Source organism: Chionomys nivalis, chromosome X (genome assembly GCF_950005125.1).
Source record: "Chionomys nivalis chromosome X, mChiNiv1.1, whole genome shotgun sequence".
NCBI lineage: Eukaryota > Metazoa > Chordata > Mammalia > Rodentia > Cricetidae > Chionomys > Chionomys nivalis.
The window spans coordinates 37697889-37838565 of NC_080112.1; the positions used below are offsets into that span (position 1 = coordinate 37697889).

At 45.2% G+C, this 140677-nt stretch overlaps 5 protein-coding genes across 11 annotated transcripts; 4 read left to right on the top strand and 1 right to left on the bottom strand.

Moving 5' to 3' along the window:
* Window positions 1-691: 691 nt before the first annotated feature.
* On the bottom strand, window positions 692-2672 carry Ndufb11 (NADH:ubiquinone oxidoreductase subunit B11). The gene is made up of 3 exons (XM_057760170.1): window positions 2428-2672; window positions 1091-1221; window positions 692-914 (listed from the first exon to the last, which is right to left on the bottom strand). Exons 1-3 carry the CDS (start codon window positions 2626-2628, stop codon window positions 791-793), a joined length of 456 nt encoding a protein of 151 aa, XP_057616153.1. The 5' UTR covers window positions 2629-2672; the 3' UTR covers window positions 692-790.
* A 424-nt stretch (window positions 2673-3096) lies between these two features.
* Window positions 3097-34821, top strand: Rbm10 (RNA binding motif protein 10). 5 transcript variants are annotated; one of them, XM_057759230.1, is made up of 23 exons: window positions 3097-3452; window positions 5334-5475; window positions 18478-18661; window positions 22126-22195; window positions 23984-24057; window positions 25467-25553; window positions 27436-27496; window positions 27616-27792; window positions 28149-28309; window positions 28469-28566; window positions 28662-28749; window positions 29912-30095; window positions 30196-30335; window positions 30451-30568; window positions 30655-30746; window positions 30848-31012; window positions 33073-33222; window positions 33317-33382; window positions 33458-33646; window positions 33732-33806; window positions 34099-34205; window positions 34282-34411; window positions 34492-34821. In XM_057759230.1, the coding sequence occupies exons 1-23, from the start codon at window positions 3383-3385 to the stop codon at window positions 34615-34617; spliced, it is 2754 nt and encodes a 917-aa protein (XP_057615213.1). In that variant the 5' UTR covers window positions 3097-3382; the 3' UTR covers window positions 34618-34821. The 5 variants fall into 5 exon arrangements, with proteins under 5 accessions (XP_057615213.1, XP_057615209.1, XP_057615210.1 ...); XM_057759226.1 differs by having other exon boundaries at window positions 3100-3421; XM_057759227.1 differs by having other exon boundaries at window positions 3100-3421; window positions 28149-28306.
* Window positions 34822-43644: 8823 nt separating this feature from the next.
* On the top strand, window positions 43645-65992 carry Uba1 (ubiquitin like modifier activating enzyme 1). Of its 2 annotated transcripts, none has more exons than XM_057759508.1 (26): window positions 43645-43761; window positions 52184-52300; window positions 52422-52480; window positions 52579-52747; window positions 52836-52970; window positions 53848-53954; window positions 54190-54280; window positions 54375-54507; window positions 54981-55078; window positions 55353-55499; window positions 55633-55809; window positions 55918-56022; window positions 56109-56189; window positions 56422-56577; window positions 59123-59288; window positions 59413-59609; window positions 61584-61648; window positions 61871-62066; window positions 62679-62753; window positions 62875-63064; window positions 64026-64114; window positions 64349-64441; window positions 64566-64757; window positions 65177-65278; window positions 65389-65489; window positions 65667-65992. In XM_057759508.1, exons 2-26 carry the CDS (start codon window positions 52184-52186, stop codon window positions 65800-65802), a joined length of 3177 nt encoding a protein of 1058 aa, XP_057615491.1. In that variant the 5' UTR covers window positions 43645-43761; the 3' UTR covers window positions 65803-65992. The 2 variants fall into 2 exon arrangements, with proteins under 2 accessions (XP_057615491.1, XP_057615490.1); XM_057759507.1 differs by lacking the exon at window positions 43645-43761 and adding an exon at window positions 47267-47472.
* A 5191-nt stretch (window positions 65993-71183) lies between these two features.
* Cdk16 (cyclin dependent kinase 16) lies at window positions 71184-83618 on the top strand. 2 transcript variants are annotated; one of them, XM_057759687.1, is made up of 16 exons: window positions 71184-71581; window positions 76125-76332; window positions 76864-76997; window positions 77098-77223; window positions 77324-77380; window positions 77478-77592; window positions 78375-78469; window positions 78567-78629; window positions 79381-79504; window positions 79695-79815; window positions 79893-79990; window positions 80073-80178; window positions 80259-80301; window positions 80442-80532; window positions 82243-82320; window positions 82405-83617. In XM_057759687.1, the coding sequence occupies exons 2-16, from the start codon at window positions 76131-76133 to the stop codon at window positions 82440-82442; spliced, it is 1491 nt and encodes a 496-aa protein (XP_057615670.1). In that variant the 5' UTR covers window positions 71184-71581; window positions 76125-76130; the 3' UTR covers window positions 82443-83617. The 2 variants fall into 2 exon arrangements, with proteins under 2 accessions (XP_057615670.1, XP_057615669.1); XM_057759686.1 differs by having other exon boundaries at window positions 71451-71581; window positions 80268-80301; window positions 82405-83618.
* A 2712-nt stretch (window positions 83619-86330) lies between these two features.
* On the top strand, window positions 86331-103959 carry Usp11 (ubiquitin specific peptidase 11). Its single transcript, XM_057759681.1, has 21 exons — window positions 86331-86528; window positions 94169-94278; window positions 94453-94583; window positions 94746-94863; window positions 95246-95391; window positions 95529-95590; window positions 95706-95811; window positions 96200-96373; window positions 96460-96618; window positions 96952-97176; window positions 97287-97370; window positions 97463-97557; window positions 98982-99188; window positions 101135-101184; window positions 101369-101647; window positions 101728-101798; window positions 102038-102150; window positions 102411-102560; window positions 102649-102764; window positions 102950-103038; window positions 103281-103959. Exons 1-21 carry the CDS (start codon window positions 86377-86379, stop codon window positions 103410-103412), a joined length of 2769 nt encoding a protein of 922 aa, XP_057615664.1. The 5' UTR covers window positions 86331-86376; the 3' UTR covers window positions 103413-103959.
* The last annotated feature ends 36718 nt before the right edge of the window (window positions 103960-140677 follow it).

The window sequence follows — 140677 nt, forward strand, 5'->3', positions numbered from 1 at the left end:
AGCAGGGGGGAGCCAAATACCCATATTCAGCAATGGAAAAACTCTGCTGTGGCCCACCAGTTATTTCAGCACATATTCAAATGTAGAAAGATTATAGTGTGGTAGTTTTTTTGTATAAATAGTTACTGTCAATTTTTTCCTAAATGCTGGATCTCCATCTAGAACCTTCAACTACCCTCTAAGATAGTTCTAAACCTGTGGATCACAACCCCTTTGACAAACTTCTATCTCCAAAAATATTTACATTACGATTTGTAAGAGTAGCAAAATTACAGTTATGAAGTAGCAACAAAAGTAATCTTATGGTTGGGGGGGGTCACCACAATGAGGAACTGTATTAAAAGGTTGGCAGAATATGGAAGATTGAGAACCACTGCTATAAGCAGCCCAGGTTACTACGCTGAAGACTGTTTGGCAGGCATGTTTGTTTTTTCAGAAACATTGGCTGTCCAGACCAGATGTGCTTCAGATGACTCTAGCCCTAGCTACTACCTAACAGCAGCCACCTGGGATCCAAGAGGAGTCAAATCCCCTAACTGTGCAACCCACGGGGCCATGGAATAGAGTACTAAGCCATCAAATTTTAGTGTTGCATAGCTCTAGACAAACAAGAAAGGCAGCAGTGGCCCTAGTAAGGCTTGCCACACATACTTCCATAAATTTCTTCCATAACAAAAGCAACAATAACCAGTCATTCTTTTAATCCCTTTAATAAGGTACTCTGAGGAACCAGAAGAATAACAGGCAGGGAAGACAAAGTAGTGCTTTTTAAGCCCCACTCAGTAATTCATCAGTCATCTTCTGGTAACTGGATCTTGCTGGGATCAAAACAGTTGGATTCCATGATGGGGAGGCCGTTGGTTTCTCGGTATTTTACAAGTCTCTCAGCTTCCCGGCGGGCCCACTCTTGCATCCTAGAAGCAGCAACAGGCGTGGTCTATGTGAGAGAGCCTCACTAGACACCAGTTCCCCTCCTCAGCACCCCATATCCCACCAATCAATGCAGGGCAAGGATTCTGGCCAGAGACTCCTTCAACCTTTACGCTTGCTCCTGCTTCTACTCACTCTGCTCTCTTGGAAAACCCCATACCTGTAGTCAGGCAGATATGCCACAAAAGTGGTACCAAAGACCAGGACGATGGAAAAACCAAAGAAGAAGACAGCTCGCATGTTCCAGACGTCCACCACAGGGTCCTGGTCATAGCCGTGAAAGTCTGGGTTCTGAGGAGAGGGAAAGATCAATAAGGGCTTCCTCCTGCATAATAAAAATATATGCTGGCCTTGCGTGGTCTGGTCTCTAATCTGCCCTCAAACCAACTTCTTATTCCTCACTAAAATCTTTCCTATTCTTAGCTTGTGAAGTTCCTTCCCAACAAAGGGCTTTGATATTTGCTCTTCCCCCCTACCTAGAAAGTGCTTCCTCTAAATCTAATCAGAGCTGGATCCATGCCCCTCCCCTCATCCAAGGTTTTAACTTTATTTCCAAAGGAGTAATTGGCCTCACCTACTTGTTTGGGAAACATTACCTAATCACCCTGTCTGTTAAGTTGTACCCTTGGGAAGTGCTATTTATAAAGGTTCAAAAATGGCTGAATGTTGGTAATTTCCTATGGGTCCACTTACCCTATAGCACTCTATATATTTAAGCCCCTCAACCAGAGGTTAGTGTTGATGAAATACTTATACACCAGGCCTTTTCAAATACACAAACCTCACATATCCTAGTAAGGTGCAAATGGCAATAATAAACATCTTCTAACTCTGAGTACTTCTGAAGTGGCCGGAGCTGTTGTGACCATTCTGACTCATTTAATCATATGAAGCAATTCCATTTTAGCTGTCCTTTTCTCACTCTACAAAGAAACTATAAACTACCTGCCCAAGGTCATACAAGTGAATAAATCTCAACCCAGGGTGTCTGACTTCATGGTCTCTGTTATTCATAAAGCACGGGAATTCAAATAATCCTAAATTCAAATATCAGCTCCACTTCCTACTTAAGTTATGTGATCTTGAGCAAGCAACTTAACTGTTTCGATATCCTCATCTGCATAATGGTAACAGTAGTAGCGTCTACCCCAAAATCACGCTGTTTTTGAACATAGATACAAAGTGTTTACACAGGAACCGAGCACATGCCATCCCAGAATTTAGGATTATCCTGATTTCTAACGCGCTTTGGGCACTGCCCACTTTAAGTGTGATTTCTGTCTACAAGCAAAGCAAATCCTCCTTTGAGTCCTAGACCGAAGATAACAAAACAAAAAAGGGGAAAACAGGCCAAAACTATGAATCTTTAAAGATCTTGTCTTCGGCGCAAGCCTCGAGCCGGAGAACGATCTCTTCGACACCTCTTCGACACCGGTCTGCTAGGTCCCGGATTGGCCCCTGCGGCAACCCGTTCCCCCGCCCCCCACTCCCTCTCACCTTCGCGTAGAGGTTTTCGTCCTCGGGTTCTGGGTCCTCCTGCCAGAGTGTGGTCGGTTCTCGTGACCGCTTTCTCTCCACAGCAGACGGGGAGATTACAGCCCTGGAGGATTCCCAGCGAACGCGGGCAGCCGGGAGCTCTCGTATAGCCGCTGCTGCCAAAAGGCGCCGAGCGTATAAACTTAACAGCCTGGCCGCCATGACAGCTTGTGAAGCTGAGTCGGGGATGGGGGGGGCGGGGGGGAAACACGGAAATGCGAAGTGCGCAGCTGCGCGGTTGATCCCAGCGCGATTTTTGTCGCTCCGCCCTCACCTCGCTAAATAGATCCTTGTTCTAAGTTTGTTTTCGAGCGTGGCGAGGTGAGGACTCTGTTTTACTTCCCACATTGTGTCGTCATCAAATCAACTTTATCCTTTCTGTCAGGCTGGGAGAAATTTGGTCTTGAGAGGTCTGTTTATTTTCTTCATAAGAAGAAAGTAGTGACATTTACACGGCCTTGTGGGGAAAGAGGTGGGGCTTTTGCTTGTCTTTCAACTTCACGGCAAAGCAAGCTCTAAAAAGCGGGCCTCGTAGTGGTAGCCAATAGCTACTCTTTTTTCTGGACTCCCGGGCGTTCTCACGGAATGGGGAGGTAGCATATGCTTGCCAATCAGAGAAGGCCAGGACCAGCCCATGGCGGACGGCAACCAATCGTCAAGGCCAGCCAGAGCGCGCTCCCTCAGTAGGTGGATGGTGGTCGGAGCGCCGGCTCCCGTCTCCTCGTCGCCATTTTGTGTCGGTGACTGCAGCCGGCTGGAATAAGGCGGCACTGAGTTTCCTTGGGAGGGCAGCGCGTCGGGCGCGTCTCCCCTCCCCCTTTCCCCTCTTTTGCCACTAGCCTTGGACTTAGTTGTTGCACGCAATCGGCTCCCGTTGAACTAGCAGTTCTGGAGGAGGTGGCGGCTGGCGGAGGTGATGCCTGGGAGCCCTCCCTTGACAGCCCGGGCCGAGAAGGTGAGCGCTGTTTCGGGTGGCGGGGGCCGAGGTAAGGGAGTGTGCCAGGGGGTGGTGGTGCGGTATACATAGAAGAGGCGCGGGGACGGACTGCACACTTCGGGGTTCACAGAGCTGAGGGATGCACCTGAGAGAGGGTGTCCCCCCACTTATGAAAGCAAAAGCGCGTGCGCGATTGGAACATGGGATGGGTGCACGAGGGTGGGGGAAGGGAGGGACAGATGGGAGTGGGGTACTGTGACTTACTGTGTTTGCTCCACCGAACTTTTATCTTTTGGAAGTGCGTGTCTGCGACTTTGCTGGGGTATTCTAAGAGCAGGGGTGTGCTGGCTGTGTCCTGTGTTACTTATTATCCACGCGGAAATACTCTGTTGCAACCTCTATTCATTTATGTGGCGGGGATGGGGGGTGGCGAGCGCGGAGAGAGAAAGCGACTACGGTTTTTATCCTTGGAGTGTGTATCTGACCTCCAGTCCTTATCGGTCAGGAAACTGTCGTGTTACTGGCCGACCCCAACCTATTTATTGAATGCTGGGAAGGGTGCGGTGGATAGAGAAATATAGATGCGACTTTTATTGTTTTGGGAGTTGTATCTTGACACTGACATTCAAATATTAAAAGGGGAATTGTTTAATTATGTCTCTTGTGGGTTACCTTCTGTGATCTTGGCCCTTGGTTATTTGGGGGCTCGCCTGTAACTTTGATTCTTATCTGTGCTGTATATATGACAATGTTTGACTCACCCTTTTGCCATTGAGGGGTTTGCATCAGGTTCTCAGTCATTAGGGTTCCTGGTTAACTGTTTTCCCCCATCTGGGAGCAGTTAGCTGGTTTCCTGTGGTTTGAGGTGGAAGAGAAAATAGGAACATGTGTACTTGAAGGAAAGGTGTGGTGGCAGCCTAGTGTTAGGCCGGTACTCTAACGGCCTTGCTTTCCTTGGTTCCTGTACAGTGGGTGGCAGCTGAAGATTCAGGGATAATTCCCATCCCTGGTTGGGTCACATCACTCTCAGGACTTGTACTTCTTGGGGCAGCCCCAAAAGTTGGATGAAGTGACTGCTCCCTTCAACTCTGTAGAACAAGATGTTTTGGAACCACTTCAGAAAGAGGCCTGCTCTTTTGCCTCTTGAAAACTTAGCCTATGATCCCTGGGGAGAGGGATCCACCTGGGGACCTGGCTGCACATCACATCATGGCTGAGCCACTTGCTGTATGACGACCAGAGCTCTGTTGGCCAGGAGCCCAGGGAGGTGGCAGCTGTCTTTTTGCCAAGTTAGCCCCTACACACATTCCCTCCCTCCCTCCAAAAGCCTTTCAAAGTTTCTAACTGCCTTGTTAGGGTATAGCTAACATCATGGGAGGATGAAATGATACCTTGACCCATGGGGAGGTGCTTGGGATTCCATTGGTGAAGTCTTTTATTACTCTTTTGTCTTTTGGTGTTTTGCTGTTTGTTTTTGTTATACTGGGGATGTGACCCAAGGGCCTTGAACATGACTGTGCTGGTCATGTGTTCTGTCTCAACAACTATATCCCCATCCAATTATTGTGGTCTTGTTTCTGTGACTTATGCCTTATTCCAAGTAGATCATTCAGCAGTTGATCTAAGAATAAGAATGCAAAGCCTTGATCACATAGCCGGTGGTACCACCAAATCTCTGTAAGATGCTCTTTGTTTGATAAGGGCTTTACTGTTTTCTGGGGCAGTAGAATCTTGCCTTATGTTTGTGGGGAAAGGAAGGAGAGAGCCAAATGGGGGCTGTCTTCCTGCATTGATTGACAGGAGCACAAGGAAGTAGAAAACAATGTCCCTGGGCTACAGGACAGTAGAGAACCTTGACAATGACATTCTCTCAAGGAGGTCTTCTTTGCACTAACTGCCTTGACCCTTTTCTTCCTTCCATTCTCTGCAGAGTCTCTGCAGGAGGCATCACCCAGGCTGTCAGATCATGGTGGCAGCAGTGGGGGTGGCTGGGAAGTGAAAAGGAGCCAGCAACTGAGGAGGGGCCCCAACAGCTCCCGAAGATCCTATCAGGACATGGAGTATGAAAGACGGTGAGTTCTCCATTCCCTCTGTGCCCAAGCACTATAAGCGTGCCCCCATGTGAACACCAATCCAGGAATGATGCTGAGGGACACTTAACTTCTAGGCAGAAGAGACAACACAGCAAAGGAGTGGTTTCTATGCTCCAAGAATGCAGAGATGAACGAGACATAATGATTGTAGGTCTCCTTGTGAGAGACTGTCTTGCTGTGTATGGTCTTACAAGGCAGACCACATAGTTTACAGGTGATTGCCAAACAGCCTGATGAGTACCATGGCTGGATGTGAGGATAGGTTTCTTGTTAGTATGGGTGAGGAGGCCAGAGAGTGATGTCAGGTATCTACTTCAATTGCTCTCCCTGTTATTTTTTGAGGCTGAGTTTTTCATTAAACCCAGAGCTCCCAGATTTAGCTATACTGGTTGGCCAACAAGCCTGGGGGAGTCCTCTTTGTCTACCTCCTCAGCATTGGGATTACAGGCATGTATCACACCTGGTGTATTTATATGGGTGATGGGGAATTGAGCACTGGCCCTCATACTTAAACCACAAGCAGTTTACTAACAGAGCCACCTTCCAGGCCTGTGAAGGGTGGGTTTTGTTTTGTCTTGAGACACAGTTTCCCTTCATAGTCCATACTGACTAACTTCAGCTTCTTAAGAGAACTGGAGTGACAGCTTATCCAGTTCATACAGGGTGCTTTGTTTTGGATTTAAGATGGGTCTTGCTCTGTTGGATAAGCTTGTCTCAAAATCCTAGGTGCAAGTGATACTCAAATTCATCTTCCCGAGTAGCTGGGAATGTGACATCTCACTGGACTTATATGCTTTTATTTTGCTTTTCAACTCTGATACCAAACAAACATTTAGGATACTTGGTAAAATTTAAAGATTTGTGGGTGTAAGTACAAGATCCTGGTAGATTATTTCCCCGGGTGATTCTGAAGTAAATGACCTATCCATCATATTTTAAAAGAGCCCAGAAGGCAAACCGAATTTAAGATTGAGAAAGTCTGTTCTTAATAAATTTGCTGGAAGCCCGGCGGTGGTGACGCACGCCTTTAATCCCAGCACTTGGAAGGCAGAGGCAGGCGGATCTCTGTGAGTTCGAGACCAGCCTGGTCTACAGAGCTAGTTCTAGGACATGCTCCAAAGCCACAGAGAAACCCTGTCTCGAAACAAACAAACAAACAAACAAACAAACAAATAAATAAGTTTGCTGGATATGTGATGTATACCTGTAATCCTAGCACTTGGGAGGTGGAGGCAGGGGGATCAGGAATTTAAAACCAACTTGTGCTACATGAGACATTGTCTTGGAAAACTAGTTAATAAATTTATGAAACACTGGAGAAAAAGCAGTTTTTGAAATGTCTTTTTGTGGGATGGATTACTGGGGACTGGAGATTGAACCTAGGTTGCACAACTCAGCACATTCTGTACCATTGAGCTATTTTATATTCTCAGCCCTTTACATTTTATTCTGAGATAGACTGTAAATTGCCCAGTTTGGGCTTGTTTGTACTCAGTCTGTAGCCCAGACCTTGCAACTGTCCAACCTCAGTCTCTGAGTTTGCAGGCCTATACTACCAGATCCAGCTTATAAATACCATTTTATTTATTTATTTTTTGTGCATGAATGTTTTGCTTGCATGTGTCTTTGCACCACGTGTGTTCCTGGTGCCACCAGAAGAGGGCATTGGGCCCTCTGGAACTGGAATTACAGACAGTTGTGAGTGAGCCACCATGTAAGTGCTAGAAATCGAGCCTGGGTTCTCTGGAAGAGCAATCAAGTGCTCTTAACTGCTGAGCCATTTCTCCAACCCATAGTTATTTATTTTTGAAATAGGGTTTCACCATGTAGTTTCTATCTACCTGGAACTCATTGCAAACACCATCACCAGCAAGCCTCCTGGATATTGGAACTGGCATGTGCTACCATGCCTGGCACTGGCCTCCTTTTAAAACTATCTTTTGAAAGGCATCTGGTGGCTAGAAATATACTCAGTGGTAGAACTCTTACTTAGCATGTGTGAAGTGTTAAGTTCAATACAGTACTTGCTTAGGAGAAGATTAATTTGATTGTCAACCATAATCACTACAACTACTATGTGACTTAGCTTCAGGTAGCTATACTTCCTTGGACTATGTTGCCAAGTAGTAAAACTACTGGTTTTCTTTTGGTTTTTAGGGGATCCGAAATGTAGAGGTTTGAGTTAATCACATTTTCCATTTCTAAATAGATTTTATCAAAGATCAGTCATCTCAAGGCGTCCTCTTACTGTGTTTGGTTTGTTTTTTTATTTCTTCAATTTATTCCCAATTCCCACCTCTGTAGGCATCAGCTCTGTTGTACTTAATATGTATCCTTCTAAAATGGTGTTATCTCAAGTGTCTGTTTTTAATTCTTATAAAGAGCATAGTGCTACAGTATTCCTTTTGTCTCCTGAACTCCATATTACTCAGCACTGTATATTTTAGCTGTCCCTATTGTCATTAATATACAAAATGTTTTGTCTCTAATTGGTTGCAAGGGCACCATGAGGTGTACATGTTACATTTTACTTAATGTGTGTGTGCCTGCCAAGAATAGATACTGTTGTTTTTGTGGTTGTTGTTGAGACAGGATCTCATACTATAATCCATGCTGTCCTGGAAGCCACCATATAGCTCAGACTGACTGACCTGAGACTTGTGGTAATCTTCTTCCCTTGGTCTCCTGATGATCTGTTCTTAATAAATCCTTACTTTCGTGCTTCCTCTTTTTTGGAACAAGGTCTCACTACGAAGCTCTTACTGTCCTGGAATTTGTTATATAGACCCAACTGGCCTCGAACGCATAAAAATCTACCTCCCAAGTGCTAAGATTAGAGGGATGTACTTCCATGACCAGATCTTGCCATATTTGTCATTTCAGAATCTTTTCTTTTCCTATCCCAGATAGTCTTAACCTTTTGCATTCACATCTTTAGCTCATTTATTTATTTATTCATTCATTCATTCATTTATTTATTTATTATGTATACAATATTCTGTCTTGTGTGTCTGCCTGAAGGCCAGAAGAGGGCATCAGAGCTCATTTCAGATGATTGTGAGCCACCATGTGGTTGCTGGGAATTGAACTCAGGACCTTTGGAAGAGCAGGCAATGCTCTTAACCACTGAGCCATCTCTCCAGCCCCTCTTTAGCTCATTTACAATCCAGTTTTGAATATGTTATAAGATAGGTTTTAGTTTGCTTTCATTCTTATAGCGGGCAGTTTGCTGAATACCATCTCCTAAATAGTTCATTTTTGCTCGGGTTCCCTCCATCTTGAATGATCTAGGTTGTTCCATTTATCTCTTTGCTTATTCCTATACCATAATCTTACTATTTTTATTACTGTGGTTTTATACAAATGATCTAGGTTGTTCCATTTATCTCTTTGCTTATTCCTATACCATAATCTTACTGTTTTTATTACTGTGTATTTATACAGTTTCTTAATAGTTCTCTTTTTGCTCTTATTTTTCAAACTTGATTTAGCCATTTGTGGCGTTTTATTCCACGTAAAAACTAATCAAAGGCTGAGTGGTAGAGCCTGTGCTTAGTATATATGAGACCCTGGGTTCCATCCCCCAAGATTCCAAACTTTAAAGAAATCACCTCAAACACAGGACTTTTAATTGAGATTGCATCAAATTTCTGTATTGGGAGTTGAACTTGGGTCCTCTGGAAGAACAGTAAATGCTCTTAACTGCTGAGCCATCTTTCCAGCTCCAAGGAAGCATACTTTTTTTTTTTTTGTCTTTGGTTTTTTTTTATTTATTTATTAAAAATTTCCACCTCATCCCCTCCTCCCATTTCCCTCCCACTCCTCCTACTTTTTTTTTTCTTCGAGACAGGGTTTCTCTGTGGTTTTGGAGCCTGTCCTGGAACTAGCTCTTGTAGACCAGGCTGGTCTCGAACTCACAGAGATCCACCTGCCTCTGCCTCCCAAGTGCTGGGATTAACACTCCTCCTACTTTTAAATGACATAAAAATCTACTTGTTTGCTTAAGTAATAACTTACTCTGTTAAAGTGCAATCACTAGGAAAGTGGAGAGGTGGCTTAGCTTTTAAGAGCACTTGCCATTCTTTGAGAGGTAAGAGTTCAGTTCCCAGCATCCATGTCCAATAAGTGCTCTTTACCTCTGAGCCATCTCTTCAACCCCAATTTATTTTATTTTATTTATATGTGTATGTGTGTGTGTTAGTGTATATGTATGTACCCATGTCAATGTGTGTGTATACATGTGTAGAGCTGTGCACGTGCATGTATGTGGACATACTGTGTCGGTTAGAAGGCCGCTCTGAGTACCACACTTGAGTTCCTTCCACATTTTGTTTGAGGTAGGACTGTCATTGTTCTGGAATTTCACCAAGTAGGCTAGGCTACCTAGCCATTGAGCTCCAGGGATCCACCTATCTCCTCCCAGCTTTGACATCACTGGATTACAAGCACATGCTTGTAATTACAAGCACATACTTGGCTTTTTTTTTTATCTGAGTTCTGGGGATTTGAACTCAGGTCCTTATGCTTTAGAAACAAGAGTTCTACTGACAGAGCCATCTGTCCAAACACACATGGAATTTTTTTCGAGACAGGGTTTCTCTGTGTATAGCCTTAGTTCTCTTGAAATTTATTTTGTAGACCAGGCTGCTCTCAAACTCACAGAAATCTGTTTGTCTTTGCTTCCTGAGTGCTGGGATTAAAGGCATGTGTCACCACGCCTGGCTCACATAAGAGATTTTTATAATTAAGAATATTCAACCCAGGAGCTGGAGAGGTGGCTCAGTGGTTAAGAATACTGGCTCATCTTCCAGAGGACCCAGGTTCAATTCCCAGCAACCACATGACAACTCACAACTGTCTGTAACTCAAGTTCTAGTAGATCTTACTCCTTCAAAATACATGCAGGTCAAACACCAATGCATATTAAAATTAAAAAAGAATATTTAGCACAGTGGTAATGGCATACACTTTTACTCCCAGAATTTGGGAGGTAGAAGCAGGCAGATCTCAGAGTTTGAGGCCAGCCTGGTCTACAGAGTGAATGCCAAGACAGCCAGAGCTACACAGAGAATCCCTGTCTCAAAAAAAAAAAAAAACCAAAAAAGTGTGTGTGTTTATTTGTTTGCTTATTACTCACTCATTTATTCATTCAGGGTCAACTTAGGTGTGATAGCACACGGCCTGTAATACTAGCCCTCAGGAGATGGAAGCAGGATGATTAGGAGTTCAAGTTAATATTGAGGGCTGACTGCGGGTCTAACTCAGGTAGAACGTATGCTTAGCATGTGCGACACCTTGGGTTCCATCACCAGTGCAAAGTGTAGGGATAGAAGTGGGGAAGAAGAGGGAAGAGAGATGAGTACTAGGTGTCAGGTGCAGTAGATCACTATCCCTAGTCTTAAAGGAACATGTCCAAAATGTTTCTCTCTCTCTTTTTTATTTGGGTGTTTTGTTTTTGAGACAGGGTTTCTCTGTGCAGCCCTGACTGAAACTAGCTCTGTAGACCAGGCTGGCCTTGAATTCACAGAGATCTGCTGGCCTCTGCCTCCCAAGTGCTAGGATTAAAGGCTTACATCACCACCACTTAGCTCATTTGGGTTTTTTTGAGACAGGGTCTTACTATTGTAGCCCTTGGCTGGCCTGGAACACATAGAGATTGGCTTGCCTATGTTTCTCAAGTGCTGGGATTAAAGACATGTGTCCGGTGCCCAGTCAAAATTTCTCTAATAAAGTAAGGTGTGTGTGTGTGTTGGAATTTTTTACATATAACTTTTAATAAGCCAGGAAATTTCTCTGAGCTTGATGTGGTGATGAATTTTTTTTATCCTACTCTCTGGAAACTGAGGCAAGAGGATCCTGAGTTTGAGACTAGTTTGGGCCATATCATGAGACCTGTCCCAAGAAAACCAAGTAAGCAGGATCGTGCAGTACAATGAGCTAATATGTCTTCATAATATATTTCAGTCGTACTCACTTCTCTCTTGTCTCCCTCCTATTCCTGTGAGTCCCTGCCTTTTTCCAACTATTTTCTATTTTCACATATATTTAAAAATAGTATATTTATTTAAAAAATAGTATATTTATTTATTTGAGGGAGGGGCGTGTGTGTGTATGTGTCACAGGACAACTTGTGAGATTCAGTTCTTTCTTTGGCAGTAAGTGCCTTTACCCACTGATTCTTGTGCCCTCCTCTCCAGTGCTTTTCATCAGTGCTATTATTCACAGTAACATTACCACTAGAAAAAAAATGTTTTTCACTTCATCAACTATTAACTGTCTATAAACCTTCATGGGGGTATGGGGAACGTATGAGTACCTTGTACTTCTGTGACAGAGTGTGATGGACCCAATCATAAGATCCTGTTTAGGAGACCACAGCTGCAGTGAATTCAAAATTGCAAGTGCCATGTCATACCCAGCCCCGCCCTACCTTCCTCTGTTTTTGGTTTTGTGTTTTTGTTTGTTTGTTTTCAGACAGGGTCAATCTCTGTCTCTCTGTGTGTGTGTGTGTGTGTGTGTGTGTCTCTGTCTCACTCTAACTCTTAACTCTGGCTGTCCTGAAACTCAAAGAGATCTACCCACCCCCTGCCTCCCAAGTGATGGGATTAAAGGCATGCACTATCTAGATGGGTTTGAGTATGTTTTTAAAGTTGCTAGGTTTGGGTGCCAACAAGATAGTTGGTTCAGCAAGTGAAGCACTTGCTGCACAAACCTAGAGACCTGAGTTCAATTCCCCTAGAACTCATATAAAGCTTGAAGAAGAGAACAGGTTCACCAAAGTTGTCCTATATGCATGCTTTGGTCCATCTGCCCACTCACATACATTATATACACATATATTAATAATAAATCTTTTGATTTAAAAGCTCTGCTAGGTTTTTTATTCTTTAGAAAATTATTGTGAGTATTCACATGGTACTGTCACATAAGGGTGTTTAATACAGGCATGTCTTTCATGTTAGTTTGTTTTATTTCCTTAGACAGTTTTGCTTCTACTTTCATGTTAAATACATGCATGAATTTATGTGTGTGTATAAAATATATTGACCACAGAGAAAACATTATGTCTGTCATTCTGAGATTGGCTTAGTTCACTTAATGTCTATATCCAGTTGCATCCATCTCTTGAAAAAGGCCTAACTTCCTTCTTTGTGGCTGGAAAAGAATGTTGTTATTTGTATATAGCACAATTTCCTTACTCATTTCTTTGTTATTGGACACCTATGTTGGTTCCATATTGTTGCAAATTTTCTGCAATAAACATTGGTGTGTAAATGTCTCTGATTTGTTGACTTGAAGTCCTTCAGATAAATACACAGCAATGGTAAAGCTGGGTCTTCTGAGAGATCTATTTTTAGTTTCTGAGGAGCCTCCCTACAGAATTCCTAGTAAATGGACTAGTTTACATTCCCAACCAGTCTGTGAAGGCTCCTGTTGTCCACTTCCTCACCAGCGTTGTTATCTTAAAGCTGCTTAGTTAGCTATTGGATTAGTTTGCTTATTTGTATCTGTGTTGTGTTTATCTGGCATTGGAATCAAGGTAACCTCATAGTATAAATTATGTAACCTTTGCTGTTTTGGGAGAAACTTATGTTAGAGTTACTATTGTAATAGTACACACCTTTAATCCCAGCACTTCTAAGACAGAGGCAGGCAAATCTGTGAGTTCAAGGCCAGCCTAGTCTATAGAACGAGTTCCAGGACAGGCTCCAAAACTACACAGAAAAACCCTGGGGGGTGGGCGCTATTCTTGCCTTGAAACTTAGTGAAACTTAGTAGAACTTACCTTTAAAGGCATCTGGGCCTTGTTTGTTTTAGCAGTTCTGGGGAGAGAACCCAAGACCATGTGTGTGTTAGGCAAGCACTCTACCACTTGCTATGTATGCCCCAGCCTTTGGTGTGTGTGTGTGTGTGTGTGTGTCTGTATGTGTGTACGTGTCCAGTCATTGTATGTGCAGGTGCATCTTGTGTATATGTGTAAGCTAGCGGTCAACCTTGAGTATTGTTCCTCAGGAACCACCTACCTTGTTTTTTGTTCTGTGTGTATGTGTGTGTTTCCGTGTTTCCACATGTGCCATGGCACACAGGTAGCAGTCCAGAGGACAACTTGCAGGAGTTTATTGAGAAATACCATATAGGTTCTGGAGATCAAACTCAAGTCATCAGGATTGGTGTCAGGTGCCTTTACCCATGAAGTCACCATCTATCTGGCCCTACATTGTTTTTTGTTTTTGTTTTGTTTTTTTGAGACAAGGCCTCAATACATAGCCCTGGCTATCTTGAAACTTACTATGTAGACCAGGCTGGCTTCAACCTCTGCAACCATGCCTAACAGGTGGCACTTAGATCCAGGGATCTTCCTATATCTGCCTCACCTGTGCTACTTGGCTTGTTACATGGGTATTAGATATCAAATACAGGTCCTTAATGCTTATTCAGCAAGCATTTTACCGTTTGAGCTGTTTCCTCTAGTGCACACACACTCACCCTATAGACATGCATCGTGTCCAGCTGGTAACTCTTTTTTTCTAATATTTTATTACACAATTTCAGGCATATGGCAAATTGAAAGAATTTTACAATGAATACCTATCTGCAAACTAGATTCTGCCATTTTGCCACACTTACTCATCTCACGCTTATTTCTAGGTTCATTTTTTTTACATGTTAACTGTTTTTTTAATAATTTTTTCTCATTTTATATACCAGTCCCAGTTCCTGCTCCCTCCCCATGTTAGCAGTTTTTAACTTTCACAAAGTTATATAGATCCATGGGGTTTATTTTTTTTCCTTTTTTTTTTTTTTTTTGGATTTTTCGAGACAGGGTTTCTCCGTAGCTTTTGGTTCCTGTCCTGGAACTAGCTCTTGTAGATCAGGCTGGCCTCGAACTCACAGAGATCCGCCTGCCTCTGCCTCCCGAGTGCTGGGATTAAAGGCGTGTGTCACCACCGCCCGGCAGGGTTTATTGTTGTACTGTTTTGTTTTACAACTTCTGGGTTTGGTCTCTTTTTGAAAAGCAATTAAGGTTTATGAATGAGTGTTTTACCTGTATACATGTCTGTGTACCATGTGTGTGCCTGGTACCTGCAAAGGCTAGAAATGGGTATCAGATTCCCTGAAACTGAAGTTAAGATGGTTGTGAGCCTCCATAATGTACTGAGAATAAATTTTAGGTCCTCTGCAAGGGCAGCAAGTATTTTCTTAGCCACTAAACCCTCAAGGATTTGGTCTTTTTGCGGAGGGAGATTTGATTTTGTTGTTTGTTTGATACAGAATCTTTCTATGTAGCCCTGGTCATCCTGGTGCTCTAGCTGTTCTCGTTTCTATATAGAGCAGACTGGACTCAGACTTACATACCTGCCTCTGTTTCCCAAGTGCTGGGATTAAAGGTGTAAGGCACCACATTCAGCTTCCTTTTTTGATAGATCTTGCTGGGTAATCCAGGATAGTGTCAGTCTCAAAACCCTCGGCCTCAGCTTCCCCGGAGCACACCTCTCCACAGAGGTGGGGCATACCTCGCACTCTAGTATTTTGCAGACTGAGGCAAGGGATCAAAAGTTCAAGTCTATCCTGGCTATGTGAGACCCTGCCTCAGAAATTTTAAGAAAATGAACAAAAATACTATGTTTGACCCACTGATTATAACTTGTTGATTCATAGACCAGATAACTATTATTATTTATCAGCTAGATACTGTTTATTGATAGATACTATTATTTATTGACTAGTGAATTGCCTTATTAATTTGAAACATAACCTTTTATACTAAATCTCTCCCCCTCCCTGAGTGTGTGTGCACATGTGTGGTTTTATCAAACATTGGACTTTTTAAAATCTTGTGTAATAAAAATGTTCTGGGTTGGGGCTAGCTGATGGCAGTTGATGGCTTCTTGGGAAGGGAGGGCCAATTTTCTATTGGGAAGGGTGGCCTCTGGTAGTAGAGGGCCCCACACCTATAAGTATATAGCCAGTACAAATTGAAATCAGTGGACTATTGAAAAAAAGAGAGAAGACATGACGTTGGGAGGGGTTGGGTGGATCTGGGAGGAGTTAGGGAGAAGTGGAGGATGGGTGTGATCAAAGTACCTTCTGTGTATTATGAAATTATCGAAGAAACAAAAAATTATATTGAGAAAAGACTGTTACAGATCTAAACATTCCAAGGCTAGGCATGATGGCATATGCCTTTAATTCGGCACTCAGGAGGTAGAGGCATGTGGATCTTTGACTTTGAGGCCAACCTGGTCTGCATAGTGAATTCCAAGTCAGTCTGGACTGCATAGTAAGACCTTGTCTCAAAAAGAGGAAAGGGAGGGAGGGAGTGAAGAAACATTCCAAATAAGATAGATTCTAAGTAAGATGGGTGCATAGATATTTCTTCTCGCACAAAAACAGCTTAATTCCTCTCTTGAGTGTGGACTGGTCTTAATGACTTTCATCTAAATTAAACCATAGAGTACAGAAAAAGGAAAAATAGGACTATTTTTTGGGATATAGCCAAGGACTATCTTCAACTTCTGGTCCTCTGTCTCCCAAGTGTTGAATTTATAGGCATGTACTACCATGCCTGGTTTCTATGCAGGGATCAAACAGGTTTTCATATATGCTACACAAGTACTCTACCAACTGAGCTACATTCCTTAGCCCCCCATATTTTTTTTAGGTTGAGAAAAACGATAAATACCACTTTAATGACCAAGGTCAACATCATCAGAGACAGTGGTGATGCATGTCTTTAATCTCAGAACTCTGGAGGCAGAGGCAGGTTGATCTCTGAGTTTGAGGCCAGGCTGTCTGGTCTACAGATCGAGTTCCAGGACAGCCACGGCTACACAGAAACCGTATCTCAAAACCAAACCAAAGAAAAAGTAAATAACTATGCACCACCCCCTGTAATGAGATCTGGTGTCCTCTTCTGGCTTGCAGGCATGCATGCGGACAGAACGCAGTATACATAATAAATAAATAATTTAAAAAATAACTATGCAAGTAAATCTTTATGTATGTGAAGAATAGTCATAAGATCTTACACATACATGGATAATCATTTATTTGTTTGCAAGATTTATTATTTTCATTTATGTATATGTGTTTGCATGTATGTTTGTGCACATGCATTCAGATCCCAAAGAGCTTAAGTTACAGGCTTGTGAACTATCGTGTAGGTGCAGGGAATCAAACCAGGGTGTTTTGTATTGTGCATATTAATTTTATAACCAGAATCTCTACAAAATTTATTATTTATGTGAGTCTGTGAGTGTATGTTTACATGTGCTCAGGAGGCAGAAGTAGGCATCAGATTCCCTGGAGCTAGAGTTACTTGTGGGTGTGAGCTGCCCAACATGGGTGCAGGGAACCAAACTTCCTTAAATCTCTGAGCCATTTCTCTGGCCCCTGATTTTCATTGTCATCATTATCACTGTTTATTATTTTGGGAATACTGAAATTAGTGTCATGAATATGTTGTCCTTGAACTGTACCTGCAGCTCCTGATTTATTATTTGTGATCTTTCATTTGATTGATTTAGGCTTTACAGGGTTATTCTAAAATTAGATACAAATAATGATGATTTTTTTACCTTTACAGTTCTTTTTTTTATCATTTCTTTTTTTTTAGATTTATTTATTTATTATGTATACAGTATTCTCAGTACCAGAAGAGGGCACAGATCTCATTACAGATGGTTGTGAGCCACCATGTGGTTCCTGGGAATTGAACTCAGGACCTTTGGAAGAGCAGGCGGTGCTCTTAACCATTGAGCCATCTCTCCAGCCCAGTTCTTTTTTTTTAATGATTTATTTTTATCTTATGTGCATAGGTGTCAGGTCCCCTAGAACTGGAGTCACAGACAGTTGTTAACTGCCATGTGGATGCTGAAAATTGAATCCAGGTCCTTTGGAAGAGCAGTCAGTGCTTTTAACCACTGAGCCATCCCTCCAGGCCCCCCTCTATAGTTCTTAATGCCTTTTCTTCCTTCTCTTATTTAATTGCTTTAGCTAGTGTCATTAAAATAATGTAGTTTGAGTGGTGTCAATAATGGACATTCTCCTGTTATTACTGCTCATAAGTAGAATCTTGTTGCATTCTTCTGTGAGGTTTGATTCATCTTGCTTGACAATGTTCTTTTTCACATCTTTATTTTTTTTTTTCTTCAATGCTGGATACTAAACACAGGGTCTGGCACTGAGATAAACACCTATAGCAGTATTTTTTCTTTTTAAATGAACATGTATTAGTTCTTTTTAAAATAATATTTTTTAAAGATAGGATCTCGTGTAATCTTAAACTCATTTTGAACCTTGACTAACCTTGAAATCCTGATCTTCCTGCCTCCATTTCTCAAGTGCTGGGATTATTGGTATGCCTGCCATAAGATATTTGATTGTTATTACTTACTGAGTCCTATACACTATATTAAGCTTTGAGGAATAAGGACTCAGCAGGCATGGTCCATCATTTCCTAGAATTCACCATTAAGTAATTTAACTTTTTGTGATATGGGAAATAGAACCCAGGGCCTTCTGCATGCTGGGCCTGTGTACTACTGGTGAACTACATCTACAACACCAATATTTTTAGATGTGGGGGTTGCTATGTTGCCCAGGCTCACCCTGACCTTCTAGTGCTCAAGCCTTCTGCCTCAGGATCTTGGGCAACTGGGGTTGATTAACTTTATCTTAGAGAGTACTTATATTTGGGGTTCTAGGTACAGAGACAGAACTGGGAGAAGCCTGGATAGAGGTGAGGAATCCATTCAGGAAGCTTGTGATACATGTGGACCAGAAGTGAGGACGGGATGGAGATAAGTGGGTTGACTTTAAGAGCATATAGTAGTTAGTCCATGTAGTGGAGTGAGATTTTCAGAGTCTTTTTTTCTGGGGAGTGGGATTGAGGTCCTTGAGAGAGGGTTGTAGGGTAACTCTTACATCTTGAGCCTTTTGGGAAAAATGGTCTTCTAATCACCATCCTTCTTCTTCTAGAGGTGGTCGTGGTGACAGGACTGGCCGCTATGGAGCCACTGATCGCACACAGGATGATGGTGGAGAGAACCGCAGCCGGGACCATGATTATAGAGACATGGACTACCGCTCCTACCCCCGAGAGTATGGCAGTCAGGAGGGCAAACATGAGTATGATGATTCATCTGAAGAGCAAAGTGCAGAGGTGAGGGCAAAGCCAGGTCTTGGGGGAAATGCTCCTGAATGGCCTGTGTGTCTACCTGCAACAACAGGTGTAGGCCATGTTCTGCTCCTGTGCCTTTGGATTGCTCAGTTGCTTTGTGTCACCCAGGGGAGAGTCTGTCCCTGCTCCTTCTCTGAGGACTCTTCTGAGTTGGGTTTCCCTGGCTTCCACACTGCTTTACTCTGTATTTCTCAAGGTTCCTAGCCATTACTTCTTTCCCTTCTTCCCTGTTGTTCAGTTTTGGTCTTTGGTTCACTGCGAGCACTATACTGCCTGCCCCACCAATTTAGGGTACTCAAAAGGATCTCTTCCATGGGACCCAGCATCTAGGGTTGAGAGGACAATCTGAGAACAGAATTATCATCCAAGCCAAACAACTCTGGGAAGCTAACGCTGGGTGTTCCTGATCTTGACAAAGCCTTTAGACAGAAGGGAAGGAAAGGACGTCTTGGGAAGCCAGTTCTGTGTGGTAGTTACCTCTAGCCTAAAGGATGAGGCATGATGCTTACCATGAGAGAGCCCACATCTGAGGGCTAGAAACACCCTTGCCCCAGAGAACTCCAGTCTGAGGGGACAGTCAAAGACCTGGTGTAAGCAGGCAGGCAGCTCTTTGTCTAGTAGGATGGAAAGGTTATACTTGCAAGCCGAGCCTTGAGAAGGAATTGTATTTGAGCTATCCTCTACCCTCTAGGCAGAGGGGCTATTCCCTTGGTATACTTTGTTTGCTTAGCCAGGGCCTATAGGCATCCAGGCTTCTCAATTGCCTGCTCTTGAGCAGTGTCTCTTAATGGGTACAATGGACCTTGGAAAGAGACCATTGACAAGTATAGAATACAGCATACAATTGTCTGGGCCTGTCCTCTTGAGGGTGGGAGGATGTAGGCTTAGGCCAGATCTGCTTAGTGTTGAAATTAGTAGACTGGACAACAGCTAAGAATTAGCAGCTACACTCTCTTGTCAAAGAACTGATAATGAATGAAGACTTTGTCAGGGCTGAGAAACAAGGGCCAAGGGGGAGCATAGTAGCCCACCAACTCCTGCTGGCTGCCTTTGACTCATATCTGAAACTGTTTCTAAAACTGCTGGTTTGGTTCCAGGGCCCAATCTTAAGCAGGGAACTATTTAAGACAGGTGTTTTTCAGTGGCACAGTAAATAATTGTACTCATACTAGCTAAGCTGGCAAAGGAAGAAAAGGGAAGAAATTGAAGGCAAAGTCTAAAACCCAGGCTAGTTTATCCCAAGGAGGTTTAAGCTGTGTTTTTTGTCTACCTGCCTTTGGGAGTTCCTCCTCCACACCAATACTGCCATTCTTTGAAGGCAGCTCCCAAAAGTATTCTGTGGAACATTTGCAGCCTTAAAAAGGCTACAATCCAAGGCCTACCCACTCTGCCTGCCTGAGCCTTTAACCGGAGCCTGCCTGCCCACCCCTGGCTTTCAGAGCCCGCCTGTCTCAGAGAGCCATCGGCCAGCCACTAGGCCCACCCAGGCTGACTGCCCGTCTGGTGTCTCTCATCTTATTCTGTCGGCCAGGATTCCTACGAGGCCTCCCCGGGCTCCGAGACTCAGCGTAGGCGGTGGAGGCGGCACAGACACAGTCCCACTGGCCCGCCAGGCTTCCCCAAAGACGGCGACTGTCGGGACCAGGACTATCGGACTGAGCAAGGGGAGGAGGAGGAGGAGGAGGAGGAGGAGGAGGAGGAGGAGGAGGAGGAGGCCAGTAACATCGTCATGCTGAGGATGCTGCCACAGGCAGCCACTGAGGATGACGTACGTGCCCCCCCAATGGCCCTGGGCAGGTGGCAGAGCAGGAGGCCAGGCTGGGTCTTCTCCAGGGCTCTCAGCTATTCTACACCCATCCTTTGTGACCAACCATAGCACCTTCCCTCTCTTCTCCCCCACCAGCTCCTGTCCCCCAGCACTATCCATCCTCCAGGATGGGCCCCATCAGGTCTGGAAGGGAGAAGGCAGCAGACAGGCTGGCTTAGCCCAAGGGCAGTAGCGTGGGTGTCCAGTGCTGGTGGGTATGAGAGAAGAGCATCCGTCCTGCACATTCCATTGGCTTTCATCCTTTTCGTATATGTGAATGGAGGGCCAGACCCAGTGTTGGATATTCTTGGTAGCAGAGACCCATGAGAGTAAGATGTTAGGGCCCACGAGGCTTTTCTCAAATTCCATATTCCTCTGTTTTTGTCAACAGTGACAGCTTGGCCACTGCTACCCATAGGTGGCTCTTGATAGCTTCTTGACCCTGTTTGCCTTTATGAGATTCTCTGCCTTCCATCTTCCTCTCTTCACCCATTTTCTTCTCATATAGATGTCTTATGGCAAGCCACATTTGAAATCCAAGAGTATTACTAAAGTAGAGTTTTGATTAGTCTCCCTGATCCTTGTATCCCTCACTGCCTTCAGCCCCAGTCGGTTCTCTGAGCAGTGCTTCCCTGAAAGCCTGCCAACTGCCCTTTTTGTGACAGTAGTAATCCCCACTAAGAGGTCCTTCTAGGATCAGGCTGATTGCTGACATTTTTACCTGAGGTTTTATTGTAGGGTGGCCTATGTGCCAGGCTGATTGAATCCTCACAGAGGCTCTTTCTGAAAGGTACAAATTATAGTCAGTCCCACATAGCCCCAGTCAACAAAGTGACTTCTTTATGTTCCAACAAGTGGCAGAGTAGAGTTGGGGTCTAAACCTGGACTGCTGGACCCCAGAGCCCATGTTCTTGTTATTTCCCAAGCCTTCCTTGATTGGAGTCTTGATTGCTTTTCATCTTCCTGCATACTGGTGTTCATAAGACTTAATTTCTTGTCTGTTACCCTGATGGGGAGCAGATGCCCAAAAGCACAGATTGTTCTCCCCAAAATGTATCTGGCATAAATTCCTCATCCACCAAAAGAGGTACTGCCAGTTTAGAGACTGTCTCACCTGGGGTCCTCAGTTGCCTCTGTAGTCTCCCTCAGGATCATTTTACTCAGAAAGCTTTCCAGATCAACCACCATGCCTTTTTGTCTTTAAGTGTCTCCTCCTCACAGGGCTGAAATGACTCAGGCTCCTATCCTTCTCTGTGTCATAGATCCTTTGTGATGGATAAGAATTGCATTCCAGCTTCTATGCTTCTTGGCTACTACTAAGCCTCTTTTCAGATCACCCTGCCCACCATTCCTGACTTGCTGCCTCACTTGCTCTCCTGTTGTCTTTGTGCCCCTGGGGATCATCTTGCTGCCATCCTTTACCCTGTACTGTGCTTCTGTCTGTTTGACTCACTTTCTGTAAGTCCAAGGCTGGAAGCAAGACTGAGTACTCGTGTGGGTTGCAGTTGTTGTTATTGGGGAAAGCTTGGAAAGAGGCAGAGGAGGGGTGTGTGTGTGTGTGTGTGTTAGTGTGTGTTCGTGTCGTATACTTAGCTGCTTTCTTTACTAAATCCATCCCACTTCTTTATTTCCTGAACAGATCCGTGGCCAGCTGCAGTCCCATGGTGTCCAAGCACGGGAGGTTCGGCTGATGCGGAACAAATCCTCAGGTGAATTTTCGTTCCCAGTGCCCTCCCCTTCTGCTGACCAACCTCAGCCTCCAAAACTCCCTTCTGCCTCTCTGCCTTTCCCTCCCTCTGCCCCTTCCTGCCACAGCTGGGAATGGGTAGCTTGGGGAGGGTGCCCTCTCTTTTTCTCTCCCACCCCCACTCTCACAGCTCCAGCCAACAGCCTCTACAGGAGGGCTTGTCCTGAAGGGGATACAGCTCTGGGTTGAGCTGACTATATTCCCAGGGGCAAGGCCAGGGCCAGGCTCTGGAAAACCTCTTTGGGACTCTGAGTATCTGAAGTGGTGACCCTTCCTAATACATATACTTCCTTTTCCTTCCTCTGCTTGGTCTCCTTCACATAACTTTGACAACAGCCTCTAACCAAAAGTAGGTCTCACATGGACCCACCAGTATGTCCCAAGAGGGGAGGCAGGGGATGGCTCGTGTATCCTAAAGGAGCAGCCAGAACTTTCTGGCCTCACCTGTTTCCCTCCCTCCCTCCCTCCCTCCCTCCCTCCCTCCCTCCCTCCCTCCCTCCCTCCCTCCCTCCCTCCCTCCCTCCCTCCCTCCCTCTCTCCCTCTTGCAGGCTGCTTGGAGCTGGCCTGAGGTTTTAGCAGGGTGGGTGGAGTTGTCTCTGCAGGACCATTGCCTAGGTTCCCCAAGGCAGGCACAGTGGGGCCTCACTCTGCCTGGGCTTCTCTTTCCATCTCAGTCTCTCTCCTTATACCTCCTCCCTCTCTCCATTCTCCCTTGCTTACCCCCCTATACAATTCTACCCACCCATGCATCCTGATGGTGATTCTTTTGGATGAAGCATGCCCTCCAGACCCACCACATTCAAGCCTCCTTCCATCGCTACCTCTAAAGGAGTTACTTTCCCAGAATCGTAAGCCCCAAGGCCCTGGCCAGGCCTGGCGTCTGTCTCAGTGACATGTAGGTCTTGCTCTGCTTTATTCTAGCTATACCGATCACTGACAGAATCTGTTTCTTTCCCCAAGGAGGCATTCCAGGTATGGCCTCTCAGTGGCTTTGGACATTTCTCCTAGGCGCTTGTTCTTACCTGTAACGTCCTCTTGGCCAGCTCCAGCCACCATCTGCCTATTTAGGAGAATCTTGACTGTCAGTGGTTACACTCTCCCCACTGTGGCCCTGAAGTGGCTCCCTAGCAATTATCCTCCCCTTTGCCTACCAAGGTTAAGCTGAGATTGTGTCCCTAACAACCCCCTGGTTTCCTATGTGCTGGCCGAAACACTACCCTCACCCCCAATAGCCTCACAGACCAACTTAGCCTGGCTTCTCTTGCTCTTTTGATTAAACACCTGTTCCAGTAATCCTCCTGGCCTTGCTCTAGGCTTGCCCATGAGTTATTTGCTTTGGCCTCTATGGAGTCAAAGCAGCCTCCTCTTCTAGAGACACATCTCTCCTTGTATCCCTTCCCTCTCAGTTCTCCATCTGTCACCCCAGGCTGGCTAGGCAAGTCTGCCTGAGCCCACCCCCCCATAATCTCACTGCACAGTTGGGATATACGTCTCCTATCCTGATCTGACTCTCCTATTCTTGCTTTCTTTCCTTCCCTTTTCCCTCTTTCCTGCCCTTCCCAACCATCTACCTTGACTCCTCTCTTCCCTGTTCTCTCTCTCTCTCTGATCACTTTTTCTCTTCCTTTCTCCTCTTCCCCTTTCCCTCTCTGCCCCTGGTCCTCTCCCCTCGGGTTCTGCCCCTGGGAACGCCGTGTGTCCAAAGCTGTTGACTAACCCACTGCGTCTGTATCTGAATGCTGTCTCCAGGTCAGAGCCGGGGCTTCGCCTTCGTCGAGTTTAGTCACTTGCAGGACGCTACACGATGGATGGAAGCCAATCAGGTTGCTTTGCCGCACTTGAACCCCCCCCCAACAAATACTACTTTATAATCGAGCGCTCCCCATCGCCTGAATCTTATGGACACAGTTCCCTGCCCTGTGGCCCTGTGTCCCATACCCCTACCCCCTTTCTCTCCCCTCCTGACCACCACTATTTCCTCTTCCCATCTCTCACTACCCACTGGGCTTTCCATCTGGGGCCCACTCACAACACTGTCCCTTGGCCCCTTCCTACTGCCAGGTTCTAGCTCTCCCTCACCTCTCCTGGCTGAGCTCTCAAAGAAAGAGCTGCCAGGGTAAGTTCCTTCCCCTAGCTTCCCACACCCCAGCAGGAACCTTCTGCTCCTGAGTCAGCAGAGCCAGAACTTGGTTGTGCTCTCAGGACCACTGAAATCCTGCCACTGGGGAGCATAGATGTTGGCACCACAAACTAGTAAGACTTGTTTTGCTAGCTCTCTCCTGCATGTGAATTTGGCCCTCTGAGTTCCATGCAGAGGGACAACACTGTTTTTTGGTTGAAAGTTCCAGTCAAGTGTGATAGTTTTATTGATGCCCTGGGCTCAATTCATTGGTCCCTCCCATTCACAGCACCCTCCCCACTCACAGGAGGCCCCCACCTCTACCTTCTCAATAAGGAACTGTGCTCTGTCAGCAACGGAGGGAGCTGACTCCCCTAGCCTGGCACTAGATCCCAACTCAACTGCGTTGGGACCTTCCAAGACTGAAGGGTCTAACCTGGCTACCCAGCCCTATCCTATCACTGGTGTAGAGAGCACTAGAGAGAAGTGTCAGGGGAGGAACGGGCAGCTGTGGTGAAGTGGAGGGTTCTGGCAGAGGCAACCCTGTGGCCGGCTCTGTGGGCTGGGTCAATAGGCTAGTGCGGTGGGCCTAGGACCCGGCCAACCTTGAGAAAGTGGCCTCATGGCGGGAAACCTCCGTCTGTTAAATTGGCTTTCTTTTTCCCCTTCTCCAGCACTAGCGCTCGTGCGCTCTTTCTCTTTTTCTCTCCCCTCCTCTCTCTTCCCTGCCCATCTCCCCTATTCCCAGAATAGCCTGTGTAGTGCTGGCCCTGGGTGTGGCCTGGCACTCTCAGGACCAAGCTGGGGGAGCACTCCCAACTCGGCAGTCGTTGGTCAACCGAGCACTATGTGCCTGATGGTGTGTGTGTATGTGTGTGGGTGTGTGTGGGTGTGTGTGGGCGTAAACAGTAAGCAGCTGTACCCCGAGAGCTGTGGTGCTTTCCTTCCCTCCCTCCCTCCGTTCCTTCTTCCCTCCATCAGTTCTCCAAACTCCCTTCATTCCCTGTCCCTCATCCATCCAGCTGAAGGGCTCGCTCACTCTCTTCTCCTTTGCTGAAACGGTGTGTGGGGCACTGCTACCTAGGCCTCACTGTACTCTGCTTTTTCCCACAGCATTCCCTCAACATCCTGGGCCAGAAAGTATCCATGCATTACAGCGACCCCAAGCCCAAGATCAATGAGGACTGGCTGTGTAATAAGGTACAGGGATGGGTGGCCAGCTGGTGCTGTGGGGAAAACTACCCCAGCAGGAGCAGCAGCAGCTCACTCACTCAGAGCCTGTGAGAGGAAATGTGATCTTGGGAACAGGCTGTCCAGCCCCAGTCAGCAAGGCTCTACCCTCATCAAACATAGCCTGGCCTACAGGCCCAGTAGACTTAAAAGAAATAATAGCATAAGTGACTAATCAGTGACAACATAAGTCTACTACAAGTGTGTAAAACAAGCTGCTTACAGACTGTCTCTGGTCTGCCTTGATATAGTAGTCAAGGTGGTTATTCTATCCATCACTTTTCTTCAGCTTTAAGAGGTGAGAACAAGCACTAATTAAGTTGTTGAGAGAATGAAAGTGTTAATGGAGAGCAACATAGAAAAAGACTCCTGGCCTACATTCAACTCTTAAGTAGCTATTGTTACCTTTGAAAAGAAGCACAGAGTGTTCTGAGGGTAACTCAACCTTAAAGGTCCACCCTGTAAGTTGTGTGAGTATCATCATATTCCCTAAGAGGAAGCTGAGGCCCAGAAAGGTGCAACCATGCATGAGCCTTTAGCTTATGGAGCCACCTCCTGTTCTCTAAGTGACTTTAGGTCTGCCCTGAGGCCAGCTTTGTGATTCTACAGCCTCATCTGCCAGGGCTGTCTTGTAGTCCTGAAATCTAATAGGAAAGCTGAGAGAGAAAGCTAATGGAGGACCCTGTCATCTCCCTGAGAAGCAGTCTGGTTAGTGGGAGAGTGGTACCTGTCATCTTTATATAAGGGAGATGCTCAACCTCTCTAGAAAGAGAGGAACAAAGTGATGAGCGGTATTTATCTTTTTTTCATATTTTCCTTGAAACCAGTGTTTTCTTTGTCTTCTTTCTCTCCTTTGTGTCCTACATGCCTTTTGGTTACCAGACCCTCTCATTTCCATCTCAGAATAGCTACCTTCCCTTCTTTGCCATTCTCATATTCATGCCGATTCCTACGCCCTCCCTTCCAGTTCCCACAGAGCGTTCCTTGTTACATTAGTCTCATCCTTTTCTCCACCCTCACTTGTAATGTTGCAGTTGAAACCCAGCTCTGACCATGCTCTCCCTTCTCTGCTAAAACTCTAATAACATCTAGTCTTAGCATGAGGCCCTCCTTTAACTGTCATCATCTTCCCTTGCCAGCCTTGGCTTTTGTGTCTTTGCATGTTCCCTTTCACTAACTGTACAAAGTCTTTTAGTCCCTCCACTAAAGATCCCTTCCCAGCAAAATCTCTGGGCTTCCCAGATGTCACCTTCTTACTTCTGTGTAGCCCAGCCCAGTGAACTGTGTCCCTTTCAGCCCATTCTCTGACCCTAACCTGAGTTAGCACAGTCTAAGCAGCCTGTTCTGATCGCATGGTTTAGGGCTTGACACAGGTGCGCTGCTTAATACCTGACTGGAATAGGGATAAAATGTGATGGAAGCTGGACAAGGTCTTTGGTAGCTGGACTATCCAAGGGGAAAAAAATCAAAACTAGCTTTATTCAACCTAGTTCTAGCAAGAAGGAATGGGAAGGATCTGACCAAAGGCGTCCAGTAGGAAACAATGAAAATTTCTGTTAGATAAGCAAGTCTCAGGAAAAGGGATCATGGGATACAATCCTGAGAGCTGATAGTCTCTCAACAAGATGGGGAGAGAAGCAACTGCTGTAACAGCGAGAGTTGCTGATTGCTGAAGTAAGAGGGCTGGTGCTGGAACCAGTTGTCAGAGAAGATTCCCAGGATTGAAGTTCCAGAAGACTCCTGCCACCCCTGACCCCAAAAGCTCCCTTCCTGGGGATTATTATGTTGTTCTGTGGGTCCATATTTGGAGAATATCATGGAAAGCCCTGACCACCTGGCCTGTGCCTCACAGTGTGGTGTCCAGAACTTCAAACGCCGTGAGAAGTGCTTCAAATGTGGTGTGCCCAAATCAGGTGAGCCGTACTAACTGGGACTGGAAAGAGATGAAGGGCCAGTGTGGAGAGGTGGGGAGTATGACCATCCATGGAGCTTCCACCTTTGTCACCAGCATATCTCCCATCATCCCTGACAGAGGCAGAGCAGAAGCTGCCCCTTGGCACCCGGTTGGATCAGCAGGCACTGCCGCTGGGTGGGCGGGAGCTAAGCCAGGGCCTACTCCCACTGCCGCAGCCCTACCAGGCCCAGGGAGTACTGACTTCCCAAGCCCTGTCCCAGGGCTCCGAGCCAAGCTCCGAGAACGCCAATGACAGTGAGTCAGTTGTTCTTTCCTCCTTCCTCTATGCCCTAGGGCATCTGGTTTGGGACCTCTGAAGCCAGAGATATGGTAATGAACAAAACTTGGTCCTTATGAGGAGGGAGGGTGTTTCTACCTGGTATGGGGAAAAACACATGATATAGAGAGAGCAAGGGAGGGGCTGTCCACAAACTAATTTGGGGGTGTGTATGAGAGGGTTCCTGGTGGATGAGAGACAGAGCAGGCACTTGGACTGACAAGCAGAGTTTATTTAAGAGGAAGAGGAAGCAGAAGGTACTGAGCATAGAAGCAACTTGGGTCCCTGAGCAGACCATGAGAGGTGCGTCCTAACACTGGGCCCTTTCCCACAGCCATTATTTTGCGCAACCTGAACCCACACAGCACCATGGACTCCATCCTGGGTGCCCTAGCACCGTATGCAGTGCTGTCATCCTCCAATGTGCGTGTAATAAAGGACAAGCAGACCCAGCTGAACCGAGGCTTCGCCTTCATCCAGCTCTCCACCATCGTGGTGAGGGCGGCACAGGGGGGGGCCGGGCAGCTACGGTCCCGGCCCCCAGGGTAGGGAGGAGGAGGGTCCTTTACCCCACCCACAACGCGGTCCCAATCTAGAAATGGGGCAATGGAGCCGGGGGGCCTCCCCGGGCCTGACCCTTCGGTCCACCCATAGGAGGCAGCCCAGCTGCTGCAGATCCTGCAGGCCCTGCACCCTCCGCTCACCATCGATGGCAAGACCATCAACGTAGAGTTTGCCAAGGGTTCTAAGAGGTCAGAGCCCCACCTAAGCCCCCTTACAGCTTTGCCGCCCACCACCACCTTGGGGCTCCCCGGTTCATTTCCAGTTTCTACTATCCTCTCCCCAGGGATATGGCCTCCAATGAAGGCAGTCGCATCAATGCTGCCTCTGTGGCCAGTACTGCCATTGCTGCTGCCCAGTGGGCAATCTCACAGGTACTTAGCCTCCTCTGCCCCATCTCCCTGGCACCTGACTTTCATAACTCTTCTGTCTTCTTTCTGCAAAAAGCAAAATTGGCTTTTTATCTAAATGTTCTGCCCTTTTATAACAGGTATTGTAGGCCTTCAACTTTGCTCCTGCTTCTGTAGACAGTAATCCTTTCCCACTCCATCCTCCATCCTTCCCAGTCACTTTTTGGGCTTTTTTTCTTTTTTAAGGTGTTAACGTTATTTTTATGTGTATAAGTGTTTTGCCTGTACCTATGTATGTGTACCATGTGTGCCCAGTACCTGCAGAGGTGTCTTGATCCCCTGGACCTAGAATTTTGAATGACTATGAACCACTATATGGGTGCTGGGAACTGAACCTGGGTCGTGAGCAACAAGTGCTCTTATCTGCTGAGCCTTCCCTCCATCTCTACCTCCTGTACTTTCCTTGACAACACTCTTTGGATTGGTGCTCTATGCTGTTGGGTAGAACTTTTTTAATTGTCCTGAATTGGTATAATGTGTTGTATTTTGTGTGTGTGTGTGTGTGTGTGTGTGTGTGTGTGTGTAAGAGAGAGAGAGAGAGATGCATTGATTATGTATATATATATATATGACATGAATAAAAAGAAACTTAATATCAAAAAAATTGGAGGTGGAGGCAAGAGGATCAGATGTTGAAGGCCATTCTTTGACTATATAGTGAGTTTGGGGCCCTGTCTCAGAACCACAAAAACAAAAAGGAAAGAAAGGGAAGTGAAAAACTTGGTAGAAGAGAATAATGATTTGGAACATAGCAAGATACGATACATACCTGTAATCCTAGCACTGATATGGGGAATGAAGGCAAAGGCAAGAGGTTTGCTACACATTCCAGGCCAGGTTGTTGTAAGGGGAAGGGCAGGAAGAGGAAGGAAAAAAAAAAAAGATGTCTTACTTGGTTTGAGGCCTAACACATCAGTGTCAGCTCGGGGTGGGAGGGGAGCATTTGGGCATTTATCCTTTTTCTAGTCTTTTTCCTCTGCTGTTATCTTGTGGTCAGGACCCCTTACTTTTTACTTACCTTAAGACTGCATGCTTTTCTGTCAAGTAGAAATGCTAGCTCCACATGGTGGACAGATGCTTCTAGCAGATTCCTTATGTCCCCTCCTGTTCTAATGCTCTCCCTCAGGCTTCCCAGGGTGGAGAAAGTGCCTGGGCTGCCCCCGAGGAGCCACCAGTTGACTACAGCTACTATCAACAGGATGAGGGCTATGCCAGCAGCCAGGGCACAGATTCCCTCTATGCCCATGGCTACCTTAAGAACACCAAGGGCCAAGGCATGACTGGGACCAAAGGGGACCCAGCTGGAGCAGGTGAGCCTCAACCTCTCTTGCTGAGCCTAATTGTGGGGCCTAGAAGCCTATTGTCTTATGGTCTGACATTCATGAACATTCTCCTTGGTTTTCCTTTCAGGTCCTGAGGCCTCCCTTGAGACTGGGGCAGACTCTGTCTCACTGCAGGCTTTCTCCCGAGCCCAGCCTGGTGCTGCCCCTGGGCTCTATCAGCAGTCAGCTGAGGGAAGCAGTGGCCAGGGCACAACTTCCAACAGCCAGGTGAGGATGACATTGTTACTCTGGGAAGGCTGGTGGGTTGGCAGGGTGCATCCTGAGTGGGTAGGGGCGTATTAACAGACACTAAGTCCAGTTCCCTTGTGTAACCCATGAGCAGTCATATACCATCATGTCACCTGCTGTGCTCAAGTCTGAGCTCCAGAGCCCTACTCATCCCAGCTCTGCCTTACCACCAGCCACCAGTCCCACTGCCCCAGAATCCTACAGCCAGTACCGTGAGTAGCCATAGCCTGTGAGTAAGGGTGTGGACTTCTTCTCTAAGCAGGCAGGAATTCAACAACCTTGCCTTTCCTCACTACAGCTGTTCCTGATGTCTCTACTTACCAATATGATGAGACATCTGGCTACTACTATGACCCCCAGACTGGACTATACTATGACCCCAACTCTCAGGTAGGTGACAAGCGGGTGGCCTAGGGAAAACGACTGTGGTTGTGTGGCAGCTAGCCCTAGAGGTCCTTCCTCCTGTCCCCTCTCCCCATTCTTTTCCTCAGTATTACTACAATGCTCAGAGCCAACAGTACCTATACTGGGATGGGGAGCGGCGAACCTATATACCTGCCTTGGAGCAGTCTGCTGATGGACATAAGGAGACGGGGGCATCATCAAAGGAGGGAAAAGAGAAGAAAGAGAAGCATAAGACGAAGACAGCCCAACAGGTGAACCAGCAGCCAGGCTGTTTGGAGTCTTATGTTCTGGCACCTCCTGCCCTCTCCTGCCTTGGGAAAGTAGACTAGTGGATGGTCACGGACAAAGGTAGTAAATGCTTCAGACAGACAGGACTCTTGAGCCAGATCTCTGTACTGTAGCAGGACCACCTACCACCATGAAGTGACTTGTGCCATTTGGGTGAGCTCTGGCAGTTTTTCTCTGTCCCAGGAAGGGAACCTTCATGCTGCTGGTAGATGTCTATTGACCCCAGATAAATTCTCATAGGCCCATAAAAAGTTGATTAAGAAAAGAAATATTGCAGGGTTTTCTAGTAGAGAGCAGTTAGAGGGAGCCTCAAGTGTATCTGTAGAGACATGGAAGCACCGCACTTAGAAGCAAGCAATAAATATTCCTTCAGCAACCTAAGGAATTATAAAAAATGCCTCATGCCCTAGGAAAAACACAGAACATTAAATGTGACACCATGCCACATGTCTTAGATTTCTGTTGCTGTGATAAACACTGACCAAAAGAAATGTGGACGTGAAAGGATTTTTCATCATGAAGGGAAGTCAAGGAAGGAACCTGGAGGCAGAAGCTGATGTAGAGATCATCGAGGAGCGCTGCTTACTGGCTTGTTCTCCATGGCTTGCTCAGTCTGCTTTCTTATACAACTCAGGACCACCTGCTTAGGGGGTGGTACTATCCACAGTGAGCTGAGTCCTATCATGTTGATCAGTAATTAAGAAAATGGCCCACAGACTTACCAATAGGCCACTCTGTTGAAAACAGTTTCTTAATTGAGAATCCCTCTTCCCAGATATGTCTAGGTTTGTATCATGCTGACAAAAACCAACCAGCACATCACACATAAATTAAAATTATATACAAGGCTAGAGTTGTGGCTTAGTGGAAGAGTGCTTGTCTAGTATGTAGCAAGGCCTAGTACCACACCTCCCCATACACAAGTATGTAGCTCTCTGCTTTAGAAAGTAAAAATGAGCCGGGCAGTGGTGGCGCACGCCTTTAATCCCAGCACTCGGGAGGCAGAGGCAGGCGGATCTCTGTGAGTTCGAGACTAGCCTGGTCTACAAGAGCTAGTTCCAGGACAGGCTCCACAACCACAGAGAAACCCTGTCTCGAAAAACCAAAAAAAAAAAAAAAAAAAAAAAAGAAAGTAAAAATGAAAAATAGGAAGTTGGGGTTATAGCCAGGCAGTGGTGGCCTTTAATCCCAGCACTTGGGAGACAGGCCTATAGATCTCCAAGACCAGCCTGATCTACAGAGTGAGTTCCAGGACAGCCAGAGCTACTCAGAGAAAAAATAACCTGTCTCAAAAAAGAAAGAAGGGGCTGGAGAGATGGCTCAGAGGTTAAGAGCACTGACTGCTGTTCCAGAGGTCCTGAGTTCAATTCCCAGCAACCACATGGTGGCTCACAACCATCTGTAGTGAGGTCTGGTGCCCTCTTCTGGCCTGCAGGCATACATGCAAAACAGAATATTGTATACATAATAAATAAATAAATATTAAAGAAAAAAGAAAGAAGTAGTTGGGGTTGTAACCAGAAAGGGGCTTGAAAAGAATCCCTAGCCAATACAGAAAGTAGAATCTTGTACTACCACCACCACTGCCCCACTGCCCTCCTAACTTTCTGCTTGCTCTCCCTCCTAGTTGTATCTCACTTCCTTGCCCACACTATTTCTGCTGCCTCCTTTGCCTTTGCAAACCACATGGAATGGGTTGGAGGCAGGGGAATATTTGGAAATGGGGCCAGTAGAGGGGAGGGTTCCTTGGCATGAGTTTATTTTAAGATGATTTGGAGGAGGTGGAGGTATTTGGGCATGGTTTATCATTTGTAAAGGAATGTTCTGTAAGGATGAGGCCCAAGAGCTATAGCCCAGAAACCAGGTATACACAGCCTTTTACAGTGGTTCAGATAAGAAAGGTACCAGATTTGTGGCTACAGGGCAGGAAGGGCTACTGTTGCAAGGGTCATGGGTGAGAAAATAGAACCTCAAGTTTGAGGAATCCTGGGAACTTTAACCTCCACCCCCACCCAACCCCCAGATTGCCAAGGACATGGAGCGGTGGGCCCGCAGTCTCAACAAGCAAAAAGAAAACTTCAAAAACAGCTTCCAGCCTATTAGTGCCCTACGAGATGATGAAAGGCGGGAATCGGCCACTGCAGATGCAGGCTATGCCATCCTTGAGAAGAAGGTGTGTTGTAACTGTCCATCTGTACCCCAGCAACAATCTCATTACTCCTTAGGGTCCTCTGTGGAGCCCTGAATTTCTCTGTTCTCTACCTCAGGGAGCGCTAGCTGAAAGACAGCACACCAGCATGGATCTCCCAAAGTTGGCCAGTGATGACCGCCCAGTGAGTTGTTGGAGCAAAAACGGGCAGGGGTCTCTGATCTCAGCAGGGCTAACTGTCTGCCCTTACCCTCTACAGAGCCCACCTCGAGGACTGGTGGCAGCCTACAGCGGGGAGAGTGACAGTGAGGAGGAGCAGGAGCGAGGGGGTCCTGAGCGGGAAGAAAAGCTCACAGATTGGCAGAAGTTAGCTTGCCTGCTCTGCCGCCGCCAGTTTCCCAGCAAGGAGGCACTTATCCGGCACCAGCAGCTCTCTGGGCTCCACAAGGTAATTGATCAGAGAGTTGGCAGGGTATCCTGTGTCTAGCTCATTCCAGCCCAGTTGCTTTACTCTCTCCTGTCCCCCTTTACAGCAAAACCTTGAGATACACCGGAGAGCCCACTTGTCAGAAAACGAATTGGAAGCACTAGAAAAGAATGACATGGAGGTGAGGTGTGACCCACTCCTCAGCTCCATTCCATCTGTCCCTTCCAAGTCCCTGTCATTCCAGGCAGTGGGACTTACAAAGTTCCTTAGCCAGGTACAGCCTGACAGCCATGTGTTGTCCTATTGCGGTGAGACTTCTTCCCAGTTCCCATCCCATCATGTCCTGATCTTCAAGACCTATGACCAGGCCATACAGAGAGGCCTGTAATCCTCCTCCCTCTCAGCCCCATCCATGCCTATGTTTGCTGAAAATAACAGCCAATTCCAACATCCTCACGTGTGCTAATTTGTAGCAAATGAAGTACCGAGACCGTGCAGCTGAGCGCAGAGAGAAGTATGGTATCCCCGAGCCACCAGAACCCAAAAGAAGGAAATATGGTGGCATATCTACAGCCTCTGTGTGAGTGTAGGGTCAGGTACCAGGTGAGGGGGTCTGGCACTGGCACACCACTCACACTGTACACTGTCACCTGCAGTGACTTTGAACAGCCCACTCGGGATGGATTAGGCAGTGACAACATTGGCAGTCGTATGCTCCAGGCCATGGGCTGGAAAGAAGGCAGTGGTCTAGGTCGCAAGAAACAGGGCATTGTGACGCCCATTGAGGTGAGTGCATGAGACATTCTTGTTCTCAACATTCCCAGTGTACCTCTACGAGCCTGACAAAACCTGCCTCTCTTACACAGGCCCAAACACGGGTTCGAGGTTCTGGCCTGGGGGCCCGGGGCAGTTCCTATGGGGTCACCTCAACAGAATCCTACAAGGAGACACTGCACAAGACAATGGTGACCCGCTTCAATGAGGCCCAGTGAACAACTTTGGAAGCAATTTCTACAGACATGGAATGTCCATCCAGGGACAGAAAAGATGAGATGTGGAGTGGTGTTAGGGAGGTTCTTCTGCCTACCAGCCTGCTCCCCAACCAGAGAAGCTCTCACCAAATTAGACTTGGAGTGGGTGACTTTTGCTGGGAAATTGGGTTCAAATCATGTTCCTTTTGTAATAAAATCTAAAAAGCCTGCATCTTTCATCTCTACTTTCTCATGCCCTAGCATGTTTTGTGATTACACAGGCACAGAATGCATAAATAGCTACTAGGCTAAACTGGATGGCATTGATGACTATAAATACATGGGTTTCTAGCCACCATCCCAACCAGTAAAAAGGAAGAAAATGCTAATACAAGTATCAACAAATGAACCTCATAAACACAAGTAGGTGAAAAGTCACACAAAGGTACATATTAAATGATTCCATTAATATGGAACTTGGAAATCGAAGCAATTTGGTGATGGTAGTAGGTAGAACAGGATTGAGGCAGGGATGGCATTCGTCATATATAGATTATACAAGAAGTTAGGAAAAAAACACCAAAACGAAAGGAAGAAGGTGGAAGTACAATGTCACCTGCAGGAAATTGGTTCAGGCATAACTATTGCTCCTTACCATATCTCTACCACCACCTGAGCCAAAACACCAGGATTTCCACCTGAAGTTTGATTATGTTTTGAAACAGGTCTCAAAACCAGGCTGGCTTCAAATTGGATATGTAAACAAGTTGGGTTTGAACTGATCCTCCTCCTACCTTCCAAAGTGCTGAGATTATGGACATGTGGCACCATGCCCAGCTCAAGTTCCTTACACAAAAATGGTAGAATGTTTGTATAGAACCTGTATGCACTTAAATCATCTATGGATGATGTGTAGTATCTGTTACAATACACACACACATATATATTATATACTATATATATATTATATGCAATATTATGAAAAGTGTAGAAAAAAATAATTTCTCCCCTAACTTTTTGTTTACTGGTGCTGGGGACAACCCAGGGCTCTCCTTGATACTCTCAGCTGTCCCCTGAATATTTTCTGTCATGGTTGAATCTGCATGAACTCATGAATATGGGTCAGTAAATGCAGTGAGCCTCCAACCAAGCCTCAGTTCTCTTCCAGGGTAGCCAGTGCTCTTAACTACAGAGCTATCTCTTCAGCCCCCATAAATGTACTTAATACTGAGGAAAAATAGTAACTTTACGGTAGAGAAACCTGACAGGTACCATCTATATTAGAATAAGGTGTATTAAAATTCTGTTTCCCAAGCTGGAGAGATGGCTCAGCAGTTAAGAGCACAGACTGCTCTTCCAGAGGGTTTAAGTTCAATTCCCCCCCGCAACTACATAGTGGCTCTCCGCCATCTATAATGAGATCTGGTGCCCTCTTCTGGCCTGCAAGTATACATGCAGACAGAACACCATATACAATAAATTTTTTTTTAAAGTTCTGTTTTCAAAAAGACGGGATGAAAAAGGCACAGAATCACCTGGTTGAGTCACTACTCAAGACAGAGCCGCAGCCTGTGTCAGGTGACATTAGATAAACCCAAATGGGTGAGCTACAAAAAGGCCTGTAATCTTCAAAAGCATCAAGATCAGGAACAACAAGGGAAGACTGAAAGAGACATGCCATCTGAGCATTCTAGCACCACCACCATAGTGAGGTCTGCCCTGGCTACCCCATGGAAAATTTTCAATCCTCCCTTACCATGTTCCCTGTATGCCCTTGTGCTACTTTCCACAATACATCCTGTCATAGAAAATTTTATTTCTCCATATTTGTTCTATTACTTGTTGCCTGAATTGGAACAAAAACCATGACAGAAGGGACTTTTGTCTGTCCTGCTTCTTACTGTGTCACCATTGCCTAGAACAGGGTTTGACACATATCAGACCTTGGAGGCAGAAGTAAATGCACACACCACAACTTTCTGAACCCCTCTCATTCCCAGGAATCTGTTGTTTTGTGTCCATGTTTGAGATTGAACCCAGGACCTCACATATAGTATCCAAGTGTTCTTACCACTGAGATACACTGTTACCCTTAGGACTCCATTTTGGACAAAGTTTTAGTCAAACGTATAGGCTACTTGGGCAAAGGATAGAAAGTTGGGATGAAGCGAAGAATTAGTTGAACCCAAAAGTCTGAGGCTAACCTGAGCAACATAGGAAGACAATGAGTACATTAGAAGGAGGGGAGGGAAAGAGGAAAAAGACAGGGAGGAAAATCTGGGTTAATATACAAAAGATTCTTAGGGTTCCAGAAAAAAAAATTCTTGGTGAGGCTATGAAGGAACAGATACACATTTCTAGAGGAGATAGAAATGATACAATAATCTTACTTCCCACCCTTTTGCTTACTTTCCCAGTTCCACAGTTTTTCTTTTTCTTTTTTTTTGTTTGTTTGTTTTGTTTTGTTTTTTGTTTTTCGAGACAGGGTTTCTCTGTGGTTTTGGAGCCTGTCCTGGAACTAGCTCTGTAGACCAGGCTGGTCTCGAACTCACAGAGATCCGCCTGCCTCTGCCTCCCGAGTGCTGGGATTAAAGGCGTGTGCCACCATCACCCGGCCACAGTTTTTCTTGAGTTGTCCCTTCTAACTGTAATACCCTTCTGTCCTTCCTCCTTCCTTTTTTAAAGTCCAAATCATGCTTCAATTACTGTATATGCAGTATGGCTGTATGGCTGTATATGCAACATACATTATATCCTTAATGTATCCCACTGGTAAAAGTGAAGACAATTAGAAACTCAGTCACATTCAGAGTTTCAGTTGCCACGTGTTCTGGTCTTCAAATTCACATCTCCGGTGTAGACTTCACCCTGAATTTCATACTTAGTCTTTTTTTTTTTAAAAAAAAAAAAAAAAAGTTTCTTTTTGTTTTTTCCAGTCAGGGTTTCTCTGTAACAGTCCTGGCTATCCTGGAACTCACTTTGTAAAATATCAGGCAGGCCTTGAATTCACCTCTACCTCCTGAGTGCTGGGATTAAAGGTGTGTGCCATCACCTCCTAGCTTTTCTGTATTTTTGAAACTGGATTTCATGTAACTCAGGATAGCCTAGAACTCTCTGTATCACCAAGAACGGCCTTGAATTCCTGATTTTCCTGTCTACACCTCCCAAGAAATTGTGTGCATTCACCTGGCTGGTTTTGAGTCTCACAGTAGCTCAGACTGGAACTCAGTGGTATAGCTGACCTCAGACTCCCCAGCAATCCTCCCATCATAGCCTCCAAAGTCTTGGTAATACAGGTGCAAACCACCATGCCTGGTCTCAACTCTTCTCTAGAGCAACATCTTGAGTGTCTTAAGGCATCTTAAATGTAATACAGGCAAAACCAAACTCTTCGTCTTGCCCCATCCATGCCCAGTCCTAGTAGAGTATTTCCTACAAGTCCATCCTTCCAGTTACAGAGGCCACAAACTTAATGGGTCAGCAAAGGCTTTAGTTTTCATACCTCAAATCTGTTTGATCTCTCAGCAAATCTAACATGTAGAAGTTTGAAATCAGTCCAGATGGGACCCTTCCTCTCTGCTTCTACATTACTGACTTTGGCTGCTCTAGCATTACATCTTGAATTCTTTTTTGTTGTTATTGTTTTGTTTTGTTTTTTTGTTTTTCGAGACAGGGTTTCTCTGTAGCTTTGGAGCCTGTCCCAGAACTAGCTCTTGGAGTCCAGGCTGGTCTCAAACTCACAGAGATCCGCCTGCCTCTGCCTCCCAAGTGCTGGGATTAAAGGCGTGCGCCACCATCGCCCGGCTTCTTGAATTCTTGACAGTTAACTTCCGGCCGGGCGGTGGTGGCGCACGCCTTTAATCCCAGCACTTGGGAGGCAGTTCGAGACCAGCCTGGTCTACAAGAGCTAGTTCCAGGACAGGCTCCAAAACCACAGAGAAACCCTGTCTCGAAAAACCAAAAAAAAATAAAAATAAAAATAAAATAAAACAAAAAGACAGTTAACTTCCAGTGGTTTTTCTTCCCCACATCCCACTATAAATGTTCTTTCCACACACCCAGACTGTTTCTGCAATTGGGCTGGGGTGTGATTCAGTTGGTAGAGTGCTTGCCTAGCATGTATAAGGCCTTGAGTTCTCTTCCCAACACTTCAATAAAATAAAATGTGTTTATTATGTGATTCCTGTGTTTAAAATCCTGTTACAACTGGGTATTGTGGCTCATGCCTATAATCCCAACATTTGGCAGGGGTATAGGAAGATTACTGAAAATTCTAAGTTGGCCCCAGTATCTAAATGTGTTCCCAGGTCTGCCTGACCTATAGTAAGATGCTGTTCCAAAAAATAAAATCCTAGCCTTTATAATCCATGCCTTTATAATAATAAAATAATAATAAAATCCATGCCTTTATAATCCCAGCACAAGGAAGGCAGAGGCAGGTGGGTCTCCATGAGTTCTAGGCCAGCCTGGTTTACAAATCAAGTTCCAGGACAGCCAAGGCAGTTACACAGAGAAACCCTATCTTGAAAAACAACCAAACAAACAAATAAATAAAAATATAAAAAAGAAGTCAGGTGATGGTGGTGCATGCCTTTAGTCCCAGCACTTGGTAGGCAAAGGCAGGCGGATCTCTGTGAGAGCGAGTTCTAGGACCTCCAAGGCTACACTGAGAAACCCTACTGAAAAACCAAAAAGAGAAAAATTGTTACAGCTCATAGATTGTATGTGGTGGAGCATGTATATTTGCAAGTGTACAGACCTGTGTGTGCATGTATGGAGGCTGATATCTGTCACTCTCCACCTTATTTTTAAACTTTCTTGTTTTATTATTATTAGTGTATGTGTCACATGTGAAGTCAGTGGACAATTTTGTAGAACTGGTTCTTTCCTTTAACATTATATGGATTCAGTTTGTCAGGTTTACACAGCAAGTGCCTTTACCTGCTGAGCCGTCTCACATGCCCCACCTTATTGTTTCATTTTTTTAAAGAATTTCATACGTGAGAACTTTTATCATTTCCACCACTCTCCCCCTCCAACTCCTCTATCTATCTATCTATCTATCTATCTATCTATCTATCTATCTATCTATCTATCTATCTATCTCCTGAGTGTTCATTCAGTATCACTCATAAGGCTGACCATTTGGGATTGGATAACCTGTCAAGAGGCATGTCTCAGATGAAAACTGATTCTTCCTCTCTTGGTGGTCACTGATTGTCTGTAGCTCTTCATCTAGGGGTGAGGACTTGTGAAATTCCCTGCCCCTATTCACATTGCCATTTCAACTTGTATTATCATTATGCAGGTCTTGTTTAGGCAACCATTTGGGATTTCATGGATGCAGCTTCCCCATCATGTCTAGAAGATACTATCTAGCAGCAGGTATCCTGGTCTTCTGGCATTATAATCTTTCCACCCCCCATCCCTGATTTTCCCTTAGATGTGAGGGTTGTGTTAGAAATGTACTAATTGGGGCTTGACATCCAGTGATCACTTATTCTCTGAATTTTGACCAGTTGTGGATCTCTGTAATGTCTTAATAGTCTGTCTGGGGCTAGAGAGATGGCTGAGTGCTTTGGGACAATAGTCTTTTATCCTGTCACTTGTATTATTTTTAATAAAATGCTGATTGGCCAGTAGCCGGGCAGGAAATATAGGTGGGATGACCAAGCAGGAAGAGAGGCCGGGCAACGAGAATGCTGGGAAGAGGGGAGTGCAGTCTGCAGTCGTGATCCAGTCACAGAGCAAGCAAGATGTGACTGCTTCGCCAAAAAAGGTACCGAGCAAAGTGGCTAACATAGACAAGAATAATGGGCAAATATAACTTATAAGAGTTAATAAGAAGCCTGAGCTAATGGGCCAATTTGTTTATAACTAATATAGACCTCTGTGTGATTTCTTTGGAACTTAATGACTGTGAGAACCAGGCAGGACAGAAACCTCAGTCAATAGAGTCAAAGCTCCCTGACAATAGCTCAGAGGTTAAGAACACTGGCTGCTCCTCCAGAGGTCCTGAGTTCAATTCCCAGCAACCACATGGTGGCTTACAACCATCTATCATGAGATCTGGTGCCATCTTCTGACCTGCAGGGACACATGCAGACAGAACACTGTATACATAATAAACAAATAAATCTTTAAAAAGTCTCTGTTTTTTGCAAAAATAAAGCTTTAGTTAGGGGGATAACTACACTTATCTGAATATAAGGATAAATATATAGAATACAGTTAGAAACTATTGAGACTCTCCAGAAAATAGCAGTAGTAGGTTCCCTTCTACAGTCTGTGACATTTCTGGCCACAGGAGCTGGCTAGGTTTACAGTATCAGGCATGTATTCTCTCCCATGTAGTGGGCCTTAAACCCATTTAATTAGACAGCTATTAGTTTAGTTACTCCCAAGATAAAAGTGCCACTTCTTGCTAGGTTAGTCATTATGGTTCCTAGGTTTTTTAGCTGGTAGGACTATTCATTATTTTTCTTCCTTATTAGTTTGCACAGCACCTTCAGACACTGTGGGAGCTAGTCCTCAGGGAGAAAATGTCTAGGTCAGTGTTTCTCAACTTATGGGAGGGGTTGCGACTCCTCTGGGGGTCGAATGACCCTTTCACAGGGGTCTGATATCAGATAATTTGCCTATTTACTATTAATAACAGTAGCAAAATTACAGTTACGAAGTAACAACAAAAATAATTTTATGGTTGGGGGTCACCACAACATGAGGAACAGTATTAAAGGGTCACAGCATTAGGAAGGTTGAGAACCACTCTCTAGGTCAGTTTCAGCTCAGCTCCTCCAAGTCCTGTGTCCAAAGTATCTTTAGCAATAGGGTCTTACTTGCAAGTTCCCAAAGGGCATTGGCAATAGCCTACATTTTGGGGATTCTCTTGGACCTCCCCCAATGAAAACCTGGAAGGAAAGTCTCTCTTGCCTGGCACTAGGGGGGCTTTGTTAGTCTGTGGCTCTTTGGGAAGGGGGCATCATCATTCCCTGTTGCCTACCTCCATTACAATATGTAAAAGTATGTATGTATATGTACACATCACACACACATATATGTATAAAGTAAGCTTATAAAAATAGTATGTTTCCATATGGCTTTTTCAAACACCCTTAGTATTATTTATCTCTCCTTTCCTTCCCACACACACTTTACCTTTTAGAGGAATTATCTCTTACTAAACCTGCAACTTACCTATTAGCCAGTGACCTTCAGGTATCCTGTTTCTACCTCCCAATACTGTAATTACAGGCCTAAGCCACCATGCCCAGTTTTTAATATGTATGCTCAAGTCCTGATCAGACTCAGATCCTCAAGACTGTGCACTTAGCACTTTACTCACTGAGCTATCTCCTCAGCCCCTTCTCATGAATCTTAAATGCTAAACATATTAATCTAGTTTACAAGACCGTTGCTGATCTGTCCCCAAGCCTCATCTTCTAATGCCCCTATTTCCTCCTCTCCAACTCTACAAACCATTGTGTTCTTTCTCACAGGTGCCAACCAAGTCTTTTTGCTCCTAGTGTTCCCACTACACAACACCTTTCCTCTGTTCCCATGCAAGAGATAATAAGGGATATACCTTTGGGAAGAATGTTCTTGACAACTACAAGGATAAAGTCTCTGTTGTGTTCCCAGAACTCTGCACTGCTCAATAAATCAGATGAGCAAATGGGAAGGTCATTGGCAACATTTGAAAGACAGAATCTGAGGTGATAGAAGCATTTTACATTAAGTATCTTTGCTCACACATCACCACCTGTGTAACACTGCAACCTATCCCAACAAAAATATGGTCTATTTTTCTCCATAGTACTTAGCAATTATCATATACAGTGGTGTAGGTACAGAAAGCATCCCTATTCTCCAGCATACTGTTTTTAGTGTTTTTTAATTTATTGTATTTTTAATATTATTCTGAAGTGCCAAGGATCAAATCCAGGGTTTGCACATTTTACACAAGCATTTTACCACCAAGTGCACTCCATATAGACTAGTATTTTTGCTGTAGTTTTACTCTGCTTTGATGCACAAATACCACTCTTATACTTTGCCACATTTATTATATATACAGTTTATAGCTTAGGAGTCCTAGGTTAAACCATATAGCTTAGGTGAGCAGGAACTGTACCATTTGGTTTTATGTAAATTCATGTAAGACTTTGCCTAAGTTCTTAGAAACTATCACTATTGTTAAGGGATGTATGATTTTATATATAATAGTTACTTTAAGCTGTGTATACAATGTATAGTCAGTCATACTGTTATATAATTTACACAATGCATTAAATATAAGATACATTAGATAGAAACAGATGTAAAGCATTTACATATTAACATTTGCAGCTGGGCATGGTGGTACATGCCTGTAAGCAATCCCAGCACTTGGTGAAAGAAGCAGGAGGCTCCTAAATCCAAGATCAGCCTGGGTTGTATAGCAAGTTCCAAGCCTGCCTAAATTGCATAAGGAAATCCTGTTAAAGGAAAACATGCACGCGCATATATGTTCATATATAATTTATGTAGTTACCGACTGCTTATTATAATGCATAGGTATATGTGAGGCTATTATTTGTTATTGTTTACCTGCTGTTTCTCAAGATAGAATATTGTTCTATGAGGGCAAGGAAGAAGTGCCAGCACCTGGCCCACATCTTGATCTGCACAAACGGAAAAAAAAAATGAATGAATGCTTTTGGTCACCCGAGTCTCAGCCTTCCCGTGCTTAGGTTGGATGTATCTTCTAATCTGGAGGCACTATCATGTTCCGTTTTCTTTTCCCACCCTCACAGAGTACACAGTTCTAGGAAATAAACCCAGGCTTACATTTTCCCATCTTCTAGGGGCTGATGCCCACCACGTGCACCAGGCATTAGCGGGACAGGACTACCACTCCCAGCATGCACCGCGCATTGGGGTCGTACCACAATCTGTAGGGGATATATGGACCTGAAACCAGCGCCAGAGACACAGAAGCAGGGAGAACGCCCCTCTATTCAGGCATCTATGGTACACCCCAGACCCGGCCCTCTAAGGCCCCGCGCTTCCGAGCTCGCGCAAACTCTAGTTCTTTTTGCCCGACGGAGGTGGTTTGCTCTTCCGTTGCCCTGTGGCTTCGGCTTATCTCCTGAAGGAAGGCGAAGCTTCCGCCCAGCACTGGGGGTGAGCGGGAGCAAATTGCCCTCAAGCCCCTAGACTGCATTTGGAAGAGGGTGCTTCCTTAATATCAACTTCAGGGATCCCGAATGGGCATATTTGGAGGTTTTGGGGCCCGGGTGGCATTCAGAAGGTGTCTGCTTTTGAGGAGACCCTTAGGAGGCGGTTCTTGGGGACTTGGGTGGTATTTATTAGTCTGCTTTATGGGGGTAGTTGTATCCCTTGGAAGCAGGGTTTAGGGGGCGCTTAGGGAGTACTCTGTCGGTGGGCAGGATTTTCGGGCTTCCCAAGAGGAGAGAAGTTTGAAGTTACTAAAGTCAAAGCGGGGGAAGGGGAGTTGGAGATGGCTTGTCTTAGCACCGGACCGGGTGACAGTAGGAAGGCTCCACCACCGACGTGGCACTGTGGTATAAATGCCCTTTGTGACCTCTGACTAGGTGATGAGGTCTGCACGGTTGGTTACCCTGGGCTTTGAAACCCGAACACATTAGGGGCCCAGATGCCGGGAGAGGAGCCTCTCAACCGAGGTTGGTAAAGACTCTCTCTGCCGGGCTCTTCTTTTTTTTTTTTTTTTTTTTTTTGGTTTTTCGAGACAGGGTTTCTCTGTGGTTTTGGAGCCTGTCCTGGAACTAGCTCTTGTAGACCAGGCTGGTCTCGAACTCACAGAGATCCACCTGCCTCTGCCTCCCGAGTGCTGGGATTAAAGGCGTGTGCCACCACCGCCCGGCTCTGCCGGGCTCTTCTGAGCAGACTTCCGAGCGGACGTAGAGCCACTGGGCTACTGAGCGGTACTTTGGTTGCCGCTTTATTCATTTATGAGGGGTGGGGCTGTGGTGCGAACCCTCTTTCGCACCTGGTCCACTAGAAGTGTCAGCTTATGAATTACTCTCTAGGGGGCGGATCAACGTGCGGAAGGGGCGTGTTGACGGGTATCACAACAATAAAGCCTCACAAACTAGACTTTATTGATAATCCATACAATAATCTGTGAAGGTGAGTAGCGCCCCAAGGGTATTTTAAAAAGCTTTTCTACTCTGCGTCATTTATGAGGGGCGTGGCCTTTACAGCTTCTGCGGATCCGCAGTTAGGTTTCCCTCACAGGTTCCTGGATTTAAACCTGGCATCTATCGGAGATGATGCCGTGGGTATTATTCATGCCTTATGTCTCAGTAATTCTAGGTTTCTAACCAAGACTCTGAATTCAAATCCCATCCATCTTTACTGTTTGGATCTCGGGCAAGTCTTTTTCGGAGCCTGAAAAGTGGGTATTTAGGATAATAAGAATAGTTTACACCCATTTAGTTACTTTAATTAACCATTTTATCTTCACAACTTCTCAAAAGTAGGTTTCATCCTACTTCATAGATGAGGAATCTGAGACACAGGACAGGTAAGTAATTTGTCCTAAAGTAGCACAGTGCGTGGCTGAACTAGGATTCAAATCTGACCTGTCTGGTTTCAGAGTTGGATAATGCCCTTCCCCAAACCAATTTAATGGTACTATTTCTGGTGGGCTCCATGGTACTCATATCCTCCCTCCCTCTCCTCTCTCTCTGTGTCTCCTACTCCTTTCTCCAGGCTGTCACTATATTTCCCTAGGCTTGCCAGAGAATTAGGGACCTGCCTGCCTCAGCCTGCCAAGTATTGTGGAATTACAAGGAGTAGTTGGGACACTGAGTGAGGCAGGAAGATCTCTTTAATAAGGGTGTTTGAGACCAGTATGGGCAACACAGCAAAACTAGCTCTCTTCTTTCCTTTCTTCCCCTTCATCTCCCCTCCCTCTGCTCCCTTTCCCTCCTCTCTGCTCTCTCCCCTCCTTCTCTCCCTTCTCTTTATTTTCCCTCTCTTCCCTCTCTGTGTGGCTGTTTATCTACGTCCCTTTCTCCAGGGTCTGTTTCCCCGATCCTCCTGCCTCAGCCTGCCAAGTACTATAGAATTACAGGAATCCTACTAGCACACCCCAGCAAGAGCCTGTCTTTTAAGAAACAGTGTTGCTACTGGTCAGGTTAATTATATGGTATGTGTGTCAGGCACTGTTTTACTTACTGAAATTCAATCACAGGGTAATTTCTTGTTCTTAATTTCTGTTTTCTGGATCTGAAAACATTCAAGTGGATACTTCTGCAATGACTACATATAGCCTCACGCATAAGTAATTTTAGATTAATTCAAATATGCTTACATATTAACTTTAGTTATATATATTTGAAAATTGTTTCAATGCCTTGTGGCAGCATTGCTCAAAGATCCTTTCCATACTCATTTTCATGACACATCAATCTGAGTTGGATAGATTTTTTGAAGTGGGGATTGGTGTGTTTTGTTTTGGTTTTGTAGTACTATGGATTGAACCCAGGGTGTAGGGGAAGTACTTTATCTGTAGCCTACATTTCCAACCTGAGGTGAATTGATTTTATTACTGTCATTGTCTATCAAAGGCATGTAGTGAGTCTGGATTTAGTTGGGACAAGATAATCCCCTAAATGGTCAAGGATAAGGAACAAGGACTGTGCTCCCCTCAGGCTTCGCAGGGTTATCCCCTATGACACATACCTTGACTGTTACTTGGGCTTGCTGGGCAGGGCCCACAAGCTTGGCTGGGAGGCTGCCCACAAGCCTCACAGAATTTGTCCTTTTGTTGAGACAGGGTTTCATGGTCGATTCCCCCAGCTTTCATCTCCCTTAGTATAGTGCTGGGATTAATAGGCATATGCCACTATGCATGTACTACCTGGGTGCGACCTTTCTTTTAGTACACACACACACACACCCTATACCCTATACAGGGTCTATGTGTAGCCCTGGCAGTCCTGGAACTCCCTCTGTAGACCAGACTGACTCAGAGATCTGCCTGCCTCTGCCTCCCTAGTGTTAGGATTAAAGGCGTGTACCATGACCCCCCCTTCCATGCAACCTTCCTTAACCTTTCTGTTTCCTAGTTGAGCAGTCACAATAGCATCATTCAGTATTCAGGAGCCAAGGGAGTGCATATTCCCTGCAGTAGCCACATTTCTTGCTTACTGGGTATTAGATGGAGCAATAAGGCAGGCCTACCTCTTTTGTTTCACCCCACTGAGCGTTTTGCATTATTCATGAGTAAGATGTCGCTTTGGTCTCCTTGATTCCCGGCAGCAGCAAGAACATTCATTATTCATGAGCATGGGGTGTGATTGCCATGCTTTAACATCTACTTTCTGGTTGCCTGGTCTTAGTAAACCATCATTTTGCTTTATAATTCACCATCAGGAAGAATGGCCTTGAGATCCTTCCTTGGTTTCTTTGACAGCTTCGCTGCAGTTATTCTTTATTCATAGCCCATGGGGCGTGGCCTCCTGCTCTACCTGTTTTTCTAGTTACTGCCTCTGGAGCCACTTGGTGGAGCTGTTCTCCTTCTAATTACAGAAGTCCCAAACTGGGCGGGCAGGGAAAATACATGATTCATGAGTGGGCGCGGTCCGCTTGCATCCGGGTTTCTGGGGGTGGGGCTCAAGGTTTTGTTCCGGCCTTGGGCTCTGCCGCCGCCATCTTGTGTCGGCTGCTGGCGTGAGGGAGGTGGCAGGGAAGACCACAACCACAGCGGTCGGGGAGGAGAAGGCGGCGGTGATCCTAGCTGGCCCAGGCGGCAGGAAGGAGGAGGAGAAAAAGGACGGTGGCGGCCGAGCTTGACTTCGGCTCCTTGAGGAGTTGGCGGCGGCGCGACCCGGGGAACCGGCATTGGTAATAGCTTTTCTCTGCACCTGGCTCGAAGCAAGAGCTCTGGGAGGCATGGGAGGGTCCCTGCTGGCTCTCTGTCAGCCCTATGTCTGGGTGTGCTGCGGTGTCGTTGGTATCAGCCATCACTAGACAAGCGGGTGTGGGGGGAGTACAAATCCTGGGGCAGGGTGGATCATTTCTGTCGTGGACCACCCTATTCCCTTGGGCTCTGAGATCTGACCTTGACGTGAGAGGACCCCCCCCCCATCTCGGCTTCTGGAGATTTCCAGCTCAACATCTATAACGAGATATCTTGATCCCGTCCTGCGCTTCCTATCAGAACTCCCGACAGTCTCCCATAAAGGCAGAGAAATTCAGCATTACTGCTTGTAAAAGCCGTCCATACTTGTGTGCTATTGTAGACTGTCCCAAGCCCTGAAATCTCCCTTGAGACTCCTCCCAGTCCTTCATTATTTGCTCTCATGGCTTAAGAGGGGCCAAACTTCAGAAAGGGTCCGCGTGGCCTTCATTTCCGAAAGAAGAGCCTTGTCTACCATTTTCGTCCAGAATCTCCCCCTCCCCCCAGGATACTATCTGTCCGTTGAGCTGCCATCTGGATTAGACCGGGTGAAAAGCTATCTGCCTGGCCTTCCTGTGGAGACTCATTTCCCATATTTGAGGTCTCCCAATGCCGCCTTGACATAGCATCATCGTGGTAATCTGGCATTCTTAGACGCTTTTAGCATCTGCATTTAAGAGGCCCCGTTGGTTACTAGGATCTGCCCTTAGAGACTTTGCCTGCTTTTAAGTATTCATTTTTCATGCTCTCATTGTTCTTAGGCTGTCCCCTCAATAGGCCTCATCTTTTTCCCCATCAGCCATCCTTAACCTCCAATATCTTTCCTCTAGAGCCTCTCAAGGGACTAGACACTAGGGAGGACCTGTTTGGACACAATTCTCCATCAGTAATCTCCAGCTACCATCTACACTTTCCTGTTTGGACACAATTCTCCATCAGTAATCTCCTGCTACCATCTACTCTTTCAGACCCTGTTGATTTGTAACCTCATCTGCCAGACAGTCTCATCCTAGACCCAACTTCTGCCTTCAAAAGCAGATACCAGAGTAGCTTCTCTCCTTATAATTCCTTAATCTAACAACAGGCGTCAGAATCTGCCCTTATCCTTTTAAAGGTTCCTAGCGTCTACATTCAGGAAGTCTCAGCTTTTGCTTTTGGCCTCACTGAACCCCACTATTACTGTCAGATACCCCTTTCTCCAATAGGCCTACTTATCCTCCACCAGAGTAGAAAACTTTAATATCTATTTATTGAGTCATGGAATCACAGAATTGGCTGGAGAAACCTAACTCCACTTGGAGATTTAGCCAGGATTTGCTTGGTAACCTTTATTTTTATAATTATTATTTTGAGACAGGGTAGCTTTGGCTGCCCTGAAATATATAGATATATAGACCAGGCAAGCTGAAAATTCTTAGAGACTAGCCTACCTCTGCCTCACTAGTGCTGGGATTAAAGGTGTGCGCCACCATCCTCAGCACTTAGTAACCTTTTTAAGGCTTAAGCTATCTGAAACTTATCTGCCCTTTTCCACCCTATTAGAGCAGCTTTGTTGCCTTTTAGAACAACACAAGACCTTTGTTGCTCCTTTAGAAATCCCTCTTCAAGAGTGTGCCCTCAGAGACCTCTCCTAGCTTCTTCACACTTAATCTCATGGCTTCCTGGCGCTCTAGTGTCAGCATGGAGACCTTTCTGTGAATTCCCATTATTTTTGGTGAAGGGCTTCTGTCACTGGAATCTGAGACTCTTTCGACCCCAGCACCTTCCTGCAGTAGTCTCAGGTTCTGCATTCTCCCACTTCTTTCTAGAGACCCAAGATTTAAGTCTTTAAGACTTTGCCCATTGCCCCTGTTACTTGTAAGGCCTGCTGAGGTCTCATTTGGGTCTCTTTTCCTGTCTCCTTCAGAGCTCCTTGAGCTCAGTCACTTCCCAGTGCCTTTCTCACACTCTCAAGGACTTCTCGGTTAACACCTCCCAGGAAGCCTGACCTGCCCCAGCATCCTCCCCAGTACTGTAGCTTCTTGGAGTTAATCGGCTGGCTCTGTGCCTCCTAAGCCTACCCCGGGCTTCCCCTGCTCAGCCCATCTCTGTTTTGGGAGTAGATTATTCTTAGGCTTCAGTCATTGGTTTGGAGACCCCAGGTAAGTTTTGAAATGCTTTAATTTCAGCTTTGCCAAGCAAGTTATGGAAGATATATCCCAACAGAGAAGGCTAAGTACATGGAGAGAGAGAGAGAATGTGGATTTGAGGTTTTTGGTTTTTTGAATGGGGATGGGGGAATCTTTAGCTCTTATCCAGGGGTCCCTTGCCTTGATAAAGGGGTTCTCCAAAATCTGGCAATTGAAATGTCCCTTTTTATTTTCTCTTTCGAAATGGGTTCTCTCTGTGCAGCTCACACTGGCCTCAAACTTAGTCTTCCTGCCTCTGGCTCATGAGCACTGGGGTTGCATGCATGTACTGCCACACCTGGCTTCGAAGTCCACTTTTGAATAGTCATCCCAACCGTGCTCAGACTCTTGCTGCCTGCCAGCACTAGGGGTGGAGAGGTAAAAGGTCTGATAAAGAGCTCTCTGGCCCTGGGTCTTGACTGATGTAGGGAGTAAAGAAAGCGTATGCCCTGGACAAACCAACCACTGACAAGGCAAGGGGAAATAACTAAGTACTGGAGGCCACTGTGGGAGCCTGGGGAGGAACTCATGTCCTCGGGTCCCTGAGTTTTGAAACCACGGATAGTTTTTTTAAGCCTCATCAGGAGGGCAGTTCCTTTTCTCCCAACTTTTGGAGAAACTTGACTTAGAGGAAATGAAATCTCATGCCAAGTCACTGCCAGTAAATGGAAAGTAGGAATTGCTTTTGTCTTGCTCCTAACTTATCAAGCCTCTTTCTACCCAGATTGGATCTAAGCATTCCCAGCAATTTCTCTGACAGACTTTGGCTCTAGGCAGCCTCCTGCCTCCCCTTCTCTCCCTTTCTTTACCTTCCATCTCTGAGCAGTCTGGGCTGGACCCAGAGCCAAATACACTGCTCACCTAAGAAAATCTCACAAACTGCTACCAGCTGCATGATACTTGGGCAAGTGATGCCCAGGGCTAATGAGTGGAGTTCCTTAAGCTTTCACTTTCTATTTCTCGTAGGAGCATAGGGTTAATGTAGTTCACAGGCATTGTTAGAGTCAGACAAAGCCCTTTACTCTTGCGACTGATGGGGTAGATGGTAGGGAACACTTGTCATTGTGTTCATATTAGAAAGTGATTGTGCCAAGATGGAATCTTAGGTATGTTGGTGGCAGTTGGTGGTATTGAGGGTCAGAAAAGGCTTCAGAGTTGGAGCAGTTGTATGAGTAGAAGACAGGGTATAAGCAAATACTCAGTGCTTTGAAGAGCCATTGGGCCTGAAAAATGATTCTGGGTTCTATCTTTTATTTACGAGCATCTGAGTCCACCACCGCTTCCAACAGCAGGTTATATTGGTGGTGGTTTTCCTCCCCTCTGGGATCTAGTGTGTCATTTGACCATGTGAGCTCAGGCTTTCTCATTTGTTCAACAGGGACCTTAAATCCTGCCTTGCATGATTTCATGCCAATACAATTGAGAGCATGAAACTTGCTAGCTCTGAGAAGTGGCTTGGACTTCAGAGTCATTGGATCTGCTCTGATCCCAGTTCAACCACTCTGAGTAGGAATTTTGGTCAAGTCACCAAACATCCCTGAATGAAGTTTTTCCTTCCATGCGCCCTGGGGTAAATAGTAGTAGTGCAATTCCCACAGGGTTGCCCTGAGGACAGACAGCGACAAGGCTCATTAAAGTGCTTAGTGTGGCCTCTGACCTGCTAACCTGTTGAAGGACTTCACGTGCAGAAGAGATTTTAGTTAGAAGTGTGCATTTTCTCTCTTCCAGCAGCCTGTTTTATTGGCCTGGGTTGTTTTCTACCCCTAAGACTGGGAAAAGGGCAGGACTTTAATAAGCTCTGCCCTGAGCCCCACTAGGGCTTATGGTCTGTATCTTTTCTCATCTCAGCAACACCCTGGAGCCATATTAAAGTGAGGGAACAGCTCCATATGATACCTATAAAAGGGTCAAGATTTAAAACCTGAGTACTTCCTAAGTCCACATCTGTTCTCTGACAGTGGTCTTTTACTCCATAGGATTGGAGCCTTTCCCTTATGCTGGGCTAGGGAGAGACAAAATGACTTAGCACTCAGCTGTGTGGATTTGCAAGCCAAACCACCTGGTTCAAATCTTGGGTCTGACAGCGGTGTGAACCTGGGCAAGCCACTTCATCTCTCAGGGCCAGTTTCTTTTCTTTTTGGTTTTCTGAGATAGGGTTTCTCTGTAGCTTTGGAGCCTGTCCTGGAACTAGCTCTTATAGATCAGGCTGGTCTCGAACTCACAGAGATCCGCCTGCCTCTGCCTCCCAAGTGCTGGAATTAAAGGCATGCGCCACCACCGCCCTGCTACCAGTTTCTTTTCTAAAGTAGATTTGCTAATACCTAAGTCTTCTCCAATTATTACCAGTAATAAACAGGAAAAAAAAATAGTTCAAGGCCAATCAGGGCTACACGGTGAGATCCTGTATTTAAAACAAACAAACAAAAAATACCAGAAAAATATCCCCACGTATCCAAGGCTCACCTCTTTCCTGCCATTTTTCCTCTAGATGTCCAGCTCGCCGCTGTCCAAGAAACGTCGCGTGTCCGGGCCTGATCCAAAGCCGGGTTCTAACTGCTCCCCTGCCCAGTCCGTGCTGTCCGAAGTGCCCTCAGTGCCAACCAACGTGAGTACCTTCCCATGGAGGCTAGCTGGCATGATGATGGGTTGAGGAGTCTTATTGCTTTCCATTTTAATACCCCACTTGTTCTTGTTATCTTGAATCTTTTCTTGTTCTCCATCCCCAGGGAATGGCGAAGAACGGCAGTGAAGCAGACATAGACGAGGGCCTTTACTCCCGGCAGCTGTAAGTTAGGCCTAAGTCTGCCTGAAGTGGGAAGGGGTACTGAAATACTTGGATCAGGTGGGCTGGACAATGACCTGGGATCTCTTCTAACTTGACAGGTATGTTTTGGGCCATGAGGCAATGAAAAGGCTCCAGACATCCAGCGTGCTTGTCTCAGGCTTGCGGGGCTTGGGTGTGGAAATTGCTAAGAACATCATCCTTGGTGGGGTCAAGGCTGTTACCCTACATGACCAAGGCACTACCCAGTGGGCTGATCTCTCCTCCCAGGTAACTCTTCCCAACATTTTTTTCCAAGCAGCAGCCTTTGTGTGCCACAACCATCTCACTTTTATCCTTCTGTCACCCCCTCTTGCAGTTTTACCTTCGAGAGGAAGACATTGGTAAAAATCGGGCTGAGGTATCTCAGCCCCGACTTGCTGAACTCAACAGCTATGTGCCTGTCACTGCCTACACTGGGCCTCTGGTTGAGGATTTCCTTAGTGGCTTCCAGGTACTTGGCCACCGCTCAGTTTCTTGCTTGATTTTCTTGAAACTCATCTGTGGTATTTTTTGGTACTATTCACTATTTAATGAGCTGTCTGAGGTATCAGAGAGGATGCAGGCAAGGTGAGACCCTGGGCCTACCTTTTGGGGAAAGATGTGGACACACCACTTAAACAACATAGTAGTTATGAACAGACTGGAGGCAAACTGTCCTGCTGTGTCTAGCTCTTCTAGTGTAACTTTAGGCAGGTCACTTAGATCCTGGACCTTACTCTTTCCATTTCAAAATAGGAAACGCAACAGTACTGATTTTATGGGGTTCCTCTGAGGGTTAAGAATGAAGAATAGCAATTTGGATACAGGGAAAGTGGCATGGGCATTAACTGATTTTAAAAAGTCTAGGCTATGAGAGCTAAAAGTCTGCCCTGTAGGGCTAAGGTCCTCTCAGGGGTCGGTGCAGCAGCAGCAGCAATCTGACACAGTTGTAGGAGCTCATCCTGGTAGGCAGGGATGGATGTTCCTGGAGAAGGTGGAGAGCAGTTTCAAAACTTGGGGTGGAGTGGGCAGCATCTTGAGAGCCACCAACAGATAGGTGTGGTATGAGTGAGCACAGACTCTGGCTGGAGGTAGTTTTGTCCTGCCTATGTGTCACGGGGCATGGCAGGGTTGTAGGCAGTTAGCAAACAAGTGAGTCAGCTATTCTGTAGTCTGTGCCCAGTACCACTACCTTTCCCAACATGCTCTAAGCCTTTGTTTTCTCGTTGCTATCTTTTCCCCTCACTGAGTCTGCTCCCCAGAAGGTCTTTATGAGAGGCCTAGAGGACCAGGGAGAACCTGGACAATTCTAGTTCTGGGCTCTTGACCTGGGCTTTATTTCTCCACAGGTGGTGGTCCTTACCAACAGCCCCCTGGAAGACCAACTACGAGTGGGTGAGTTCTGTCATAGCCATGGCATCAAGCTAGTGGTGGCAGATACACGAGGCTTATTTGGGTGAGTGCCATTTTCCATGCCTCTCCCCACAAACTTTCCTAGGCCAAAGACCCTTATCCCTCTTTTGCCACTCAAGTTTTATATTCTGTGTGTTCACCTCTTCCTGTGTGACGTTAGTACTGTTACATCCCCATTGTGATGTGCCAGGTTTCCTCAGCAGTATCCACTGCACCTTGAAGGATGCCTGGGGACTTTTGTGGGCCTCAGGCATCAGTCCTCTTGCCACTCTCTACAGGCAACTTTTCTGTGACTTTGGAGAGGAAATGGTCCTCACAGATCCCAATGGGGAGCAGCCACTCAGTGCTATGGTTTCAATGGTGACCAAGGTAAGGAGGCCACCCCCAGTGGTCCTGGAAGACAGACAGGCAATGGCAGTTCTCTCTGTCTTATTCCTTAACTTGCTCGCTCCTTTTTAACCAGGACAATCCCGGTGTGGTTACCTGCCTTGACGAGGCCCGACATGGATTTGAGAGTGGTGATTTTGTCTCATTCTCAGAAGTCCAGGGCATGATCCAACTCAATGGCTGTCAGCCCATAGAGATCAAAGTACTGGGTGAGCTGGGACTATGGGGGCACCTTAGGGTCTTGTAGATCAAAGGGAGGAGTTCCTGAGTATCTGAGGTGGTTCAGAGAATCAGGGATCCCACTAGAGCTGATGGGCATGGGTGAGAAGGACCAATTATGTTTGAGTTGTTAGTAGGAACATGGGCCTCTGGGATCTGAGTTGAGGTGAAAGAGCCTCCTGTATTTTGAACAGTGCAGATCAGAAGGTCTGCTCATGTTTAAGCTGGTTTGGGTAAAAACAGCACCAGTGTAGACTTGGGGTCAGGGACACAGACTCTCATGGGGTCTGAACTTATTCTGGTGCAGAGGAGATGGTTTCTGATCTCACGAATGGGGCCTGGGGTTGAAAGATAGTACCTGGCCTCTGCACTGGATCAGGCAGGCATTTTTTTTCCTTGTCTCTTGAGTTGTGTGGACTTTAAGGAGGGTATGTAAGACTGACAGCCTCCCTATCCACTCTAGGTCCTTATACCTTTAGTATATGTGACACCTCCAACTTCTCTGACTACATCCGTGGAGGTATCGTCAGTCAGGTCAAAGTACCTAAAAAGATTAGCTTTGTGAGTATTGGGTACAGTGGTTCTTGGTGGGTGGTTCTAGACCAGTGGTTCTCAACCTTCCTAATGCTGCAACCCTTTAGTACAGTTCCTCATGTAGTGGTGACCTCCCAACCATAAAATTTTTTTGTTGCTACTTCATAACTGTAATTTGGTGCAGTTACAATTTGTAACATAAATATTTTGGGAGATAGAGGTTTGCCAAGGGGTCATGACCTACAGGTTGAGAACCACTGCACTAGACTGTTTCAAATTCTCTGCTCCTTCTCATTTTTAGAAATCCTTGCCAGCATCACTGGCAGAGCCTGACTTTGTAATGACTGACTTTGCCAAGTTTTCTCGCCCTGCCCAACTGCACATTGGCTTCCAAGCTCTGCACCAATTCTGTGCTCAGCACAACCGACCACCTCGACCACGAAATGAGGTGGGTAGGTGGGCCAGCAGCCAGCCAGAATAGAAATCCTTGGTGCTAAATGCCCGCCATACCTCTGCCTGTCCACTGTTCATCTCCTGACAGTAGCGTGAGAGATGCTTACTTGTTTCCTTTGCCCTACCAGGAGGATGCAACAGAACTGGTGGCCCTAGCTCAGGCTGTGAATGCTCGGTCCCCACCTGCAGTACAACAGGACAACTTGGATAAAGACCTTATACGGAAGCTAGCTTATGTTGCTGCTGGGGACCTGGCACCCGTAAATGCTTTCATTGGGGGCCTCGCTGCCCAGGAAGTTATGAAGGTTAGCAGGGTGGGAATGGACTGGGTTTTGCCTTTCCATCATTATTTGTTATCCATATGTACCGGGGTCTGCTTATCACTGACCACCTCCTTTTTCCTTCTCCACTAGGCCTGCTCTGGGAAGTTTATGCCCATCATGCAGTGGTTATACTTTGATGCTCTTGAATGTCTCCCAGAAGACAAAGAGGCTCTTACAGAGGATAAGTGCCTCCCGGTATGTGAATGGACTGGAAGGAAGGCATTATCTGGGGGTGTTTCTGGGGAAGCTTCTCTCTGACCCTCCTCACTTTATAACCCCAGCGTCAAAACCGTTATGATGGGCAAGTAGCTGTATTTGGCTCAGACCTTCAAGAGAAGCTGGGCAAGCAAAAGTACTTCCTGGTGAGTGACCTCATTGGACACCTAGCATGTGCACCTCCCTTGGTCTCTGGCCACTCCCTCTGGGGTTTTCTTTTGCATTCTGAAGGGGGGTGTCTTTACAACCCTGGAACTAAATATGTGGTACTAGACCTTTTTGCTCAATCCTGTTGTCTTCTGCAGGCATGAGGAATTTGATGGTTTATATCCGCTTGCTTTACCCTGACTTGCCTCTGTGTCTCTTGGATGTTTTTAGGTGGGTGCAGGGGCCATTGGCTGTGAATTGCTCAAAAACTTTGCCATGATTGGGCTAGGCTGTGGAGAGGGTGGAGAAGTCATTGTCACAGACATGGACACCATTGAGAAATCAAATCTGAATCGACAGTTTCTTTTCCGGCCCTGGGATGTCACGGTGAGATAAATGGAAGTAGGAGATGGAACTTTGACATCTCACTTTTCTCCTTTTTCTTGTCCCCGGAATTTGCCCTTTTTGCCCTCTGTTTCTGTCATTTATTTAGCAAAAATTAAGTAGCCCTCATTCATTTTCATCTCTCCTCTGAGCCACCATCAAATCAGTTTTTCATTCTTTTTTCTCTCAGTACTGAGAATTGAGTCTAGGGCTTTACAAATACTGAGTAGCTAGTTAAAGATTGCCATTGAACTATAGCCCCTGCCCTTTTGTTTTGTCTTGTTTTTCCAGACAGGGTTTCTCTGTAGATTTGGAGCCTGTCCTGGAACTAGCTCTGTAGACCAGGCTAGCCTTGAACTCATAGAGATCTGTCTGCCTCTGCCTTGGAAGTGCTGGGGCCTAGCAGCCCCTGCCCTTTTCATTTCCTTTTACTTTTTCCTTAACTTTTTAAAGAAGATTTATTTATTGCAAGCATGGTGTGGCACACCTTTAATCCCAGCACTCAGAAGGCAGAGGCTAGCAGATCTCGAGTTCCAGACAGCTGGGGCTGCACAGTGAGAAGACCCTGTCTTGAAAACAACAACAACGATATCTTTATTTATTTTATATGTGTGAGTGCCTAGTGCCTGAAGAGAGTGTTGGATCCTTTAGAACTGGAATTTGGGGGTTATAAGAGGTTGTGAGCCATAGGATGTGCGTGCTGGAAACCAAAACTGAGTCCTTTAGAAGACCAACAAGTGCTCTTAACCACTGAACCATCACTCCAGCTCTTATCAGTGCTGCTCTGGAACAGTGTGTTAGGGGTTCCCAAAAATATTCCCAAACTCAGTGCCTGCCTAAGAGGTACTAGTGGCTGATTTTTTTTTACAGAAAAAGGACACAGTATAATCAGCAAAGGAAGAAAGGTTCATGGAGTTAAATCAGCAGCAAGTGTCTAAGAGTTATCTCCCAGTGGAGTTGCAGAAGATGGACTTCATTTTCCCAGTAACAAATATAACAATACACCTGAAAAGTTCCTAGCCAGGGAAGCCTGCCCATCTCTCTACCTAGGGCTTTTACTGGGATCTGGTTTCTTGACTCTAGGAGAAAAGACAGTGTTTAACATAAACCATACTGTTCACAAACAATTCAGGCACACTGAGCCATTATTATTAGGTAAAGGAGCGATGGGAGCTTTTCCATAAAATCCAAGATCCTAGACTCCAACCAAGGGCCATTTTTCAAAGTAGGCCTCCTGAATGATGGCATTGTAGTCAGCCAGTAACTCTTCTCTACAGTTTGAAACTGAGATATCAGAAATCTATGAGACCTTCTATAAAGCCAGTATCACCGCCCAATATTCCTGTTCTTTAATTTATTCACTGAATAGTTACTTTAGGAGTTATTGTTGTACATACTTGAGGTACATTAAAGAATAAAATGAGGTAGGACATGGTGGCTTATACCTTTCATCTCAGCACTTGAGAGGCAAGCAGATCTCTGTCTTCAAGGCCAGCCTGGGCCACAAAGTGAGTTCCAGGACAGCCAAGTCTACACAGAGAAACCCTGTCTCAACAAACAAAAAAAGAGTAAAAGTGCTAGTGGAGGAAGGTAAGTAGTAAAGGGCGAATGCATAAGAGATATAATACAGATACAGCTGGGCCCACAGATGCACACAGGCAGGCAGATCTCTTGAGTTGAGGCCAATCTGGTCTACAAAGTAAGTTCCATGATCATGACTACATAGATCCTGTTTCCAAACAACAACAAAGTAACAAAGATACAATATAACAGTGAGATATGGAGTCAACGTTGGTACTTTGCAAAGTGTAAAAGAGCAAGCTGGGCTTGCTAGGGAGGTTAGTTTACAGATCTCATTAGTTCCTTAAGAAAGACCTCATCTCTGCAAAGCTGTGGTGAGTGTGGGGACTAGATGGTCTTCTGGTTGGAAGTGCCCAAGGCCCAGATAATAGCCTGTAGAACTATGCTCTACTCTGAGAGGTCCTGGGAACCAATTAAGTTTACACAGAGCCAAGGTTCTAAGCAGAGGAGGGATGTGACCTGACTTTGGTTTCATAACACTTAATGCTTATTTGTCTAATATCTGGTTGTTTTGGGGAGATTCTCCAACCTGCTGCTCCCTAAAAGAATAGTAGGTATCAGTTAAACAAAAAGAGGTGGCTAAGCTGGGCAGTGGTGGCGCACACCTTTAATCTTAGCACTTGGGAGGCAGAGGCAGGCAGATCTCTGAGTTCGAGGCCAGCCTGCTCTACAAGAGCTAGTTCTAGGACAGGCACCAAAGCCACAGAGAAACCCTGTCTCAAAAAAAAAGGTGGCTAGTCCATTGTCTACAATGGATGCTTCCTTTTCCATCTCACTGCCACAAGTGACTCAGCTCTGGCCCATGTGGCATTATTGTTCAATATCCTGCTAAACCAAGGAGCCTCCTGAACTTGGGCTGGTTCTTCTAACGTTAGATGACCGTTCAGGGGGACAGCTCTTTATGACGTTAAGTGAATCCACCAATAACTGAGTCCCACATTGTACCCTCAACTGTATCTCTTCACAGAAGTTAAAGTCTGACACGGCCGCTGCAGCCGTACGCCAGATGAATCCTTACATCCAGGTGACAAGCCACCAGAACCGTGTAGGTCCTGACACAGAGCGCATCTACGATGATGATTTTTTCCAAAAATTGGATGGTGTGGCCAATGCCCTGGACAATGTAGATGCCCGTAAGTTTGAAGGCTGGTAAAGAAGGCAAGGGCAAAAGGGAGAGTCTGGGCCCTCTTGTTCTTTCCCAGTGTGCCTTTCCTTGTTTACTGGCTATCACATCATTGTCCCTAACCTGTCACACAGGGATGTACATGGATCGCCGCTGTGTGTACTATCGGAAACCACTACTGGAGTCTGGCACACTGGGCACGAAGGGCAACGTACAGGTGGTGATCCCCTTCCTGACAGAATCCTACAGCTCTAGCCAGGACCCGCCAGAGAAATCCATTCCCATCTGCACTCTGAAAAACTTTCCCAATGCCATTGAACACACTCTACAGGTAAGTGGGGCTCAGGGGAAGGGAGGAATATCCACCAGGCTCTTGACTTTTGAGTGTCACAGGCTTAAGTATAAGACATGTTTTCTTCTACCATCCATCTACCTGGCAGTTGGCACTTCTGAAATGACTTATTCTTGTAATTTCTACTTTTGACTTTTTCCAGTACATAGACAGGTAAAAACCACTGCTGTTGGTAGGCATGGTAGCTCACCTGTAGTTGAGAGGCTAAGGCATGAGGACTGTGAGGTCAATGCCAGCTTGGACTACCTTATCTCAGAAAACAAAAACAAAAGAATGATGAATACTGGAATGTCATTCCTTACCTAGGGTTAACAATATTTGCCATATTTTCTTAGATTGATAGGGGCATGGTAGCATATGCCTTTAATCTCAGTACAGAGGTGGCAGAGGTGGTGGGTTTTTGATTTCTGTTCATTAGATGTCACACTCTAACAACTTAGAGATAGTTCAACAGTTAAAAGCAGTGACTGCTCTTCCAAAGGACCTGAAATCAGTTCCCAGCAGGCACATGGTGGTTCACAATGGTGTTAACTCAAGTTTCAAGGGATCTGAGTACTGCGTGCATGTGGTGCCCGAACATAAATGCAGCAAAAATACCCATACACATTAATTTTAAATTGGGACTGGAGAGATGGCTTCGTGGTTAAGAGCGCTTGCTACTTTTTGTTTGGTTGGGTTTTTTTTTTTTTTTTTTTTTTTTTTCTTTTCAAGACAGGGTTTCTCTGTAACTTTGGAACCTGACCTTGAACTCACAGAAATCCACCTGTCGCCTCCCAAGCACTTGCTACTCTTACAGAGGACCCATGTTCAGTTCCTAGTTACCTACATGGCAGCTTTTCCTCTTTGTTTCTTTTGAGACAGTGTCTCATGTATTCCAAGTTGACTTCAAATTTAACTGTGTAGCTGAAGATGACCTTAAACTGACCCTTCTGCCTCTACTTCCTAAGTACTGGAATTAATAAGCATATGCTACCATGTCTGGCTCCAAAGCATTATTTTCTTGCTAAACAAAATAGCCATTACCTTCACTCTCTTCTAGTTATTTGTCTCTAGCACATGATATTCAGGTTTCTCCATCAACTGCAAAATGAGTTTAATACTGCTATGTCACAATGATAGTCTATATATGATGCACATATTGAACAGTGCTGCATATAATGAATCTAAAATGTTAAGTGATGGGCACCCAGGCCACAAGTATAGCTATGTTGCTATCAGAATTCTAGGTTCAGTGTTAGAGTCCACACATTGGGGAAGGGTAGAAATAGAGGGGTGGAGAAGACCAAACCTATCTTTCATTTTCCCTTCTGACCCTACTGTGGTTGTGTCAGTTTTGTGTGCCCACCAATTTTGTGGCCATGAACTTCTTTGTGCTTTGTATTCTTCCTCTCTCTTATCTCACTGGGCTGTTTAACTGGCACCACTTTAAGTACACATAGGAAAGAGGATAGAGCCAATGTCTTATGCTAAATCCCTAGAGAATAGATAGGAATCATTGTTGGATTGAATCTATTTTTGTTTGTTTCCTTGCTTGCTTATTTGTGTTTTGGTGCTGGAGACCAAACCTAGGACTTAGACAAACACTTGTCTACTCTTTTTTGTTAAGTCAGGGTTTCATGCAGTTGTTCCCAGCATTGAACTGCTGCAAGTTCAATTGCTGCAAATCTTGTTTTTAAGTTGTAAAATGCACTTAGCCAATACGCATTTTTCATCAAGGCATAGTACATGTGTACAATTCTTGATGCTTTTTTTAACACATACATTAGGATAGTTATTAGATCAAGTTCGTTGACTTAAATTGAAAGGCCAAAAATGAAGGAGTGGGGAAATTTAGGAGCTTCTCTTTTCACAAGTTGCTGTGTATTTCCTACTTGGGTTACTTACCTATGATGACTCTCACCCGTGAAAACGTTTTGCCCATCATTCTATAAAATCCATTTGTTCCATCTGCAGTGGGCCCGGGATGAATTTGAAGGCCTTTTCAAGCAGCCAGCAGAAAATGTTAATCAGTACCTCACGTGAGTAACTTACACACCCCAATCTCCTGCCTGCCAGCAAAGATATTCTATGCTTTTTCAGCTGTCACCCTCAGCACTAGACACACTTTTTAAAGGACTCTTCACTTCTCATGCTGTGGGGGATCAAGATAAGCTTTCTGTGGAGAAAGTAAGATTGCCCTAGAGCCTACCTCAGGGCCCACTGTGTAATATTGCCCCTCGGCTCTTTTCACTCCCTAATAGAGACCCCAAGTTTGTGGAACGGACCTTGCGGCTGGCAGGTACCCAGCCATTGGAGGTGCTGGAGGCTGTGCAGCGCAGCCTGGTGCTGCAGCGACCACAGACTTGGGGTGATTGCGTGACCTGGGCCTGCCACCACTGGCACACCCAGTACTGTAACAACATCCGACAACTGCTGCACAACTTTCCTCCTGACCAGGTAATGTTTATTCATGTATCCATATGGCAGCATGCGTTTCCTTACAACCACGTGTTTGCTGCAGTCTCTTCAAGTGACTTCTCCCAGTTACTAATTCAGATGTGGCTGGTATCCAAGGCAAGAGATGTCAGAAGAATGATCTTCTTATTTCTTCCTTCATTTCTTGGAGCAAATTAATTGGTTCTCTTGCTGTTCCCCTTCACTGTGGTGTATAGGCTGAGTCTGACCTGATTTTTATCAGGGCTATAGTGAACCGTGAAGCAGAGGTTCAGGAGTCATTTATTCAAATCCCAGCTCTCTCTGAACTTGGACAAATCACTTCTCTCTGTTCCTTTCTTTAGCTTGAAGGAGGAATAGTTGTGATCTGATTCACTGGTATTCATAAATATTAAGTACATGTCTGGTGATTCAGTCCAGTTTGCTAAAGGGATTTGTGAAGAAAGTATCTAAGAATTGATGGTGGTTGAATCTCAGATGATTGACTCCAGCCTTCTTCAAGGACCCAGCCAAGAGTAGTGAGGTGGGGTGCATCCAGAGCCAAGATGACAAGTCAGGATTGCCAGAGAGGCCTTCATTTCAAGATCTTACTTCTGGAAACTTTCTTTATTTTAGCTTACCAGCTCAGGGGCCCCATTTTGGTCTGGACCCAAACGTTGTCCACATCCACTTACTTTTGATGTTAATAATGTAAGTCTTCTTGTTGGGTTTTCCTGGGATTGGGTAAAGGATGGGTGGGTGGGAAGGGGAGGTGGTGGCTTCCTCTCTAAGGGCAGATGTGTTAACCCTACTGTGCCCTGCTGTCCCCTAGACACTGCATCTGGATTATGTGATGGCTGCTGCCAACCTTTTTGCCCAGACCTATGGGTTGACTGGCTCTCAAGATCGAGCTGCTGTGGCTTCACTCCTGCAGTCAGTACAAGTTCCAGAATTCACCCCCAAGTCTGGTGTCAAGATCCATGTTTCTGACCAGGAGTTACAGAGCGCCAATGCCTCTGTTGGTGAGGGTGTTTGGCAATTTGGTCAGAAATCACTGTCCCTACCTGTTCCTAGCTTCCCCATTAGTCCTCTGTGACCTCACCTTACTTTGCACCTCCCTCACCTTGAAAGGAAGACAGTCTGTTGAGGGAACAATCTCTCCCTCCCTTCCTCTTCTTTCCCATTCCAGCAACCAGGAAAACAAACTGTGTTCTTGCTTGGTGTGCATTTGCCTTGGTTTTATTCTTTCTTTGCCTCTCCTTGATGATCTGTTCATCTAGGGAGTATGATCTCCAGCAGGGGTTTCCCCCTGATTCCTGCCCACTTTGACTCCTTCCATGTGTCCCATGTCTCACCCTTCATGCATCCTTCCCACCCTGTTTCTCTATATGTCTTCACTCATCATAATTTATAATTTATTCAGTCTCCCTGTCTTCCCTTTTAGATATCTGTGTTTATAGTTCTGTATACTACCCCAACCCGTGTTGACCTTCCCTCTTCTCTGTCTTCCTTCTGAAATACTTACTGTTATATATTTCCTTTAGTCTTTTCTTCCACCTCCTCAAGGTTCCTTCTGACTTTCTTCTCATATATTTCCTCCTATCTCACCTCTCTTCATATATTCTCCACCTTCCCCTCAGATACTTCTCATATATTCATACTTGTGTACTTCCCTATGTTCCCACCACATCTTCTGTGTCTCTATATATAGTATGTCCTCAAGACTGACAAACCCCTTCTATCTGATCACTCCACCTCACCTCCACTTTGTCCTGTGATTTTTGTTTCTGCCCCTAGTATCTCTCCAGATCTAATCTTTTTCAGGTTTGCTCTGTTCTGCTCTGCTTTTCCCCTTTGCCCCTTCATTCTAGGATCTCTTTTTCTCTCTCCAAATTCTGTATCTAACTGAATTTCTTTTGCCCTACCTAGGCTTTCACCCTCACTACCTGCATCTAAAGGGCTGTGTTTTTTCTCTTTGTGCAGATGACAGCCGTCTTGAAGAGCTCAAAGCCACATTGCCCAGCCCAGACAAGTTACCGGGATTTAAGATGTACCCCATTGACTTTGAGAAGGTGCTTGGAAGGGGCCTTGGATAGGACAGTTGGGGTGAGCTAAGCATAGGCAGGGCTATAAAGAATGGGGATCTAAGAATATAGAGCCAGTCCAGCCCTTTATGGTGATCAGATTCATGGGCAGCCACGTAGATTTCCTTCTGATCTGGGGGAGATCAGCAGGTAATTTGCATTGGAGGATACCTACATCCCAAGAAGCCAGGAAAACTTTCTGTCTGATCTCCTCTTACTCAGGATGATGACAGCAACTTCCACATGGATTTCATTGTGGCTGCATCCAATCTTCGGGCTGAAAACTATGATATTTCCCCTGCAGACCGGCACAAGGTAAGGGGACTCTAAGCCTGATGGTCTACCATTTCCAGGCTTGAGTTCCTTATATCTGTGTCCTTCTTTAGACTTTCAACCTCTTACAACTTAGAACTAACATCTTCCTTGATCTGTTTCTCAGAGCAAGCTGATTGCAGGGAAGATTATCCCAGCCATTGCCACCACTACAGCTGCTGTAGTTGGCCTTGTGTGTCTGGAGCTGTACAAGGTGGTTCAGGGGCACCAACAGCTTGATTCCTACAAAAATGGTTTCCTGAACTTGGCCCTACCCTTCTTTGGGTTTTCGGAACCTCTTGCTGCACCTCGTCACCAGGTACATGCTCACATCAGAAGATGAGACTTGTAGTGGGCTGTATCTCAATAGAACTGGCTTTGGTTTGCATTTTACCCAGTCACTAGGTCAGAGTTCCTATTGAAATATACCTGCATGTTTTTTACAAGAGTACTAAGGTGTAAAGTATGTTTGGCATGTTGAAGGAATAACAGTCAGTAGATCAGAGTGATTGAGAAGATAAGGGGTAGAAGATGAGAATAAGAATTTCTTCTTGTGGCATAGGACCTTGTCATTCAATTGTAAAGGTTTAACGCTTGTTACTCAGTGACATGGGAGCCATGAGACTTTGAACAAAAGGTTCTGATCTGACTTACTGGGTTTGCATGAATGGGGGCAGGGAAAGCAGAGGGTTGGGACTTCTGGAATGGTCCATATCCTGTTCTTTTCTTGCATTGCAGTACTATAATCAAGAATGGACATTGTGGGATCGCTTTGAAGTACAAGGGCTGCAGCCTAATGGTGAGGAGATGACCCTGAAACAGTTCCTCGATTACTTTAAGGTAAGGAAGGCCCTTTTTCCCCTCTCATCCCACCTAGCGGATGGGATGTATAGATGATTTTTTTTGGCCTTCCCACCATCAGTGCTATTTTTCCCCCTTCTGCCCTCCAGACAGAGCACAAATTAGAAATCACCATGCTGTCCCAGGGTGTGTCCATGCTCTATTCTTTCTTCATGCCAGCTGCTAAGCTCAAGGAACGGTTGGATCAGCCGTAAGTAGCTATTGCCAGGCAGGCTGGGAAAGGCCCTGTGTTCCTTTCATTGGGTGGGAAGCCTCAGCTTGGAGCTGTTCCATTCTTACCCATCACCTTTCCTGTCCCCACCTACCTCCCTTCTTCTCTTGCTTTGTCCTCCTGGCCCTCTGCCCTTACCCTCACCCCTTTCCCTAGGATGACAGAAATTGTGAGCCGTGTGTCAAAGAGAAAGCTGGGCCGCCACGTGCGGGCACTGGTGCTTGAGTTGTGCTGCAACGACGAAAGTGGCGAGGACATCGAGGTTCCCTATGTACGATACGCCATTCGCTGATCTCTGTGCATTTCCCTAAGCCCCAGTTCTTCCCCAGATCCCTTCCAGTACTAGTTCCCATTTGGCCTCTGGCAGTGGTCCATCTAGCCAAGCCTGGTATTCCCTTATCACCCAGCATCCCGAGACCCTCTCACCACTGCTTTGTACCTTGTTTGGAACCTAAATCCCAATAAAAAGATAATAACCCAGATATAGCCATCCTGGCTGTTTCCAGGGAAGAAAGGAACATCCTGGAAATGTCTGGTTCAGATAGCAGCTCAAAGAGCTACTCAAGCTACCAGCTTCCTGGGCAGAGAATAATGGGAGTTGATCTCTCTTGTCTATTCTATGTAACAGGCGTGGAGGTAGCAGTGAAGCTATATAAACAGGTACCTGGGTCTGTGTGATTTGAGTGATTTGAGCTGGGTTCAAACCCTGTGTTCTCCATGTCCTAACTGCCTCCATTCACAGTGAACACACTTAACAAATAAGACTGCAAAGGGCTAAGATAGCATATTTTTGGCACTCCATCCTTTGGGCAAATCCCTTCCCCAGTTTGAAGCAGCCAGGAATGCCTGTCCAGGTATTTTGAGTCCATGCTGAGGAGCCATAAACAGCCAATCTAGGGAACACCGATGTCATAAGGCACACTGTAGTTTTTATGGGCATACTTGGCTAAGGACATCTGGAGAACACTGTCTCTTTTCTGCTTCATTCTGCTCATATCTTGAAGGTGCTCAGAGGTGCCCAGGCCTCCTACCTTCCAAAGAAGAGCTGGCTGTGGGGCCAAAGAGTCAAAGAGTAATTGATTAATGCAGGTAATAGCAAAAGGCTCATCAATGGCTCCACCAAGCCCAGAGCTGCTGTGCTACTTCCTTGTCTTAGCTGAGGGTTCCAAACAGTTGAAAACGCCAACCTTGCTGGGCAGTGGTGGCACATGCCTTTAATCCCAGCACTCAGGAGGCAGAGGCAGGCGGATCTCTGTGAGTTCAAGACCAGCCTGGTCTACAAGAGCTAGTTCCAGGACAGGCTCCAAAGCTACAGAGAAACCCTGTCTAGAAAAACCAAAGAAAGAAAAAACACCAACCTAGCTGGCCATCTCCATCCATGGTGGATGGGTTTGTTGTTGTTGTTCCCAGACTTGGCCTAATTCCCAACATAACCTGTTTCCACATCTACCTTCTAAATCAGCTCCTGGCCCTAGGCAGTGTTTGCTCTTGCCTACCTCTGTCCATACTTTTTTTTTTTTCTTGGCCTGATGTATTGGAGTGAACTTATCCTTCCATATAGTTCCTTTTTAGTCCCCCATCATATCACTTTGTATGACGGAGGTACTGTACCTCTGGTGTCTCATGGTGTTTAGAGTTTTCCTACTATCAGCATTTTACTGCCGTTACACCATTATAGGCAAGCAGTACATATACTATTCTTTGCACTGATTTTCTACCATCTCAGTTCCTTCATGGGCATTCTACATACTTTGTTTTCTACATCTTTTGTTATAACTGATTCTCTGGACATTTTAGTATCTTTACCACCACTACTCCTGGATTCTCTTATATATGATATTGTCCATTGATACCAACTTCTGAAACCATGGTCCATGCCTGTAATCCCAGCACTCTGGAGGTGGCCTGGGGTATATGAAACCAAAAAATTAGAACAGCTAGTTACCCACTAATCCTGGCTGTATCTTAGATCACTACCGTGCATACCATTTTACTGCTGTGTATATATCATTACAAAACCAGACTGGTAGGAAACAGGGCTGCTCAGCAAACCAGTGTTGGGCCCCCTGTACCTAGCAGATTTAAGAGATAGAACAAGAGCTAGTGCTTCTTGTGCTGGATCTATTTGCCAGCTAATTACTCAACTATTTGTTTAGTAGTGACTGTGCCATTATAGGTATTTGAGACATTAGCAAATAAAACATCTCTCCTAAGGCTTATAACACATAAGTCGGGCGGTGGTGGCGCACGCCTTTAATCCCAGCACTTGGGAGGCAGAGGCAGGCGGATCTCTGTGAGTTCGAGACCAGCCTGGTCTACAAGAGCTAGTTCCAGGACAGGCTCCAAAAAACCACAGAGAAACCCTGTCTCAAAAAAGCAAAAAAAAAAAAAAAACTTAAGCACAACTAACTAAAGCTGAAGGGCTGGAGAGATGCTCAGCAGTTAGTAGCACTGGCTGTTCTTCCAGAGGACCCTGGTTTGGGCTTCCAGCAACCAGCATGCCTGCTCAAAACTATATAACCATAGTCCCAAGGGATCCAGTGTCCTCTTCTGGACACCAAGCACACACATGGAACACAGATGTGCCTGCAAACAAAACACTCCTACACAATCATTTTTTTAAAACATGGGCTAGGGCTGTAGTTAATTGCTTACCTAACATGCACCAAACTGAGTTCAATCCCCAGTTCTGTATAGAGCTGGGTGTGGTGGTACAAACCTGTAATTGCAGCACTGGGGAGATAGTTGGAAGAGAAGGGTTTGGGCTAGCCTGGCTTATGTGAAGTCTTGTTTCAAACCAAGCTAAGTTGATAAAATGTCTCAGCAGGTAACTATCAAGCCTGACAACCTGAGTTCAATTCTCAAGTACCACTTGGTGAGGGAGAGAGCCAACTCCTGCAAGTTGTCTTCTGACCTTCACTTGTGTGCCATGACACAAGTATGTCCATACACAAATTTTTAAAATTGGATTCCATTCATTTAATGGGGGGGGGTCACATGCCATAGTGTATATGTGGAGATCTCTCCATCATATGGGTCCCAGGGATGGAACTGACGCAATTTTGGAAGCAGGTACCTTTACTTGCTGAGCCATCCTTTCAGCCTTTTTTTTTTTTTTTGAGACAGGGTCTCTATGTAGCCCTGAAACCAGATATGTAGGCCAGGCTAGCCCCAAACTCAAGAGATCCACCTGCCTCTGCCTCTTGAGAGTGCTGGGATTAAAGGGGTGCACCACTATGCCTGGCCTATAAAATTTTTTCAATGTGTCCCAGGTATGTGTTGTGTGTGTGTTTTAAGAGTTATGCCATGTGGACGTGGGAGGAGGCTAAAAGGGCATCCTCACTGTGTAACATTCTTATGGACTAAGGTCCTTTTTAGTTTTTTTTTTTTGGGGGGGGGTTATTTTGGTTTTTTTTGTTGTTGTTTTTTGAGGCAGGGTTTCTTTGTGTAACCTTGACTGTCTTAGAACTAACTGTAGATCAGGCTGGCCTGTCTCCCAAGTGCCACCACCATCTGGCTAGTTTCATATTGTTTATACTGTTGGTCAAAGTGCTAACTATAGGGAACCACACTCCATGAGAAAAGCAAGTGAAAAATGTAAAATGAAACATTTGTGTCCATTTGTGTTTACTCACTTCATGTAATTATATATTTTACAAGAATGACATCCCATGGAGCTGAAGATACAGGCAGTTCTGAACCAGTTAATGCGGTTACTGGGAACCAAATTCAGCTCTTCTGAATGAGCAGCAAGTGCTTGTAACTACTGAGCCATTTCTCCAGCCCCAGCCCCAGTATTTATTTTTTAATTGTTTAAAAGTTGATCAATAAGTCAGGCAAATGGGCTGGAAATGTAGTTCCAGAGTGCAAAGAAAACCAAGTGTGGTGGTGTCTGTAATCCCATTTGACTGGTGCAGGCAGGAGAATCCAGACTTCAAGGTCATTCACTACACAGTGAACTCAAGGCCAGCGTGGGCTACAAAAGACCCTGTCCAAATACAAAACAAGTGTTGACCAAGGCTGTTCAACAGTGGAGCACAGGCAAGGTTGGGAATGGACTTTGACATTGCAAATAAATAAACATCTAGAAATTTAAAAACACATTTTTGAAAGGCATAGAGCCAAGTGGGGATCTGGAATAATGGAATTGCAACAGGAAGAAACGAGGAGTATGGATATAGGGCAAATGCATTCCAGGCAAAGGGAACAAGTAAGTATGAAGTCCTAGAGGCTCAACTGTGTCTGCTATACTCAAGAGCAAGTAGAATTGTTCCTGTTGTGAGAGGAAGGGTAGGAGATTAAGTCAGTTAAGTGACAGACCTGATGTCTATCCTAGGTCTTTAATGGCTGGCTAAATCCTTGCCAATGAACCTTGCTTGAAAATCCTAACAGGGAAGGAAGGGAGAAGGGAAGGCAGGAAGGCCGACCAAGGGAAGCCCAGAAGAGGCAAGGAAGTTCCTTCGTCCAGTGTAAGTAAGTCTCAGAAGGCCTGCAGCAATATTTGGCATAGATATGGGGAATCATCATTTTCTAGGGAGAGGAATGAGAGGTTAAATATGTGCTTGGCAGTTGGCCATGTAAAAGAGCCTAGTAAGTAAATAAGTCAGTGGCGGGCAAGATGAGGTAATTGAAAGGTTTCAAGAAAACCCAATCAGGGGAGCGTGTAAGCGAATGTTAGGGTGAGGAAGCAAGAAGCTCCGCCCAAGCCAAAGTTCTTGGGGGTTTTTTGTTGTTTTTTTTTTGTTTTTGTTTTTGTTTTTCGAGACAGGGTTCCTCTGTAGCTTTGGAGCCTATCCTGGCACTAGCTCTTGTAGACAAGCCAAAGTTCTTAACAGCTCTGTATCAGACCCTGCACCTCTTAAACGTTCACCTTTCCTCTCAGCCCAGGTTCAACCACACCAAAAAGCTACAGGAGAGCATGGTAAATGGTTAAGGGAGAGACCCAACTGAGTGAGTGCTCTTTGGGCCAATTATATTACGGAATATTCAGAAAAATTCTGAGAGGCGCTCAGAACAAAAAGGCGAGCCCGAAAACCAATAAAAACCGTGCAAAGGACGAGGCAAGCTGAGGGGAAAGCGAGATCACGCCTCTTCAACTTTGCCACGCCCCTCATTCTTGCTCAGCCCCACGACAGGGAACAAGTCTGATTGGCTGAGCGACAAATTTTAAAGGGCGGGGCTACATACGTCTCACAGTGGGTAACGAGCTGGAAGTGGAGGGGGGGCTGCAGGGCGGGGCTAGGTTGTCCTATCTAAGGTAGGAAAGGCCAATGATAATTCAGGACACCTCGCCTAGAAAGTCATCTCGAGCCTTTAAATTCTTGTTTCCCGAGGCACCACAAAGGACTAGGACTGCTAGGCTCACCAATTCTTTTCCTCCTTGCAAAAGTCCCGTTTGCTACCATGAGGGTGTACCAAGTGAGACTGTAGGGGAATCAAAAGGTAACTGATACGCCGGGCTACTGGCTGCTGCTCACCTTGATGCTATTAAAATTCTGGCAAGATCAAGACTGACTACTAACCCACCTCTACATATCCCTGGCGCCGTTCCGGGGCCAACGCCACATTCCCTGGTGGGCACGCAATGGCCGCACCCCCTTCCGCTGCAGACAGGTCTTTTGGTACGATCAGTCCGAGGTGAGTCTCCTCCTTCTTCCCTTCCAGCGCGTGCGTGCGCATGCGCGGAGCGCGGCGCGCGCGGCTGTTGGGCCGCTGGCTGTGGGGCCCTGGGATCTACTGCGTCCCCGCTAGCAGTTCGCTTTGAGTCACGAGCCGCCGTGAACACCCGGATTCCAGCGGGCGCTTGCGAGCACTGGGGCATCGCCCGCAGCGGCCAAGCTCATGGCCGGCTGAGCGGGACGCCGCCTCCGCCTCAGCCGCCGCCGCCGCCGCCGCCTCTTCCTCCTCAGCCGGCGGCGGCCCGGGCCCAGCAGCCATGGCCGAAGACTACTGGGACGGGCGCCTGCGGCGAACTGGAGGAAAAGGAGGTCGCGCGGCCTCATCCCGGGCCGCCGCCCCAGGCGCCGCCGCGCCGGCCCCGAGGCTCTGAGGTTACTCGCGCGCCCCCTCCGGTGAGCGTGTCCTCGATACTTAGGGTGGGGGATGCACTTCCTAGAGAACCAACCCCATCCTTGGCGGTGCTAGGACAAGAGTTAGGGGGTTCTGGGCAGCTTGGCTGTCAGGTACCCCCTCCCCTTCGACTTTCCCAGAATGCACCGGGGGTCATTTGGGGCCTCCCTGACCTTGGCCCCGCCCTGGGCCCCTGTCCTGGGAGCTGAGGATGGGAAATGCTCTGGATGCTAAGGGGGAGAAGGGTGATTAAAGGACTAGAGTTATGGGAGTGGATTGATGAAGTAGTCGTGAAAGACTCGAGGTTGCTAAGGGGGTAGTGAAAAGCTTTGCGACTGAGTAAACCTTCAGGCCCAGTGAATGCTTATGGAAGGGGGTTGCAGGACCATGAGGGACGTGAGGATGTAAAACGGGGTTGTGTGTAAGGGCAGTTCCAGAACATGCTAGTGGAGGCCAGGGCTGTAAAGAAGCCCACTGTAAATGGAGAAATGGTGGTAGAAATGCCATAAGGTGTGCCAATAGAATCAGAGTTCTGAGGCCCAGTGTGTGGTGATGAGGGTCAGGATAGTGTTAATATTGTGTTTGTCCACGGGGTTAGGGGTGGCAGCTTCTCTGGATCCGGGGTGTGTTCGTGGAGGTAGTTGAGTGTGTACTGATCAGGGAGGGTCATGGTGGAAAGGATATATAGATGTTGTACTAAAGATCTAGGTAGTGTGGAGCCCAGTAAATGCCAGTGCAGGCAGAACTGTTGAAGGACCCGAGGGTGTGTGTAATGGGGCGGAATGGTGGAAAGCCTGTACTGCTGGCTACCAGAAGTGACCATACGTATCTATGGGAGAGTAAATGAAGTATAAAGAGCTCAGCACACCAAGGCTCAAGGTGAAGTGTGAAGGCAGAGAATGTGGCTTTCCAGAAAGTGTGGGGTAATACTATATTATATATGAAATTCTAGAGCAGTGGTTCTCAACCTGTGGGTCACGACCCCTTTGGGGTCACATATCAGAAATCTGTGGTACAATTCACAACAGTAGCAAAATTACAGCTATGAAGTAGCAATGAAAATAATTTGAGGTTGGAAGTCACAACATGAGGAGCTCTATTTCTATTAAAGGGTCACAGCATTAGGAAGGTTCAGAACCAGTGCCCTTGAGGCTGTTACTGTGACTTTAGAACCATTCAGACACTTAAGGTATGCTTTTGGGAGAAGAAAGCATGTAGTAAAATAATGTGATGAACATTAAAACTCTGTGAATACTGTGTTCTTCCTGTCCATGGGCCACTGAAGTGAGCTGATTCAGGGAGTGCTACAGGGGTATAGTTTGGGGGATGGTAATCTAGTGTGTGGTGGGAGGAATAGAGCTGTGAAGGAAATGGATTGTGAACCAAAGGGTTAATAGTGGGGGAGGTGTTGAAGCAGAGGGGCCTTGAATAGGTAAGTGTGCCAAAGTGAATTGACACCAAAAAACTAGTGTATGTTAATAGGGGTCAGGGTTGAATAGAGGAGCTCTAAATGAGGGTCAGTCTCAAGGTATGCTAATAGAGTCAGGACTGCCTGAGGGCCCAGTATGTGCTAGCAAGGGTCAAGATAGAGTGAGGATTCAGTTTGTGCTGAGGGAAGGAACAATGTAGTGGAAGTATGGGACAGAAAGTATGTTAATGACGTTCACAACTGTGAAAGTAAGGATTAGAGAGATGGTTCAGCTATTAAGAGCTTTTACTACTTTTCCAGAGGACCTCAGTTCAGATTCCAGAATACACATCAAGAGGCTCACAACTGTGAAGGACCCCAAGTGTGAGCAAAACTGGTCAGGAATTGTACAAGGTTCACTCTGTACTGATGTGACTCAGAGCTGTGTGAAGGTCCAAAGAATGCTAATTTGGGTCAGCTGTAGAACACCTTGAGTGCATGTTAATGAGGATCAGAATCCAGAGGGGACACTGTGTTACTGGGGTAGGACAGTGCTACAGAGAGACTAACAAGTATCTAGGCTAGGAAGGGACTCAGAATATGGTAGAATGTGGTGGTGACTGGAGTTGTTTAAAGGGGACAAATACAAGCAAACAATTTTGAGTGCTGAAGGGAAGTTAGAGGTGAAAAGAGAAATCATGAGTGTTTTAGAAGATATAGTGAGGGCCTATTAGAGGTCAGGGCACAATGGAACATGTTTCCATATTAGAGTATGGCAGCTGGATGCTCAGTGGTTGGAGTTAGTGTGAGTGTCCTTGCTATGAAAGTAACCTGGGGACAGGTGAGTGTGTCTTTGAGGGATGCCAAGAAGGACAAATACCATATAGTTGTGGAATTCTAAGTCTTGATTCTTGTTCCTTCACTTATTTTGAAGTCTATAAGCTCAGAAAACTGAAATTATGGTATTTAAGTTTTGCCACTCATAAATGTTTAAATGTATCTGTTTCTAGGGGTCTGCCCCCTCAAGTTGTATAACTTTTTAAAATCCCCCAAAACATGAATTCTGGAAAATGACCAGTCATTGAGGGTTCCAGTTAGAGGTCATAAATTAATTCATAACTCCCTCTCTATCCCTCGTTTTCCTAACCCCTTACCTTATTCCTGTCACCACATACAAAGTAACTGAGTAGGAGTGTCAAATGGGGACAAAAGGAAGTCTTTGGCTGCTTTCTAGGCCTTAGATACAGTGTTCTGTCTCCAAGGTAAGGATTTTATGGTATTCTGGGTTCTTTGTGGGTGGATCTTACCCTTATCTATCTGAGGTTTCTTCTGCTAGGTTTGGCTTTGCCACATCTTCTAGAGGTGGTAGGCAGAAATGGGAGGGGGAATTGCTGTGGTAAGTAAGCACTTTGTTTCAAGGTAACAGATGAACTATTTTTCTTGAATCCATCCCTGGCCTTATCCTCAACCTCCTATCTAGCTCTGCTTCCCTTGGGCCTTGGGCCATCTTCAAGCCCTGCTGTGAGTACAGATGGTTCCTGAACCAGGTCTTTTCCCCCTCCTTGCTGGTCCAGGAGGAAGCAGAGGAATGCCGACCTAAACCGTTTGGTGGCCCCATTCCCTTCAGCAGCCCATCTAGGTCATCTTCCTGTCAATTCTAGCATCCCTGGGTGTCTTTGGGGTATTCTGTAAATGTCTGGGAGTTACCTCAATAAAGGTTGGTCCTAAGCTCTCAGCCCCTTTATTCACTGCTTCTTTATGTACTTTTTGAGCTTCTACTCAGTGTCAGTCACTATTGCGGGTTCTTAGGATATAGCCATGGCCTCAACATACAGAAATTACCCTGGTGGAGTAGACCGTCTAGTAGCAGTGGTGAGAAGACAGTAAAAAGAAAAAAAAAACTGGGCTGGAGAGATGGCTCAGCGGTTAAGAGCATTGCCTGGTCTTCCAAAGATCCTGAGTTCAATTCCCAGCAACCACATTGTGGCTCACAACCATCTGTAATGAGGTCTGGTGCCCTCTTCTGGCCTGCAGGCATACATGTAGACAGAATATTGTATACATAATAAATAAATATTTAATAAAAAAAGAAAAAAAACTAATAAGTAGATGATATTATTTCTGAGGTGGTGGTGAGAGCTAGGGGACACATTGGCAAGGTGAGGGAGCTCAAGATGGCTGAGACTTTAAATAATATAACTCATGAAAGCCTCGTGAAAAAGATGATATTTGAACAATGGGCTGTAGAGGACTGGGAGTGAGATGTTTTAAAGTCTGTGAAACAACCAGTGTACAGATCCTGAGGTATAAACTGCTGGAAGTGGTACAGAACCGCAACTAGGAATGATCAAGGAAGAGGTGAGACCAGAGAAGTAATAGGAATGAATGAATGAGATATATGGGCCACAATGAGGACTGCTATGTTTATTTGGGGTGATAAGGAAGGTCTGGTATATTCTCTAAGAGAAAAGAAATATGACCCGGCTTTGTAAAAATCTGGGTTTGGACCCTGTCAAACCTGTCTAACAGCCATGAGGATAGCTTGTGTGTGCTGAGACATACCCCCACACACAACTCCAGTGGTTGGGCCTCAGCAGCCCTCCCCCCATTTGGATAGAGAAGTGGGGTGATCCATTAGTCACCATGACAGTGGTTGCTGGGGGAGGTGGGAGGGTCCCTGTGGGCCACAGAGAGCTTTCTGCCTGGCAGCTGGGGGCAATGTGGGGCTGGTGCCAGCGAAACATGCCATTCTATGGGCGTACCCAGGACCTTGACACTAGTCCTTGGGTTCTAACTGAACCCCTTGTCCCAGCTGTGGATGCGTCTGTCACTGCTGCTGCACCTGAGGATAGCTGCTGTGGAGTCCTATGCTCCCACAGTGAGACTATTGCCCTAGAGACCAACAATCTACTGAATGGACCTTTGCCCTCAGCCAGCCACCCAACTATTAGTGCCGAGGTAGACTACTTAGGGATGGGTTAACAATGACAAAGGGCTTTATCCCTGCCAAATTTTCAAGGATCTGTAGTGATTGAGTGGGCACTGACATGTTCTTGGTTGTTGTAATCTTTCAGGGGCCCGTGATAGTCAAGAAGATGCTAATGTAGTCCCCATTTCTTTTCATGTCTCCTGTCCAGGTTGCCATGGATCGGATGAAGAAGATCAAACGGCAGCTGTCAATGACACTCCGAGGGGGCCGAGGCATAGACAAGACCAATGGTGCCCCTGAGCAGATAGGCCTGGATGAGAGTGGTGGAGGTGGTGGCAGTGACCTTGGAGAGGCCCCTACCCGTGTTGCCCCTGGGGAACTTCGCTCTGGTCGGGGCCCACTCAGCTCTGCACCAGGTGGGTCCACTTTGATCATTCTCTCTCCCTGCCCCAGCTCCCAGATACTTCCAGTGTGTTCCTTAGATTTGTTTTTGTCTTGCTTTTTTTCATTTTCTCCTCCTTTCCTGTCATCCATTTCTAACACTCTTTCTGTACCTCCTTCCTTGACTTTATATTCAGGCCCCAGGAGGAGGAATGGTACCTAGCCTATTGCAGCTACCCCAAGGCTGTCTCTGCCTTTTTCCCGAACTGTGGTGGCCCTGTCAGTCTCGTTGGGTCTGTCTTTCCCTGGGTCTACCTTCTCGGCTCTTGGCAATGCCTGTCACCGCTAGCCTTCTGACCTATGGGCAGCTACCATCATCTCTGATGGAGTACTCTACTAGATGACCATGCCCCTTCCGTATCTATCCTGGGCCTACCTGGATATCCTAGTCTGCTCTAGGGACCATGTACATACACTTGGATATAATGAAGGAGTGTATTATATTGGGGGTGGGAGGGAGTATTCTTGACTCCAGTGGTCTGACTTTTCTCTCTCTCCACCACCAGAGATTGTATATGAGGACGTGAAGATGGGGTCTGATGGGGAGAGTGACCAGGCTTCAGCCACATCCTCAGATGAGGTGCAATCTCCAGTGAGAGTACGCATGCGCAACCACCCACCTCGCAAGATCTCCACTGAGGTGCTTGATCCCTGTCTCACTGATGGAAGAGTTGGAAGATGGGGTTGTGTTTGGGGAGGTGGACCTTATGATCATGCTTCTCTTTTATCTTGGCTGCTAGGACATCAACAAACGCTTGTCGCTACCAGCTGACATCCGGCTGCCTGAGGGCTACCTTGAGAAGCTGACCCTCAATAGCCCCATTTTTGACAAGCCTCTTAGCCGGCGTCTCCGCCGTGTCAGCCTGGTAAGCATCTTTTTTTTTTTTTTTTTTTTGTCTACCACCTATCCCACTCTCCCAGTGCCCTTCTCCAACCCTGCTTCAGCATACCTCCTCTACCCCACAGTCTGAGATTGGCTTTGGAAAACTGGAGACCTATATTAAGCTGGACAAGCTGGGTGAGGTGAGACCGTCAAAAGAACTATGGTGAGGATGAGGGGTCAGTATGAACACCATGCAATCTCACTGCACCTCTGCTGTTGTACTTCCTCACGTTCCAGGGTACCTATGCCACTGTCTATAAAGGCAAAAGCAAGCTTACAGACAACCTTGTGGCACTCAAGGAGATCAGACTGGAACATGAAGAAGGGGCACCCTGCACTGCTATCCGGGAAGGTACAGACCCCGTCTTAGACTTTCTTGACTCCATGGCACACAGTCTCTATGATAAGTGAGGACAGAGACTGGGGTTTTTTGGACTGTCTCTCCTCACCAGTGCAACATTGTGGCCTTCATGAGAATGTATACCATCTACATCCCAGGTAACAATCAAGAGAATTAGGGATCTAAATGGATCAAGGAAAGTCAATTAATTACAAATTATGGTGTTTGTTTTCATTATTCGAGCACTCCTTAAAGTGTTAGAAAATCATATGGAATATATTTGAATTACACACAAAAAAGGTACAAATTCCAGCCTCTGTACTTAGGTTTGGACAAGGCCTCTTCCCAGAGAGCAAAAGCAGATTGTAAAAATATGGTGTCACAGGCCAGGTGGTGGTGGCGCACGCCTTTAATCCCAGTACTTGGGAGGCAGAGGCAGGAGGATCTCTGTGAGTTCGAGGCCAGCCTGGTCTACAAGAGCTAGTTCCAGGACAGGCACCAAAGTTATAGAGAAACCTTCTTTCGAAAAACAAAAACAAAACAAAAAATATGGTGTCACATGAAGTTGGGCCTATAGTCCCATGCTCTTGTCTAAGCTTTATTTTCTACACTTGGACCATTGAGACACACCTATTTCTTAGCATGTCATAAATCAGAGCTAGATGCTCTGAACTATTACTTTAAACTGCACAGGGAAAGAAGGAAACCCTTATGCTTATATCTGTCTGGTTCTTATCTTTATTTTGAAGATGGGGCTCTCACTCTTGCTCTGTTTTGTTCCATACTTTCTACAGTGTCCCTGCTGAAGGACCTCAAGCATGCCAACATCGTCACACTACATGACATTATCCACACAGAGAAGTCCCTCACCCTAGTCTTTGAATACTTGGTAAGGTTGGATAACAGATAGGCCCCAGGGAGATGGGGAAATGGCCAGGAGCCATAGTATGTGACTCTTGTTCCTGTATTACCTCTTTTGTCCTCAGGACAAGGACCTGAAGCAGTACCTGGATGACTGTGGGAATGTCATCAACATGCACAATGTGAAAGTGGGTGTGGGACAGAAAGCAGGGTTAGGAGGGATTTCCCCCTTATCCACTCACTGTACAGATCTCCCAGAAACAGCCTTTTCCTGTATGATGTTTTTGCTGGGAGCTCTTTGGGGGCATTAGGAGCCTGTCATCTTTTGTATGATAAAAGGTTGGAGTCAGTGTTGGGAGGGATCAGTGCCTGCCTGCTGCCAGGGGATGGGCTTGTGGATATCTTTTTTTTTTTTTTTTTTTTACTGTTGAAGTCTCAGAATTTTTATTATGAAAGTATGCTATTGAAATTTATAAGAAGTCAGTGTATGCACACCTGAAAATTGTTTCAAAATTCCATATATAAACCAATTTTCGAAACTCAAGGTACATTTTCCCATGTTGGTTCTACATTGGATTTAATACTGTTGTTTAGCACACACACACATACATGTGTAAGACACGTTTGACAGTGCACTATAGTTATGCAAGCTGTTAACATTGTTAATGGTAAATGAAGAAAGCACAGAACTTCCTATGCATTTCTTTGCAAATTCCTATGAATATAAAATAATTTCATAATAACAAGAGATGCTAACAAGTGAAAACACCTCCAGAAGATAGTCAAAATCATTAGAAATTGAATGCAATTATTCATGAAAAAGAAAGCAGGAAGAGAACCCATTAAAGACTTCATCGTTGTTCAGATACATATTATTGTATAAATTGTGTAACATATACAGTATCTTTTGACTTCTGCTTGCCATTCCTGGGTCTACAGCTGTTCCTGTTCCAGTTGCTCCGAGGCCTGGCCTACTGCCATAGGCAGAAGGTGCTACACCGAGACCTCAAGCCCCAGAACCTACTCATCAACGAGAGGGGAGAGCTCAAACTGGCAGACTTTGGTACCACCAGCCCCCCTTTCTTCCTGCTGACTCCTCAGCCTTATTCTCTAAGCAACTCAACTTCCTTATGACCAACCAGCATCTCCAAACTTTAATTATGGCAGGCATTCTTAGCCCCAGTTGTACTCTGCTCCAAGCTTTGCCCACAGCTGCCTCATTCCAGCTGCTTCTTTTTTTCCTCCTCTCCCAGGCCTGGCACGTGCCAAGTCAATCCCTACTAAAACATACTCCAACGAAGTGGTGACACTGTGGTACCGGCCCCCTGACATCCTACTTGGATCCACAGACTACTCTACCCAAATTGACATGTGGTGAGAAGAGGTGGAAATGTGGAAGGGAGTGACTGCCCAGCCAACTGTCCCCTACTCATGGTGCCTTTCCTGCCCAGGGGTGTGGGCTGCATCTTCTATGAGATGGCCACAGGCCGGCCCCTCTTCCCAGGCTCCACAGTGGAAGAACAACTGCACTTCATCTTCCGAATTTTGGGTGAGGACATTTGTGCCTAAGGAGCTGGGGGGATATTCAGGGAGGACCTGATATGTCTTGTGTAACTCACCTTCTGTACTAGGAACCCCAACTGAGGAGACATGGCCAGGCATTCTATCCAATGAGGAGTTTAGAACATACAACTATCCCAAGTACCGAGCTGAGGCCCTTTTGAGCCATGCACCCCGGTGAGGCTGATGGGTAGGTGGATTTAGGGGCCAGGGTATCTGAACTTAATGTAAAGTGCATCCCCTTATCTTTATGTTAGACTTGATAGCGAAGGAGCTGACCTCCTCACCAAGCTGCTGCAGGTGAGACCATCTTTTGAGGCCAACCTTAATGGGTAGGATTCCAGGTGTTGGGACCTTCCCCGTGGGCAGGCTCTGGAGGATGGCAGGTCAAGAGACCTATGTATTGAAAATACCAATATACTCTCTTCTGTCCAACTCAGTTTGAGGGTCGCAATCGGATCTCTGCTGAGGATGCCATGAAACATCCATTCTTCCTCAGCCTGGGGGAGCGGATCCACAAACTTCCTGACAGTGAGTGGAGCTGGGGAATGGATGGCTCAAGTTAGAGTTAGGGAGCAGAACCACTGAAATTTAGGGAGCTAGTTCGTACCATCTCTAAGGAGGAAACAGCCTCATGCACGTGTGACAGGTTGTATTTATTAGGAAGAAATTTTGTTTTTATGAAATTCTCATATAGTACATATAGTTGCAATATCCAAAAAAAAAAAGTCTACACCAGTTTTTGCAAACTAAACACCCATGTAATTTTCAGACCATTCAAAACCAATGGGAAAGTTCCCTTGTAGCTTCCTTATATTGTCTTTGGCATTCCAGGTTCCTTCCTGGAATAATAGAGCTAGCTGGGTGGGGTGGGAGGGGTTGCATTCGGGAGATTCTTTGAGGTAAGGTTGTACTAGATGTTAGTGTTCAGGCTTCTGTACTGGCCTCTCCTTGGGGTTCTGACAGGAAGCATCCTCAACTGCAGCCACTAAGAGCACCTCCTATGCACATTCACTATGTTCCCTTTAAAAAGGGCCCTGCCTACCTCCCATCTCTTGCTCTTTCTGTCTCTTTTCTCTTCTCTTCTCCCACTCCTGTCACCAGAGGGTAGTCTCCCCATTCCCCTCCCAACTTTTTCCCATTCCCTCCCCCCCATAACAACCCCTCCATGCAAACCCTATCACATGGCATCTTTCTCTCATCTTTTTAAATTAAAAGACTAGGTAGCCCTTGACTTGTGGTGGTATGGCGTTTTGAGACAAATATTACTGTGGATCAGGTAGACCTTAGGATGACCTTGAACTCCTCTTCTTGCCACCACCTTCAAGTGCTGAGATTAGGTCGTGTGTCACCATACTTGACTTTCTTTTTTGAGACGAGACAGGGTTTCTCTGTAGCTTTGGAGCCTGTCCTGGAACTAGCTCTTGAAGACCTGGCTGGTCTCAAACTCACAGAGATCTGCCTGCCTCTGCCTCCCTAGTGCTGGGATTAAAGGGAGTGCTGGGATAAAGGCGTGCACCACCACTACTCGGCCATACTTGACTTTCTATAAAGATTTTTAAAAACCTTACTTTGGTGGGCTATTATTTTTATTTTGGGGGGCAGTCTTAAACCTTTCACTGTACTGCCTAGGCTAGCCTGGAACTTGTGACAATCCTGTCTCAGACTCCTAAGAATTGAGATTACAGGTTTGAGCCACTATGCCTGGCTTAAAAATCTCAACACACGGAAGACAGAGGAATGTGAATTTCTGTAAATTCAAGGCCAGCCAGTTCTACATAGTGACTTCCAGCAGAGCCAGGGTTATAAGGATCATGTCTCAAAAACAAAACAAAAGTTCATACACAAAAATTGACCACTTTTCATATCTACCCACAAAATTAATGATTAAATCCCAAGCCATCACCTTTCTTGTAGATTTGTAGGTAGTATTTATATTAGCATTATCATACCCGATAAACTCTTCTTTTTTTTTTTTTTTTTTTTTTTTTTTGCTTTTTCGAGACAGGGTTTCGAACTAGCTCTGTAGACCAGGCTGGTCTCGAACTCACAGAGATCCGCCTGCCTCTGCCTCCCGAGTGCTGGAATTAAAGGCGTGCACCACCATCGCCCGGCTAAGAAAGTCTTAAAGAAGGAGAAATTTGTTCTAATTCAGAGTGGGGTGGGTCATGTAGGGTTTTGTTCTGGGTAGACCCGTGGATCATCTTCCACTTACATGTCTCTATGTCTCTTCATCCACAGCTACTTCCATATTTGCACTAAAGGAGGTACAGCTACAAAAGGAGGCCAGTATTCGGTCCTCTTCTATGCCTGACTCAGGTAACTGTGGCCCTCCCCCTCCTCTTGTTTCACCTATCTACCTGCTTGCCTACTAACAGCCATTCATTCTGTTTTCCACTGCAGGCAGGCCAGCTTTCCGTGTGGTGGATACCGAGTTCTAAGCCAAGATCTAAGCCACAGACCAAGGTCCCAGCAGGCAGCAGCTGGGGGGATGCCACACCCCTCACAGGGCGATCCCCATCTGCAGCCCTCCCTGCTTGTTGCCTGCCTACCTGCCTGAGCCACACTTTCTTACCAACTTGTCCCCTGCCACCTACCTAAACACCCAACCACTGGCCTGTCAACCATCGGCCTGTCTGCTGGGTGCTAACAAAGCTCTCACCACTAATTTGCTTGATTGTGTCTCTGTCTTAGTAGTTGCCGGCGGACGGAATGGCCATGCCAGTCTCCCACATTGAGGCTAGGCCTTCCCCTCTTCATCACGTTCTCCCACAGGACCACTACCCTATGGCCAGCCAGAGGTTTGGAGCTAGCCCAGGCCAGGGCTCTTGATTGACTAGAAGGTGGTGATGGCCTTGGGTCTGAGGCATCCTCTGCCTGCTTTTCCACCTGTCCCACCTGCCTCTGTATGGGCCTTCTTTTTTGTTAGTTTCTTTGCATTGTTTTTTATTATTATTTTAAATGAGGTTCTCACTTTTTAATGCAATATCTCTGTATACAGACTGGTTGGGCCCTACTCCCTGAGTGTTGGCCTTCCTACAGTATTTTGTGCAATGAGGTCCCACTCCCAGCCTTTCAGAGGCAGGGACCCAGACCCTATTCAGATCCTGACCATCACTAGACCCTGGGACTGACTATGGGAAAGCATGCCTCAGCCACTTTTCTTCCCATCTAGTGTCCCCAGCTATAGGGGGACCTGAGAGCTACCAGAGACTGGGAGATGGACATTTTGGGGGCCTATTATTCCCTCCTTCAGTCCTGTAGCGGGGGCCTCCTTCCTTCTCAGGGTCTCCCCAGCCCAGCTCTGCCTAGCCCTCCTGCCCTGTCCTACTCGGTGCTGTTGAGTAGGGGCTCTGCCAGGAATTGACCAGCTTAGTGAGGAGCCATATATAGTATGTATATGAGCACAAGCAGGGGGACATGAGTGGGAGCTTGTGCCCGGTGGTTATATCCCAATCCCTGGGAGGGTAAAGCAGGGCAAGAACAGTCTCCTGGATGGATGGTTTGCTCCCCTTCCTCCACCCTAAGCCTTGGGACCCTTAAATGGGGTGGGAGGGCAAGGGAGGGTGCCCTTCTAGTGGGGTTTGGGGGGATTGGGTTCCTGAATGCATCATAATCGCTGTATGAAATATTAAAAAAGAAGTCTAAAGTGAAAAGTCTGGTTGTAAATCATCATAAAGGCAAGGGGGCTCAAGCTCGGTTGATTACTGGGACCTTGGTGAATTCATACCTGGTCCCATCAACAAGAAGCATTGGGAAGGAGTTTCTGGAAGTGTAGTGGAACTGTGAAAAAAAAAACTTTGGAGGAATTGCACATAGAACAGGGATGAATTGATGCAATAGGTCAGGTTTAATTATCTTAATGGAAATTAATAATTGAACATAGAGGACTTAGATTTATCCAGTCATGTCAAGCCTGACAGAATGGAGGCAGAAAGTATATAATAAAAGTTTGAAGAAAGTTGGAAGGCCAATTGGAGAGATTTTTGACCACTGGTTATATAAAGGAATCCTTTAATATAGACTTAGAAAAGGTCAGGAGTGAGGTCATACTGCCAGAAGTTTGGACTACAGGTTTCTGCAAAGTCTGGAAGTCGTCCACGTGGTGTTTTCAACAACCTGAGCATTGAACATGGTTCAGTTGGTAACAAATATGATTGCTATTATGTAAGCTTGAAAGCCTGAGTTTAGGTTACTAGCAGTCATGATTAAAAACCTGGGTGTAGCTGGGCGGTGGTGGCGCACGCCTTTAATCCCAGCACTCGGGAGGCAGAGGCAGGCGGATCTCTGTGAGTTTGAGACCAGCCTGGTCTACAAGAGCTAGTTCCAGGACAGGCTCCAAAACCACAGAGAAACCCTGTCTCGAAAAAAAAAATATATATATATATCCATCCAGGGTTGGAAAGATGGCTGAGAGATTAAGAACACTGGCTGTTCTTCAGAGATCTTGTGGACTTTGTGGGTTGTTGGCAGGTGAGGACAGCCAAAAGAAAGTTAGGTGGAGAGGTGCAGAGAATTAAAGTCATCACCAACCTGTAGGGCTGAGAGCCCTAATAGAAAAGGGTAACAGCCTAGTAGGATGCTTCTCAACTAGAGACAACCTCCTCACTAGAGGACATCTGGTAATGTCTTGGAGGTACACAGCATTTGTTGTTCTGAGGGTTGCCACCGCTTTCTAGAAGTAGAGGTGAGGGCACAGCTTAATATCCTGTAGTGCTTACCACAGCAAAGAAATTAAAATAGTGCTGAAGTTAAAGTCTAGCATAGAGCCTGGCACACCTGTAACCCTGTACTCCTAGCATTTGAAAGGCTAAGGCAGGAGGACCACCATGAGTTCAAGGCCAACCTGAGCTTCATATTCAGAATTGAGACCCTATTTCAGAAAAACACCAAAAGAAACCCTGGCACATTCAATGGTTCTCAAATGTTTTGGCTTCAGATTTCCTTTATATAAAGGTTGAGGACACCCAAAGAATTTTTGCTTATTTCGAAATACTCTCTGGGTAATTCCATTATGTATAAAAATGAAAGCGAAGATACTACAGAAATAGTTTTGACTTTATGAAACCCCGGAGGTTTCTTAAGCTGATAGCCTGTGACCTGTCTTTGAGGATCTGTATGGTGTTTAAAGTCACAGTTCTGCAACTAGGTCTCACTGCTACAACACATTCTAGCTGGGTACTAATGATTTGACATTTTTGGCTCTCAGCTTCTCCCATTGTTAATCATGAGCCAAAAAAATACAGTACCTGCCATCATCTAAACCCAACAAGTCACTTAAACTGCGCAAACTGGCTATATTGTTATGCCTCCAACAAATGTGGTTTAGTGCATCAGATTTGTCTGGTGAGTAACTCTAGTTCAGGAATCCACACTTTGGAGACTGATGCAGTTGGATCAAGGCAAATCAGATGCCAGCCTGGGCTTCATAGAATTGGAGGCAGTTCTGGGCAGTTTAGCAAAGGTCCTGTCCAAAAACAGACAGGCACACACGCGCACACACACACCCTAGTTCAGGAAGGCAAGCCTTCCAGTTGTGGGGCTCTCAGGAGCTGGTAAACTTTTTGAATTTGAGTTAAAAAAAATTAGAGCCAGGCAGTGATGGTACAGGCCTTTGATCCCAGCACTCAAGAGGCAGAGACAGAAGGAACTCTGTGAGTTTGAGGCCAGCCTGATCTAGAGAGCGAGTTCCAGGACAACCAGGAATATACAGAAACCCTATTTCGGAAAAACCTAAACAAACAAAAACAACGAAACTAAAAAAGTTAACTATTTTACTCTATGTATGGATGTTCCCCTGTATGCATGTATATGCAACTTGTGCATTCCTGCTGATCTCCTGGAATTGGTGTTTTGGATGATTGTGAGCCACCATGTGGGTACTGGGAATTAAAGAGCAACAAGTGTCCTTAACCGCTGAACCATCTCTCCAGCCCCTACATTTGGTTTTGATGGACAAGAAGGGTAGTGCAATAAAAGGTAATTCTACTTAGGCTAACAAAAATGCTGCTTTCACAATAGGGGGCTGCAGTCCTCAACAGAACAAGGGGCAGGAAGACTTGCTATAAGCATTCTTTGTGAGGCCCTAAACACACATCTTTGCTCACCTTGAAAACCTTTGGCTTCCACCTTCCATAAGACCTTTTGACCTAGTATTAGAATTACACAAGGCACTCGTGTCTTAGTTCCAGACTGGAGGGTTAACTCCTGGTCCACCACCCAATTTCTGCCTAATTGTGACGTTTCAAAGATGGCAGTAGCCCCCTGATTGTTGGGGGGCTCTGCTTCCGTTTCCGGGACAGAATCCGGAAGTGCCAGTTGAGGGTCCTCTTCCTATTTTCAGTTGCGTCGGCAGCTGGAGGAGAACGGTCGGTGATGGCGGCGGTCACAGAGGACTCAGCTGCAGCTGCCATCCCGGCCTCCGCTGAGGAGAGAGAGAGACAGCGTGAGGCAATGCCAGACCTGGACGAACAGTGGCGCCAAGTCGAGAATGGGCGAGAGCGTCCACTGCGAGCTGGCGAAAGCTGGTGAGGCTGGGCTTCAATGAAGCCTTGGCCAAGGGGACCGTGGGGGCGTTAATATCCGCGGGGTACTTAGAAGCCAAATTTCTGACGAAGAAGCGGTGCGAGGCGGGGAAGGGGCTGGGTGGGCAGGTGGGAGATAGGGGGCGTGGAGGTGCTAGTGAATGAATCCCAGCGTTTGGGGAAGAGGCGGGGGCCGAGAGGGGCAGTTGGCCGCCTGAGGACAAAATGGGGTTTGTTTGTGGCAGAGGCGGGGCGTGGAGGGAAAGGCCTCGGAGATAGGGGACGACTGCATCTTCTGGGGAGGGGGTGAGAGGGGACTGCGTCTCGGAACCTGGAGCTCAGAAAGGAGGCTGGCTCCGTCCTTAACTCGGGGGCGTGGCGTGTGTTACGAAACGTTGCGTCGGTAGCGAGGAACGGCCGACGAGTTCTTGAAGCGCCTGGGAACCAGACGAGCTTGGTGGCGTCAGCTGAAGAGCAACTGCATAGCCTATAGCTAGGGGCCGAGGGCGGAGGGGCGGTGCTTTGGGGAGGGTGCCCAGCTCCTGGGAACGAGGCTAAGGGCTGAGGTGGGGCGAACTGTGGTGAAGGAGGGCGGCGCCTAGGGCAGAAAATGGCGTCTGCAAAAGAGCAAAGATTGTGACGCGATAGTTTATATTTTTTAAAATTCATCGTAGCCAAGGTCTCCTTCCTAGGACAGGAAAAAGTGCAGGTGATTACAAAGGAAGGTTCTTTGAAAAAAATTCCTATTTAAGAAATTTTTGTAATCAGTAGAAAATGGTTATTTAAAAAGAATCCACAGCTTTGACAAATTGTTTTTACTGATTTTTTTTAAACTGCTAATCATTGCCTCAAAATTTACTGCTCCCGGGTTCTTATTTCTCTCCGAGTTGCGCCTCTTTTTGTAAACTGTGAAATTCATAAGACCTACAAATATTATAGTATAAAACATTTTTACATAAATTGATGGACATCCTGCTCAAAGAAATGGTTCGTACGCTTCAAAAATGGCAAGGTCCTGAAAGACATGCTGAAGAACGGTTCCAGATTGAAGGAATTAATACAGTTTAACAAGTCACAACTAAATACGACTTCTGATCCTCAGTTGGATCCTAGAACAAGGAAAAATAAATTATTTTTAAAAATCAGGGTTCTTTCTCATAATTTCTTTCACTGTAAATTTCATTGGGAAAAAAAATCGGTGAGATTTTACTTAGGCCAGTAGATAAAATATTGCTACTGATAATTGCTTATTTGTGATAATTGTAATGTGGTAATGAAAGAATATCCCTTGTTGGATGAAAAGTGCATCCTAAAAATTTAGGGATAAGGAACCATGGTGTAAGCAACATCAAATGATTGAAAAACTAGCCTATGTAAAAATGCATATTAGAGGGAGAAGATTATGGAAATATATGTCATAGAATGCAAAGTTTAGTTAGACAAGAGGAACAAATTCAAGAAACCCATGTACAAAATGGTGATAATAATAAATAGCAACCTAGTCTATACTTGAAAATTGCTTAATAGATTTTACATGTTCTTAACCCCAAAAAAACTGTGACACAATTGCTATGTTAAGTAGCTTGTTTTAGTGTTTTCAATGTATAGATCAACACATCATGCTGTATACCACAAATGCACATATTTTTGTCTATTTTAAGATAAATAAAAATAACCCAAAAATGATATGGGAAAAATAAGAATAGAGCAAATGGATAAAGTGTGTTAGATTTGGGGAATCTAAGGGCATACAGAGGAGTCTTTGTATTATTTTGCCCCCTCTTTTTTGGAGGCAGAGTCTCAGGGAACTCACTATGTCTACCAGGCTGGTCTTAAACTCAGAAATATGGCTGAAATTACAGGCATGCTCCATTATGCCTGGCTGCTGCTGCTGCTACTGCTTCTTATTCTTATTATGATTTCTGTTTTCAATGAGTTTATTTCAAAGAAAAAAATTGCAAAGTTTTATGTGTGGATTCATCACCCATGTGAAGATGCATAACATTACATTAAAAAAAATCCTGTGCTCCTCTCTCTGCTTCATGAGAAACTGTTACCCTAAATTTTGCATTAAAGGGCTCTTTTCACATGTTTCATTATCATAAGATTTTCCACCATTCATATTTATATGTATATATATATAATTTATATATATATGTGTGTATATATATATACACACACACACACATAGAATGTTTATAAAATAGACTGGATGCATACCATGAGCCCTTATATGACATGATAAATGGTTATCTGTATGATGTAATTTGAGACATTAACCTTGATCTGTTGACTACAGCTCTGTCTGCCAGGTTTCTCAAATGTTAAGATGCTGTTCTCTTAAGCAGTGATTTTTTAAAATACATATTTAAATATATATGTATATATCATGTCCATCTGTTACCCAGGATGTCTAACAGCTTCCTGTCTCATGCATAAATGGTAAAATCCTGAGTGGCTTGCAAAACTTGGAGGCTTCCATTCTACTTCCATTCTAACTTTTTTCTCTAATCTCTCTGATTACCAGCCCACCAGCCCCTCCCTCTCAGGGCCATCCATATTAAACTGTTGCTGTTCTTTACATTTTAAGGCCTTTTCTAGGTTTTCCCACTTTACAGAGGTCCTAAATAACAGTGCCAGTGAAATGTGTATGCATGATTGAGGAGATAAATTACAGTTCCAAAATGAAGGATATAATGATTTTATGCCATTATATCGTAGTTCTCCAAAAAGAAATAGCCTCAATCCATTCTGAAAATAAACAGTAAGCAGACTGTTTTCTGTAGCTCATTTGGAGATGTCCAAAAGGTCCTCAAAGCTTTGATTCATGTCTTGTCTTCTTTGCTAATGGCCTTTTAAATTACCCTGCCAGTAGTGGATCTTCTTTGGAGTGAGGAAAATGTTTTGGAACTAAGTAGAGGTGGTGGGTACACAATATTGTGAATGTACTAAATGTTAATGAATTGTTCGTTTTAAAATGAGTTTTTATGTTAATTTCACGTCATTAAAAAAATTACCACACCAGTGTTGGTTGAGTATTAAAGCCAATTTATTTCTCCTGTTGGAATTGTTACAAATATGTCTTGCCAAGCTTTTGATGCTTATCTAAATTAGGTAAGAGCAAAGTATCTCAATGTTTTATTTATATATATATTTGCTGCCCTAGTTGGGAAATACGTATTTATAAAGCATTTAAACTCAAGGATTAGCTCCAAATTGTGCATCTGTGTCAGTATTATCTACATCTCCCATCCTTGCTTGGTTCTATAGCATATTTAAACAAGTGCAGTTAGTTAATTTGGTTGTCTTAACTGATTAAACGTCTTAGATGCATTTATTTGGGGGTGGGGCACACCATGTGATTTTGCTGAGGAGTTCAGAGAACTGAATCAGTTACCGCCTTCTACTGTGTAGGTCCTGGGGGATCAAATTCAGGTCAGCAGGCTTGGTGGCAAGCACCTGAACCATCTTACCTGCCTTCTACCTTATTCTTTGATACAGGGCTTCTGGTTGAACCCGGAAGCCTGTTTCAGCTAGACTGGCCAACAAACCTGTCTCTACTCCCTTGCCCCAAGTGCTGAGATTACCACCATGCCAGACTTTTTGCTCAGTTTTTACATAGATAACTGAGGATCTGAACACAGCAAACCACTTGACCCAGCCCTAAAGGTTTTGAGACCACATTTAAATCTCCAAAAAGATAAGTTCCTAAGAAAGTTTAGTTCTTAGGACAATGATTTATCTACACATTTGAATGAAGGACAGTTGAGAAACCCTGGGCAGAAGTGTACAGGGCACAGACAACTTCCTAACAGTAAGCAACTATGAGTTCTTTTTTGTTTGTTTTCTGTTTTTCGAGACAGGGATTCTCTATGTAGCCTTGGCAGTCCTGGAACTCGATCTGTAGACCAGACTGGTCTTGAACTCAAATACGCCTGCCTCTGCTTCCCGAGTGCTGGGATCAGGGGTGTGCGCCACCTCCACCAGGCCTGACTGGAGTTACTAAGTAAAGGAAGAAAGGTAGCTGAGAGGTGCACAGTACATGAGGAGAAACCAGTTTCATAGGACATTAAGAAAGGTTTTTGAAGTAGTATGAGTTTTGAAGTAGTAGTAAGTACATGAGCAACTGTACTTAACTGGGGAAGATAAACTTTGTTCTTTTGAGGGCTCAGGCTGGCCACAGACTAGTGACAGTTCTTTGATAGCCTCCAAAGTTCAGTTTTTTTGATGTGCCATTTAAAAAATATTAAATAGGAAGAACTGGGAATGCTGGCACATGCTTGTAGGCCCTTTTTTATCCCAGCATTAAGGAGGCAGAGGCAGGGGAATCAGAAAGTCAGGGTCAACGTAGGCTACATAAGACCTTGTTCTTAAAAAGAAGTTGGAAAAATGAAAGTTATTGCAAAATTTCAAATTAAAACTTGCCAGTGGTTGGGAGGAGGCAGAATTCTTTAATAAAAAAAAAATTGCCAGTGGTGTGGTAGCTCCTGCTTTACTGCCGACACCATGAAAGAAAAGGCAGGCCTGGTCTGCAAAGTGAGTTCCAGGTCATACATTGAGTTTCTGTCTCAAAAAAATGAATCAATATGAATATATATATATATATATATTCTTATTGTCCTTTGTGTTATCTCCCAGAAATAATTTAGGCATAAAAGAATGTTTTCGGTAAGTTTGGGAAGACAGGTAAGCAGTACTTAAGAGATGTAGGTAAGGTAGTTCATGAGTGATTTTAGTATTCAAGAGGCTGAAGCAGGAGGATTGCCACAAGTTTGAGGCCAGCCTGGGAAGAATATTTAGGAAACAAGATGAGCATGGTAAAACATCTGAAATCCGGGCATTTGGGAAGCTAAAGCAGAGGGCCATGAGTTTCAGGCTATCCAGGGCAACATAATGAGCTCTAGTCCAACTGGAGCTATAAAGTAAAACCATGTCTCAAAAATGTTACAATCAAGATGAGAAGTCTAGTTAGTTTTATAAGAACATAGTGGTAAAGATTACTAGGTCGCCATCCTCCTTATATAGTTCAAGGTCACCCTGGGCTACATAAAACCCTGTCTCAACACCAAAAATAAGATGAATTAAGAGAGGCTCCAAAACCACAGAGAAACCCTGTCTCGAAAAACCAAAAAAAAAAAAAAGAAAAAGAAAATGACTATAGTAATTTTATACGAAAGACCCAAATCTTAATCATCTTTTTTTTTTTTTTTTTTTTTTTTTTTTTTGGTTTTTCGAGACAGGGTTTCTCTGTGGTTTTGGAGTCTGTCCTGGAACTAGCTCTTATAGACCAGGCTGGTCTCGAACTCACAGAGATCCGCCTGCCTCTGCCTCCCGAGTGCTGGGATTAAAGGCGTGCGCCACCATCGCCCGGCTTAATCATCTTTTGATATGTTGGCCATAGGATAATAGGCAGTAAAGAGCTTACTAGTAAACTTATTTAAATAAATTTGATAGAGCAATGTTATATTTATTATCTGTAACTTTTTATATTGTGCAGGATGGTGGTGATAGGAGTAATGAAAGAATTCACCAAGATTGCCAGGCAGTGGTGGCACACGCCTTTAATCCCAGTGTTTGGGAGACAGAGGCAGGTGGATCTCTGTGAGTTCGAGGCCAGGTTGGTCTACAAAATGAGTTCTAGGACAGCCAGGACTGTTACACAAAGAAACCCTTAAAAAAAAATTCACCAAGATGGAAAAAGGCACAAGTAGAGAACTTTTTATGTAAGAGGCAGCTTTCACTGAGGCAGGAGTGTTGTGTGCAGGCAATGGAACTTTTGTAGCTGGAGCTTAAGGTAGAGTTAACTCTTTCTGATCAGGTAACAGTCATCAGTGGCCTTGCTTTGATCCCATCCTTCCCTGGGTCAATGACTACCTTGTTCTGAGGATATCTGACCCAGAGTGGTGTCTACATTTGTTTTTCCTGTTTTTTTTTTTTTTTTCCCGAGACAGGGTTTCTCTGTAGTTTTGGAGCCTGTCCTGGAACTAGCTCTTGTAGACCAGGCTGGTCTCAAACTCACAGAGATCCACCTGCCTCTGCCTCCCAAGTGCTGGGATTAAAGGCGTGCGCCACCACCGCCCGGCATTTTTCCTGTTTTTATGAGATTAAATTTTATGCTAGCCCTGGCTGGGCCCACATTTAAAGAAGTTTTCCTGCTCCAAAGCCACAGAGAAACCCTGTCTCGAAAAACCAAAAAAAAAAAAAAAAAAAAAAAAGAAGTTTTCCTGCATCCCAAGTGTTTACCTGGCTAGTTAGGTCTAGTTAGGTGTGTGTGTGTGTGTGTGTGTGTGTGTGTGTGTGTGTGTGTGAGAAAGAGAGAGAGAGAGAGAGAGAGAGAGAGAGAGAGAGAGAGAGAGAGTTCAATTTAAGACCTATTGTATGCTAGGTAAGTAGTCTACCACTAAACTATATCCCCAATCCTAAAGTAACTGAAGTTTTGCTACAGGGTGATTTTAATGTTAAGTTTTCTTTTAAAATCTGTTTTTTAAGGTGAGGGGCTAGATAGATGGTTCCGTGGTTAAAAAGATTTACTGCTCTTGCAGAGGAGCCAACTTCAATTCCCAATACTGAAATCAGGGTGTTCACAATTGCTTGTAACTCTAGCTCCAAGGAAGATCTGAAGCCTTTGACCTCTGTGAGCACTTACATTCGTGTGCACATTTCTACCCACAGACACATAGAGATACACAGAATTAGAAATGAAATCTTGTTTTTATTTACTTTTTTAAGTAATTTATTTAACTTTATTTTATGTGCATTAGTGTGAAGGTGTCAGATCCCCTGGAACTGGAGTTATAGACAGTTGTGAGCTGTCATGTGGATGCTGGGAATCAAACCTGGGTCCTCTGGAAGAGCAGCCAGTGCTCTTAACCACTAAGCCATCTCTCTCCAGCCCCTAACATCTTGTTTTTAAAGTTGAGCAGGGCCTTCCTTTGCATTGAAAATACTAAATTAACTTTACTTCATAAGTGAACCTCATAACCTGACTGTAAAGGCCAGTAAAGCTGGAAGGAGGAATGACAGTGTATGCGCTGATAGGCTGAATGATAAGATTTGTGGCCTGAGCTAGCTCCTAGGTGGGAATGTGTATTTTTCTGGAACAAGTAATATGGCATGGTCTGGGGAGTAGAGAGGGTAATGTAGAGTCAAAAAACAGAAATGCAGAAATTCAAAGTCAGGTGTGATTCATGTTTATAATCTTAGCATGGAAGCTGAGGCAACAAGTTTACTGCCAACCAGTACTGTGTAGTGAAACCCTGTCTCAGATTCAAACTAAATTCATAACATAGCTGCACATGGGGGCTATGTACACACCTTCTTAATTCCAGCATTTGGGAAGCTGAGGCAGAAGGATCCGCAGAGCTTAAGGCCAACTTAAGCTACATATATAGTATGTTCCAGGCCTGTCTGGATGGCACAAGACCTCGTTAGGAAAAAGAGGGGAATGAATGAAAAAAATTGAGTAATCTAATATCCAAATATGCATTTCACAGAATAAATTTTGCTTTTTACTTATTTTTTAAATGCTGCTGAAAACTTTCTTCTTGAATTATAGTGGATTGGTGGTTAATTCTGCAAGTGATGAGAAGTTGTATAGCTAGCTCCTAAATAATCATATGACACCTTTGCTGTCTGGGTTCCAGGTTCCTTGTGGAGCAACGTTGGTATAAACAGTGGGAGGTGTACGTGAAGGAAGGGGACCAGGATGCTGACACCTTTCCTGGCTGTATCAACAATGCTGGACTCTTCGAAGGTACCAAGCTTCTGCCTCTCCCCCGTCAACCTTGCCCTGGAGTTCTGATCCTCTCTGTTCCCACAAGTAACCATACTCCCATTCTCTAAGCTTAGTCATTTGTGGGGTGGCCAGAGTTAACAGTTCCTTTCTTAATCCATGCCCTTTCTTGTCCACACCCCCTACTCCCTGCAGATCAGATAAGCTGGCACCTCAGGGAGGGACTGCTAGAAGGAGAGGATTATGTGCTGCTCCCAGCGACTGCTTGGAATTACCTGGTCAGCTGGTATGGTCTAGAAGATGGCCAGCCACCTATTGAGCGCAAGGTATATGGGTGGGGCAGATACTAGGGGCATATGTTAGATTTCTATGGAAACTGAGGAGGAGGAAGAGCATGTAGGGCTGGGGTAGGTCCAGAGGTGTGTGTACCTGTATTCCCCTGTCAGTTGGGTAGGTTTATGGGTGTTGGTGCTCCTCTGCCTTCACAGGTTATAGAACTTCCTGGCATACGAAAGGTGGAATTATACCCAATAGAGCTGCTGCTTGTCCAGCACAGTGATATGGAAACAGCTCTCACCATTCAGTTCAGCCATACTGATTCTCTGGGTGAGTCTCAGGGCCTCTGGGATAAATTCCTGTTTTTAATCTTGAGTCACATCTCAATGACCTGAGGATGTGTGGGGATCAAGTTACAGCATCTTGAGAAGACACCAGTCAAACTGTGGAGGACAAAAGTGGTGGTGGCCAAATTGAGCACAGACACTGGGTGTCTACTAGAGTCCAGAGAGGATGAGCTGTATTTCAGTTGTTTGAGTGGGGTGCAAAAGAGTTATGAGTGTGTTAAGTGTGTGAGTCACTCATTTGGAGATTGATTTGAGGACACAGATATTGGCTAAGTAAACAAAGTCTGAAAATGAGCTAAAGCTATCAAAGAAGTCAGTATTCTGGGATCCCAGAATATATGGTCTTGTTCCATCACCCTCCACAGACCTAGTCTTGCAAACAGCTCGGGAGCAATTTCTGGTGGAGCCTCAGGAAGATACACGCCTCTGGATCAAGAACTCAGAGGGCTCTTTGGATCGATTGTGCAACACACAGATCACACTGCTTGATGCCTCCCTTGAGTCTGGGCAGGTAACACTGGAGAGGGTTTCTCTGCACAGCTAACCTGGTGGACAGATTCCTGGCAGTAGTCAGGTCAGGGAAGGGCAGGTTGTGCTTTAGGCCTTTCATTAATGGTTTTCTTTTTCCTTTCTCTACTTCTAACCTAGTTGGTCATCATGGAGACCCGAAACAAAGATGGCACTTGGCCCAGCGCACAGCTGTGTGGCATGTGAGCCCTTGGGGTGTCGTGTAGAGTTGGGGTACCCCATAGTAGGCATACAGAACCTATGAATACAGAGCACCCACCCGTAGTAGGCTCTTAGCTCACAGGGTTTCTCATTCAGTCCCAGGAACAACATGCCGGAAGAGGATGAAGACTTCCAGGGCCAGCCGGGCATCTGTGGCCTTACCAATCTGGGCAACACATGCTTCATGAACTCGGCCCTACAGGTTGGGCCATTAGAGCTATGTCTGGCACAGCTGCAGGGATTAGGTATTGGGGACAGAGCTAGGGGATGGAGGGGGATGATGATTTCAGCACAAGGGGTCAGGTTGAAAGCCAAGGCTCCACAAATCTGATCTGGTGTGCCCACATTTTCTCCTGAAGTATCAACACCTTCTCCCTCTACTTGCTCCCCATTCTCCCTTCTTTCCTTTGGCACTACCATTTTCCTCCTCCAGAGATACTGACATCTTTCCCTGATCCTTTTACTGCATCCCCACTGCCAACCCTTCTCCTTCTCTCTCCCATTTCCCTCTCCTTCCTCCTTCCTTTCCTTTTCTCACTTGGGCCACCTCACCTCTCCTCTACCTCTTTCACTGGGCCCTACTACCACAGTGCCTCAGCAATGTGCCACAGCTTACGGAGTACTTTCTCAACAACCGCTACCTGGAGGAACTCAACTTCCGGAACCCTCTGGGCATGAAGGGTGAGCTTGCTGAGGCCTATGCTGATCTGGTAAAGCAGACTTGGTCTGGCTACCACCGCTCCATTGTGCCGAATGTGTTCAAGGTGTGACTCAACCCCATGGGCTCCCACCTTCCTTTCTCTTGCTTCTCCTAACTCCTGCTTACTCTACTACCCGACTGTCCCCTCAGAACAAGGTTGGCCATTTTGCATCCCAGTTTCTGGGCTACCAGCAGCATGACTCACAGGAACTACTGTCATTCCTCCTGGATGGACTGCATGAGGACCTCAATCGAGTCAAAACGAAAGAATATGTTGAGCTATGCAATGGTGCTGGGCGACCGGATTTGGTAGGCTACCCATTAAAGCTGCATGACCACTGCCTTGGGAATTCTCTGGTTTCCCTGGTTTACCTAACACCTTACCATTTCCTCAGTTTCCCTACCTTGACCTTTACTCCAGCCTTTGTCATAGCACCATGCCTGTTCCCATACCTACCTCAGAGTAACCCCAATTAGGCTCCTGTCCTTCATAAATCCCAGCTCTGACAGTAAACATAGATTCCAGATAGACCTAGCTGTCCTTCTGCCACTAGACTTCAATAGATCCTTTCCCTAAAACCCCTATGAATCCACCCCCAACTTTTCCTTCTACTCCTAACCCACTGTGACACTTGTCAACAGGAAGTAGCACAGGAAGCCTGGCAAAACCACAAACGACGAAATGATTCTGTGATTGTGGACACTTTCCATGGCCTCTTCAAGTCCACTCTGGTGTGCCCTGATTGTGGCAATGTGTCTGTGACCTTTGACCCCTTCTGCTACCTCAGCGTCCCACTGCCTGTCTGTCCCAGGAGGGTCTTGGAGGTCTTCTTCGTCCCCATGGATCCCCGCCGCAAGCCAGAGCAGGTGAGGGGGGTATGGGAACACAATGAGGGATATGAAGTCAGAATTTGATTGCTTTCCTCAAGGTTTTCTGCATTAACCTACCTCTTCTGTGGATGTTATTTCTCCCTCAGCACCGGGTTGTGGTCCCCAAGAAAGGCAATATTTCAGATCTATGTGTGGCCCTGTCCACACATACAAGTGTTGCACCAGACAAGGTAAGACTTTGCAGAGGGAGGTTGGGTAGGTGGTTTTAAAGGAAAAAGGGCCTTGCATACTGACTGTTCCCATGTTCCTGTCCTATTCCCAGATGATAGTAGCTGATGTCTTCAGTCACCGATTCTATAAGCTCTACCAACTGGAGGATCCTCTGAGTAGCATCTTGGATCGTGATGATATCTTTGTGTGAGTGAAAAGACTAAGGGGAGTGAAAAAAGGAAGCTCCGCCTACCTTTTGTTTTGCCTTGCTGGGGAGTGGAACCCAGAACTCAAGAGCATATTAGACAAGTACTCTTAATACGTGAACTACACTTACAGTCCAATATATGCAAAAGTAAATAAATATGGAGAGAGAGAGCCAGAGCCAGAGAGATGGTCTCCCTATGTAACCCTAGCTGACCTGGAAAATGTAGACCAGACTGTCCTCAAATTTAGAGATCCATCTGCCTCTGCCTCCCAGGTGCTGGGATTAAAGGTGTGTACCACTGTGTCCAGCAATATGCTCCTTTTAAAATGTATCCATTCTTTATTTTGTAGGTGCTGGAATTAGAACCCAAGCCCCCTGCATGCTAGGCAAGTGCGCTACCACTGAACTAGGCTTTGTTTCCCACAATTTTAAAACTTTGGGCAACTAAAAACTAAACAGTACTTTGTGAATAGAAATTTTCTTTGTAGCCTGGTGGTGGTGGTGGCACACGCCTTTAATCGCAGCATACTGGAAGCAGAGGTAGGTGGATGTCTGTGAGTTCGAGGCCAGCCTGGTCTACAGAGTGAGTTCCAGGACAGGCTCCAAGGCTACACAGAGAAACTCTGTCTCGAAAAACCAGATAGATAGATAGATAGATAGATAGATAGATAGATAGATAGATAGATAGATAGATAGAAAGAAAAAAAAGAAGAGAACTTTTCTTTGTAAATGAAAGTGTTTTCTACAGGAAAAATGTTTTAATCCTTGTTTATTAACCCCCTTAGTATTTCTGTTACCAAAACTCTTCCTAAAACAGTATATAGAAAAAGCGCTATGGAAGTCATCTGGTAGTTCATAAAGTGCCATATTTCACAGATTTTTAGACCCTTTAAATATTTTGGGAAAAGGCTAGACAGCTAACTCAATGGTTAAGGGCACTGGCTGGTCTTCCAGGGACTCAGGTTCAATTCCCAGCACCCACATGGAGACTTACAACTATCTGGAAGTCCAGTCTCGGGATCTAATGCCCTCTTTTAGCTTCTGCAGTCACCAGGAACACATTTGATACACAGATATATATACATACATGCAGAACACCCATACACTCAAAACAGTAATTTAGGTGAGGCAGGCAAGATGGCTCTGGGTAAAAACACTTCCACAAGCCTGAAAACCTGAACCTGTGATGGAAGGAGGGAACTGACTCCTGCAAGATGTATTCTGACCTCCACATGTTTCTTGGTATGTGTATACCCATACTTAAACACACATACTAATAATAAATGAAAAAAGCCTACACTTTTTTGGACTGAAGTGAATGAATGGAGCAACTGGAGGGCAAAATCAGGGATTCTTTTTTGGGATTCCTTAGTCAAGAATAAACTAATGACTGCCTACCTCCCTACCCCCACCACATACACAGATATGAGGTGACCGGTCGGATTGAGCCTGTTGAGGGTTCAAGAGATGATATTGTGGTTCCTGTTTACCTGCGAGAACGTACTCCATCCCGAGACTACAACAACTCCTACTATGGTCTGATACTTTTTGGGCACCCTCTCCTGGTGTCCGTGCCCCGGGACCGGTTCTCCTGGGAGGGCCTATATAACATCCTCATGTATCGGCTTTCGTAAGTACCGCTACTTTACTAAGGTTAGGGGAGGTGGATTTGAGTGAGGAGACCAAGGTCAACACTCTGACTTGGCTTCTGAGTTTGGCACATCCAAATGACAGTTCAAATTGAACATAGCAATAGAACTTCCAGGACTTTTTCCTTTTCTAGACCTCTGCCTCCTCTAGTGCTTCTCTTTGGTACTGGGAATATAGAGGGGAACAAGGCAAAGTAGGGACAATTTCATTTTGTATGTAATTGTCTCTACAGAGAGACTTGAAAGTAGTTTTACTGGTAGTTTATTCTTGTATCTAAAATCCAGTCCTTACCATGGAAGGCAAGTATTATATGAATTAATTTCTCCTTCATTCTGATTCAAAAATTCATCCTTGTCAGGCGGTGACACCTTTAATCCCAGCACTTGGGAGGGAGAGGCAGGTGGATCTCTGTGAGTTCGAAGCCAGCCAGATCTACAGAGCAAGTTCTAGAACAAGGAGAGCCAAGCTTATTACACAGAGAAACCCTGTCTCAAGAAATCAAAAAAAAAAAAAGTTCATCCTAAGGCATCTCTGAGGTCAATTCAAATTCATAACTAATTGTATATTTGTTTACCAGTGACTTTAGATTTAAACTCCATACTCCAGTACATGAATAGCTATACGTAGGCCACTACTGGCATCCTTAACTTCTTCATGCATTTATGTTACTACTTTACTATTTTCCAGGTATGGTGGTGCATGCCTACGATCCCTGCTACTTGGGCAGCTGTGGTAGAATCATATGGCTAGTTTGTATAATTTACTAAAACTGTCTCAAAGCTGAATGATGGTGGCACACACAGGTGGCAGGCAGATCTCTGAGATTAAGGTCGACCTGGTCTACAGAACAAGTTCCAGGACAGCCAGGGCTGTTACACAGAGAAACCCTGTCTCAAAGAACCAAACAAAAACATTCTATCTCAAAATAAAATTTTTTTCAGATAAGGGTTGGGAATGTAGCTCAGTATTGAAACATTAGCTTAGCATTCCTTTTTTTTTCCCCTGAGACAGGGTTTCTCTGTAGCTTTGGTGCCTGTCCTGGAACTAGCTCTTGTAGACCAGACTGGCCTCAAACTCACATTGATTCCCCTGCCTCTGCCTCCTGAGTGCTGGGATTAAAGGTGTGCACCATCACCGCCTGGCTCCTTCCTAGATCTTAAGAATGCTAAACTAGGCCAGAGCTAGTTCTTTTTTTTTTTTTTTTTAAAGGTTTTTCCAAGACAGGATTTCTATGTAGTTTTGGAGCTTGCCCTGGAACTAGCGCTTGTAGACAAGGCTGGTCTTGAACTCACAGAGATCCACCTGCCTCTACCTCCCGAGTGCTAGGGTTAAAAGACGCATACCACCACCTCCCAGCTAGAGCTAGTTCTAGGACAGGCGCTAAAGCTACATAGAAAAACCCTGTCTCAGGGACTGGAGAGATGGTTCGGTGGTTAAGGGCACTGGCTGCTCTTCCAGAGGACCTGAGTTCAATTCCCAGCACCCACATGGCAGCTCACAACTGTCTGTAACCCCAGTTTCAGGGGATCTGACACCTTTACACCAATGCACATAAAATAGTTATTTTTTTAAAAACCCTGTCTCAAAAAACAAAACAACAACAACAAAACAAGCTGGGCGGTGGTGGCGCACGCCTTTAATCAGGCAGGCGGATCTCTGTGAGTTTGAGGCCAGCCTGGTCTACAAGAGCTAGTTCCAGGACAGATTTCAAAGCTACAGAGAAACCCTGTTTCGAAAAACCAAAAAAACAACAAACAAACAAAAAAACAAAACAAAACAAAACAAAAAACTAGGAAGGAAGGGAAGAAAGAAACCTGCTTATGTGTAAGTTACCACTGACTTTTCTACCATACTCAAGTAAAACTTTGGGATGACCCACCATCCTTGTGCCCCTTGCCTTGGGAAATCTTCTCTGCTCTGTTACAGACGATACGTGACCAAACCCACTTCAGATGAGGATGATGGGGATGAAAAAGGTGAGGCCCCAGGAAGTGAGAAAGGAGAGAGGCCCAATAAGAGTGTGTGTATCTTACTTAGTATGGGTAAGGGGTTGAGGAGAAGTAGGTTTGGGAAATATGTAAGACCCTACAGGGTTCCTTAGGATATGTATCAAAGCCCAGTTCCATGGAGTGCCCACCCCTGATGTCCTTCTCATTCTAGGTGATGAGGATGATGATGATGGCAATGAAGATAGCAGCAGTGATGAAGAAAAAGAGGAAATGCCTGGCCCTTCCACTACCAATAGTGTCCAAGAAACAGAGCAGGAACAGGCTGGACCCAGCTCTGGGGTCACTAGGAGGTGCCCATTCCTCTTAGACAACAACAGCCTTAACCCATCTCAGTGGCCCCCAAGGCGACGGCATAAGCAACTGTTTACCCTGCAAACGGTGAACTCCAATGGAACCAGTGACCGGAACACCTCCCCTGAGGAAGTTCAAAGTATGTCATTTGGCTAGGGTTGCAGATAGCAGAAGAATCTACTAGCAACAGGAGCATAACCATCTTCTCTGCACCCCTAGCCCAGCCATACATTGCCATGGATTGGGAACCAGAGATGAAAAGGCGTTACTATGATGAAGTGGAAGCTGAGGTAAATGGAAATGGGACCCTAGGGATGGGAGACCCTTGCAGCTCAACATCAACCCTTTATACACCCTCCCCCTAACTTCAGCTAGGAATAGAACCAAGATATTTGGGTCCAGGACTGACCTGGTCTTGAACCCTGCACACTTCTGGGAGTGCCATGATTCATGGTCTATGATTCACACTGCCCTATTTTTCTTGACCTTCCTCATGCCTGAGCCTCTGGACATTAACTCTCCTCCCCAGGGCTATGTGAAACACGACTGTGTGGGATATATGCTGAAGAAAAGTCCAGTGCAGCTGCAGGAGTGTATCAAACTCTTTACCACCGTGGAAACACTTGAGAAGGAGAACCCTTGGTAAGGGCCTGGCATGGTCAGAAGAGAGTTCATGAGTGGTACCAGCTCACAAACAAGAACAATTGAGAGTACCAGGCACACAGAAAGTCAGAGAACCTTTACAAAATAAAAGAAGCAATCCATGTCTGCAGTCTTTTAGTGAAGCTGTCTGAGAGGGAGGCAGAATGAATGAGAATGAATCTCTGTAGACCAGATGGTGCACATGAAGAGCACACAAGGCAGGTGCTCATGTTCATTCCTGACTTGGGTTCTATTTGTAGGTACTGCTCCTCCTGTAAGCAGCACCAGCTGGCCACCAAGAAGCTGGACCTCTGGATGCTGCCTGAAGTTCTCATTATCCACCTGAAGCGGTTTTCCTTTTCCAAATTATCTCGGGAGAAGCTGGACACCCTGGTGCAGTTTCCTATCCGGTCAGGACCCTTGGAGTGAATGGCTGTCTATGGGAAATGGGAAGGTACAGGTGGAGCCCACCCATAGTTACTATCTTCTCATCCACAGGGATCTGGATTTTTCTGAGTTTGTCATCAAACCAAAGAATGACTCTGCTCCAGACCTGTACAAATACGATCTCATCGCAGTTTCCAACCATTATGGTGGCATGCGTGATGGACACTGTATGTGCCAGTCTGTGGGCAGGAACATGTCCTGGGGGGTCTAAACTAGGGCTCAGGATGTACCCAGTGTGTGACTATGTATATGGGCCAGAGACAAAATTATCAAGGCAGGGGGAGCATAAAAGTAGATGTGGACACCCCAGAGAGCCAGAAAGGTGGTATGGATGGCTTTTTGTTTATTTCAGATACAACATTTGCCTGCAACAAGGACAGTGGCCAGTGGCACTACTTTGATGACAGTAGTGTCTCACCTGTGAATGAGAATCAGATTGAGGTATAGCTTCTGCATCCCCACTTGCCCCCCCCCCCCCTTTAGGTTTTTCAAGACAGGGTTTCTCTGTAGCTTTGGAGCATTTCCTGGAACGAGCTCTTGTAGACCAGGCTGGCCTTGAACTCACAGAGATCCAACTGCCTCTGCCTCCTAAGTGCTGGAATTAAAGGAGTACTGCCCAGCCTTGCCCCCTTTTCTATTACTACTTTCTGACTTCTAAACCGACCCATGTCCTCTTCCTGCAGTCCAAGGCAGCCTATGTCTTGTTCTACCAACGCCAAGATGTGGCTCGTCGCCAGTCCCAGACTGTCTCATCTGGCATCCCGACGTCTGCCTCTGGTTCGACACCCAACTCTGAAGTCATGGATGTTAACTAAGGGGTCCTGGAACTACCACAGATAAGGAAGCCCCTTCAACACCCCCTTATGTCTACCCCTCCGCTTACCTGTGTTCATTGTCCCCCAAGCATTGCAGGCTTAGTCCGTGGCTACTGTTTTCTTGTACCGCTGTATTTACTCTCTCAGAAGAGGCCCTGTGCCCCTGGCAGTGTGCTCCTGCCCGTGTGTGCCTGTACAGCAGTGACTTTCCTCTTAGTCTTATTTATGTTACCCCTTCCCATCTTTTCCTCACCCCAAAGTGTTCTTAGTGGCTGATAATGGGGGTTCACATGAACACAGAGTGTATTTTCTTATTGACACCATATACCTTCTGCTGTGTGTTAAATATACATAAAAAACTCCAGTCTGTCCCATGCTTAGCAGTGTTATTTTTCTTCTTCCCTATGTAATTACCACATACTAGTCATAGGTCTTTGTTCCGTGTACTTATTGAAGATCAGGTGTGGTATGTGGTTGATGCTGTTTTGAGTAGGTGTGTTGTTTTTGAGACAGGTACAGAAGTAAAGGAATGGCTTTGGTTCTGTCAGCTTATCGGTGTATCTGTATGTTTGTCTAGATTTTTGAGCTGAAGATCTTTTGAGGGATCTGAGATACTGAGGACACGAAGTGACAGGCATAGCTGCAGGCAAACAACATTGGGAGCTTAAAGATACTCACCCAACCACCACTCAGGTCCTCTGAGAAGATCCTGTCCTCAGAGGAACTATGAAGCTAATACACCTGAGCCACATCAGCCAGCTGTTTCCATTATCTTATCTCTGTCCCACCACAACCCCCACCAGGAACTTGCCCTCCTATCTCCTCAGAGAAGTGGGATTATTTGCCAAAGGACACGACTGAATACTCAAAAGATAGAATGCTACTCAAAGGAACCAACCATCACCTCTGGGAACAGCTGTGGGTGGAATAGACAGGATCAATGTGTGGCATCTGAATATAAAGAAGCTACTTAGCCCTAGTGAGGGAGGGAGTACTGATTAATGGCACCCAAAGGGCTATTCCCACTAAGGTTGTAGTGGTCTGGCAAAAAAGTAAAGGATACAACTCAGGAACAGTGAAATGGAAGACATGTATAGGGTGAGATATGAGGAGTGGGCACCTTCCAGCCCCTTTATATATATGCTCACTGACCAGAAGCTCTCTAAGCCTAATATAAGGGTGCTTATAGAAATTCCATTACACAGGTAAGTAGACACAACTGCTTAAATCACTGGCTATTGGTAATTAACTTAATCTCCAGCCCCTCTCCCCTACCTATGGTGGTGAGGTTGAAAGCCTAGGGGTGGGCGAGGGAGTGTTGAAACAATCTCATATACCCCAGACTAACTTCAAACTCATTATGTACCTAAGGATGATTTTGAACTGTTCTTCCTGCTGGGGTGTGGTCATATACCACGATGCTAGTCCTAAAGTTCTAGCTTTCTAATCACTAAGTTATTTCCTACAGCAATGTGCCCCTATTCTAAAGCTATCCAGGGATTCACTAAGGTCCTCCTCATCACTATAAATTCAAGTACGCCTGAAAGGGTTTTAATGAACAATGGGTGCCGCGCCAGCACGGCAACTGTCATTCTTCTGAGAGAGGGACGTCAGGATTAACACGCAACACAACTTCAGGTTCTGTAGACAAGCCCTTTATTCCACTTTCTCACAAGTATATATGGCCCTCAGCAGGAGAGGCCAAACCAGTAAAAGCAGGAAGCTCATCACCGTAACTCAATGGCTTAGGGGTGAACATCCTTAGAAACATTGCTGAAAACAACAGATTGTTCCTGTTTTTGTTCCTGTTTTCAACCAACCGCAAGAGTGCAAAACAGATCAAGTGGGGGTGCAAAGGCCTGTCCTTTAGGGACCCAACAAATGGGCTCCTCCCACACTGTCACTAAGGAAAAGGAAAGAAAGGAATAAAATGTACACATTGGGCATGGTAACATATACCTGGAATCCCAGAGTTTTAACTCTAAACCAGAATCAAAGAACAAGAATATTTATATATCATTATTTTGCAATAATGTTCTCTGCTTTGTTGACGGAGGCTGCTCGTTCATTTCCCGACTGCCTTGTCTTTACCTTCCAAATATTGAGATTACTGCTGCAGCCAGTGTAGGCTGGATGCCAAGACTGGCGGGGGGGGGGGCGGGGGGTAGGGGGAGTGGGGTGGTGGTGGTGGTGCTGGGATTGACACAGGGAGGCTTCTTTTCAGGTGGAAGAACAGCAACCTTTATTTTGCCCAGCAACCTATTATACCTCTACTGCTTCTGTGGAGACCCAGCAGCCAGAAAGAACACAAACATCCTTGTCAATTACAGACCACAAGGAAGTTCCACTGTCAGTGGGGGGGGGGGTGAGGGCAGCTGGATCACAACAACTCCCCCCATTTTATTTTATAATACCTTGCCTGTCATGGGCAATAGCCCTCTAATATTTCCTGTCTTAGGTAGCATCCTACCCCCAAAGTATTGCCAGTCCGTGGCTACCCAGACATAAGCTTGCCAGGCGGCCGGGCGACAGGAACGCAGCCCACCACTCCTACAACACAGACACATAGCCCTAAACCAAGTATCCCCAGGACTGACAGCGCCCACGAGCGCTACTGGTCTGCAAGGATAAGGACTTCTTCCCAGGCCCTCACCTGTGCTCCACCGGTCAGTTCCTTGTTTTTATGCCAGTACTACACTATATGCAGTAGTACCTTCTTGCCTTTACAGCTATCTTGAGATAAGGTAGTGTAGCATTTTCAGTTCTGTTTTTTCCACTCAGGGTTATTTGAGTCTTTTGTGGTTCTATATGAATTTTAAGATTGTTTTATCTATATGTGTGAAGAATGCCATTGGGGTGCCCATAAGGATTGCATTGAATCTGCAGGTCTTGAGAATTACATTTTCTTAGCCAGTGTAGTCTTTTCGGGTATTACTGTTAAGATTTGTTAAGCGAGTCCAAAAAAAATGTTTAGTTGGGGAATGAGGTGAGTGAGAACTTTCTGAATTCTCTGTGTGGTGACTGTAACTATGACTGTGTCCTGTTTGACTGGTGACATCAACACTGCTGCCCACATAGTACAAGCATTGAGTTGCTTCCTAGAATCCTTCTATGTGAGCCAGATGGAGTGCTTCCCACCTGTAGTTTCAGCACTTAGAAGACTGAACTCACCTATCCCTGATTGTCTTTACTAACTGCCTAAAACTTTTGCATGACAGAAACCATGTGGAAACTATAAAAGGATTTTTTGCTTTATAAGATGAAATTCAGTCCATATTCAAGGACTCCAATTTCATGTAAATACTACCCCTTTATTCCATGGCACCAATACAATTAATGTTTGAAAGTGTTTTCTTTAAGAGGGTATTCCTTGGTAGTTTCTGCATGTTCTAGTGGAAGGCCACATATGTAAGTAAGAATATATGAGCATCACAAACTGGGTTTGATGCAGGTAGAAAAGAAACGGGCCTCAAAAAATTGTGTGGCTATCAAAGAGGTTGTATATGGGAGAAGCTAGGAAAGGAGGCGAATATAATCAAAACACATTGTATGGAATTCCCAGAGAATTAATAAAAAATTAAAAACAAAAGTATAAAAACAATGTTTATGCCGGGTGGTGGTGGCGCACACCTTTAATCCCAGCACTCGGGAGGCAGAGGCAGGCGGATCTCTGTGAGTTCAAGGTCAGCCTGGTCTACAACAGCTAGTTCCGGGACAGGCTCCAAAGCTACAGAGAAACTCTGTCTCGAAAAACAAAAACAAAACAAAAACCCAAAACAACAACAACAAAAAATGTTTATGATAAAGGAGATTATTTAGGGCAGATTCTCCTGTGAGGCAAAGAAATTTGTTAACAGGAAAAAAAATCACAAAAGCATTGACTTGAAATCTTAAAAAATTGAAATGATCAAGTATGAAATGGTTATATTTCAGGAGAGATAAAGTGCCTAGATAAAGTTCCAGGTCCCTTCCGTCTTCAATTCTTAGCCAGAAACAGAAATAAAACATGTGGTCAGATGGCTGGTTCAGGAGTGCAAAAGCAAAACCCTCTAGAAACAGGAAAGAAAATAAAAGGTTAATAAAAATACCTAACTAAATAAATGTCTTGTGTGTTTTAACGTATAGATGAATATGCAGTAAATAAAGACCTGCATATATAGTTAAAGTTCAACAAGTTAACTCTCCCCCAAAAGAAGGCTGAGGCAGGAGCACTGTCTCAAGTTCAAGACCACTCAGGACTATATAGTGAGCTCTAGTAAAGCCAGGGCTACATATAGAGACCCTGGAGAAATACCTCAGTAGTTAAGAGCATGTATTGCTTTGCCATGGGACTAGAGTTCTAATCCCTAAAAACTGAACATTTACGTCCTGAATAGGCCAGTTTGGGTGCCAAGATTCTGATGAAGCTATTGTTACATCCGGACCTATGTCTACCAGACCTTCAATGACAACGTCATTTATTTATATTTTTAATTTTGGCCTTTGTTCATTTATAGAAGTTTGCCAAAATACTCACTTCATGGTTTCTCCTGAATTTTTGTTCTCTCTTCTATAGCTACTCTATTATCCAGAGCAGTATGGTTTCTGGGTTTTGTTTTTTTGTTTTTTTTTTTTTGGTTTTTCGAGACAGGGTTTCTCTGTAGCTTTGGAGCCTGTCCTGGAACTAGCTCTTGTAGACCAGGCTGGTCTCAAACTCACAGAGATCCGCCTGCCTCTGCCTCCCAAGTGCTGGGATTAAAGGCGTGTGCCACCACCGCCCGGCTTGGTTTCCTACTATAGGCATTAGGTTCTTTAAATGCTATGGGAAGGATTTTCCTCTACAATGGCAGGTAAAGATTGAACCGGATTTGGCATAGGGGCCTGCAAGAGGCCCCTCACAGAGTTTCACAACTGCAAAGGATTATCTTGAATATTCCTCGTTGACCTACATTCATTCATTAGTCCAACCCTTGCCTCTGCCACACCTTCTGGATAATCCAGAAGGGAGGGACGTTCTAAACGAATTGTTCTTAGAAAAACATTGTTTCTAGGAATGACCTGTCTACAATCCCTTTTATGGTGACCTTGTTTGCCACAATTATAACATTTGACATTTTGATTTTTCCTCAAACCTCTGGAAATCACCTCTCCTGTCCATGCATCATCATGGTCATGAGATTCGATATTAATTGTATCTCAGATCCATTCCCTCAAAGGTGCTGATCTTACCTTTAATGGCATAATTATCCTTTTGCATAGGGACTTGTCATTTTCAAAAAACAGAGATTCAATTATTATTTGTTTAGCTTCTGAATTTGGTATCATTCTATTTTCTGCTGAAGTCAATCTTTGTAAGAAATCTGTAAAGGCTTCCTTTGGGCCCTGGATAACTTTAGCAAATGACTCAATTTTCCTTCCTATTTCTCCAATTCTGTCCCAAGCATTCAAAGCTGCTGGGCGGCATAAATCCAGGGTGTGGTCATTATATACAGCTTGCCTTTCTATATATTTATATATATATTTTTTCGAGACAGGGTTTCTCTGTAGCTTTGGTGCCTGTCCCGGAACTAGCTCTTATAGACCAGGCTGGCCTCAAACTCCCAGAGATCCACCTGCCTCTGCCTCCTGAGTGCTGGGATTAAAGGCGAGCGCCACCACCGCCCAGCTTGCCTTTCTTTTTTTTTTTTTGGTTTTTCGAGACAAGGTTTCTCTGTAGCTTTGGTGCCTTTTCTGGAACTAGCTCTTGTAGACCAGGCTGCCTTTCTATATTAGCAAAGTCTCCTCCTCTAAGAATTTGACCTTGGGAGATTTCCCTACTTCTAGCTTTACTCCATTATTCAATAATCTTAGCCTCTTCTCTGAACCAGGTACTCCATTGTAATTGTGGACTTGGTTCTCAAACACCTTTAACTAATTCTAACCAGTCTTTAGGGATAATTCTATTACAAACTGACCATGAGTTGAACATTTGCTTCACAAAAGGTGAATGCATGCCATATGAGACTCTTAAGTTTGGCACAGGAGTCCAATTAACTGTAACAAAGTCTCTGCCATTTGGTAATTCCTGTAAGGATTTGGCAAATCCTGTAAGGATTGTCTGAAAACCTTAGGCTGTTCCTCTCTATTCTTATAATGCAGTGCTCAAATCGGCTCTCTATTAAATTCCTCTTTGTATTTGAATATCTCTGTGAAATGTTTTATGTTTTTCTAAGGCCTGTATCTTAACACTCAGATTAATCAACTTTTTAAATGATAAGACTTTTGTCTTTTTATGCTAAAACTGATAATGTTTACAATTGACATTACATAAATCCCATCTAATAATAGATACCCTCTCATTTAATCCTTCCATTTTCAAACTGTCCAGAATATTCTCATACAGAGACCCAAATCTCTTCATTGTAATGATTTCCCCCATTTTTTAAATGTGGGTAAATCTTTTAACTAATTCTTCCTTTAAGAATTCCCAATTGTCTTAGCAAATCTACCAACGATGTTAATGAAGATGAAGATGAGAGGCTTATTGCTGCTGTGTGGAACAGTAAAAGCCTGACTGGATTTCAAAGCAGCTTGAGGAGGGGATTCAGGGAGATCCTACAACCCACAGTGGGGGGGGGGGAGACAGACAGACAGACAGAGTTGTCTGTCTGAAAAACACACAGGGGAGTGCTCAGAAAAATTACCTATGGTGGATAGCTTCCTGAAGACAGAACCAGCCAAAGGTGGGTGAGTCCTGTAGCATTTGGAGCCCAGGTACTTCTGGAGTTTGGGTGGCAGTTGGAGATTGTTTCAGAGAGTCTACAACAGGAAAATCCCAAACTTGCTGGGAGGCTTGGGAAAAAAAGAAAAGAAAGCTTAGCCGGGTGGGGCTGGCGTGCAGCACTAGCCTGTGCCAGTGGCTTTTTCGTGAAAAATGTTGGGTGCCAATTGTAGCACAAATAATAAAAAAACTCAGAGACAGATATTGGGGTTCAACCTTAAGGTCAGAAACGCAAAACATCCAGCCACTAACTCTTTTTTTTTTTTTTTTTTTTTTTTTTTTTTTTTTGGTTTTTCGAGACAGGGTTTCTCTGTGGTTTTGGAACCTGTCCTGGAACTAGCTCTTGTAGACCAGGCTGGTCTCAATAACCTCTACCTCACACCGAAATGATGATCCTGCCTCCACGAATCCGCAGAATAAGACTGAGTTTGAGACCTGTCTCATTCTGTTTTATATTCCTCCCTAGTGCTGGGATTAAAGGTGTGCACCACCACTGCCCAGTCTCTATGGCTGACTAGTGTGGCTGCTGGGATTCAAGGTGTGTGCAACCCCTGCCTGGCCTGTATGGATGACTAATGAGGCTGCTTTGTACTGACCTTCAGGCAAGCTTTATTTATTAAAACACAAATAATATACCACCATACCAATTCACTCCCCTCTGTTTCTGTTGAGAAAGGGGAAGGCCTCTTATGGATATCAACAAAACATGGCATATCTAGTTAAAGTAGGATTTAGCTCCTCCCCTTGTTTAAGGCTGTTCAAGCCAGCCCAGTATAAGGAATACGTTCCCCAAAACCAGCTCAAGCATTAGGGGCAGGCCTTGCTTCGACCTCTAGGAGTCACACAGGTAGATCAAGCATGTACTGACTGATGGAAACAGATACAGAGATCCACAGCCAAGCACTGGGCTGAGGTCCTGGAATCCTATTAAAAAGAGGGGTGGCGCACGCCTTTAATCCCAGCACTTGGGAGGCAGAGGCAGGTGGATCTCTGTGAGTCTGAGACCAGCCTGGTCCACAAGAGCTAGTTCCAGGACAGGCTCCAAAACCACAGAAAAACCCTGTCTCAAAAAACAAAAACAACAACAAAAAAAAAGAGGGATGAAGGGTGAGGCAGGGGTGTCGTCAAGGTCATGACAAGGGAACCCACAGAAACAACTAACCTGGGCTCATAGGAGCTCACAGACTCTGAACCAACAGCATGGAATCAACCTAGATCCTCTACATATGTGTGGCAGTTGTTGATTTTGTTTTGTTTTCGAGACAGGGTTTCTCTGTGGTTTTGGAGCCTGTCCTGGAACTAGCTCTGTAGACCAGGCTGGTCTCGAACTCACAGAGATCCACCTGCCTCTGCCTCCCGAGTGCTGGGATTAAAGGCGTGCGCCACCACTGCTGGGCTTGTTAATTTTTTGAAAGTTAGAATTTTGTAAATATCTTCAAGAAATCAGTTCTAGGTCTGTTTTCAAAGTGCAGAGTGTGTGTGTGTGTTGCTGAGAACTCAACACGGGGCTTTGTTCACGCTAGAGAAACACTCTACAATCACACTATCTCCCCAGTGTGAATGCCATATGAGATGAATGGCTGCATTGGAGCTGTTGTAACCTCGGAACAAGGCTGCTTTCCCTGAACAGCTGGCTGGGCTCAGAGCAAGGTCACTGTTTCCTCTAAACAGAACAGGATCATTATCTCATCAGAAAGAGTTAATAATAACAAGCTCCAGTTGCAAAATGTAGATACCAGTTTAGTATGGGTGGTTGTGCTGAGCCCTTTTTGATTCTTTAGACTCAGGACAAGACCACCCTCCTCAAGGCTAGGCTGTTGCTAACCACAGTTCCAAAACACAATGCTCCATCCATATTGCCTACATAAACAGAAGCCCCTACAGAAACAGTTTCTATTTGTCTTGTCCACTATAGTTGTACAATAGTGTAGCAAATACATGCTACTTCTCTCTTGCTGAGTTCTTTTACATCACTGGCTTACCAATACAGTCTCTGATATATCACCCCTCAGACTCCTCCTCTTTTGGCTTTCTGGGACAGTCTGGCCTTGAACTAAGGATCTTCAGGCCTCTGCCTCAAAAATGCCAGGATTACAATTATTTGCTACCAAGTTCAGCTAGAATCATAACATATATTATTTATTTTTGAGACGGAGTCTCACATACCCTAGGCAGGTCTCAAACTTACTATGCAGTTTAGAATGATGAATTTCTGATCCTTCTGTCTCCATGCTCCAAGTGCTAGAATTACAGGCATGGGATACAGATTTATACTAGGTAGGCCCTCTACCAACTTAGCTACATACCAGCCTCAATTTTAATTTTTTGAAAATAAAGAATTGTGACCCTGGGATTGAACCTGTGACTTTTAACACACTATGCAAGCTCTCTACCACTTCCTTTTTGATCCAGGCCCTCATTCTCTAGCTCAGACTGGCCTGGAACTTGTGGCACTCTATGTATCTCAGCCTCCCATGTGTTGAGCTTCCAAATTTAACCCATCATGCCTGGCATTCCCAGCCATTTATTTTTTATTTTATTTTTTTTTTAGATTTGAGATGAGTCTTGCTAAATTTGCCAGATTAACTTTGAATGGTAGCCCTCAGTAAATTTGAACTTTCAATCTTCTTGCCTTCTGGACAATTTTTTTGTTTTGTGAAACAACGTCTCACTGTGTAGCCCTGACTGGCATAGAACTCACTATGTAGACTTGACCCAGAGAGCTGCCGAGACTATGACTCCAGAGTGCTGGGATTAAAGACGTGTGCTACCATGCCGGCCTATTTACTTTTTTGTTTTGTTTTGTTTTGTTTTTTGGCTTTCTGAGACAGGGTTTCTCCTGTCCTGGCTGTCCTGGAACTGGCTCTTGTAGACCAGGCTGGCCTCAAACTCACAGAGAACTGTCTGTCTCTGCCTTGTGAGTGCTGGGATTAAAGGCGTGCGCCACCACCACCCGACAAGCCTATCTTTTGAGGTGTTTCATATAGCCTAGGCTGGCATCAGATTTTCTATACAACAGAGGATGATGTTGAATTGAACTCCTTATCCTCCTACCTCCACCTCCCCAGTGTTGGAATTACAGGCACATGGCACTCCTAGTTTGTTTCCATTTTCTTTTCTTTTCTTTTTAGTACTAAAGATCAGACTCAGAGCTTCCCATGCACCAGGCACATACTCTACCGGTGAGCTATAGCATCAGCCTGGAGCCCAGCTTAAACAGTCAACAGTTACATATGCATTCACCCTGTTGAGAACGTAGCCTCCCAAAGTGATCTGCACTTTTAGAGCATTGCTAAACACCAGCATTAGAGATAAATAAATGATCCAATTTCTAGAGCTCAGTGATGTCCTCAAAATAGTGCTTGATGTATGACCGAGCTCATTCTCAAATGTCACACAGTCTGCCTCCTTCACCTGCAGTTAGCATTTTCTAGTAGTGTCTTCCACACCATCTCACATAAGGAGACAGAGTCTACTCAGATATGGCCTGCTGCCTAGTCCAATTTTCCTTTCTGGCCTTGGTCTCTTTCTCTGCAGCTAAAGAAGAAACATGTTGAATGATGATGCTCTCAATACAAATATCTTGCTGCTCTGAGCTTTCATGGTTACAAGGGCACGAATGAAACTGCAGTGTAATCTAAATTTCGTAGAAATGCATTGTCAGAGTCCTTAGAATTGTGTGTATTTTAGTATTCTAGAAGGAATTTAACAATGCGTAAATTATTGAGCAGTGAGAAACAGTAAAGGCTGGGCACATGATGCCTGGCAGTCTCTACTGGAATCTCTGTTGATTATGCATATGCTTTTAGTCACTGTGGTGAGTCTTATTTTCAAATATAAATGATTTCATGTTCCTGAGCATGCATTTGGATCATCAGTTATTTGTGTCCATGGTGACTCTGCTGTTTCTGTTCTGGGATCTTGTCAAAGCCATGGGGGAGGTGGCTGGAGACATGGGAGATGGATGACCCACTTTAATCATTTCTGGAACAAACAAGATGATTACTTCAGAAAAAAAGAGAACTGCCCCATCTGCTTCTTCCCTCCACCGGAAAGTTTTCTTAGTGATGGATGCTACTTTATTTATGCTGACCTTGTCCTTTGACCACCGCTGTCAGGCCTGGCCTGCCTTTGCAGTTTGGTGGAGACTTCAGAATGAAGTGATTCAAGGCTAATCTCAATGGAGGAAGCTTCAGTTGTTTCCTGCTCATTGAGGACCTCCTTGGCTAATGTTAAGAGCTTAAAATCTGCTACTGAGCTCCTTCATAGTCCATAATGTGGCTAACTAGAGGCATCTCAGGGTTACAACTAATCAGACAGTTATAGAGTCAGGCCACCACATCAGGGGGACACGAGCCAATCAGTTCTCCTTCTAGTGCACTAGTTTATATGTCGTTAAAAAATGACTTGGGTACATACCTCATTTGACAAAGTTTCTTTGACTCACGAATAAGAAGTTCAGCGGCCACCAGAGCACGTATGCAGGGTGCCCAGCCCTGAGTGGTGAGGTCCATTTTCTTTGACAGGTAAGCTACAGGTGCGAATGAGGGTCCCAGTTGATGACCTAGGACTCCCAGAGCGTAGCTCTCCTTCTCTGCTATGTAGAGAGAAAAGGGGCGGGTTAAATCCGGAAGATGGAGGGCTGGGGCCTGGGTAAGGGCCTGCTGGAGTCTCCGGAAGGGTTTGGTGATGGGGTGGAGAAGGGACTCATGCAGAGAGCAGAGAGCTGCTTCGTATAGAGGGCGGGCAAGGAGGGAGAAGGAGGGGATCCAGGAACGCAGGAAACCAGCCACTCCCAGGAATGATAAAACCTCTTCTTTGGTGGAAGGAACTGTAAGACATTGAATTAGTTTTTTCCTGTCCAGAGTGATGGCCTTTTGGGTTGGGGTTATGGTTAATCCCAAATACGTTACCTGAGTGGTGGACAATTGAGCCTTAGAGGGGGAAACTCTGTAGCCCTTTCTGGATAAGAAATTTAATAAGGCGGCGGTATCAGTCCTGCTAGTCTCCAAAGATGGGCTACACAGCAGGATGTCATCGACATAGAGTAGCAGTTTTGATTTAAGGAGGGACAGTGAGAGCAGATCAGAGGCCAGGGCCTGGCCAAAGAGGTGTGGGCTGTCCCGGAATCCCTGAGGGAGGACGGTCCAAGTTAGTTGTGTGGAGAAATTAGTATCAGATCTGTCCAGGTGAAGGCAAAGATGTTTTGAGATTGAGGGCTGAGGGGAATAGAAAAAAAGGCATCCTTGAGGTCTGAAACTGAGAAGTGGGAGGTTCCTGAAGGAATGTTAGACAGAAGGGTGAGGAGATTAGGGACAACTGGGTGCAACGGAACAACAGCAGAATTAATGAGTCGGAGGTCCTGAGCCAAACGATAAGTTCCATTAGATTTTTTAACAGCCAGTATAGGGGTGTTAAAGGGAGAAGAGGTGGGGTGGAGCAGCTTCTTTCTTAGAAGGTCAGAAATTATGGGTTTTAGTCCTCTGAGGCTTTGGGAAGAGAGGGGGTATTGAGCTTGAGTAATATACTTGGTGGGATTTTTTAACTGAATAACGATGTGGGAGTGGTGTTTAGCGACGGCGGGATTCTGGGAGTCCCACACGAGAGGGTCCACTTGGGAGGCTGGAAGAGAAAAGGGCGTGTTAGTGTCAGAAGATTGTGGGGCCAGGAGAAGAAGCAGCTGCGTCACCGACGAATCTGGAACAAAGCGGGTGGGGGTGCGAAAGAAATGGAGGCCCCCAACTTGGTTAGGAGGTCCCTACCCAAGAGTGGAACTGGGCAGGTCGGTAAGACTAGGAATGAATGAGTGAGAAAGATACCTCTAAATATACAATTGAGAGGTGAAGTTTGGTGAGGTAAATAAGGCTGTCCCCCTACCCCAACAATAGGGGAGTTTGAGGGAGAGGTTGGTCCCCAAAATTCCCTTAGAACCGAGTACGTTGCTCCGGTGTCCAAAAGAAACGAAATGAGGCATCCCGACACTGAGAAGTACTTGTGGCTCCTGGTTGCAGATGGGCGTGGCGGTCGAGTTGTTGTGGAGGAGCCCGGGAACCTTCAGTCCTCCAGGGCCAGGCCCAATAGATCAACCTGGGAATCCTCTGGGCCGGTTGCCCCCGCATCATCAAACGCACGAGGATAGTCTACGGACCAGTGACCCTCCCTGTGACACTTTGTGCAGGGACCCCTTGGGCTACGATGAGGGTTGGGGCAGCCCTTTGCCCAGTGACCTACCTTACCACACTTGAAGCATGGGCCCGGTGGTTCACGCACCCCGGGAGGCCGGGGGGGGGGCAGCACGAACAGGATGGGTCGAGTCTGTCACCTCTGCTGGCCAGGCGGGTGTGGTTATCACGTGGCAGTGATTATGAGCCTTGTCGTTCCTGGCATGGTACACTTTGAAGGCCACCTCCAGAGCCTGTGCTTGTGGGGTTAGGGGACCCTTTTCAAAACGTCTGAGCTTGGCTTTGATATCCGGGTAGCACTGGTTGAAGAAATGGGTCATCAGAAGCTGTCTGCCCTCAGTGGATTCTGGATCCATGTTCGTAAACTGTAACATGGCTTTGGTAAGGCGGTCAAGAAATGCGGAAGGATTTTCCTTAGTGTCCTGAAAAATTTCTGCGAGTTTAGAAAAGTTTACCGGTTTAAGGGCAGCCTTGCAGAGCCCTATCATGAGACAAGTTAGGAACCGGTCTCTGGCCAAAACGCCACCAGGGGAGTTATAATCCCAGTGGGGTTCTTGGTCTGGCACCGCCTCTGCCCCCGGAGGATGGGAGGCTAGGGTTTGGTGAACTTCATTGGCATGCTGTCTCGCCTGTTCCCAGACCCGCCTGTGCTCCTCGGGAAGCAAGTTATTAGACAGGATCATAAAAATGCCATGGTAAGTTAGGTTATAAGATTGGGTTATATATTGAAATTTTTTTGTGAAATTTGTGGGATTAGCCGTGTATGACCCGAGTAACTTAGAAATATGTGAGAGTTCCGATAAGGCGAACGGAACGTGGACTCTCATTACACCCTCTGCCCCAGCCACCTCCCGCAAGGGCAGAACGGTGGCTGGTCTGACTTGACCAGAATCAGACTCCGCGGCACGCGAACACATGAGGGGAGGGGTGAAAGAAGGTGCAAGGCGGCAGGCAGGAGGGGAGCCCAGAGGGGCTTTGGAAGATCGAAGGGGAGGCATAGGGCGGGAGGGGGATGGGGAAGAATCCGAAGACGTTTCTGGCTGTCTGTGTGTCCTGTGGTGGGGGCGGGGGAAGCCTCCAGCCATCCCTGCAACCTGCAGTGGGGGCGGGGGAAGCCTCCAGCTGTTCCTGCGACCTGCGGTAGGGGTGGGGGGGTGGAGGGAAGCCTCCAGCCGTTCCTGCGACCTGCAGTGGGGGCAGGGGGGGGAAGCCTCCAGCCGTTCCTGCGACCTGTGGGGGGGGGAAGCCTCCAGCCGTTCCTGCGACCTGTGGTGGGGGCGGGGGAAGCCGGGTCGGAGGAGCTAGACGAGGTCCCTGTAGATCTAGAATGAGAGCTTGTTGGGGAACTAGAAGGAGAACGGTTAGGTGACCTGGAGGAGGATTTTCTGTGCCTAAAAGAAACTTTGGAGGAAAGGGGAATGGAGGAACCGTCGTTCGATCGGGCAGAACGGGAAGGAGTAGCCCCTCGAGGCCAGGGAGGTGGACGGGGAGGTGGAGGTTCGTCCGTGGGGTCCATAGCAGGAGCAGAAGGTTCCTGGGGGGGGCGGCATTGCTAAGAACATGTGCGCAGGTGAACATTGAGAGGCAGTAGAGGGGTCTGTCTTTAAAGCCATGTAAAAAAATGCCATAATGTACATCATTTCTTTCCACTTAGTGGAGCGGTGGCAAAAGTTAGCTAACTCCTGTAGAGTATCGGGGTCGAAGGACCCGTGGGAAGGCCAGCCATTTAAAACTGCCCTGTAAATTATACTTAGGCCAAATCTTAGAGCAAAGACGGATGAGTGTAGATAATTTAACAGAAGGAATTAAGGCGTGGGGCTGCAGAGCTTCCAACAGCTGTCCCGGGGGGAAGACGGGGGAATTGGTTTTGAAGGCTTAGCGCCCATGGCTAGAACTGTGAAAATATCTGCAGAAGGCACCCGAAGATACCACAAACACAGTTGCTCTGGACATAGGCATCCGAGTGCCTAGAGGACCGTGTTATGGGCTAACTGACCCAATCCTAGTTTTCGACGGGAGACAGGGGGCCTCAGCTAGGAGGGGACAGTTAAGCCCGAAGGCCGCCCGTTGTAGCCAAGGGGCGCAAGCCCGTACGTACAGAGGACAGAGAAAGAGCGGAAAGGAGAGGAGGAAGGGGAACCAAAAGCACCAAACTTTTGGGAGTGGATAAAAACAGGTCTAGCCGAGGGTGGAAGGCCAGGGGGAGAGGGGGGGTTAGCAACCGCACCCAGGACACACCAGAGGAAGCTGGGAGCTCGGCCGGCCTCCTCTGGGTGAGAGGGGATGGTTAGCCAACCCAGGTAAACTCACGAATCAGCCGCTGATGGTTGGAGAGGGCCGCGTTGAGATGAGTGGAGCACGTGGAGTGGTCGCAGGTTGTCGGTTCTGACCTTGTCCCGGGGAGGCCCCGAGCTCCGGGAGGTGCCAAAAAAAAATCGGAGCCAAGGCCTCAGGTGAGGGCCCCGGGGCTAGCAGGTTCCCAAGCAGATGGCACCAAAATGTTATTATTTCTGCCGGGTTGGGAAGGAGACACGAGACACGCGGGGTCCCACGTGGGTAAACTTTAATGGGAAGGGGTAACAGACAAGGGACGGGAGTGAAGAGACAGAAGGGAAAAAGGGGAGGGCGGGTTGTGAGGCCCTGCTTTTAAAGGGCTCTGGGCATCTAGGAGAAAATGTCCTGTGCATGTGTGGTTTTCCATTGTACCGCTGGGATTTGTGGTCCACTGAGAGGCTGTATTCTCTGCGTATGTGTGGCCTTGTTTCCAAAAGAACAGCACCATGCCTGTGAGACCCTGTCTTAAAACAAAATAAAACAAAACAACGATTGAGGTTGTCCATTCACACACACACACACATACCTCCCCCATACTGATGTTCCCTGATGAATTTGCCTTGACTGTGAAATATAGGTAATGAGAAGGATCCCCGAGATTCAGGAAGAACCCTGTGACCTACCAGCTGTGGAAAGGATGTGGCCAAAGGAAGCATGATTTACCCCTTGAATACTGCTGAGGACCGACCCACCCAGCAGGTCCTAAGTTACTCCAGGGTCTTGAAGAGGCATTATCTGAAAGACATGGGGGGGGGGGGAGAAACAGACACCAAGCAGTATTCCTTGTCAAGGCATCTCCTTTATTGAAGCAAGTTTTATGTCTTATATACTCCTCACTGAGGAGCTCGGGCAGGGGGGAACTGAGGAAGGGGGAAGGGGGGAAGGAAAGGAGGGGCTCGGTAGCTAGACAGCTAAGCGGGCAGTTGCAAGGTCAGTGGCTAGAGCACCTGCTGTTAGTGATAAGCAGGAAGCCATGAAGACACTCTGAGGTGCCGTCTGAAGCTTGAATCTCCAAGGTCAGTATACAATGTCTCAGTTAACTTTAAGTTTTTCTGTCTCAAGATTTTCACCTCAAGGCCCTGTGAGACGTGAGAAAGGAGAAGCCTGAAATGGCTCCTGACAGAGGACCATGGGCTAAATGAGCCACATAAGCTGTTGCCACAAGAAATGCTACTTTTCTTAGAGTCATTTTCCTTATGAAAGAAACCTAAGCAACCACACGGAAATGTCAATTAGTCATTTCTCAAAATTATTGTGGAAAAATGATGTTTTCATTTTGTTTTGTTTGAGCCAGAATCTCACCGTGTAGCCCATGCTGACCCTAAATTGTTAGACTCAGCCTCCCCATTAGGAATGTCAGGTGGGTATCACCATACCTGGCTGATGCTGTGGATTTGAATGCCTCCATCACAACAGCGCTCTCTCTCTCTCTCTTTCTCTCTCTCTCTCTCTCTCTCTGTCTCTCTGTCTCTCTCTCTCTCTGTCTTTCTTTCTTTCTTAATTTTTTTTTTTTTGGTTTTTCGAGACAGGGTTTCTCTGTGGTTTTGGAGCCTGTCCTGGAACTAGCTCTTGTAGACCAGGCTGGTCTCGAACTCACAGAGATCCACCTGCCTCTGCCTCCCAAGTGCTGGGATTAAAGGCATGCACCACCACCACCCGGCAAGACAGAGTTTCTCTATGTGGTAGTCCTGGTTGTCCTCTAACTCACTCTGTAGACCAGGCTGGCCTCGAACTCACAGAGATCTGCCTGTCTCTGCCTCCTGAGTGCTGGGATGAAAGGCTTACGCCACCACCGCCCAGCCTGACAGCTTTATTTTTACAAAGAAACCCTAGGCTCTTTTGTATTAACTCTCCCACACTTGTTCTCACATATTTTTCCAAATCAGTGCTATGGTGCTTAGACCCAGAAAACTTTCTGATTTGAGAAAGGGTCTCAGCCGGGCAGTGGTGGCGCACGCCTTTAATCCCAGGTATAAAATGGAATCTCAGAGTTCTTTTGATTTGCATTTCTCTGATGACAAAGGATGTTGAACATTTCCTTAAATGTCTTTCAGCCATTTTAGATTCCTGTTGAGAGTTCTCTGTTTAGGTCTGTACTCCATTTTTTATTGGATTATGTGATCTTTTGGTGTCCAATTTCTTGAGTTCTTTGTATATTTTGGAGATCAGACCTCTCTGTCTGATGTGGGGTTAGTGAAGATCTTTTTCCATTCTGTAGGCTGACATTTTGTCTTGTTGACTGTGTCCTTTGCTTTACAGAAGCTTTTCAGTTTCAGGAGGTCCCATTTATTAACTGTTTCTCTCAATGTATGTGCTGCTGGGCTTCTATTTAGGAAATGGTTCCCTGTGCCAATGTGTTCAAATGTATTTCCCACTTTCTCTTCTGTAAGGTTCAGTGTGGCTGGCTTTATGTTGAGGTCTTTGATCCATTTGGACTTGGGTTTTGTGCATGGTAATAGATATGGGTCTATTTCATTCTTCTACATATTGATATCCACTTATGCCAGCACCACTTGTTAAATATGCTTTCTTTTTTCCATCTGATATTTTTTGCTTCTTTATCAAATATCAGGTGTTCAAAGATGTGTGGATTGATATCCAGGTCTTCTATTCAGTTCCATTTGTCCTCCTGTCTCCTCTTATGCCAATACCAGGGCTGTTTTCAGTACTGTAGCTCTGTAGTAGAGTTTGAAGTCAGGGATTGTGATGCCTCCAGAAGTTCTTTTATTGTACAGGATTGTTTTGGCTATCCTGGGTTTTTTGCTTTTCCAAATGAAGTTGAGTACCGTTCTTTTGAGGTCTTTGAAGAATTTTGATGGGCATTGCATTGAATCTGTAGATTGCTTTTGGTAAGATTGCATTTTTTACTATGTTAATTCTGCCTACCCAAGAGCATGGGAGATTTTTTTCCACTTTCTGGTGTCTTCTTCAATTTCTTTCTTCAAAGATTTAAAGTTCTTGTCATATAAATTTTTCACTTGTTTGGTTAGAGTTACTCCGAGATATTTTATGCTATTTCAAATAATTTTTTAAGACAGGGTCTCACTATGTAGCCCTGGCTATCCTGGAACTCAAAGAAATTCACCTGCCTCTAAATTACATCTATCTATCTATCTATCTATCTATCTATCTATCTATCTATCTATCTATCTATCTATCTATCATCTATCGTGTGTATATATGTATGTGTTTCTATGTATGTGTTTGAATGCTCATAGGCCATGGTGCATAAATGGAGGTCAGAGCACAATTTTTGGGATTCCATTCTTTCCTTCCACCATGTAGGGTTGTAGGGACTGAACTCAGGTCATCATGCCTGACAACAAATGCTTTGACCCACTGACCCATCTCACCAGTCCTCCTCCCCTGTTCTGTTGGGCTTGTTGGTTGACTTCTTGGGAAGACATAAAGAAATATTTATTGACCTCAGATAGAGAGGCCACCAATATACCAAAGAAGGATTCCATCCAAGGTCAGTTTGGATGAACTGGCAAATTCATTGGGGTTATTTATAGGAGCTTGGGCAATTCAGAGACAACTGTGCCACCAGCGTGTGGGGAGGTCCCCAGATGACTTGCCAACAGCTTCACCATGGAGAAGTCTCATTATAGTCAACTGTTAATTTCCTCTGTGGTAGCAAGTGGAATCTCAGGGAGGTGAGGGGCCTTGAGTGGCATTCTTTCCAGTACTGTCTGTCTATCTGTGTGTATGCACGCACACATGCACAATCATGCCCAGTGCCCGTGTAGGTTAGAAATGGACATCAGATCCCCTGGAGCTGGAGTTCCAGGCAGTTGTGAACTGCCCAATGCAGATGTTGAGAGCTGAACTCGGGACCTATGGAAGAGCAGTACATGCTCTTAACTGATGAGCCATTTCTCCAGCATTTTTTTTGAGACAGGTCTCACTAGACTGCCCAGGTAGGACTTGAGCTCTTGCTTCTCTTGCCTTAGCATCTTGAGTAGCCAGAATTCCAACCTTCTTTTTCTAGTGGTTGTTTGTTTTGTTTGCGACATGGTTTCTTTATGTCCTGGAATGTCCTGGAACTCTCTCTGTAGACCAGACTGGCCTTGCACTCACAGAGATTGGTCTGCACCTGCTTCTCAAGTACTGGGACTAAAGGTGTGTGCCACTACTACCAGGCTCTTTGTCTAATGTTTTGAGACTTGTTTTTACTGTGTTAGCTCAGGGTGACCTTGAATCTATGATGTCCCATTTACCTCAGTCTTCTAAGTATTTGTTATTGAAATTTTTCTAGGAAATATACAATTATGGATTCTTGTCTTCCTTTTAGAAATTCTTCCATCACATTCCACATTTGAGTCCCCAGTGACTCATAGAATTCCATCCCTTGAGGGTGTTGAGTTATCAAGGCAATTCAACACAGAAGGCCACTGGGGGAAGAACTGTAGGAAAAGGTGACAATTGGGCCTTTAATCCCAGCACTTGGGAGGCAGAGGCAGGCGGATCTCTGTGAGTTCGAGACCAGCCTGGTCTACAAGAGCTAGTTCCAGGACAGGCTCCAAACCCACAGAGAAACCCTGTCTTGAAAAACCAAAAAAAAAAAAAAAAGTGACAATGGAAAGATGTTTCATCAAAATGCCAGAACATAAGCTGGGCGGTGGTGGCGCACGCCTTTAATCCCAGCACTTGGGAGGCAGAGGCAGGTGGATCTCTGTGAGTTCGAGGCCAGCCTGGTCTACAAGAGCTAGTTCCAGGACAGGAACCAAAAACTACGGAGAAACCCTGTCTCGAAAAATCAAAAAAAAAAAAATGCCAGAACATGTGGGAGCACATCCTCCTTCACATTTACGTACATGTATGTCAAATGGTCAAGTGGTTCCTAAGCAACACAGAGGCGGTTGCTAGGTCAGTTGGTCACTTGCCTATGAATTCAACTTGACAGATACCATAAGCCTAGGCATACAAGCTGCTTATCACTGAAGGAGACACTCTAGATGAGTGTCAGCTCCCACATTCTGTACCACAGGGTACCACTGAACTGAGGAGGCCAGGTGATAGGCACAGATGGGTAGGTAACTCTGTCACAGGGGCCAACTGTGAATCACAGCCATGTTTAAAATAGCCTTACACAGAAGCCTGCCATTCAACTTTAAATGTGTCATGAAAGCAAGTCCTGAGTCTCATCAGAGCCGGCAAGACTAGTGAGATACTGCCTCATGGTGGCTTCTCATCAGGCTGCTCATCAAGCCACATTCAAGGGAAAACTGTTAAACTGTTCTAGCAAGGTAACTGTCTCTGGGTTTTTTATTAATTGTGCTACAGTTTTTGGAGTGTTAGGACTGGAGGTGTAGTTCAGTGATAGAGTGCTTATCTGCTATAGGCAAGGTCCTGGGTACTCTCCTTCTTTCTTTTGAGACAATTTCCCTCTATAGCCCAGACTAGTCTCTGACTATTAAGCCTTTCTATTTGCCTCCCAAGAACTGTGAGTGATTAGAGGCTTCTAATCTTCCTCAGGGCAATTGTGTATGGGATTGTATTTGAAATTTTGATTGTTATTATGTAGAAACATTTTCGATTTTTCATGTTTAATATAACTTTATTTTAAAAAACAGACTACTTCATATTTGGCTCCAATTCAGCTTGCTGGATGCTATGTTAAAAGAGCATAACAACTCAAAGAAGATAAATCAGGGCACCCATCTCCTTGCTTTTTCCCTTCTTCCCACTTTCCCCCACTCCCACTTCTTTGTTTCCACCAACAAGGTCTTGCTAAATAACCCAGGCTTCCCTCTAACTTGAGATCCTTCTGCCTCAATCTTCTAAATGTGTGTTTACAGGCATGCTCTACTTTGCTAGGCCTTCAAGATTCCTTCTTAAAGGCAAATTATTCATTATTACTAAATGACCAAAAATGACACTTAATTGTCTTTGCCTGTTAAAATATTTAAAATTTTTCAAATGCATGACTCTCATATGGTTGGTTACCTTTAGGTAAGAGGTATAAAATGGGCTAATGTTTGTTTTCTTGCATAATTTGTAGCAATTGGGATTTTTTGAGACAGTCTCATGTATGACAGGATTATTGTATAGCCAACGATGACCTTGAACTTATGATTCTCCTGACGCCAGCTCTCGAGTGCTGGGGTTACAGGCATAGGCCAACATGTCTGGTTGTATGCAGTGCTCGGGATCAAACCCAGGGCTTCAGCATGCTAGGTAAGTGCTTCACTGGCTGAGGTACATCCTCAGTTCACAACTGAATTTCTGACATGAGTTTTTGCTGTGTCATCCACACTGGTCTTGAATTCCATGGCTTAAATGGTCTTTCAGCCTCAGCCTCCTGAACAGCTGGGTCTTTAAGTGTGTGCCAACATGCTAGGATAGATCCTAGGATGTTAGGGATAGACCCTAACATCTCTTTTAGGTAGCTCCTAATCAAATGAAAATAATCAGATACATTTTCTCCTTTAGACAGAAGATTATTCATGGCTAGAAATGTCTGCTGAAGGTCTGTTGCAGAGCCCCTTCGCCTCTTCACTGATGTCAGTTCAGACCTTCACATGCTTCCCTAGGCTAAAGCTGATCTGGTCCCCTAGATGAATGACAATGTTTTCTTGGTGGTTTTTTTGTTTGTTTTGTTTTGTTTTGTTTTTCTTGGAGGGAGGGCTTTTTTTTTTTTTTGCTTAATGATTGGAGGTTGCTTGTTTCTTCAGCAGCTAGTAGTGGATACATTAGGCAAAAGGAAACACAGGAAGCAAGTTATCCCACTGGCTTTTCCCCTATCACACAGGGTTTTAGTTGAACTGAATGGGAGAAATAGGCAGGAATATGCCCACCCCATCTTCTCTGGCAACCTCGTTGTGGGGTGCTAGAGTTTGTCAATGCTGATTTGGTTTATGTGATTCTTTGCATCAACTGATCGGATTATATGATTTTTCTTCCTCAACCTGTTGCTGTACCATATTACATTGATTGATTTTGAGAAAATAGCCAGTCTTTCATACCTAGAACAAATTCTATTTGCTTATGTGGTCAAATTATTTTAAACATTACTTGATTTGATTTGCCTCCCTGCCTGTAGATAGGAGATGTCTGTGTATAGTTAATTGTCTTTCTCCCTGTATGTACTGTTTTAAAAAACATCTTCTTCTTCATCATTATTATTTGTGTGTGTGTGTGTGTATGTGTGTGTATACTTAAGGTTAGAGGCATCTCCTGATGTTGACTGAAGTTTCTGTACTGCCTGGCCCTGCAGCTGTTTAGTCCCAAAGAAACACACAGAGACTCAGAGGTCTATATTAATTATAAACTGGTTGGCCTATTAGCTCAGGCTTCTTATTAACTCTTTTTTTTTTTTTTTTTGTTTTTCGAGACAGGGTTTCTCTGTGGCTTTGGAGCCTGTCCTGGAACTAGCTCTGTAGACCAGGCTGGTCTCGAACTCACAGAGATCCGCCTGCCTCTGCCTCCCGAGTGCTGGGATTAAAGGCATGCGCCACCACCGCCCAGCCTCTTATTAACTCTTATAACTTATATTAACCCATAATTCTTCTCTGTGTTAGCCACATGGCTTGGTACCTTTTATCAGTGAGGCAGTCTCATCTTGCTTCCTCTGAGTCTGCATTATGATTGCAGACTGACCCTTTCCTCTTCCCAGAATTCTCCTGTTCTTGTTGTCCCACCTCTACTTCCTGCCTGGCTACTGGCCAATCAGCGTTTTATTAAAACAATATAAGGCCATTGTTCTACAGCATCTTAGAGCTGGAGTTACAAACAATTGTGAGCTTCTGATATGGGTGCTGGGAAATGAACTTGGTTCCTCTGCAAGAACAATACATGTTCTTAATCACTGAATCATCTCTCCAGCTCCCTGCTGTTTGCTTTAAAATGGTGGTTTTTTTTTGTAGCAAAGTAACATTAGCCTCATAAAATGAATTGACAACATGTTATAGTGGCACAAGTCTATAATCACAGCACTGAAGAGAAGGAAGTAGGAGGATCACAAGTTCAAGGACAGCCTAGACTGAATAGTATAAACCTTGTCAACAAAAAGTGTGTGTGTGTGTGTGTGTGTGTGTGTGTGTAGATGGCTCTAAGTTAAGGTTAAAAATACTATTCTTCCAGAGGGCCCAGATTTGGTTTGCAGTACCAGAATGATGGCTCACAAACACCTCCAATTTCAGGGGCTTTGACACCCTCTTCTGGCCTCTATCAGCACTAGGAATGCACATGGTGGACATACATTCATATAGACAAAACAGTCATTCACATAAAATAAATAAACCACTCCCTAAAAGAACAAACTGAAATATTCACTTTTTTATTATTCGGAACAGATTTTACCAAATTGGTACTGATATCTCTGCAGATTTATTCACTAAAAACCATCTCAACACCCCCCCACACACACACATTCCTTTTTCTCTCTCTTTATTTTAAAATTGAGACTGAGTCTTATGTAGTCTACGCTGACCCTGAACTTCTAATCCTCTACCTTCCACCCCTCAAGTGCTGGAATTATAATGTACAATGCATGTATGGTTAGTTGCTGGTTTTTGCTTTTTAGTCATAAATATATGTATACATACATACACATACATAGACACATATGTATATACTTTTTATATAGTCCAAGCTGGCCTTGAACTTACTATGTAGCAGTGGATTACATAGAACTTCTGATCTTCCTGCCTTCTCCTACCAGTTGCTATGGTTACACAATTTCTGTGGTTACTGTGTAGGTCTGTCTTACTATTGTGGAACTCGCTCTGTAAACCAGGCTGGCCTCAAACTCACAGAGATCAGTCTGCCTCTGCCTCCCAAGTTCTGGGATTAAAGGTGTGCGCCACCACCTCCAAGCTTATTTATTTATGTGTGGAGGTCAGAGGACAACTTGTAGGAGTTGGTTCTCTCCTTTTACCATGTGGGTCCCAGGATCAAGCTCAAACACTTGACGACCTTGCAGAGGACCCAGATGCAGTACTGGTACAGTTCTCAAACAGCTGTGATTTCAGTTTCAGGGAATCCAAAGCCCTCTTCTTGCTTCTAAGGACACTGCATGAACATGGTCCACTTACATACATTCAGGCAAACACTCATGCACATAAGACAAAAATAATAAATGACTCTTAAAACCTCAAAACTAAGTAGGCAGTGTGGCTCATCCTTATAATATCAACACTCAGGAGGCAGACTGAGGTCAGTATAGGCTACATATTGAGTTCCAGGCCAGCCTGAACTGCAGAGTGAGAATTTGTCTCTAAAATTTCCTGTTTTGCCGGGCGGTGGTGGCACATGCCCTTAATCCCAGCACTCAGGAGGCAGAGGTAGGTGGATCTCTGTGAGTTCGAGGCCAGCCTGGTCTCCAAAGCTAGTTCTGGGACAGGCACCAAAGCTACAAAGAAACCCTGCCTCGAAAAACCAAAAAAAAAAAAAAAAAACCCCACCAATTTCCTGTTTCCTCAGTGAGACTTGGTTTCCAGTCTGAGACAATGAAGACTTTTCTGGGACCATGGTGCTCTTCCTCCTTCTTTTCTTTATGTGGACTTATGTTGACAATTGCCTGCAAAATATAGGACTCCAGCACCATGTCTGTCTGCATGCTGCCATGCTCCCCACCATGATAATAATGGACTAAACCTCTGAAATTGTAAGCAAACCCCAAAGCACAAGATCTCCTGAGTAAATTTGGAATGTGGGAGTCATGGGGGAGGGTAGAGGGAAGGAAGAGGGGGGAGTGGAGAAAAAAAGTGTAGCTCAATAAAAACAATAAAAAAAAGAGTTGCTGTGGTCATGATGTCTCTTCACAGCAATAGAAACCCTAACTAAGGATGTTGGAGATTGAACTCAAGCCATCAGCCTTGGCAGTGAGCGCTTCATCTGCAGAGCCATCTCAGCTCTCAAACAATTTGTTGACTCAAAGTGGCTTTCAGCACATGGACATGGTGTTGAATTTCATGTGTAGCCTTTTCTGTAGACCAGGCTGACTTTGAACTCAGAGATCTGCTTCTCTCTGCCTCTCTACTGCTAGGATTAAAGGCATGTACCACCACCACCTGGCTCTTGGTTCTTGTGATCCCTAAAAGTGCTAGTTTTGATGTTACATTAGCAAAAGTATGCATTTTGAATCAAGCTTGTTTTGCCAAAATGGGTGTAGACAATCCCTGGTGTATAAAGCTCTATATGTACTATTAGACAGGATATATTTCCAAATAAATAAGTAAAAGACTGGATTTCTGTGATGTATTCAAAGAAGTAGTATCAATAACTTAATTTTAAAATGATAGCTCAATTTTTAGTGTAAGCCTGTAATCCCAGTGTAGTGGGGAAGCGGCACTAGCTTTACACCTGAAATAATTACACAGAAACTGTATTCTTTTAAACACTGCTTGGCCCATTCGTTTTAACCTCTTATTGGCTAGCTCTTACATATTGATCTAACCCATTTCTAATATTCTGTGTAGCACCACAAGCTGGCTTACCAGGAAAGATCTTAACCTGCGTCTTTCTGGAGTGGGAGAATCATGGCGACTGCCTGACTCAGCTTCTTTCTCCCAGCATTCTGTTCTGTTTACTCCGCCTACCTAATTTTCTGTCCTATTAAAGGGCCAAGGCAGTCTCTTTATTTAACCAATGAAATTAACACAAAACAGAAGACTCTCCCCCATCATCCCAGCATTTGGGAGATGGAGGAAGGAAAAATCAGGAGTTTAAGGTCATCATCAGTTACTTACCAAGTTTGAGGTCAACCTTGGACTATCTGAGACTTTATCTCAAAATTTAAATTTTTCAAAAAGAGACAACAACATAGTGGGGTGTGGTGGCATGCCTTTAATCTCAGCACTCTGGAAGGCAAGTGAAATTCGAGCTCAGCCTGGTCTACACAGCTAGTTCCAGGACAACTGGGGCCACACAGAGGGGAAAAAAAGAGGCAACAACATGGCCAACATACAGTGGTATAGGATTTGCAACTGACGTTTGATAATTTCCTAGATTGGATAAACCCTTTGATGGACTCTACATTAATATTATTTTATTGGACTGGCAAGATTGCTCAGTAGGTAGAGACATTTACTGATAAAGTCAACAACCTGAGTTTTGTCTCACATGGTGGGAAGCTATTGGGCCAAAATTATCTAAGGGTCTGTACCTCGAGGCCTACAGGATAGAAAAAAGCCTGGCTGAGTTTGAGTGAGGATGAGACAGCAAAAATTAGGTAGCTGCCCCTCCAGCCAGAGGGAGGGCTTGGCTGCCTCTCATTGGATGGAGGTCTACATCACACCATGTCACATAAGCTATATAAGCTGATGCTCACAGTAATAAACTGAGTTCCTGCTTTGATTTGGCTCCATAGCATGTCTGATTGTCCTGCATCATGAGGCTGTGGATCGGATTGTCCTGTGTGATGGGGCTGCAGGATGGGTGGATAGCGCACTCACCTTTCCCTGGGGAATAAGTAAGCTCAGGAAGCCTAGCAACAGAGGCTCAAGAAGTCAGCAGGAAGCAAGAAGTGACTTCTGTAAGTGCTTCTGCAACCTCTCTCTGCAGATATGTCCCTTTTGTACTCACACAAAATAAGTAAATTACAATTCAATATATTATTTTATCAACATTGCTGTTCTTCAAGCAATCTCTAAACCAGAAACCAAATTTTAATCAGATTTTGATTCATGATTGTTATTATTTACTTACTTCTGTGGTACTAGAGATTGAACACAGGGTCTTATTAGGGAATTGCTTTACCCACTCACTGATCTACTTGCTTAGTCTCTTTTTTACTTTTAAAATATGAGACAGGGCCTTACTAAGTTGTCTAGGCTGACTAGAATTCTCTGTGTAGAACAGGCTAGCCTTGAACTTGTGACCCTTCTGTCTCAGACTCCTGGGTAACTGGGATTATAGACTTGAACCAGGGGAGCTAACTTTCTATTTTTTGTTTGATAAATTGCCTCTGCTGGCTTCATGTCTACCCTCAAGGGATCCTCTTATCTCAGCTTCCAGGTTTAAACCTTGTCTTATCTCATCTTGTCTGGTCTATCTCGTCTAGTCTCCTGTCCTGTCCCTGCCTTCTCTCCCTTCCCTTTCTTCCCTCTTCTCTTTCTTTCTTTAAAGAGGAACAATGCTTCCATGTTGGCCTCAGACTCACTATGTTGCTCAGTATGACTTCAATTTTTGATACAATCTTCCTGCTGCCACCTCCTCCTGTGATGTACCATCACAGCTAATTTATGAGGTTCTAGGGACTTTGGGCATGCAAGACAAGCACTCCACCAACCAAGTTATACCCTTATCTCAGCTTCATATTGTTAAAGCTGTTTGTTTAGTTCATGCAGGTATGTGTGGGATGCCAGGGTTGTTCCAGTCTTTGTGATTGCACAACATGTGTGTATTTGCTTCCATCATTCAGACTATAATTCCTCCTGCTCTATCTTCAAGATCACTCGTCTTATGTCCTATTTATTCTGTCACTGAACAGCTCACTTGAGATGTTTTGTTTGTTTTTAAGTTTTGTTTTGAAACATGATCCCATACTGTAGCCCAGGCTGCCCAGTCAGTACTTCTGTCTTGGCCTCTGAAGTGCTGGGACTGAATTTTAAGTTTCATGTACTTTTTTCCAGTTGTGTCAGTTCTGTTTACTTCTGTTTTGTACCTCCTGGTGCAGGTTTCCATTTCTTCATTTATTTCACATTTATTTGCAATTCTTTTTTAAGATTTCATTTATTCATAAATTTTATGTATATGGGTATTTTGTCTGCATGTACATCTACATACCAGAAGAAGGCATCAGAGAGTTGTAAGCTGCCATGTGGGCACTGAAAATTGAACTCAGGACCTTTGGAAGAGCAGTGAATGCTCTTAACCACTGAACTTATCTCAACACTTATCTGTAATTCTTTATTGAACCTCTTTTGTTATTATACTTTAAAAACTTTCTCACATAGCTCTAGCATCTGATGGACCTTGGTTTTTTTCTTTTAATTGATTAGTGAATCCTGCTTTTCTTTCATTTTTATTCATAGTATGATTATTCCAGGCTTGTTGTGACACCTGGATTTTTATTTCTTTGCTGTTGTATCATGGACATAGGATCTATTGGGTTAGGACATGGATCCTATTTAACCTTTGGTTTTACCAGACCGTTGTTTTAGTTATCTCACTGGACAGGTCCTGGTATTTGGGGTCTGTAATTATGAGAATTTGGTGCTGCAACCAGCGCAGCCTGGATAGCCGAGACTGGTGTGTGTGGGGGTGTCGGGATTGAGACACAGAGGCTTCTTTATAGGTGGAAGAACAGCAACCTTTATTTGGCCCAGCAACTTTTTTTTTTTTTTTTTTTTTGGATTTTTCGAGACAGAGTTTCTCTGTAGCTTTTTAGTTCCTGTCCTGGAACTAGCTCTTGTAGACCAGGCTGGCCTCGAACTCACAGAGATCCGCCTGCAACCTTTTATACCTCTACTCCTTCTGTGGAGACCCACCGGCTAGAAAGAACACAAACATCCTTGTCAATTACAGACCACAAGGAAGTTCCCCTGCCAGTCAGGGGGAGTGAGGGCAGCTGGATCACAACAACTCCCCCTCTTTTATTTTATAATACCTTGTCTGTCATGGGGAATAGCCCTCTAATATTTTCTATCTTAGGTGGCATCCTGCCCCCAAAGTATTGTCTGTCTGTGGCTACCCAGGCACATAGCCCTAAACCAAGTATCCCCAGGACTGACAGTGTCAAGAAGCCAGACCAGTGTTGTAACCATCTAGCATGCACTAACTGGGTGGTAAAATTAACAAAAGCAGTATTTTAAACCCCTCTCATATGACTGTTGAGTTCCATAACAGTAGCAGAAGCATGTAATACAGTGCCATGAGTAACACACATAACACAATTAATTGTTGAAAAGTCCAAAGATAGTCCACTTGCTCCTGAACCAGAGCCACTTGTTGGTTTAAGGACAATATGTCCAAATGAATATGTCCATTAAGATCATTTTGAATGTCCAAAGCATTGCTGACTCTTTCAGCCTGCTGGTTGACAGTCTCAGCCGTCTGTACAGTCTGTGAACTTTTGCCGATCTTTTATGGTTTGCTGATACTCCTGACACCGCCGTGGTGTCCCCCAGGCCGGGCACCCACTGGGTCAGGGCAACATGCCTAGCAAAGCTTTGCTCCAGCTGCCTTTTGGCCCCAGACACACTCTCTCTGGGTCCAAACTGCTGTATGGAGTGGAACAGAACTCAGGGAAGCAGGCTTGCTGCTCCTGCTCCAGAACCATTGAAAGGGCCCCACTTTAACAATCTTTTAGGGAATTAGGGCATTGTCAACCTGTCTGGCTACTTCCTGCTGAGTGGGGGTGTTGCATTCTTGGGAGGTATTTTACATCAACATTTAGGGGTTTTTAGTAATTCAAACCGCATAAATTTGCAATGAATCCACAGGTTCTTATCCTCTGTGGAGACAAAAGCAGAACCTCTTTTTTTTTTTTTTTTTTTTTTTGGTTTTTTCGAGACAGGGTTTCTCTGTGGTTTTGGAGCCTGTCCTGGAACTAGCTCTTGTAGACCAGGCTGGTCTCGAACTCACAGAGATCCGCCTGCCTCTGCCTCCCGAGTGCTGGGATTAAAGGCGTGCGCCACCATCGCCCGGCTCAGAACCTCTTTTTTAAAGTATCAAATCCTTAGGCCTGTACTTTAAAGTCAAAATACCTTTCTTAGCAGTTCCCAGAATCAAATGTCTTTCTCCAGTCCAGAGCACGAAAGACAACACAATCAACAATAACATATATATATATATATATATATATATATATATATATATATATACACATTTTATCTTTTGAGGCCCTCAATTCACCTTTTTGCCTCCTTTTTATTACTTCCCAACTGGCCAGTCTTTTAGAGGGCATCCCTCAGAGCATCTCTGGGGATGAAGCCATACATACTCATTTTAATCTTAGCTTGTTTTTAGTCTGGAACATTTAAACCCCCTCCTGTACAAAATCTTTGGCTGTCTTTTTTGTTATTGTTATGTCTTGTTGTTTTAAGAGTTTAGTTACTTTTTGAGGCCTTCTAATTTACCCTCCTGCCTCTTTATACTTGTTTATCTTTTGAAGGATGTCTCTCAGAATTATCTCTGGGGATTAATAAAAACAGTTTACCTTCCCCAATACGCTCCTCAGACTGAGCGACCCCGTTCATGTGTCCCCACTTTCCAGATCTCGGTGGAACCTCCACTTGCTGCGGCCAGTGCAGCCTGGATAGCCGAGACTGGCAGGGGGTACTGGGATTGAGACACGGAGGCTTCCTTTCAGGTGGAAGAACAGCAACCTTTATTTGGCCCAGCAACCTTTTATACCTCTACTCCTTCTGTGGAGACCCACTGGCCAAAAAGAACACAAACATTCTTGTCAATTACAGACCACAAGGAACCCTGCTGGTCAGGGGGAGTGAGGACAGCTAAATCACAACAATTTGACTTTCAGAGTCTATGCAATGTGCTCCTGGTTTGCTTAATTTGTATGGTGCCACTTGGTCCCTGTTTCAATCTCTTTTGGTGGCAAGGATGGATATTATTTTCCTGGTACCATCTGGTGCTACTGGGTAGGCATGGAAGATGTGGGGCTGTCAAGTGGAGTGCCTCTCTGGCTTCCGAGTCACTTGGACCAGAGTCAGTCAGGCTTTAACACCCTGCCTGTAGAGAAAGGATACTCTTCTACAGGCCCTGAGGTGTTTTTACGGGTTTTCATGTTTTCAGCTATGGTATAAACCCTCAAACTATGCTCTGCCGGTGTCCTGCCGACTCGGCTTTTCCTCAATCTGTCCCTGACACTGCTAACTGACAAGATTGGTTGGATCCACGAGGCAGCTGTTTTCAATTCCAGCCTTTGCTCCCCGCCATGGCGTGTGGCACAGCAGCTTAGCAACAGGGCGGATCATGCCTCTAGGTCTCTATTGTTATTATGTTTAAATATCCCAAGGTTCAAAAAACGTGGCTTCTCCATACAACATGTGACTGCTGCCATTTTGACTGATGATGTCAGGTGACTTTGCCTTTATCTTACCTGAGGGCCAGGTCAGGTGACCAAGTTTCGCCATCTTTACTGACGTATTCCCTGCCAGGTTCCCTGCTGCTGAGTCTGTTACATGTGTGTTCTGCACAGTGGCATGCCTTTGGTAGGGCCCACCAAGAGCACCCACTTCGCTTAATTTCTGTTCACTGTGTGTATGCATACATGTAACTTAAATACACCTATATTTACTATTAAATGTTATAATTGCTCTTTGTATCTCATTCTAGACTAACAAAGCAATAAGTCTCATGTTTTGAACTGGTATGTACTTTTATGTCTCTTAATCCAACCCTGATTTAAAATATATTAATCGGGGGCTGGAGAGATGGCTCAGCGGTTAAGAGCATTGCCTGCTCTTCCAAAGGTCCTGAGTTCAATTCCCAGCAACCACATGGTGGCTCACAACCATCTGTAATGAGGTCTGGTGCCCTCTTCTGGCCTGTAGGCATACACACAGACAGAACATTGTATACATAATAAATAAATAAATATTAAAAAAAAATAAATAAAATAAAATATATTAATCGGTTCTCTACTATTGTCAGTTCTGCTGTTAACCTTTTATTGCAAGCAGTTTTTCTTCTTTCTGTCTTTTTATGTGTGTAAATATTACTAAGTTGAAAGCCAGAACAGTCAAGCTTGGATCCAGCTCTCAAGGCAGATTCTTTACTGTAGTTATACCTGATAAGCAGCCCACAACTGCTAGATATCTGGGGAATATGGCATTTAAATATTTAATTATTAAAAAACTTTTCATAACAAAAAGAGACAGGTTGGCTCCTAGCAGCAACACTCTATTTCCTCCAAAGAAGGCAGAAGACACCACCAATGGGCACAGAATAACACCCATGGGCACAGAACAACGCCCATCTGCAGTTTGCTCCAACTGCCAAGCACTGACCATTGGGAAACTGCCTTTCATCTAAACTGAAGATCTCCAGACTTGGACAGAATTGCTGGAATCAACAGCCTAGCTGCTCAGGTCAAGGTAGACTTGTCTTCCTACAGATTTCTTAGCCCACAGGATCTTCTGGAGCCTGGCAGGCCCTGCGCTAAACAGCAGAAGGCAAATACGACGACCTTCGGTGATCATGGAGGACCTTGAGGAGTAGCTCTAGGTGCCAACCAAGTAAGTTCTCTGTCGTTTTTAAACCAATAACTCAAGTAAAATTTTATCCTTCTCAAAGATCTCTGATGCAATTTGACAGCTGAGAAGTTTTGTTAGTTTAAAAGGACAACCTCACCAAACAAATTTCAGTAAAACACTAATACAAGTTATTAAGGTCTGTACCTGTATGTTATAAAGGTGTGAGGACAAATACAAGTTATCAGTTCTCTCTCATGCTGCCTTCCATAGTCTTAAAATACTTTTCATTGTGCAAAAATATCTGTCACAGTCATTCTGATATAAATATGCTACTGTTTAAAACTTGTGTTTTTATAAACCCAAAAAATTCTTGTGAGTTCCAGGAAGCTGAATTAAAGGATCTACTTTAAACAGGTCAGGTCAGATACACCCCTCTCAATTCCTTGGTCCTAAATTTTTTTCCTATACTTAACTTTGTCCTCTGTTCTGCCAGTACCTTAAACAGGTATAAGAGACACCAGACATTTCCATACCACAAACACTGGAAAGGAGCACAGACCAGCTATACCAGGATGTGACCCGCACCCAGCTTTCTCAGGACGATGCCCACAAATAAGCAGGAAGCAGTCTTGAGAATTCGTTGTCCCAAGGGGCTGGAGAGATAGTTCAGCAGTTAAGAGCACTGACTGCTCTTCCAGAGGTCCAAGGTTCAATTCCCAGCACCCACATGGCAGCTAACAACTGTCTGTGACTACAGTTTGAGAGGATCACACAGATATACATGCAAACACAACACCAACATGCATGAAATAAAGATGGCTAAACAAAAGAAAAAAAACATATGTAAAGAATGAGAATCCGTTGTCCCAATTCCTTTAACCTGTTGTGCCTAACCTCCCGCTTTTTTTATTATAAAAAAGAGATGGAATGTAATAGTCTGTCCTGTCCCTTTAAGAGACAAGCCCTGCCCACTTTCTCCCCCATCTGCTGAGGCAAGCAGATCTTCCTGCTTCCAGCCTAAGTCCTTCCTTCCTGTCTCCTGAAGAGGCAGCTTCTGCCTCTCTCCCTCTCTCCATTTCTCCCCTCCCCCTCTCTATTTCTTTCTCTCTCTCTCTGTTCGTCTCCCTTCTCCCTTTTTCCCCCTTTCCCTTTCCTCTCTATAACCCACCAAATAAATATCCAGTCGCACTCTGCATGGTATGCCTATCCATCTTGGTCTTTCACCCACCATGCAGCTCCCTGCCTGGGGCTCGCTGCCTCTTGTGGCCTGAAGGCCATTCAGGGGCTCCCTTCCTGGGACTGGCTGCCTTCATGGCCCACCATGGTCTTGAAACCCACTGCCCACTGTAGCCACTCAGGGAACAGCACCATTTTTATCTAAATCATAACAATGACAATTTGGTTTTCAGAGTCTATGCAATGTCGTCCTGGTTTGCTTCATTTGTATGGTGCCACTTGGACCCTGTTTCAATTTCTTTTGGTAGCAAGGATGGATATTATTTTCCTGGTACCATCTGGTGCTGCTGGGTAGGCATGGAGGATGTGGGGCTGTCAAGTGGAGCTTGACATTGACAAGCCTGTTATTCTATCTGCAGTGATGCCACATATGTGTATAAGATTGTTTCCTAGAGATTTCATGCAAGGTTGAAGGCAGTTTTTTATATGCACACTTGCATTGCTGTAACTAACACAAGGAAACTGTGGTGGTTTGAATAAGAATGTCCCCATAGGGTCAGAGATTTGAATGCTTGCTCATAAGGGAGTGGCACTATCTGAAAGGATTAGAAGGTATGGCCTTGTTGGAGGAAGTATGTCACTGGGGGTGGGCTTTGAGGTTTTAAAAGCCCACGTGAAGCCCAGTGTCTCTAGTTCAGTGGATCAGGGTATATAGCTCTTGGCTACCTCTATAGCACCATGTCTGCCTGCCTGCTGCCATGCTCCCCTCCATAATGATAACTAACCCTCTGAACTGTACCCCCCTCAGCCCTCAATTAAATGCTTTTCTTTATAAGAGTTGCCTTGGTCATGGTGTCTCTTCACAGCAATAGAGCACTGAACAAGACAGAAACCCATTGCACTTTACTTTGCTGATCTTTCTCAGGTCCACTTCACTTCAACAATCTTTTTTCCTGTGCTGGGGAATCGAACCCAGGGCCTTGAATCCATTAGGCTTACTACATCAAAGATAACATCTACTCTATACACTAAGACAAGCACCAAATGCAAAACCCCCACCAATGTTTTTTGCCTCCAGTGTACTGCAATAGTTAGTGCTGATGTTTGTGGTTCAGAAGGCCCATGAAAGCTAGGCCTGATGCCACACGCCTGGAAACAAATGACTATGGAGACTAAAGTAGGAGTGCTGCAAGTTCCAGGCCAGCCTTCAATACATGGGGAGAGTCTATTTTAACAAGCAAACAAAACAAAGACAGGAAAAAGAGAGAAAACGAAACATTTACTAAGTCAAATGGTTGGATTAAAATTATTTTGTGTGTGCTCACATGCAAGTGTATGATGCAGGTGTGATAGTCAGGGGCCCATGTGCCACTGTGCATGTTTGGAGGTCAGAGGATAACTTTTAGGAGTTGATTCTCTCCTTCCATAGAAGACTGAATTCAGGTTGCTGGACACGTGAAATGAGCACTTTTTCTTAAGCCATCTTGCCTGCTGGGTTTTTGAAAATAGAGAGCGGGTCTCATTATGTTGCCTAGGCTGGCTTGAACTTCTGAGCTCAAGAAATCCTCTTGCATCAGCTTCTGAAGTAGCTGGGCCTACAGATGTGCACCCCACTGTGTACTGGCTGCATTAAAAAACCAAAACCAAACAAACAACAACAAAAATCAAAACCAAACCCCCCAAAACACTTCTGAGTTCATGGATGTGGCTCAGTTGAGCACTTGGCAAGTTTGATTGAGTTAGGCCCTCTGATTCTTTCGTTTCCTGTGTTGGATTAATTTTTTCTGGTTGAGGAATTGGGTGTGCTGTTTAAGTTAAGTTGTTAAGTTGTCCTGCAATTATGGGCATCATTATTCATGCTGAAAATATCCACTCTTACAGTAATTTCAGAACATCAGTTCAAATCACTTAATACATATCTATCAAATCAACACAACAGTTTTTTTTTCTTTTTTCTTCTTCTTCTTCTTTTTTTTTTTGACAGAGTTTCTCAGTAGCTATGGAGCCAGTCCTAGAATTCACTCTGTAGACCAGGCTGGCCTCAAACTCACAGAGATCTGCCTGTCTCTGCCTCCCAAGTGCTGGGATTAAAGGCGTGCGCCACCAATACCCGATTAATAGGACAGGGTTTGAAGAAATAGCAATTGTGGTGAAACACTGTTGCCAAGTCACCACGGGTCTGATGTAAAATCAGTACGCTTATTAGGAGCAAGACAGGCCAGGGCCTCGTGTGGGAGATATCATTTCACCAGAAAACCAACTCTTGGCAGGAGTTACAATTCTGGTGCACCATGTTGGCTTGTAAACAACATAGGACCCTCTGCTTTGTAAGAGAACAGATCTGTGTTTAATCTTGTTTCTACAGGAGCGAAGTGAAACGAATCCACTTACATAGATACAAGAAACTTCACTTGGCAGGCAGGAGTCTGGATTTTCTAGGGGTGAACCAGCTACCCCTGCTGGTAGAACGAGGTAACACCAGAGTCAGAATTGCTGAGGCTAAAGCTCGGATTTTTACTTCAGTTTTTCTTTTCCTGCCATTTCTGGTATTGGGGTTAGAACTCAGGGCCTCCACCATGCCAGAGTACTGGTTCATACCCTTAACCCTAAAATAAATCTTGAGACAGGATGCGTCACTATGATCCTATTGGAGAGCAGGCAGACTTCGCTACATACAACTAACTAGACTTCCTAATTTCTATCCCTAAAGATTATTTTTTATTGTATATGCATTAGTGTTTTGCCTTAACGCAATGTCTGTGCGCTATGTGTGTTAAGTCTTCTGGGACTGGAATTGTGGATGGTTGTAAGCCCCCATGTGTGGGGAACTGAGCCTAAATCTTCTGCAAGGGCAATAAGTGCGTTTAACCACTAATCCATTTCTATAGCCTGTATACTTTCTAGTTTGTGACAATTCAAATAATCATTCAAGGAATTATAAAAGTAATCCCAACTGTTTGGAAGACCAATGTAGTATTGCTAATTCAAGGTTTGCCTACTACAGAGTGAATTCAAGGTCAGCCCGGGCAACATAGTGAGCCCTTGTCTTAGAATAAAAAGTAGAAAGAGGGTTGATATACCCCAGTTGTCAAGGCCACTTGTGAGCCCTAGCTTCAAGTCCCCTCAAAATTACTCTTCTTTATTGACGTTTCCAAGATCCCTAGTTAGAAAATATTCTTGGTGTGCACAAATTATGAACATGCTTCTTTAGATTATAAGGGGTTGTTAATAAAAACTTTATAAATATTTTTTTAAAAATTACAGGGGGCATTTGTTTAGGGGTCAAATGCTCAGGTGGGTTTCATTGAACTGACAACTGCAGCCGGGATCATAGTATACAAAGTTATAAAGCCAAGGTACTAGGTGGATAGAAAGATAGATAAATCGTCCCTTAGTCCTATTCTCTCTCCCTCTCCCTCTCCCTCTCCCTCTCCCTCTCCCTCTCCCTCTCCCTCTCTCTCTCTCTCTCTCTCTCTCTCTCTCTCTCTCTCTCTCGCACGTGTGTGTGTGTGTGCGCGCTCTCTCTCTCTCGCACGTGTGTGTGTGTGTGTGTGTGTTTTGGAAATAAGGTCGTGATAAGTTTGCTCAGGCTGGCCTCGAAGGCTCAGCAACCCTCCTACCTCAGCTTTCTGAATAGAATAGAGGAGACTACAGGTGTGTCTGACTTGATTTTCAATTTTTTTTTTTTTGAGACAGGGTTTCTCTGTGGTTTTGGAGCCTGTCCTGGAA

What these genes read in the sequence shown, in the direction of transcription:
- Ndufb11 (XM_057760170.1), bottom strand. Translation starts at nt 2,628, where the DNA reads ATGGCGGCCAGGCTGTTAAGTTTATACGCTCGGCGCCTTTTGGCAGCA. An exon ending in ACGAAAACCTCTACGCGAAG is followed by an intron (nt 1,222 to 2,427) that starts GTGAGAGGGAGT and finishes CCCTCTCCTCAG; the next exon opens with AACCCAGACTTTCACGGCTA. An exon ending in GCATATCTGCCTGACTACAG is followed by an intron (nt 915 to 1,090) that starts GTATGGGGTTTT and finishes TGCTGCTTCTAG; the next exon opens with GATGCAAGAGTGGGCCCGCC.
- Rbm10 (XM_057759230.1), top strand. Translation starts at nt 3,383, where the DNA reads ATGCCTGGGAGCCCTCCCTTGACAGCCCGGGCCGAGAAGGTGAGCGCT. An exon ending in TTCGGGTGGCGGGGGCCGAG is followed by an intron (nt 3,453 to 5,333) that starts GTAAGGGAGTGT and finishes CATTCTCTGCAG; the next exon opens with AGTCTCTGCAGGAGGCATCA. An exon ending in TGGCCAGTGATGACCGCCCA is followed by an intron (nt 33,383 to 33,457) that starts GTGAGTTGTTGG and finishes TACCCTCTACAG; the next exon opens with AGCCCACCTCGAGGACTGGT.
- Uba1 (XM_057759508.1), top strand. Translation starts at nt 52,184, where the DNA reads ATGTCCAGCTCGCCGCTGTCCAAGAAACGTCGCGTGTCCGGGCCTGAT. An exon ending in CAGAGGATAAGTGCCTCCCG is followed by an intron (nt 56,023 to 56,108) that starts GTATGTGAATGG and finishes TTATAACCCCAG; the next exon opens with CGTCAAAACCGTTATGATGG. An exon ending in ACAACTTTCCTCCTGACCAG is followed by an intron (nt 62,067 to 62,678) that starts GTAATGTTTATT and finishes TCTTTATTTTAG; the next exon opens with CTTACCAGCTCAGGGGCCCC.
- Cdk16 (XM_057759687.1), top strand. Translation starts at nt 76,131, where the DNA reads ATGGATCGGATGAAGAAGATCAAACGGCAGCTGTCAATGACACTCCGA. An exon ending in CTGCACTGCTATCCGGGAAG is followed by an intron (nt 77,593 to 78,374) that starts GTACAGACCCCG and finishes TACTTTCTACAG; the next exon opens with TGTCCCTGCTGAAGGACCTC. An exon ending in CTTTTGAGCCATGCACCCCG is followed by an intron (nt 80,179 to 80,258) that starts GTGAGGCTGATG and finishes TCTTTATGTTAG; the next exon opens with ACTTGATAGCGAAGGAGCTG.
- Usp11 (XM_057759681.1), top strand. Translation starts at nt 86,377, where the DNA reads ATGGCGGCGGTCACAGAGGACTCAGCTGCAGCTGCCATCCCGGCCTCC. An exon ending in CAATGCTGGACTCTTCGAAG is followed by an intron (nt 94,279 to 94,452) that starts GTACCAAGCTTC and finishes TACTCCCTGCAG; the next exon opens with ATCAGATAAGCTGGCACCTC. An exon ending in TCATGAACTCGGCCCTACAG is followed by an intron (nt 95,812 to 96,199) that starts GTTGGGCCATTA and finishes CTACTACCACAG; the next exon opens with TGCCTCAGCAATGTGCCACA.